This window comes from Lates calcarifer, linkage group LG17 (genome assembly GCF_001640805.2).
Source record: "Lates calcarifer isolate ASB-BC8 linkage group LG17, TLL_Latcal_v3, whole genome shotgun sequence".
NCBI lineage: Eukaryota > Metazoa > Chordata > Actinopteri > Centropomidae > Lates > Lates calcarifer.
Genome location: NC_066849.1, coordinates 16,214,389 through 16,358,567, shown reverse-complemented (window position 1 = coordinate 16,358,567; position 144,179 = coordinate 16,214,389). Strand labels below are relative to the sequence as shown.

The window sequence follows — 144,179 nt, the reverse complement described above, 5'->3', positions numbered from 1 at the left end:
CAGTGTTAAAGTAGAGCAACACAAAGTTACGCGTATGTTACTTTTTCTGTGACAGCTCAGTAGTTAGAAGAATAGAACTGTACAGAAAGTGAAATCACAGAAACTATGCCAGTCTTAACATCTAACAACACTCAAAAATGCAAATAACAAAATAAATAATCATTACAACAAAACCACTTAGTGGATTTCAGCTTGAAGAAGAGCATGCGGGGCAGAACAGCTGATAAATTCTGACTGCGTCTAATCTTATAGTACTAAATATATAAAACCCTCAGCATATACTGCCTCTGTAACATATCTAGGTTGAAAATAGCATAGAAGTGAATAGGGCAGTGATCACAAGACACAGTTAAAGGGCAGATACAAAGGTTGATCCAGCAGGATGCGATCAAACCGACATTTGGAGATAGCAACAATGAGGGAGCAAGGGAGAACATCAAACACTGAGGCATTGTCAAGATCCTTTTGCCCTGAGGCACATGCACAAGTAGGGGACCATTTTCGCGCACAGACATCTGCATGTCTAAACAGGATTGATTCTATCTTTTATTATGCCGTGTGCTACTGCTGTATGTCATGACAATCTGTAAGACACCGACAGGATAAGGAGAGATGAAGTTTTCAAATTGTAAAGCTACGCATGTCCTCACTTCATCAGTAATTCAAGAGACTTTGTGAGCATAAAGGCATTGTTCTATGGCACTCATTCATGTGATTAAAAGATTTATAATACATATCTTTATGTTCGGTGCTTTACAATCAACACATTACTATATACTGTATGTAAACTGCCCACATTATGCGGTGTGTTATGGCATAGGAGGGTGCAGAGGTGGACTCCGGCCCAGATTATCCTCACCTTGAACCTCGGAGTGCCTGACGTTAATGGATACATGCCATGAGAGCACAGCAGAGCAAAGCCAGTGGTGGGAAGTTAGGCCTCAGCAGTATCAGATAAAACAAGAACACAGCACTTTGTGTACGTGCCAGGGGGTTGGAACAGCAAAGACAACAACAGGGAGAGAGGAGGTAAACACAGCAGCAAAGGACACCTCGCCACACAAAAAAAAAAAGGAAAAAAAACCTCACAGTGACTCAACTCGTGGCCAAGATAAAGAAACTACAGTGGCGCTTTATCAGCTCGTGTGTGAGCACAGGATCTGGCAGTGAAGAGTTGGCTCAAATTGTTTACGAAACAAAATGGAATATGATTTTCCACTGACATTGGTGTTGAGTAATAGAAACTCAAAAATAAAAACTAAAGAGCGAAAAAAGTTTTAGTAACTTATCTTGACAACTACACTCCTCCTGTGGCAGCACCATGCTTTTCCCTCATCCGGTGAAATATCTTTTATACCTATCAAATGGATTACCATGGAATTTGATATAGACATTCATATCTCCTCAGGAAGAATGTAATCACCTTGGTGATCCCTTAATTTTTCCTCTTGCTGATATTTGCAAGTGTGAAAACACAGACCAGTCACAATTCTTCCTTGTTTTAAAGCCACGTATCCTATCCACAATCTAGTCTTAGTCAGCCTTGTTTTGCATTTTGAAACAGTTTGTCTTATCACAGCAGAAATGCTACAGTGCATGCCTGCATATTTCCCGGTATCAGATCCCTATCACCCAACATTTTTTTCAAGTCTCACCCCCCTTTCTCATTCTCTCATTCCCAGATGCATTTCTTCCTTGACCCGCATCAGTCGGTAAATCTCTCATCACCGTGCAGTACAGTAGCCATGTGGAAGAAAAACACGGGAGGGTGAGGGCGGGAGGAGGCGGAAGGGTGGAACAAAACGAAAGCTCAAGAGGTCTACCAGAGTGATGATGGCTATCCGCACCTGTCTGGGACAACAGTCGTCTTGTTTACAGGAAACCAGTTTGACGTGCTATTCAAACACTTCTGGTGAACGGTCTAAAAAGGCCTGATTCCTCATAGTGGCTTCCATTTTTCAGGTTGTATCATCCTGGTATTTCTGTCCATCTGAAAGAAATGTCAAACAAAATCAGCCCCACCCCTCATGCCCTTGCCTATCCACAGTCGTACCAACAAAGGACAATTAAAGCTGTTTGTTAGACCAGAAGAGAATCGATTCATTTAGAAATATGTATAAATATAAATGTGTTAAATATCTATTTGATTTTATTTCAGTAAATCATGGGACCACATCATATGAAAGGCACCATGGTAACTATTATGTTCAGACCATCTAACTAGAAGGGCTTAACTCGCTGTAGAACAAGAGGACATTTACACTAATTGGCTAAACTGCTTCAGTTTTCTGTAGTCCCCTGTGTGTTCAGTGCAGTTAACAGAAACAATTAGAGAGCTTGAAAGAATAAGACAGATAAACAGAAAACCAAGGCAAAAGCGACTTGGAAACCAGCGACAATAAGAAATCATCAACAACAGTGGAGAGCTTCTTTTGTCATCAATAGATAATGTTTTTATGTGCTAGTTGCACTGAAAACAATATATACTGATGAGAGTACAACTGACTTCCTTATCTTTATCACATACACAGAAACTATATGCAGTTGTAGACCAGTTTTATATATATATATATATATTTTACAATATGAGATAAACAATAAGTAAAATTTACGCAGATGAACTAAACCTGTGTCACCTCCTGGACTGGCATCAATTCTAGTTTATTTGTAAAATCAAAAAACCTAATGATGAAATCTGTTGGCTTGAATTTTGACAGAGAAATTCTAATCACAGGCACATTTCTTTCACTTAAAGTACTCACCTCTCAAGAACAGCTACTGCTTGTTGGTGAAGACATCAGTATGAGTATGATTGAATTTTCTCTGATAATTAACTTTATATTAGTTTAAATGTTAGTATTAATAAACTGAAAAGTTAATTGGTTGTTTTTTTGCAACCTTCGTAACTTGTGCCAATGTTGATTTAAACTTCAGTTTGAACTCTCAGTCATATTAAGTTTTAATTTCTGGCTCACAAACCAAAATCCTAATTTCATTATCCTAATGTCTGGATGAGGAAAAATGTCTTCTCTCACTTTTCCTTAACTCATCTGTCCTCTGTTTCTACCTAGAACACTGTATATTTCACAGTTACATTCAGCATGTCATTTATAACAATATATGTACCAATATTTTATTACACTGCTGGGCTGTGTGGATAAGCACATTAGCTAAATGTCTCAAATGCAAGATAAAATTGTACGATAAGTGTCATGTTGTTGTCTACTGCAGCTGAGAGCACTGCACTGACTGTTGGAAGGTTAATTTGTCTTTATCAGCGGCTTCAGCAGCAGCTTCTGTTTTGAGTTGAGTGAGGATTTAAAGATGCTCTTGATTTGCTATTTCATTCAAAGGCTTGAGTGGGGCTCAGTGAACAGTGATTGAAGGGTTGCATTCCAATATGAGTTTGTCATGATGATGATTATTATTAACTCAGCATTGCTCACAAGTAGAGGGGAACTGCCTGCACTGTGTAAAATAATTTATCAGATGTTCTGTGCTGGTGCTGCTTCTGCAGTGGTGTGTTGATGTGTGTGAATAGGTATGTTTGCAAAGGGTCCCATGGGAGGTCGAAAGTCCTCTGCAACACCTGTCAACAGACAACATGTTTGAAGAATCTATAGATCCTGGCTTGCACTGTTATGGTGAAGTTAAATATTGTGCAATGGATAATGCAGATTTATCATAACTTAGTTTTATTTTTGTGGTTTTGGCCATTACTCGTATTTGTGGTTTAAAAAAAAAAAAAAAAAAAAAAACATCAGTATGGTGAGAGAGTCCAATGTACTGCACCATGAAAAAAATGCTAATAGACAGAACACAAGCGAAGAAATAGAAAACATCCTCATCAATTTGACAATTGATACTCACAACACATGTTCGTATGTTTGCGTGTTTCAAGGGCAAGTTGCAGTGCGTTGAGCTCTCTCTGCACTGTATATCAGACATTACTTAAATCTGGGAATTCTGCAACCTCGCCTAAAAGAATGTATATGACTGTCAGACACTGAAACAGCTTTAGCAGTTCCCACATTTCCTAAACTTATTTGGAAGAGAATCCAACGGCAAATGTAAAATTATTACCCACACTTTCCCCTGGAAACGTCCATCACAGTTGATAGACTAATTGGTTCAACTTTGACCCACTGTACTCGCTGTGTTTTTCCTGAGAAATGATGCATTATTACATTTTGGGCTCAATCACCTAATGTTTTACATCCAAATGGTGTTGAACTGCTGGCTTGTTTACTTGTTTGGCTGCTTGATTCTTTCCCCATCAGACTTTATCGTAGCAATGTCACACACAATTGAAAACACTGTTAATATTGCTAAAATGATGGACAAAACTATAAAAATAAAACCTAAGTCACATTAAATCTGACTTATCCTTTAAGATTCATCTGTCTGTCTGGTATCAACTGTTCCCATCCAGTAAAAAAAAGTGACAGTCACAAGGAAGGAAAAATAGAGGAAGGGAGAGTAAGAAAGAGATAGACGGTATAATACATAGTCTCTTGTAGCGCCTAAAGCAATACATCTCCCTGGAGAGGTTACCACTGACAACAAGACATAAAGATGGAGAGAGGGAGGCAGAACAGGAGACAAGGAAAGAGGGAAGAGTGAGAAAGGTAATCACCTGCTAGAGACATGAGAGGTATGGAGATGAGAGCATGTGATACTTAGATGTTTCACATCACTCAAACAGTCATCTTCACATAAGTGCAAAATTACTAACATCAGCTGCATACAGAATGACTGGGAGTAACACCCTGTACCAGGCGGTCACTCGTAGTTGTTCATAAAGAGCCCTCAATGGGAAAATTAATACAAACATTCTGAATTTCACAGTGGAGAAGACGTTGCCCTCACATCTGTTGGAAGCAGCTGCTCATAGATTTTAGGTTCCAGAGAAATACGTTAATGGGCACGGCTGCACCTATATGTGGGTTTAGGCATTATTTATTTGCCTAATTATTTTATTTATTTATTTATTTTTTTTTACTTTTGTTGAATAGGTAGTTTCTCTCTGTTCACTATTTTAATATAAGAAGATATATCACATACTCTCAGTGAATCCTCTGTTTCTTCCTACCCATATAAGTATGCCTTAGTGTCATAGAATTTACTATATATTTGGTGTGGATTTCAATCCTACTTGACTTAATTTCACATCATAGTTCAGTTTGCATAAGGCTGACACTTTCTCAAGTGTTTCAGTTAGGTTATTTACATGTTGTTCCATCTAAATTATGAGTGCCATAATGTTCATCTGTTCCAAAACAATGGTGCCCAGATGATCCGTGAGGTTGTACCCACGCCAACCAAATTACCTAAACCACTTTATTTGATAGTAAAACCATAAGTAAGCACATCCAAAATGTTGGAAATTCCCCATTGCACAAGAAAACTATAGTAAGTATGGTAGCACAAAGTTGAAGCAGGAAATCGGTGTGTAAAATGTGATAGATGTTACAATGAACACTTTGGGAAATAATTTTAATGTTTGTCTCACAGTTTTCTCTAACAAATAAGTTTGGCTAACCTAGGGCTTTGTTTAAATCCTGCCTGATTGTCTGACTAATCTTGCTCAGACTTCTTTTTAGGAAAGCCACAGTCTTAACAGATCATCCACAGTCTGGTACTAATGTAAATGAAACACAAAAAATAAGATCCAAGTTGTAGTAAACTACATTCATTCTTTAAGACTTGTCTTTCACTAAATGCCATCTGCTTAAGTAAATGCCTATTGCCCAAAATGCCTCTGCCGTCAAACCAGCTTTCTCCTTGTTATCTACAGCAAGGCTTTGCTCTTAAATATGTTGTTATGAGCTCTGAGAGAGCAACAGCATCTGAAGAATGCAAGCAGCTGACTTGGTTTTCTCTGCACGTTGTGAGTGACACTTCCAGATTGACACTGACTGACTGACTGCGCCTCCGGGAGACTACCAAAGGGTGTGAACCAGCAAGCGTCAGCGTGTGTGACTGTATCTGTCTGAGCATGCGTCTCTGCAGTGACAAAAGGCACAGATGTGTGTCAGATTGACAGAGCATTCTTGTCCATCAGGGCGGTTGGTTATCTCCGTCAGAAAAAGCCTGTCACTGCAGTTGATTCCGCCGTATTTTGGTTTACGTATTCGGTTTACATAATGCTGGAATTCAAAAACTCTTAGGTTCATTCACTTTTTTAGAAATGATCCCACATTAACAGAAATCACAGATTTCCTATAACCGTCCACTGCTGTTTTTCAGTAAAAACAATAACTACCTAAGATATAAAAATAAATAGTAACATGTTGAGTGCTTTTCATGTGCATTTTTAGTTGTACATCATTTTTATCTTTTAAAAAGTGTCACATAAATGTCTCTAAAGTGTGAAGTTGAAGCTTTTTTTAACCACATGACTAACCTTATTAAAGCTACTGTACTCAATATGCAACATTAAATCACTGTATACAGAGCTCTCTCTACCACTTTCTTCAAACCAACCCTGTGTCATCACAGAGGCAGCAGAGTTACGATTTGTGTTTTGCATTTATAGCAGAGCGCTGCTCCGAGTTGTATTTCTAATGTAAATCTTATTTCCATTTCGTTGAGCTGTGCAATAGTCTGTGTCATCCAGGATTTAGTTCTGTTGCTTTAAGTGGCTCGACAGACAAGTGAAACTGCTTCAGATTTCTGAGAGACACCCGTGTCTTTAATGTGGTTAGAGATCGTGATTTAAAAAAAATCTCGCACCTTGACATGTTTGTCCCCACACAAGACCGCAGCAATGAGGTTTAGCTTTGTTTCCCCAGCCAAATCACTCAGGTAAGCCATGCACTCGCACACAGACATAAACAGACCTTGAACGATGCAGAAACAGATACAAACACAGGTATGAGACAATGCGGCGACGCAGACACAGATGAGAGGAAGAGCCGCTCGAGTAAGCTCATCAATTCGGAGAACAAGAGAAGAAGCTTGTTCATTTGCAAACTTAACAAGATGGAACTGTGGTTAGAATATGTAAAAACATTTTTCAGTCAGAAAAACCTACTATATGTGGAGGAACTGACCTTTTATAGCAAATGATTATAAAGAAAGGCTCACAAAGGAATCCAGTACACAGTCCTGTCAATGGTTTCACAGTATTCACAGTGAAGAAAAAGACTGTTAGCAAGGCTAATCTCAAACATAAAAAATACCCTATGGAATGTCCTATTGATTGAGTGTTTTAATGTTTCTTGAAGTAGCTTATAACCTCACAAGGTTCTCTGTGAATATGGGCATACAGGCACTCACTCAAAATAACACGCGCGCACACACACGCACACACACACACACACAGTCATGCGTGGACACACACACCTTGCCCAGAGCCAGTGTGTTTCAATTATAGGAAGAGCCCAAAGTCCTGCCACATCAAAATGAGGAGGAGAGGATTAAGACCTGGGAAGGAGGAGGGCAGCAGGGAACTGGCAGGCAAGTGGCTGACAGGCCCTTCAAGCATCAGCCTGCACTGTCTGCCTGGGCATGTACTGGCACAACCTGTCTCTGTGTGTGTGGTTGTGGGTGTCTCATCATGGACTCCACTTGTCATAATCTGCTTCCTGTACTCTCCACTGCCAGACCTACATTTATTTGGACTTTCTGGGTCACTAGGTTCAGAAAAGTGGCAGCTAGATGGAACCTGTCACTGTGTCAGCCATAGTGAACCAGAAGGGCTGTCAAACACTGAGCCTTGTAGGTAAATGATACAAGAATGGACTGAAATGGATTTAGCTTTGCTTTTTTTAATGACTATTAATGTGATACTATTTATACAATACATATTTATTTGAGGTTTTATTTTGACAGCATTTAGTTATGTGAATTGATTTATAGTGTCTGAAGTTCTAGACACAAGTATCTTGATTGAAAATGGGTCCACGCCCTGCCGTCTGAGTTCAACCAAACCAATTTCTTGGAGAGCAAACCACATTACGTTTGCTGCATTTTAAACATGCTCACATGCATGCATGAGGTGCAAAGGCTATCACTTTCCCCCCCGACTCACACACTCACCAACACAAATAAATACACACACACACACACACATACACATACAGTTTATTTATTTATTTTCTCACAAGCCGTGCCTGGAACAGATGGCTAGTTTCACGGGCATGTTTGTGAACTCCTGGGTTGGGTCAATCAAACCGTTTTATGGGGCAAGGGAAAGGAGGAAGAGAGGGAGGGACAAAGTGAGAGGGAGAGGGAAGAAGCACATAAAGGTAGAGGACAAAACACAAGCAAATCAGATTGTGTTGCTCTGCTGTGCACTCAGTTTCTAGTCTCTAAATGAACTCTACCTGTGTCTAATCTACAGTGGATGCTTCAAAGTTTTTTGAACCCTCCAGACATGGTCATTGTTTTTTAAATTAAAATAACTTTCTTAAACGTACATCCAAATCCCAATTTGTAGAGCAGACTTTCCAAATAAGGGACACACACAAAATGAGATATATATTAATTAGATATATTTTCATTATTTATTCAACATAAGTGGTTTATCTCAAAAACTGAAAATTTGCAATGTGCAAAAGTACGTGAAACCTTTTAGTTAGTAGCCTGTGGCACCTTCTTTTGCAGCCATTACTTGAACCAAACGTCTTCTGAAACCACTAACCAGTCTCTCACATCTGCTTTTAGGGGATTGTTGCCCACTTTTGGAGGGACATCTGGCATGTACCGCCCGCTTCAGGTGTAGCCACAACATTTCTATCAGATCGAAGCCTGGATTTTGACTGGGCCAATCCAGAGTATGAATCCTCTTTCTCTTAAGCCATTCCTTGGTAGTTTTGCTGGAATGCTTTAGGTTGTTGTCTTGTTGTATAACCCATTTTCGGCCCAGCTTCAACTCCCTGACTGACTGCAGGAGAATCTGGTCAAGAATTTGTTGATATGCCTGGGAATTCATGGTCCCCTGGATAATGTGGAGTCATCCAGGTCTGGAGGAAGAAAAGCAGCCCCAGACCTTCACATTTCCACCACCATGCTTCACTATTGAGAGGAGGTTCTTTTCTTGGTACATGGTATTGGCTTTTCTCCAAATACAGTGGCTTTTATTGTGGCCAAATAATTCTATTTTGGACTCATTTGTCCAGAGAATGGACTTTCAGTAAGGCTCCTGGTTTGAATCTTTTACCTACTTACTTTTGCAAATGAAATAATTCCATGTTTCACACAGTTCTTTGGCTACTCACACAATACCATCAAAACAAGTACATGCAATTGATAAACATAAACCTGACATTTCATAAAAGCAAAAAAAAATTCAAATTATGGCAAAACAACAGAAAAATCTAAAGTGCTCTAGGAGTTCACATACTTTCAAGCAGCACTGTAAATCCAAGCAAGTCTATTGCAAAAAGAGCTAGCTTTGAGGAACACAATGTTTTACATTCATTCATACATTTCATTCAGTCAGACAACTCATGTAGAAGCATTGTGAGAATGTAGAAGTTTCAAAGTTTGTAGTCAGTGCTCTGATGTTGTCACTCCCCAAATGAAAGCCCCTAATTGTAAGAGTGGGGAGTGACAATAGTAACTTACACCCTGGAGAAACGTAGCTCAGAGGTAGCTGGAGATTTTACTTTTAAAATGCTACATGAACAGCAGTTGACTACCTTAACTGGCAGGCTATGCTAAATTTCCACACGTGTAACTGAAAGCTGTACAGTAACAATGCCTCTGCTATTAGACAAACAAAAAAAGCACTAATAATCCTGTGGAGAAAATAGACAACAGGTGTCATGAAACATCATTATCTTCCACAGTTTCTCTCTTTTCTCTAAATAAGTGCACTTTGATTGTCACTTTTAGTTTTCCCTCTTATTTCTGGGGGAATATTAGATTTCAATTCACTACCAAATGTTGATAAAACAGCGTTTTGCTGAATTGAAGTGAAAAAAGCTAAGAGGTGCGCAATCAGGAGGAAAAGAGTTTGTCTGTGTTGGGAAAGAGGGTTTGTACAGATTGTTCTAGCAGTCAAAGAGACAGTTTAGATTAGAGTCAAACCTCAGGCGAGGATCCACAGGCATACTCCAACACGAGGGTAGACTCGCTGTACAGCAGCTAATGACAGCTTGCCGTAGTTCTCCCTCTCTCTAATGAGAGTTCACCTTAAATTTGGCCTCTCTGATCTGAGAGACAATAGCTTGTTAAAGCTAACCTTGCACACTTCACCCTGCATGAGTTTCTCTATACTTTTAAACTTTTAAAACTATGTTGAAACAGGATGTGAAATTACTGTATTTTGTTCTGAGTTGGGCCAGGGGCATAGTTCTTTTTGTAAAGTTCAGGTTAGATGGGCGGGGGGGTGGTGGTGGGGGGGCAGAGTCGCTCTCCATTACTGTCCCCATACCAGTCCCTGTGAGACTGTACCTAAACCTTAATGTCTATACAAAATCAGCATTCAATTCTCTCTTGTCTACTTAATGTCTACATGTTGATAACGTACATGTATTACAAAACAGTAAAAAATAAATAAACGAGGTCTCAGTGCGTCTCAGCCAGATTTTACACTGTTTACACTCTAAGTGTCTCATTGTCTCAGGACAGTTATACAAGGAGAGAGAACATGTTAATTACCTCCAAGTCAGTCAGGGGATAATTGCCTCTTGCAGCATACATTCGTTGACCAATTACTGAGACAATGATTTTGGTGCCGAAAATGTTTTTCCACAGAGGAAAATATGAAAATTTAATTGCTGTGTGGAATTTTTCAGAATTATAAAGTTTCAGTATTCTACCACTGCTGTATTATGTTGAAAACAGTAATTTTGCTTGATATTGTGTGTGTGCATGCAGCAGCTAATGGGAATCACTCAACGCTAGCTGTGTAACCTGTTAACCATTGACTAGTTACAATGGTGGCTGCTGAGGAACTGCTGGTAACAGAAATAATTTTCTTTGAAACAAACAAACGGGACACATACACACACACACAGACACAGACACACACACACACACACAGGTTTTTGTGTCATTGATGAGCAGTGTCCATCCATCTTATCTTTCTCCAGGCACAATATTAGAATTCTGTCCAGGATATGATACACTAATGAAGATACCACCACAGTAACATTTGAGTGATTCTTCATGAATTCCATGTTCTTCTAGGTAAAAAGCAATGTTAAGAACTGTGCAAACATCTATTCTAAGCCCTCAGATTGTCAGTAGACCTGCTGTAAGTAGAGCTGAACCAACAAATTAAGTACCACAAGTTTGCCTCTGACAATTTCAGCTCTAGCCTGCTGCCACACGGATTGGATCACATCCTTTTCTCAACTGTGCTGCATTATCGAGGGTAGTGTGTAGTGTTTTGCTGTGGGCTGCCACTGTCAGAAGCAGCCTGAGTATGTTTGTGTGTGCTGAAGGCTTTCCAGCAGATTGTACCTCCCAAGGTTGTGCCCATGGGGAAAACACAAGGAGAACAAAATCCCACTGAGACTGCCATTCACACAAACACTTGGCAGCATTACAATTGTCCTCATCTCAGGAATGGACTCTGGTAGTGCATGTGCAAGAGAAGAAAAATGCCACAGGATCTACAATCACAGTAGTTGGTATAAATAACTTTGTAAGACTGTGAACAAGCACAGGGAGAAAGAACTGACCTATCATAACAAGGACAGGTCGCGGAGATGAACACAGATCGAAATCTAAGGAAAAACAAAGGCCGGTAAGGTAGTGAATGGCCCTGAAGTTTTATGATCCCGGAGGGCCAAATTTGCTAAATGGAAGTTCTTGCAGCAGTGCACGGTGTCTGTGAAATTGCTTCCCTTGAGACGTGATGCCTGCAAATGTCACTGTCCTCGCGGGGCTCACGTCTCCACGCAGCGGGAAGGACCTACTGTTGGTTTGGGGTCGGACCTCAGAGGAGACAACCCGTCTGCGTCTGCCCCTGTTCGTCCATGCCTTCCCTCTCAGGCTGTCTCTCTTTTTGTCCTCTTTCTCTATCTCATATTCCTCTCCATCCATAATACTCCTCTGCCACCTTTCCCCTCTTGCTTCTCTCTCGCATGCTCTTCTCTTTTATACTTACTTCTCACTCTACCCTTCTTTGTCCTTGTTACCATGGCTACTGCCTTTTCCGAATGAGGTGGGGATTCACAAGGACTGATGGAAGATACAGGGACCTGTGATACTCTTGCCATTCATCATTGTCCTTCTCTCTCTCCTTTTAAATCTTTATCTCTGTCAAGTCTTCAATTAACCATTGCCAATGGAAAGTCATGCTGAACGAGTACCAGATCCGAGCCTTATTGCTGTCCTGTTTGTCCAGTAATTGTTTACCACAGATCAAACACTTAGAAAAACTCACTGTTGTTTGATAATGGTATTAATTCAAAATAGGCTTGTCTGCTGTCAGCAAGCATTTAAGGATTATTTCAAATTCCAATTTGGTTTCAAGAGTCTGTTTTGAGAATATAACAAGCAGTGCAATAGTAGGTGATGTTGGTTGGTTGGGCATATGAGCCTGTGTTACTATAAGGAAAAATAAGGAACTATGGACAAAACCCAGAGGAACAAAGGAATAGGCTCATAAGATGCATGGGAGAGGAAGACAGATGAACAGCAAAGGAGGAACAAGAAAGGGGAAAGGGATGTGCAAGTCTGTGATGGAGATCAAAGTCTAGGTGATACCCAGGGAAGGGTGGAGAAACACACACACACACACAGACTGTGTTTGTGTGTGTGTGTGTGTGGAGCCACAGAAGGAGTGAGAAAGGGCAGTGATCAAAGTGGAGATGAGGCGATGGAGGAGGCAAGGGGGAGACACAGGGAAGAGTGGGAGGTACAGTCAGAGCCACAAGGCCTGCGTGCACATAGCAACTTTATTGTTTTTGCGCACTATCTTTATGGGAATGTTTTTCTTTCATGAGCCCTTCCTTCTTTTTGGTCTGGTAGATGCGTGCGCACACAAACATACACACACACACGCACACAAACAAACTGTCACCACCTTTCAAACCAGCTTTGCATCTGCCGGGCAGGGGAAAGCTCCACAGCCATAAAAGATGTGGTCACACTGCGCCTCACAGCTTCGCCTTGTTATCTAGACCAGAGAATAGCTGCATTCGAAAAACTGTCATCTGATGTTGCAGATGCCATGCTCCCTTGCTGCATTACCTCATTTGCTGGGCTTGCCAAACTAATGAACGGGCACCGACGGAGGCCGAAACAAGGCACCAGCAGGAAAGTTTAAATACACGTGACTCCGGAGCACCAGCAGAGGAAGTTATTTACATAATGCCTCCCTGATTACCCGTCTCCATGCCTGCTTGCACTTTTATGTGCTGGTCTTGTGGATGAGGTGAGAAAGAAAGAAAAAAGTAACCCAGGCAAGATTGTGATTTCCTGTGTAGTGGTGCGATGCCTAATGAGATATTAATTTGCAACCTTGACTTTAATGGCCTTGGGATGCACAGATCAAAGGGAGATGATTTGTCTTCTTGATGTGGAATGCATCTTATTTCCTTCCTTTTTGGGTTACACTGATTTTTCTACACAGTGTTTTATATTGTGCAAATTTGTATGCAGATCAGTGGTGTGGGGATGGGTGAGTCAGTGCAGCAGTAAAGAATACAGCCCACATATTTTTGTTGACAATAGCTACATTAAACTCTACATGCACAAAGCAGTATTGTTATGGGCCATAAACTACTTATGGCCATATTTGAGTTAAAGGGACTTTTTGTATTTTCTTGCCGGGAGCAGGTGGTGGTGGTGATGGTCACTTGCCAAGAGCTTCAGCCATAGTTGTGTTTACAAAAGAAGAAGTTATAATACGCCCTGTGAGGGAGAGCGCTACCCCTTCAGGGAAGTGTGGACGCTACAGTGAGTTTCAGAAAGTGATGAGATGGGCCAGCCAGCCCGGCTAGCTGATTAGCATGCTAATTGCAGTATAAAAAGAGAAGTGATAGCACTAGAAGCAAAACATTGCTGTTGCTTTCCACTGCTAGAGACAGCTTTTATGGTGTCCTGTCAACAGACTCAAACAGTATAAAATATGTTGAGATATTTCCTACCCTGTTTGAGTAAAATGTCAGCTACTTCTAATGCAAGGGGAAGAACTGCTTATCCAAACAGAAACACACTTCTTACTGTCTTTGTACTTTTCCCCCAGCATCAAAATGTACAGCCACGCCACGAGGAAGACATGGCTGTCAAAGCTTTACTTTAAATAAAAATTATGTTTTCCACACATTCAGGTTAGAAGTAAACAGTAGCTCTCCATTTTATAAAATATTTCCTGATTTTGCTGTGCTAGCATATCTGCTGTGCTGGTGAGTGTGTGTCCAAAACCCAAATCTATCCATTATGCTGTTTGACCTGATGGCATAAAGAGAGACATTATATGGGTTCACAGCGAGAATTAAACAAATAACTTTGTACCATTTGGTTTGTGCCACTCGAAACTGCAATGCACCATTGGATGATAGTTTAATGATAAACACTGTGTTTGCAACCACTTCCCTGTTGACAACAGCACCTGTCTTGTTCATGACTACCAGCTAATTGCCTATGGATTAAGGTGGTCAGCTGCCTTGTGTAGTGTTATTGTATTTAGTTTGAAGTGACCCTTAAACCATGTTTGATTGAACTTAACCAGGTTGTAACCAAGTAATAACATTTACAGTGCACACAACGCTCTGGGTTACTTCAATAACTGAGTTAGGAAGGGAATTCTCAATGGGTATAAATAGAACAAGTGTTAGAATAGGCACAGTAATTTACATTATATACGTCATATGAAACAATCTACTGGCTCAAGCTCCGATAGAACCTGAGTCACTCCATACTTATCTGTCGACGGTCAAATGCAGTTCACCTAGATGATACTTCTACCCAGCAACTGAACACCTTGTCACGTTTGCAGACAGGTAGGAGAGAACATAAGTCACAGAGGGCACAGAGGGGCCAGCCTTGGCCTAGAGGTTAGAAGGCCTGAGAGTTGCTGAGCTTCTCTTTGCACTCCTTATGAATGATGCATGGCTGGCTGGAGGGTACAGTGCGGTGTGGGGAGAGAGAGAGAGTGAACGACAGCAGCCATAGAAGCAAATGAGCATTGATCAAGGGCGCTACAATTACACTGACCTCAGCTACTTCCTTCCAGTGGGTGCCCCCAGGAGCGGAGGAAATGGCCTTAGCCGAGCGAAAAGGTCTTGACGTGCGCGTGTTAAGTGAGGGGAATCTTGTGGCTGCAACTTTGGATTTTTTCTTTTCCCTGCTTGAATTAAAACAAATGGAAAGAAAAGAGCCATTATTTTCTTTGCTCCTGAAAAACATAACTTAGCACACACTCATGTTTTTTGTCCAGCGGCGTCAACGTGGTATGGTAATGCCTAAAATGGAACTGTGAGTAGGTGACAGGGATGAAGTAGGATAAGGAGGGGGGGTGGGCTTGGTGAGAGAGAGAGAGTCGAGGTGTGAGATAAAAGGGAAGGATGGGAGGAATGCAAGAGGGAAGAGGAAAGGTGATACGGTGGGCTGGGGAGTCGACAGATTGATGGATGGCTTCGCTGCAGATGGATACTGAGCAGAAACAGAGCTGCAAAAACACACTTAAGCATGCACACACACACACACACACACACACACACACACACGTATGCAGACACACTTAAATGCACTCATACACACACAATAAAGAAGGATACCATTAAGAAAAGACTCACAAATTAGTGTGTACATGCACATGTGAAAACAATCACACTGGCGCATAAATAGTCAGACACTCCAGTCCAGAAGTGGCAGTCAGGTGCAGACATTTAACCCGTAACACTTCATCTCTCTCCTTCTGTAACATGGACACACACACATTATTAATGTGTGTCATGCCGCACGGGGTAGTGCACTGACTAATAGCTGTAAACAAGTATCACCATGGGGCCTATCACACGGCCCCAGTAATGGTTATTACCGTCATCATTCTTCCTATGATTATCTAGGCCCGTCATTAGCTAGAACATCATTTCCAGCCAAATGTACCACTGGCATTGCAGAAATACACTAGACACCCTCTCCATTTCTCTCATTTACATCCCAAGCACATCTGCTGGCAAGGTGTCACCACTGGGCGGGCTGCATTGAAGTTTTCAAGCTGATCCTCTGTACAAGACAAAAAAATAAAAACATAAATAATGCTCGGTTTGATGTATCTGTAACAAGCAGCGACTTACTCGACAAGACTGGAACACTCCCATCTGTTGATGTGTTGTAGCACACGGCGGTGGCAAACTGTGCAAGCTGAGTGTACAATAATCACATGGGGAGCAAGGGGTTGTGGGTAGTAAATGCCAGAGAAGTGTGTATACCAATAGAACAAAAAGCAACTGTGAGACTCTGCATGTAGCCTGATAATATCTTATTTTGGGTGTGCATTTGGAATTAAAGCTCATTTAAAGAGATAAATGTCATTCTCTGCCTACATAAAAACAGCATTTTTTAGGTCCTCAAAGAAGGTGTCAGTGGCTTTTCACTTTATACTATAAGCTATAGGTCAAAGGGAAGAAGAGAATGTGATTTTTTTTTCTCACACTTTTTTCACTAGATATGTCATCCTGGCGATCAGAGGTATTCTATCGGTGCTTCTTTTCAGTTTATTTTCAGGGAGTGGTGCCTTCAGACTTGAAGGGTGCACTTTATTCCTTTCTTACTCAGTGTAGTGATGCCCCTGCACAACCTGGCCCGATCAATACTTATGCCGTTTGATGATGTGCTGAGCGGAAGGTGTTTGAACGCACAAGTAAAATGGTGAGTGATCAGGTTACTTACCACATGCATTATGCTGTCAAACATGTTTATAATTTCTAAATACAACACTAAGGCAAATCCATACTAAGAGAGTTATGATGTTCAGGGCACTTTCTGCAATTATATGAGGCATTTGTTTGTTTCTCAATGCAGTTAATTTGATTGATGACTATTGTTACATTGTTGGGGTACTGACCAAAAATGGTTAGATAAGTTATCTTGTATTGCAGTCATTTTCACATTTTTATTGGTATACCACTGTGATTTTTTTTTTAACCAATGGTGTTTTTGGCACACTTGAAAGAGGGGTCAAATGTTCTTTCCCAAGGGGATCCTTATTTAGTTGTAAGAATTAAAAAACCTTTAAACGCTCATTGAAGGTTTTTCTTACTAATAACATCTTCTGTTGTGCATGCTTATGGTATATGTGTGAAATATGGGTACTGGACCCAGTCCAGAGTTCATCTCTCCAAATTTTGGATATGTTACCTCGCTGTTTGTGTATGTGTACTGGTAAGGCAGAGGTACTCAGTACTCAGTTCTCCCTGGATAGATGCATGCTTAAAAATAGTTACGTTTTCAATAAAGTCCTAACAGTAAACGTGATTTTTTTTTTAAGGGATCAAACAGAGCATGTACAGTGGAAAGCCTCTTGCATGGGAGCACCTTGATTTTGGATGTTAAAGGAAAAACAGAAACAGGATAGCCTGCACTCAGCACATGTAGGTCAAATTTAGCGGAGGCATGAGCAGACACTTTTTTCCACCATGAACAGCCAATATGAAGCCTGAAGCCACCTTCATGGTTTGCCCTTTGACAGGCGGAACCATGACTGGCTCCTTTTCAAGCTTTGCTGAAACACCTTGTTTTTTGCTGCAGCTTGGGACCATGTTTTCCTGCTTTAATCGAGAAATTAATGGCCCTTTGGTCCTGGAGGCTCAGATAATAAACTCATCTACTGTAAATTAATTAACAAACATAACAGTAGGCAGTTAGAGGGAATTATGGAAATTGCGGCATGCATACATAATGGTGCTTATAGAGTATGCTAATGCTGTATATATTAATGTGATATTTAATGTTATGCGATGGGACAAACAAACCTTCAAAGCGAAGCAGGGCCTATTTTTCCTCTGCGGAGATGTCAGGGTCAGCTACAGAAATGTTTTTTTGTGGGATTCTTGCTCTCGGACACTCTGGCAGAGCCAGTGCCTGGCAAACCTTGGGCTTTAATGTGGTTCCTCTGGTTCTGCTTCTTCCAAATAAGTTGGTGGAAAGCAACAGAAAAAATAAAATAAAACAGGAGAGCTCATGGAAAAACAACAACGGCCATAAGCTGGACGTGATCCCACAACAATACAAACCCACGCTATTAACTCCTACTCACTGAAGCACTCTGCCTGCTCTGCAACAGAATTCTTACCATTAAAATACAAGTCGTCTATATTTTCCTGGACACCTCTGATGTCTTGTTCCCTTTGAGGAACGGTGGACAGAGAACTGCATGCAGTTGATTATGCTTCAGAAATTTCCTCCCACAGAGTGAACATGATGAAGGCAAGGACATATTTAATATTCAATAATCATTGCTTTCAGTGCTGTGGCAAAAGACTCAGTATTTGTAGATGCTGTTTTTACACTCAGATGTGTCTACCTTTTCACATGTAAAACATGTTGGCAAAATCAGTGACTGTGACTGTTATGAATGTGACCAAAATGTCAAAGTGTTTTGGCCTACATTTGTTAAATTGAATAAATGATAGTTATTTTCTGTACCTAAAGGTTTTGCTCTGCATCGTGGTTAAAGCTGAATCACATCTTGCCTTAATAGTGTGCAGATTTCTTTCCACTGCAACTTCCACTGTTGAGAACTACAAATCTGACAATGACTCTGACTTAAAATAATGTGATAGTGTGTAGTTTTGCTCTACTCACTGCAAGAGAAAAAATATCAACAAGTGAAAAGCTGCCTGAAAGTTGCAGGTGCGGTGCTGTCACCATTTCCTCCTTTAGAAGAGACACTGTGTTTAGTGTTATCTAAGCCTGAAACACCTGATGAAATTTCCATCTGCACTTTTTTCCCTTTGTGCTACATTGTACACAAAACACAACAGCTTTCCCCTCTCTTCGCATTCATCTACAGTCATAGCAGGCTCACTTTGTAATGGATTAAAACGCCAAGTGAACCTGAAGCTACACTTACTCAAGATGATGAATAACAATACTTTCTGCTTGACATAAATACGCAAGATAAAATTAATTGCTTATATGAACAAGACCCCAAGAGACAGAGAGACACCAAAAACCTATTACCGGACCACAGTGGCAACATGAAACACATGGTTGGTTTGGTTCTGTTTAGTGCTCTGCGAGATGTGTGAAGTGCACATACATGTGTGTCTGTTGCAGATTCACACGTTTACATGTACACACATGCATGCGGCATACATGCACACATAATTACTGAGAATGCACACTGCCCTGAAGGATACTTACAGTGTGAGTTTAATGTTGGGCAGTTGATTTTTGCTGTATTTACCTTTAAACAGTGACGAGGGCTGTGTAATAAAAAATGAGTGAATGTTAGGGCAGCTGGTGGTAGGATCAGCGGTATGATTCACTGATGATGACGCACGAATGCACACTCAACTTCAGTGTTCTGCCTATACTTATACAATGCTCCATTTGTTTTCTATATTCATAAAAAACAGTAATAAACACCGAAAGTCATGATAAGAACCATCTGTGAGATTAACCAACGCTCTCTCTGGATGTTAAGTAAGAACTCCTGTTCCATTATGGAGGTCGAATAAGAGAACACGCTTCCTCTGCTCTTGCCAGTTAAGGTCGTAAAACCCAGACAGATAAACTCAGACTCTGCTCTCACCAAAGTCTCTGTACTCTCAGAAAACTCCCAGTTTTGTGATGTAGACTGCAGAAACATGCATGTTTGAGCAACAGGGATAAGAGCAAATACACCAGATATGTCCTAAATAAATGAGACCTCTCACTGTCCTGGTTTCTGCATCTTCCATCGCAAATCCTCAACTATTTTGACCCATTTGCTGTTTGAAAAACAGAAGTGTGACAAGATTGGAAAGAGAACCTCTTTGGCCCTTTTTGGCAACGTCTACCAACCACCTCTCACGGCACACCAGTGTCTATTCATCATATTCTGTGAACAGAGCTTTGGAAACTCTTTTCCTCCTCTTTGGGCAGTGAAACCTATAAGTAGGCGTTGTTCTGTCAGCCACTGATCACACATAGCCTTTGCATTTAATTAACCATTTGGCAGTAAATATGTAGAATAGAGGGTAAATAGTGAAATAAACTTGCATTTTCTATGACAGAAGTTGTTCTGACTACTGGCCTGAAATAAATTTCCATCCTCTATTAGTACAATACTTATCTTTGATCAGGCATATATGATTAGTGCCTCCGTGTTAGTAATGTAAGCTTATCAAACCAATTTGACAGGCAATACCGTTACTGGCCAAAATGTGGTATCTGTAGACTTTTACATTGCAGCTGTTGGACTTGGTTGCCTTTCACACCACCTGCAACCATTCAGAAAAGAGAAACACATGAAGCCTTTAGTCATGGTGCATACAAGAACTAAAGGAGTTCTGACCACTTTTGTGAAAGTGTGTATGTATTTGTGTTTGTACAACACATTCCACTGTGTGATATTACAGTGTGAACACATCTGTGTGTGAACATTTCTTTATCAGTTTGTTTGATTGATTATCCAGCAGCCTCTCAGCACCTTTATACTTTGCTATCTATCACTCTCTTTTATCTTTACACACACACAAACACACATCCTTGTACACCTATCCTTGTGGAGACTTATCATCGACATAATGCATCACCTTGCCCCTTACCCTAATTTTAACCCTCACAAATGAATGTCTAACCCTGAAACCTAACTTTTACTTAATTTTAACCTTAACCAAGTTCTAACCTTCAAACAGCCCTATAAACTTGTGTGGTCCAGTACTTTGGTACCCACAAAGCTGTCAGACCCCACAAGTGTAGTGGGCTCCCGGTTTTTGGACCCCACAAATCTGGTAAAACAAGGCTCGACACACACATGTGCACACAAGCCATATAGAGGGTGAAGGAGGCCCCGCTAACAGCATATTAGCCACCTGTGGGTAAGCCAAGTGCTGTGTAAATACCCAGGGGAGAGAGGGGATGAGCCGTGGCGCCCTGTCAGCCCTAATCTAGGAAGACACCTAATCTCCACAATCCCCCACGGAGCCTTCTCCATCACTCCCAGATGGATAGGAATAGTACCTGAAGGAACGCCACAACAGTATCAGCGTAGAGAATTCCAGAAAATAGTCCTGGGCCACAACAGGCCACAAAGGCAAGATCTGTGGATTCATTAAGAACTACAACTGTCAGTAAATATGCTTAGGATTACATTGTGATGAGTCATTTTTCATTTTATGAAGAGCGACATTAATCAGTGATGAAGGTCCACACATTTGTCTGTAAAGGAAGATCCTTTCATATTTCATGAAAAGATTGACTAATCTTTCGCCGTTTAACCAAATTGGCCTTCACCACATTCTTATCCTTATTACCTCATACATTTTAGAAAATCTCAGTTTTCACTGGCTGTACTGAGGTGAAAAGAAAATTCTCTGTTGTTATAATGGATATGGGAAGTGATGAAATAGGTTTAATTGTATGAAAAGTTAGGGAGACATGTCATTCTCATTCATCTAATAGAAATTATTTGCTGTTGTCAGTTAACTCTATCAAGTGTCTGTAACAATCTCACCTATGTTGAAAAAATGTATTAGTTGTGCTTATGTTTGAAATGATAAATAGAGTCAAGGCACTTATCTATGAGAACTTGTGCATCAGAATGCAAATATTTTTGGGATCTTTATCTAAATGGCGATATCAAGTTATCTATTATCAATTTTGGTAAAGAAGAATGAAAATACACCAAGGACAGTGTTTGGTAAAAGTAGTCTTAAGGAGTCTTGATAGTGTTTTGTGGTTTTTTTCTGATGTTTTTACCTGACCTGCGTATTTGTGTGAGAGCTGATACATTTTATTCACCAAAAAAAAAAAAAAAAAAAAAAAATTCTCCTGTGACCCTGGCAAACAGATTTCTATTTCAATTAAATGAATATACTTTTTAATTTTCTTTCTTTCTTTTGCTGTTTAAATCACGTGTATGCTTTTTTACCAATACAGTTTTCCAATTACAATGTCATACTAAGGATTATGTATATTATATGCTGTATGTAATGAAAATTAATAGTATAACATTAAGAGCACACTCATTGGCGAAGACTTTAATTGTAGAGGTTTGAGCAGTTTCCAGTCATTGTCTCCCCCAGAAATGAAAATTACATCCTTGACTTACATTCAGGAAGGGTCTGGGTTTGAGAAGGAGTAGGAGGTAGACTTAGAGACAATAAATAATAAATCCTCTGGGTCTGATCCTTGTACAGTCATGCCTCCAACACTTAGAATCAGATATGGTTTGCAAGGACGGACATTTAATAATTCCATTGGCTGCTACTGAAGGACATCATAACACACTCATCTGATTTAAGCATCTGTTGAAATGACTGGCCAGAAACAAGGTGTGGAGAGCTTTGCTTTTTTTTCCACTGGAACAAGCACTTTTCTGCAGAAGTGGGTCTGAGCTGAACCTCCACCCTAATCTAGATACTCATACCCAAATGTTACTAATAGCGTGGCTGCACTTCAAATAGCACTTGTAAGGTGATTGGGGGAGGGGAGAAAAAACAACAACCAATTTGCATTTTTCAAGTACCGCTCTGGCAGGTGGAGTGCTAATGAACAATTCTATGATCCATTAATCGGGATGTCGTTTGCACATGGCCGTCATCACAAAGTGGCACTTGAATTTGCGTGGCTCCATCAGAAGGGCTAATGGAGACAATGGTACTAATCAGTCCAAAGCAAACAGCTCTCCTCCTGTTTAAATTCACCTAGCTTAAATGTATCATTGTGCATCGATTAGATTAAAATGGTCTCATTCACTATAAATAATAATTAATAAAGTTGCATGGTGCCATTGTGATTATAGGTGTGATCTTATCCATACTAGCTGAGGGAGAATTTTACTTTTTGGTCAAACTTTTGACCAATTTTTTAGCAAAGTTGGGCGAAGTGACATTATCACAATGCACTTTTTTTGTGAAACCCGAGTGCGTATCATGCCCCTACCTCATCCATCATATGTAACCCAATGCAACACATTACATTCCTCCTGTCTTACATAATCTGCCAGTTCCCCAGTGCCAGTCCTCCTCTTCTCTTCTGTGCTCCTGGGACGGCACGTTGACAATTAGACCGAACAATGTCTATTCTCTGCCTGCTATGTAGGCCACCTTTTAACCAGTATCGAGGATTGAGATGTCAGGGAGGATTACAAGGTGAGCTGACAATGGCACATACAAAGCAGGAGACACACACCTTGGTGTCTCGTTGCTGAACATAAAGGCAGACATTCTGGCCCAGCCATGACCTTATTAGGTAACCTCTAGTCGAGAGCCAGATGGCAAGAGGTGAAAAAGAAGGCGACTGGTGAAAAAGATGGTGACTGGTCTTGTGTAACAAAAGAAAGTGTTGGGCGCTCTTCTCTTTATGGCAAATCAAATGGATGGAAATTACATCTTGATTATGGCAGTAATATCGTCTTCTGCAGCTAATATGACTCCCGTATAATCTGAATAAAACTATCAAGGCAGGAGTTCCATCTGTGCAGTGTGTACATATACATTATTAATATTTTAATGATTAACCCAGGCCTTGTAGGTACAGTAGGTTCAGTGAAAGGATGCTTTTACCATGGTAACACATCAACTACCTCATTTCCATGACAACATTATCACATTTCATGTGGCAACCATTTAAGTGATCCCACTCACCACAATAACAATTGAAGATTATCAAAGCGGTGGAAATACCTATTTCATCAAGCTCAGTAGTTGACCTTTTCAATGTCATAAACTCCAGCCAGGTTCATATGTTAGTGGAATAAACAGTGGAGTGATTAGAAATGGCTGTCAAAGCTAGAATTAACAGTGTCAGTCAAAGAAAAGCAATGGAAACAGAGAGATGCCGATTACAGCAAAATGACAGAAACAGCTATTAAGCTTTATAAATTAGGCTGACAATGTCAGGTTATCATTGTAATTGCACCACAGTCATTGTGCACCACATGCATTTCCACCTCATACAGTGAACCATACATTTATGTCAGGGCCATAATATAAACACTAGACAGGGGGTAAGCACTAATGAGTCAACAAGGAGAGCTGTTAACTGTGCAGTCATGAATGATTTATAGTCACTATGAAGATTATGGGCAGTTGAATTAAAATATTACTTGGGACATGTAACAGTTTATCCCAATTCATCAATTTGTTTGTTTGTCATACTGTATTTTTTTGTCTCATCTGTTCAACATATATGTTTTTCCTCTGCATTTTCCAGTTTTCATCTCTTGTACGTGCAGTACATCAATACGGTATACATCCTTCACAGTAAACAAGTGAATAGATTCAAGATAATGAAAAAACTAAGGAAACAAAATTATGACAAATTAGTGTCAACCAATATAGAATGATCATGACACTAAAGAGGAAATACACAGTATGGATAAAAATGGACATGGAATCCAATCTTAGGGCAATGGGTGCTCATCAAATCCCCCATTTGGGAATTAAAACAGCATCAATGCCCAATGTGAACAGACTAGATTTTACGCCTCAGTATCACCCCTCTCCGCCCTGTGGTAAATACTTGAATGAGGTCCCAGTATTAGTCATGTGTCCCTTCCAACCGATGCACAGTGATATGCAAAATGGCACAGATCTACTCAGGAGACAAAAAGGGAGACAAAGCAAATGTCAAACTGTGTTCCCCTGAACTGGGACTTTGGGGGGGCACTTTGGTGTCATGGGGAGGTTATGCTAAATTTCTGTGTGTGTCTGTATGCTGGCAAGGGCTTAAGTGTGCAAGCAGATGTGCTCGAACACGCATTTGTGTACTTATGCGTGTGCGCATGTGTGTTTGTATATGCAATTATAAGCTTCATCAGACATTACCTTGTCACAGCTATCGCCCCCTGTCATCCAACCGTCCCCACAAACACACATACACACACATACAAGTCTCACAAGGCTTGATACTTAATGCATGGGGGAAGGAGGGTGTCTGGTGTTACTGTGGGGCCCTAAGCCGGTTAATGACGCCGGGCACCAGAAGCCCCACAGATGGCTAATCTAACCATTGTCTTCCCCACCCAGCCCCTTTGAGCAAACTCTCATCCCACTGGCCCCCCCCATGCAGCACGCTACTGTTTACCCCTATTCTAACCAATTCTAATCCTGTTTAGCAACATTCTCAGAACTCTGAATGGCCTCTTCCCCCCGTCCCTCTCCTCTCTCCTTTCTCTCTCCCCTCTTCTTTTGTTTTTTCAAATGATAAAACGGGACTGCTGGGTGGAGAAGGGCCACGGTTATCCTCGCTTGTGTCAAAGGAGAGATAGGGCCACTGGAGAGGGGTGGGTTGGAGGTGGAGGGGTGGGGGAGAGAATGAAAGCACAAGGGAGGGGTGGGAAGACCTTGGAATGTTCAGGGCTTCTTTCAAGGCGAGTTCATGCCCCAGCTAATTAACAATTATACCTCATAGTTCTTGCATTCACTAATATGCAGGGATGATGGATATGGTGTTGACATCCTCAGCCCCCTGATGCTGCTCCCTGAGCCTCCCTCTCGCTTTCCTTGCATCGTCTGTCACTCTGAGTCCACTGTGTCAATCTGAGCTCCAGTCTGGCTGACTGATACTCCCAGAATTCCTTTCCTTCAATCTGGAGGGAGGTGTCTGTGTGTGTGTGTGTGTGTGTGTGGAGGGCATTGTATGTGATATATAAAAAGGTCTCACTTCTAAATCCATTGCTCCTAGCTCCACATATGCATAACTAGACAACTACGTGCACACACACCACACACACACACGCTGGATGTCTGTAACCTCCACCAAAGTGAGAATGTCACAAAGCAGCCTAGAGAGGATCAGTGGATTGGGCCTGTGTGTTCACGTTGCCCTCTCCGCTAGTCTTTTCACTTTTGTTTCCATACATATCAAAGCATTTTTTGGTTCTTTTGCTCAGCCTGCTAATATGACACATTGCCGTTTATACTGATTTGAATAAGTGGATAAGGGGCACAAAGGCCCACACAGAACAGGGAATGACTTGAAACGCTTTCATCGCCCGCTGAAAAGGACATTGTTACTGTCCGACCTCACCGCCGAGTTCCAGAGGCGTTTCAGCAGTGCGGGGAGATTACAGGCGACGAAAGAATCCACTTAACACGTTTTGTTTTGTATTTCTATCTTTTCTTTCCCTCCTATTTGCTCAGCGGCGGACGTATGAAAAGGAGGAATTATACGCAAATGGGATTGCTGTCTATCTGTTGCACTCAGGTATTGACACGCCATGACTTCAAAGGCCACTGGAGTGCTTTGAAGTGAAGCTTGAAGAGAGACACCTGTTTTCTTCTTCTTGTAATAATTGTTCGGTGCACTGATACTTAACACCTCGCCGAATGACAGGCTCGGATTCTGCGAGCATGACAGTTGGTCTGGGTCACAAAATCCTTGTGTCCAATGATGTGATACCTTACAGAAGCAATTTTAAAAAGCAAACTCCCCTAGCACTGTTTAATGTACAGCTACAAACCATGATCTAATATTTAAAGAGATTTGATTCACTTGTACTCAGTAGCTTCAGTTGTTTAATGCGCTAATGCAGTGTCATCAGCTTCTATCATTGTCCCTTTAAAAGCCTTGCGAGAAGCAGTTCAGGTAATTAAGAAAATCTACTATAAGCCCACATGGCTGCTGCTGTCTGTGCATGTACTTTTTCTTCACTGTTAAATATTCAAGACGTTCCGAGGCAACCTTGTCGTTAAAGGGTTTTCTTTGTGAAGAAGATGGGGAAGGTCTTGACTATGGGGAGGGCCCAGTAGAGCGGGTCTGCCACAGTTAATCTGTAGCTATACCTGTGACTTCTCAACCTCGCCTGTGAAGATGAAAATAAAAAGGTATTATGTTTCTGACCTCAAGCCAAGCATATGAACTCCCCACCCCACCACTCACGCCCAATCTCTTCTCAATTGAAAACTCTCCCAGCGTTTCTCACATTCCTTCTTCTATCACCTTGCCTCATCTTCTTTTCATACAGTGTATGCTTTTATCCAAAGGGCCATACAGTACTAAGAGTGCATGCATTTTCAGCATTCGTGGCACGTGTACAAATTGAAACCCCTGCAGGAATAAAACCTCTTCTTCTCATCTTTCCTCCTCTCTCTCTCTCTCTCTCTTTCACTAAACCATACAGCCCTAAATCTGAGAGAACTTTCCCAACACAATCTTATAAAATGCCTCGGTCCAGTAAATCAACTTTGAATACTGTAACCATATATTAGCACATTTAGTAAAAATGTTTACATATTTGTCATGGCAGATTTGCTAGCAAACAGTATTCTGCTTTCACATGCAGTAGACCCAAAGCAACATTAGTATTCAATTGGTGTCATGGTCACCTGATGCATCACATCTTTTTAGCTTATGGGAGAGAATAAGAACTGCTGAGGAACATCAATGATTCACCTATCACATTTCACATAGTCTATTGATTCAGTTCTGATATGACATATATTGATTAATGCAGGTTTATTGCTGATCTAATTATTAAATTCTGGCAACTCTTGACTGTGAAGTAACTTAAACCAGCTTAAAGCAACATTTTTTAAAGTTTCAGTTTCCATTGTTGTTCTCAGATAACATTCTACCTCTGCAAAACAAGAAATAACTTGTGTTGCCTCTATGAGATTCTGTTTTGATACAGTGCTGACTCTGCATAGCATTTTCATACCACACGTATTTATACATATCTGATATAGAATTATTAAAATGCTTTTTATGAAAAATGTCAGAACACAGCTTAATAAGGGAGAAAATGAATATTGTTCTGTGTTTGCAAGAATGCATAATGAGGAGGCAGAATGGCTGCTGGTGGATCATAAACAAAATCTCTCTATTTTGTTATTCGCAGGTCATCCCAGGTCATCCCCATCTAGTTTATCACTGACGTAGGGTCACATTTCAGTGCTCACAAAGTTGAGGATAAACATACATAATCATCCTCCTCTATCCTCACCTCTACTACACTTCGCTATCAAAATATTCTTAGTTCACCTCTCCTCTCCTTGTTTTTTATGTAAATGTAAGATGTATTTTTCTCATTCTTGAGCCCAGGGCACATTCACATTTTAAGACATTCTGCTCACTCTGAAATTTCATGAGACCAATCTGCCATTACACAGGTACCCCATCCTGCGACGTGTAAAGGAGAATGGCAGCAGCATCAGCAGCGCAAATCTACAATGTGGTTTCCAAGCTGAGCAATAGGAAGGCTACGGCACAAAGAGAAGCTCTGTTCCCCCACTGATGAGCCAGCACAAACTGCCAGCCCCCTCACTGAATCATTCCTCTAGTAAATGTCCCTCACCATCGGCTTTTATGCAGCACAGCTCCCTCGCCCAGACTTCAGGCACTGTAAACGGCAAGCAGGGTCAGAGTAATTGAAATCATTAATCGTGTTTTATTCCACTTTGGGGCAAAGTAAGCTTGAATTGGAAAGAGGTAGGTAATGGCTTTGGATAATGTACCAGTCTTTGAGGGAAGCGAATGAAACAATATTGAGTTGCATAGACTATTGAGTTTCAAAGGTGGAATAGTTGTAGATCATGTATTATTATGCTGTCATAATAAAATCATTGATTTATCTTTTGGAATGAATCTCATACTGTATTGATTTATCGTATTAAATTAAAGTCACAAAGACATAAAAAGAGAAAAGACTGTCTCACACATTCACATACACCTTGGAAACTCTTGTTATCAATATTAAAACGTAAAGCAAAAGCAAACCCCTCTTCCCACCAAATAAATAAATAAATAAATAAATAAAAACTGAAGTCCTATATTACAGATATTTTTACATCTTTGGTGTTGTATCAGTGTCATATTGAAGTTTTAAGGATACACCATGATCACAGTGTTTACAGCATCAACAAATCATTACCATAATCTACTCACTTTTAACCTTCCCAGAGGCCACAGCAGTAACTACTGTCATATGTGTATGGACCAGACACACGGCGTAGGTTCAAAGGTGACTGTCTAGTTGATTGCGTGTCCGTGTCCAGAGCACCCTGGGGTGCAAGGGTGCAATATGTCCTGTACCCTAATGATAGCTGAACAGCATGCTGACCTCTGGCGCCATGTTCCCAGTTTGGCTATGACCTCATGATGTTCCCCCACTGGTTCAGACAGATCAACAATGTCAGCTTGTGTCCGACCTGTCTCCACCTCTCCCCGCTCGAGTTTCAACATCGATAGACCCGCTGGATTAGGACTCCTAAATACGGCAGCCCATTTATTCATTCAAGCTGCTGAATAAATGGGCCATGCACAAAAATGTTTACCCTGTCCCTGACCATAGCACATTCTCATTATTGTATTTCTCTGCCTTTGCCTGGCCCACCTCTGGCCCATATGAATGAGAAAAAAATACTTTGGTAGAGCATTTTAAATATTCAGCATAATGGTTGAGACTGTAATAGTTCATAAAGTGGATTTTAAACGTGTGTAAATCCTTGTAATTTTACAGCTATATCTTTAATAATAACATATTACAAAAGGCTTTTAAAGTTTCAAATGAAAGGATGTACCACAGTGTTTCTGAGCTTGGTTTTGAACACCATCATGTCAATGTGAAATGATGTAAAGATGCTGAATTTATTAGGAACAATAAAAACAATCTTCATTCTAGTTAACTGAAATATTAACAATATAAACTGTTTAGGACACTTTAAAAAGAATATCCCTTGAAACAATGAAACCCCCCTCTGTACCAACATGGCACAGTCTGGTCCCCCCTCCCATGATAAAGCCAGTGGAATGCTCTTACTTCCTGTTTGGTAGTTGGACACATGACCAGCAGGTAATATGGATGAGAGCTCATGCAAACATTTTGGTGATTGAAATTGTTTGTGTTTATGACAAATATAATTGTAATTATTTCATTAACAATGAATGAACAGTGAATGATAACAGTGCATACTGACACAGACAGAGATGACTGTTGTAGCAAGTTAGCATGCTAAAATCAATGTGGTCATTATGCTAACTTAGCCTCAGGCCTCAGGCCTCAGGCCTCAAGATGCATTATGCAAAAAAGAGTGATCCTATAGCGGTTAGCTTATCTACACAACTACACCTTCAACAACTGTATATTACTGATTGGCTGGAATAAATTATAGAATTGTAGAATTACTGGTGTGTATCTGGACACTGTGCAACTCATTCACCATGACAGCTCCCACTTTTGACTCTGCTGTTTCAGTTCTAGGTTTGCCTCCCCCTCTGGTACTCATCTGATGACAACCAACCTGGAAGATTTCATCAGCCTCCCTTGCTGCAGCCCAGCTTTCTCCTTGGGCAGTCTGCATGTCGGTCTGACTGTTGTCCCCCAACCTCTAGGCTACTGGGTAAGTGTTGTGAGTTTCTGGCATCAGTGTTTCTGGGATTTGCCAAAGTGGCAGGCAATCTGAGTTACTGTTCTTCCTCTGTGGTGGTGTTGACTCTGCTCATTGTGTCCTAATAGGAACTCACCAAGCTCACCTCCTTTATAAATGTCTTTACAGCTATAGCTACAGTACTTCCACATACTACACAGTATTTGAACCTGGATTGGTCGCAATGCCGTGTTAGGCAGGTAGATGCACTTTCAGCTGTGGTTCATTGTGCTGCATTCTGCATGACTCCCTCATTTTCCTACTGTATAACGTTGTGGGTTTGTAGATTGTGGCAGGTATGTCTAGTTATTTCTGTTGCTTCTCTGACACTGAAATCAGCAAAGAACTGTTTAACCTTGTGTGTTTGTTTACTTCCACTTGTAACTGGCTTTACGCCCTTAACCTTATAGATCCTGGTTCAATGCAAAGCCTGGGTGAAATGTTGTAAAGGTTACGCATTGTTACAGTTTCTCTATGTGACCATATTGCTAAACAAGTCGATTGAATAATGACACATATTGTTTTGTTTCCTTATTTTTAAAAACTATTAGACTAAAGTTTAATTCCATTTTTTTATATATCCATGCTCGCAGTGCCTCCAATCTTTAATTTCAACAGAATTATTGCACGCTGCTTGTAAAACTTGAATTTAATAGCTTTGTGGTGAGGTTGGGTATGTTTTGATTCCTGGCTGGAGGCACAGAGAGGATGTGGCTTCATCCTCCTGTGCCAAAGCAGGTTGATTGCCTCAGGACAAGGCAAAGCATGCCTGCATATTGACACTGTGTGGCATGGTTGGGCAAGCCTTGAGCGCTATCAAGAGATGGAGTGGGATTTCTTCTCTCGCATCATGCCAGCTGGCACACCTGTCCTTATCAGGTTAACTGGCTTGGGACTAGGTTGAGATGTGCTCACTCACTGACACACTGGGGGAGACTAACAGCAAAGGTGAGAGAATGACAGTTTCTAGAGTGCAGGTTCTCTTTTTAGTTTTCTAGACAGTCTGTTTTTGCTTTGTTTCATTTGCTTTGATTCTGTTTGCCTTATCAAATCAGTGTAATACACATAAGTGACAATAGCAACCATTTCTAGGGAAACAATAAAAATTCTTGTCTATCCAGTTTATGTCACTCCCACTTTCAGGCTTGGATCCAAATGCAACTATGACTACACAGTTAAGAGATGAAAATACATGTAGTAGAGGAGCTGGGTAGGAACTGAGACTGTGATACAATGTGTTACCTTCACTATGTAGTTTTTTAGTCTTGTAAATCTCAGGTAATTATTTTTCAGTCTTGTTGTATTGCACGTTGCAGACATGCAGATCATGAGGTTTGTCAGACATTTCATGCTAAGCAAGCAAAACCAGCTCAAAAAGATTATGTGTATCATATTGACATGTATATTTTGCCAAATTGCTCATAAATTACAAAGACATAGCTGGTTAAAAATGACATAAAAATGAATAATAAAGGATAACATTACTTTATACAATGGTGTAATAAAATAAATGATCCTGTAACTTTATTCAGTTAGATTAAAGTCTACAGATTGATGACACATGTTCTTATTGCTAAATCCTCAGTCAGTCAAAGTGCTCACTAACCTCGACAAGTTTCAGACCTCAAGCAAATTAAGTTCAACGTTCACCGATCTTAAAAATATGTTTTAAAAAGATCTCTCCAGCTTTCACAAGGTTAAATGTTTTTTTATGCTTACCACTGATGAACTCCATCAGATTTGTAATGAATTTCCTACAAAGTAATCCGAATAGCCTGCCTTCAGAACAGCAATTATCTGACTAAACCTCCTTCCAAGAGGTGTGTGAACCCATTTTGTGGCCTGATTGAAAGCTATTCATCACAGTTGGCAGTTTCCTCACTTGTGCGCTGGTGTGCATATGTGTGTGTGTGTGTGTTTGGCACATCTCGCTCCTCCGCAAAAAACTTCTTACGTTTTAGAACAGAGCGTAATGGTCTGTGCCTGTATTTACTGTGCTCAAGGCAAGGTAAAGGCCTTTTAGCTTTCATATGGTAAATGCTTGGTACTCAGGGAATAAATACAAACTACATTAGGTTATTGTGGATTTGTTTTTGATGACAGTCAAAATGTTCTAATGTACCTTGCTCTTGGGTCACGTACACTACACTTCATATTGCAGCCTTCACTTTGCATACATAATGTGGTGTGGTAGAAGCCCTATGTTGCACCTATATTGTACTATATTCAACTAGCTAGCTAACTAAGAGTAGTTACCCCAGTATTAGTTTTGCTGTAAGTAATGTAGCTGAATGAAAGAGGGGCGCATATGCATATATATATATATATATATATATAAAACACGGACAGTGCACTTCCTAAAGGCTGCATTGATTGCACGCACACTTAATTTCCTCAGTCAAGAGTTTGTGTCTGCAGGGAGGACGCAGCAAGAGAGGATCAGCATAGCACTGTATCAGATCTACACTACGTCATAATTTCCCATCTGATTTTAGCAAACATGGCCACTCTCAACCCTCAGAGCAAAGGGCAGATGGTGGTGAGGATTAAAATGAAGGCAACAGTCGAGGGGGGTGGGGGGGGTGGCGGCAGCGGCGGCGGCAAAGTGTGACGGATCAAGAGAGAAGGCAACACAGGAGGAGAGAAGTGAGAAACTAGCATCCCCTTTAGAGCCTTTTTAGTGTTTTTTTTTCTTTTCTCTATGCCATAACAAAGACATATTACCATAATCACCACTGCTCCACTATCATCAAATCGATTCAATTCCCCTTCGCTGTTCTCAAAGACCTTTGGGAGAAACATCAGTATCTTTGTGTTCAAGGTGAACTGTGTGTGCTCTTGTGTGTAAGAATGCATGTTTGTGCGTGCATATAAGCGCGTGCGTGTTTGTGTGAGGGTTGCACCCTCACCCTCCTCGAACATTGTTCGTGTGTATGTGAGAGAGAGAGGGAATGTTCCCTGGCAGAGGCAATAAAGTCTGGTAATAATCACCAGTCTGGTGAGAGGGTGTCCTGAGGAAAAATCGGCTCAGCCAGTAACCACAGCCACATTATCTCAACTACACACAGCGGCAGGTTAACAGCAAGAGAATTGAGCTTTTGACCAGAGGGTCGGCGGTTCAAACCAATTTGGAAAGTCTAAACAGGAAGGTGTACGAGATGTCTGTTTGCCTCTCAAACCCAACCTGTCATTACTGTTTTTCCTGCCCTTGAGCAAGGAGATGTGACCCCCTAAGTGCTATAAGGCAGAGCAATTTAGCAGCTGGGGGCACAAAAATAATGCACGCAGGTCAGCTCTTAGGAGGTATGTGGGTATAAGACTTAATACTAACCGGAACAATCTGTTCAATCACTCTTTGACACCATTAAAAACAAATGTTTGCTCTTCTGGCATTCCTCTGCCTTCTTGTTATTTGGTGGTGCTCTTGCAGATGACTGCAAATACTGAACTGCAGGTGGCATGTTGAGAAATTTCCTAATAATCCACAAATGTTTGTGACCTGTGGACGATGGTATATGTCCAATATGGCAGGTAGAGGATAAGTGGGCACATCAGTAAGGTAAAATTCAGTTAAATCAAACATGAATCAAATCAGTTGCTACATTAAAAACACTGTGAGAGTTCAAAGAGGGTTGTTTTCTTAAATTTCCATGCAGCATCTACAAAGACAATTCTGTAAATATGAAAATCAAATCAAAGTTGCACTTTCCCACGTGCTTTCTGTGGAAATTATGTAACATTAATAATGTGTCATATTTAGATTTACATTTGTGTTGTTGAACCCTTCCTGTGGGAAGTGTAGGTGCTACTTCTTTTCAACTCAGCAGCACACAGTGTGCTAGGAGTGTGATAGCTACTGCACTGGTCTCTGCCGGTACATGTCTTCCAACTGTCTGCCATGCCTCTCAGCCTATGTGATGGTTTTTATCACATCACACGGGACCACTGAAGCATGTGTGGTAGGAGGTGTGCTTGTATTGTTGTTGTCAAGCATGTCTTTTTTTTTTTTTTTCAAACCTGCTGCTAATCCTTTTTTTCTGCTCCCGTCAGGCAGGCATGGTGTTCATATGTCAACGTGGCAAAACCGCCTCCTCTGAAGACACGCACGCATTTGCTGCAGAGTATGAAGACATGAAAGCAAACATGAACAGCTAGAGGTACTACCACACACAGTCTCAGTTGCAGACAGACACACACAGTGGTCACCCATCTGGTACAAGGGCAACCACCTAAAAGATGCAAAATCACTACCTACATTGAACAAAGATCCTTGAGAGCAAATGATGTCAAAATTAGAAATTCAGTGAAATACATGTGAATTTAATTTTACTTTAGTTACTATAATGCAAGTTTTAGTTAGTGAACTCCTTTGCTACGGTGGCCCTTAATAACAAAACACATACAAGGGTGAAAGCACAAAATTGCACAAAACACGCTCCAAATCCAGGAATGCAACAAATACAAAAAACACATGTAAAAAGAAATCTAACTGACAGAGAGAGAAGTATTATTATGTATTCAGCTTTATCAACAGAAAAACTGACAGCATTATATTTCAACTCTGAGACCAACTTTTTATCTTCCAAAAAGAATTATGACATATTTCAAAATGCTACAGACCACAGAACCAGCAGTAAATTACCAAAGGGTTTGCTGAGATGAGATTCTTTTATCCGGGATGGGAGCCAGAGTGCTGAGCCTCTGAGATGATCAGTGGTCCGAGCAGCCAGGTGGGTCCTCACAACTCCGAAAACGTCAGTGAAAATTTCCAAACAGACTTTATTTGGATGAACTGACTGCATGTTTGAAAACTGAATGCTTACTTTTTCATCTGAAAAAATCTCAAAACTTAAGGGTTAAGCTAGTTCAGGTACATAAGTAAAAGCATTTGTATAAGGTTGGTGTTTATCCAAATCAAGCACATCACTCCCCTAGCATCCTGGAGCACTTCCAGTGTAGCAATTCTTGTTTTTGTTTTTTTTTTGCATGTGTTTCCTTTCTGCATTTGGAGTGCATTGTTATGTGCTTTGTCCTTAGGGGCCTCCATACCTCTTGGCTGTCATACCACTCTGATTGCTGTAAAAGCTACAATAGCTGAAAATCACTAGCTTTGCAATTAAGGCTTCCTCTGTAATTGCACACCAATATACTGTAACCATCAAGTGTGGGATTAAGGGGAAAAGGATTAAGGGTAGAATAGAGGAGCAGAACAAACAGGACATCACTGTTATTAAAATATGCTCACAACCATTTCCCCTTAAAGTCTGGAATATTCTTCCTCTTCTATCGAACACTTGCAACATAGTAGTAGATAATAGCTGCTTTACAAATTAGCACATTCTAATCTTATTATAGAGGCTGAGTTTATGGGCAGCCTTTGATGTGTGCAGCATAGCTTTTATTTCACATTTTCCATGTGTTTAATATGACGGCTCTAACGATGTAGAATGTAATGAGAGGTAATTGCCAGCGCTAACTATGCCTCTATCGAAAGCCTTTATTGTTCTTTATTGGACACCATTTACACCCTGATAGCACACTGCTAAATTAGGCTTGATGCAAATCTTTGCTAATGAGCGATATGTGAGCACTGTGTGTTTAGGCTTGTCTCAATACAGCTATTAAACACAAAGCTCACTGGTGTACCATGAGGGCAACAAATATCCTTAAAGCGTGAATGTCTGATTGGTTTATTTAAATCTGTGTCTAGTTTAGCAGAATGATCGCTTCTGTGTTTACCAGCTGTCCTACATTTTTTCGCTTTCACAACTGCCCTCCTCCTTCTTGGAAAAAGAGGGCACATTTTACCCAAGATGCATCACGATCTGGCCTTTCTATGACCCCACATCCGCCATGTTGCGATTGTCTGGCCGCGGGCGGGGTCACACATCGGTCACTTTTGTCCAATCAGAATCCGATGCCGCGACTGACTAGCTGTGACTGGTGCTGAGGCTGTGCCCCGGTGGCACAGTTGGAGTAGCGTCGCAGCGCGAATGCAACAAACAAAACGACATTTTAAAAAAAATAAAAAAATCCAGACATAATATAGCCGGTCTCGTAATCTGAGAAATCGGACAGTGTCCCACTTTTTATGATTCATCTTATTTTGCTGGAGAGAAGCGTTTTGGCTTTCCCGCTGTGTTTGCCTTACACTCAAGCGGCACTTCTTTTTTTTTCCACTCTTCGCCTTTGTTTCTTGACAACTCTGGGCGACTTGTCCTGTTTACAGGTCAATGGCGGTGCAAGGGGGTGAAGCTGAGTTCGTAATGAGTTGACACTTGGTTCCACATAAAAACACCTCACTGGCCTTCGAACCCACACAGCTGCGAAGCCCACAAGAATGTTAGCACATTATCCAACACCCCCCGTTGCCTCACCTTTGTCCGCCTGCCACCTGACATTAGGCTGCTTCACTTTGGCCTTGTTAGAGGTCCTTAGTGAGGTCCAGGGGTACAACTGGACACCTGACGGCAGACGTAAATTGTAAGAGTTTGTGTGTGAACAAGAAATTAATTTGCACCCTTGATCTGATTTATAGTCGTTTTGGTCCTACATGGGACCATGTTTGCCAAAATACTGTATGAAACATACATAGTATGCACCACAAAGTTTAAATTAAATCATAGCACGGGTATAAAACCAATTTCTTCCAGCCACTGGAAAGTGGTTCAATGTTTTGTCTTCCTTTTTCTGTCTATCTTCCACCTCTTGGTAACTGAGTTACTGTTTTCCCTTAATTTTGTCAATATTTTGTCTTGTCCTTTGTCTCGTTGGTTTTTGTGTGGGGTGATTATTTTCCCCTCCCACTGACTGCGTGCTGTTTTAGGCTGCGTATTTGGGTGTTCTCTGATCAAAACCGTTCAATATTTTGCTCTCAGAATGCAGTGGAAAGAACTGTCCTGTCATCGGCTTCACCATATCTCCCTGGGTGGCCCACAGGAAGACATGCCTGAATAATTAATATATTAAACAAAATAGAATGGGAAATATAGTAATTATTGGGGAAATTTTTATCCTCTTATTTTTAATTCACATATTAATTGAATTTATTCAATTTTTTTATTCTTTTATATTTTAGTACTATTATTATTATTCTTGTTTATACATTTGTGAGCATTTTCCCTGCCACACTTTTATCCTAACCCTGCATGGCAATTTGTAAAAAATATTTAATTAAATGTTGGTTGTTTCAGTGATATCTCGTTTCATTTAATAGTCTATCTGAGCCACAGAAAAATGTCAATATAAATAGCACAAGTACCCATTTTGGAAATCACTTCCATGGTGGACAAAATGTTGATTTCACAGTCAAAATAAATATATATTTTGATAGTTGTGGCAGTAAACCCATCTTCATTCCATTACGAATGCAATCAACAAATTCCTGTGGTCAGGTAATGTGTTGCACGTCTGAGATGTAAAATCTCGACAGCTTTCTAAATCCCCTTATTTGTTGTGGACACACAGTAATACAACGCTTTACTGAATTTTCAAGAGAGAAGAACAGTTTGTCGTTATTGCCAAGCGTGGCATGCTGATGCATTTTATCTCGGGCAGTATGTTTGCAATAAAGGAGCGATAAGGCAGGAGCTGGGAATGCGCTCCTTTCAATTCTATCTCCTTTTTACATGGTCCCCTCAAACTTCCTCAACCATGCCGGACTGCCCCCCCTCCGTAAATCAAGGACAGTGGGGAGGACGAGGTGTGATTGCCTTCACACCCAGGAAATAATCACACCGGACCTGCCACAGCTCTGATTAAGACTGATAAATATCGACGAGCAGTTAATGAGATGTCAGGCAGGAACAAGGCCCTTCCCTTCATGCCTACCGATGACACCAATGGAGAGAAAAAATGACCTCGACTTGGCAATGTCACAACCATCTTTCATAGGCGCGAAGCACAAGCTATTAATTATCCTCAGTTGGTGAGCAAAATTATCGATGGCGCAGCTGGATTATTCACATCAAAGAAATAGTGGCTAGCAGATGCTTGTTGGGATATTATTCTTCATAATTACATCAGCTCCACTGAGAATGATTATTGTTAATTTTCATTCAATACAATGCTTTTTTAGGGGCAACAGGTTCAGGCAGACCTGTAGTCAACAAATGGCTCCTGCAGGCAGGTCAATTAGCTGATTAAAAGATTATCTTTAATGTTTTGTTCCCATTGACAGTGCTGCACATGCAAGTAGCTGCCAATTATTGAGCTTAAAGTCTAAAACCTATCAATAAAATTCAATTAGACACAGATTAAAATTTCCATACAGACATCTCTTTATGTTTTTGGTTAGCGTAATGACACAGCACTGTTTTTCTGTAATGTAAACATGCCTCAATCCCTTTGCAAACACTGCAGTGCACAGAATTCCCACAAAGACACAAGCACAAGCCTTCTAGACGTCTGCTGAACTGTGATGAGGACACGAGCTCAGCAGGGGGCTAGAACAAAGTAAATTCATTATCTCACCCAGTATCATGTATGTATTGCCGTACGTGTGAGCTCTATTCCCCTGAGCAGCCGGCCCGCGTCAGTGCAGTTTCATACCAGGCAGTGTGATTTATGCATCATGGCACTGGTATTACGCTCTGTTTACAGTAAATTAAGGCTCTATCTTGATAACTGCAGCCACGAGGACATCTTATCCTCCCACGGCGGCGTTTTGATGTGCGTGCTCAATGGCCTTGGTGTACCTGAAGGCTTTCGTACCTCTTCGCATGTGACAGATTCCCACCAACTGTCCGACTTTGACCGTGAACTCCAGGTCACCCCATGGTCCCCAGGCGCAGTCCTGATGAATATTGTTTCCCTGGCAGACGTGCTCAACCCATCAGACAGAAAAGACCATGCAGCTGCACCCAAACACCCAACAATAGGAAGCTTGTTCTGGGGCAGAAAAGGCCGGGTCCCCTTTTTGGGGAAGGGGGTGATGTGAGCGGGTGGTCAAATATTTCAGGGGTTTTGCAATAGGATAATCCTTTGTGATGTTCCTGTGAATGGAAGCGATCGTCTGCAAATTTCAGGAGCATTCGACAAAGTGAAAAACCCATCCCTTCACTGTAGAAATATTTAGCTGTTGAAGACTGACCATCCCCCACTTTAGCAAAAAACATTTGACTATGACTATGACTATTCCCCAAAAAAATCCTTCTTTTATTTATTAGCTTGTAGTCATGGCTGACTGAAATCAATAGAACACTGGAATATGAGAACTTAAATCAATATGAATGCATGTACTGCAGAGATGGTGTGAGGGGTGGCATAAATAGTGGTATAAAAGAAGGAAAGAGAAACAAAAGCAAGGTGGATGGACAAAATCTGGACTGAGCTAAGCTAATCAAACAAGAATGTAATTAGCATTGTCATGACAGCAAAATAATATATCAACAGCACAAAATGGTGACGTGTGACACACCAAAACTGGCACTTTAGATGTGACCATTAGAAATGCAGTTTTGGGAAATTAATGTCACATTTTGAAACTCTTGAAGGCAAACCTCTCTGATGACTCATATCATGCATATCCTTTATTTTTTTGTAGTATTTATTACATTTTGTTATATTTATTTATTTCAGTTTCACTCAGCCCTTAACTAATGGAAGGAAATGAAGGTGCAGACAAACACACACAGACACATAGACGTACACAGAGGCACACACATGCTTCTTTGTTGGAAGTATTTGCCAATTAGCAAGTTGTGGAGCTGGAGTGGTAATTAGGCTTTCCAGTCGGCTGGTGTCTGTGCACAGCTTAGCTGAGACAGGTCCGAAGCTAAACGCCTTGCTATTTGTCCAGCAATTATGTCAGGTCCCCATGTCACAGTACAGACGTGACCAATTAGCTGTGCCAAGCTAAAGTGAAAGAGAGGGATTATGGCAGAGGAGATGGGGCAGGATGAAAAAGTATGCAGGGAATGGGGTGTGAGGGGAGTTAGGGGTGTTGTGGGGAGCTTGCAAGAGGGGGAGAGTGAGGGATAGTCTGTAGGGAATAAGAGAAAGAATAAAGGGAAACAGTCTGGCTTTGGAAATGAGGGGCAGGAGTGGGTGAGGAGGGTGTAAGGGAGCGGATTTCTTTTTTTTTTTCTATAGCTGTGTGATCATGTTTTGCATTGATCCTCGTCCTGACCGACATGTGGCTAAGACATGCTAATGCATAGCAATATTTATGCTAATGCCGGCTCACTGAACAAGTAGGGATAAGAAATTAATCTTTATTGACGTCTCAATAATTCTCCCCTGCATTATATGACATATTTTGATGAAACAAGCCTGCACACAATCAATATTCTCCAGCTTGGAGTAATGTGACACTATGTCAATAGCCGTAGGAAAGAGTAGAGCTCTAGTTCATCTTGGCATTGGTCCATATTTACTTCAAACTGACAGATTATACTACGTATTGAGCACTCTCTATCTGGGCTGGTCAAAACAGCTCAGAACCTATGACAGGGCCCCCAGTCTGTCTCAGAGTTCTTGTGGTTTATTTCTCTTTCTTCACAAGGGTTTTTTTCTTCTAAGTTTTCTCTGCCAAAGTGTGGACATAATGAGAAAATAGAAGCTGGTTATCATACCAAACGACTTGATAGAAATGCTGCTGGACCTTCAATACGTGTCAAGTGAGTCCATCGTTTGATGACAACAGTGGAGAACAAGAAGCTGTAAAATTGGGGGAGATCTGAGATGAAATTTATTCTGCTTGCTGCAACACAAAAAGAACCCACATAATCCTCTGTTGAAACTTCACTGAGCGCATCTAGGGGATGGAGGGTGGGTTGTTTGGGGGGGGGGGGACTCGTTTCGAAAATATCTGCTCTACCCAGACACCGAGACCGCGCGATCCAAGGCTCCGAATTTAATTGGACAGGGAAAGGGAGAAGAGGGGAGCCAGGGGACAAGGCAAGGGGCGGATGAGGTAGAATCTATGATCTGAGCATCTTCCCCCCCTTTTTTTTGCTAGAAAACAAGACTGTTGGCTGAGTGCCTGCAGAGATGAGGGGAGCTCATATTAATTAATGGGCTTGAAAGACAATACAGGGAGCTTTAGTGTTGCAAGTTATTGACATAACTCTACAGTGGATTGCAAACTTTTGATTTGATTGTGACAGCATGTTTTGCAAACTAGCGAGCCTGAGAGCAAATAGACCCTGTTGTGATGGTAACTTTTGAAAAATCATATCTGATTTGGAAATACGCCACTGCATTTTCTTGGAATTCCTCTAGACAGACTATTTATTTAACTCTGGCTTTTCACAGCTAAATTTGGCAAACTGTGGTCTTTAACTCACAGTAACAACTTCAATAATGGCGAGGAACTTAGCAACGAAAGGGAGCATTAGAAATAGATGAACTCTGAGTAACTTCTCCCAAGGATCAATATCCATTCATCAGGCGCCTGTAGCTATAAAGATGAAAGACAGCACTGCAAAAAATATATATTTTTAAACACAGTTTTACACTAAACATCCTCAGGCTTTTCCAAGTCAGGGAGAATAATGCAGCCTAAACCTGTCTGAAGCAAAAACATCAAGTCAGAGATTTGGATGAAAAATGAACAATTTTTGCTCACAGGTACAGTGAGCATGTTAATAGAAATGTGCAGAGTTGCATCTTAGAGGACGGTGTGTTTATCTAAAGCAGATAGTGATCTCAATTGAGGCTTTGGTGCCACTTTATCAACGAGAAATGTTGTTGTGATAACTGTTGAAAAACTGCACAAAGTTCTGGTAATGATTATAGGAGAGAGAGACGGCCACAAATGATAAGCAGTGAAATTGAATGTGTTTGTCTTGGGCAATTACTCGACTGAAGAACATGTGTGTGATTATGAGTTGGCATGGTACTTCACGGAGGAACAATTTACCCCCATTCCACATGGATGAGCGATCAATTCGAAACACAACACAAAGACTCAGCCAGGAGATCAGGTCACATTTCTTAAATAATTTAATTGCAAAAAGGGTCTTTTAAAAATATTTCTACAAGAATGCATCATCATTTTTAGTAATTTGTAGTGTATGTCTGCACCATTAAATACATCTCAGTGCTTCTCAAAGAGGAATTAACAATTGCATTTCTCGGCGCTTTATTCTGCCCCCCCCCCCCCCTTCCCCCTCCCACTTCACTATACTTGTACAGTACTCTCTGAAACATCTTACTTCCTTGTATGAAGAGGGGGTTTTCAAAAGTGACCAAGACAGATGTGCAGTGAGCTTGTTAGAAGACAAAAGAAAGGACAGAGCTGAGTATTTATTTGAAACAGACAACTGAAGAAAAGAAAGTTAGAAAGTTGCAAGTTAAGGGGTTTCAGGGAGGGTGTGTGTGTGTGTGTGTGTGTGTGTGTGTGTGTGTGTGTGTGTGTTTGAGTGTTTGATGATCTGTGGAGGATGTAAAATAGGGAAAAAGAAAGATGGAAGGAATGTTGGGATAGTTTGGATCCTATTGGCACACACAGAGATAACCACATCTGACAAAGCCTAGACTCTGCTGATCAAAATGTTTCTGTATAAAATGGCAATCCTTTTATTCCGCACACACACACACACACACAAACACACAAACATAACCAAGTCTGTCTTAATTCCAGCAACCTGCAGTCGGAAAGTATGAACAAAAAACACATGGGAGTGAGTTCTTTTCCCCCCTGTGTGAACGTACAATATTAAACACTCCCATGAATGTGTGAAAAATCCACTTAATGATTAATTGTTTGCAGTTGATGTGGTGGCAGTTTAATCTTTTTAAGATGTGCAACAGTGCCAGTTGAGCTCATCACTCACGGCTGGTTGACTTTGGTGAACACAGATCCAGATCCTTGGCGCACCATGTGCACCTCATCAATAGTTCATGCAAACTCCGAAGCGCAGCCATTTTTCATGAGTGGGCAATGTCTGCCATCTGATTGTGTTTAGCCCCAAATATGCCCCCCCCCAACCGCCCCGCCCGCAACACCCCAACCTTCTTCATTTTTTTTTTTTTTTTTTTTTTTTTTTTTTTTTTGCTCATTGACTGTGTCTTGTTTGGTGCCACATGCGACTTTGCAACAGTGGGGTGTAACTGATTGAGTGATTGAGCTGAGTGGAGGAAGAGGAGTAATAGTGTATATGCCTGGGAGACTGAGTAAAGTGATTCTGATTGCATTAATTCTGCTCTTCTGCCATCTCCAAATGTGTACTCTCTCACTCTTTTTCAATCAAAATACTGTTTTCTTTTGCTTTGAAGAAAAACAAAATAACTCCTCAGGATGATACTAAGACAAAATGTGTGCTCATCAACAGGCAGTTTCAAAACATTCTCATCATGTTAGCAAAACGTATTGACAGTACCGGCGCCTCTGATTCTGAGGAATCACATCAGAAATCAAAACTGACACTATGATGAAAACAATTCAAAAATTTGAGACTTATTTCCTGAATAGTGAGAGTACACAACTGTTAAAATTACTACTTGATTGTGTCCTACAACTGTTACAGGTTAGTAAGCCTTTTAAAGCGTGTACTAGCAATAGTGAAAACATCTGTATGTGGAATAAGATGAAACGATAGAAAATAAAGAACACATTGCTGTTTTGCATAATATTCTGCATGGCTTTTGAAGGGTCTTAAGAGTGGCTGACAAAAGTATTTTGGCATGACACACGGCGTGGCCACTAACATCACGCTATCATTACACACCTAACTAATAATACTTACATATTGCATTGATCAACTCCAACCCAAACAATATGGAGACTGGAAAGATCGCACCAGTGATTCCGCCCCTATCCCTTAATCCACTATCTTCAAACACCCCTCTGTCAGAAGCGCAAATAGTACAGTCTCTTTGATGCAGCTGCTATCATTTAGGATGGAGGGGGGCCTGCAGATTTTTGGCTAGTCTGCGTGCCAGGGCTGTTGATCCTGCACTGTACTAATCATGCAGCAGCCTGAGACAGGATGATTGCAGGCCAGACAGGAAATGAAGAGAGATAATGATAGGTCAGCTCGCCGTATGTCTGCGCTCGCTGCTGCGCACTCGTATCCCCGCGATGCCAGATTGGCTGCTGCATTAATCGACCTGACAGACAAAGACCAATAGGTTTCTCTTCTGACAGCTCTGGATTCTCTGATGAGGATCTTGTTGCAGAGGGGCAAAGTGCAGGTCTTGTGATGGAGCTCCGCCTCTGGGGCGATTGAAGTGATTGGCAGGTTAGGCTGCATCATCTCTGTACCTTCCCCTAATCACTCCGACATAAGATAGGGTTGGGAGGATCCCATTGTTGGCGCTGATGGTACATAAGTCAGATTTAAACATAGGTAAACCACAGAGATGCATTTGAGTGATCTGTAGGTTTTGAAAAGAAGAAAATGTGCCTGGAAGACAATTAGTGACAGCTTGTGGCTTCACAAATACTCTTTATGTTAAGAATGAGAATGGATTGGGGAAGCTTAATATCCAGGTGGCACACACAAACTTGAACACACCTACACAGACACTCACACTACGATGGACGGAGCAAAAAAGGGCGACATGTCTAACCATCACTTCCTCTCTACAGTCCTTACTTCCCCGCCACTTCCTTCTCTCTTCCTCCTTTGCTTTCTCCTAATTTCGCTCTGAATCATTTCACAACAACACTTCCATTTTTTTTGTCAAAACACCATTTTTTCTTTTGTTATTTATCGTATTTTTGTTACAAAACATGTACAGGCTGTTTAGAACAACAACAAAAATACAATATCCAATTTATATGCAATTTCTTTTGTTTAATAATCATCAATTCATTAGGTGAATCCTCTTGGAGTTTCTCTTTTCCCTCTGATTGTTCCAAGTCCACTGTTCCCAAATGGCCTACAGTCCATCTGAGTGTTGGTGCAGGGAGTGGGGGGTTGGTGGGCGAGGTACAAATAAATACATAGGGGGCAGGATGTCAAGAAATTAAAACAAAAATTTTGATTATTTCTAAATCCAGATAATAGTAAGTAGAAAGTAAGGTGTCCGTCAAGGTTGCTTTCAGTTTCTGCATGAAGCATATATATATAATTTTATATATATATATGTGTATGTCCAAAGTTCATTGTTTTGGATTCAATAAAAAAAGAATGTTTAACAGTTGTCCACAGAATATAGCGTAATTGTTTCAGATATATTTGCTCCTTGTCACGGTTCAGTTCATGCGTTAATTCTCCACGGTGGCAAATAGCGAAAGCCGTACTGTACAGTATACTTGTGTGCAACTTGACACATTCGCACATCCACACACACTTAATCACACACACACACATACATACAAATACGCACACAAAGGCCAAGTGGTCTTTCTATAGTGTTGCCACGGTCCATGTCTCCCCCCTTTAATCACACAAAGTGTCCAGTGGGGGGGGGGGTACCTAGGATTGGCCGGCCATTTTTTTTAACCACAAATCTCCCAAAAATGTGTAAGAAAGCCAAAAAAGGAGGGGGAAAAGAAAAAAAATCTAGTGTGGACAAACAAAAATGAAACATTTTTATGTGTAAAGACACACTTGATGAGCAGGTAATCCCAAGCTGTGGAACCCTCCTGAGTCACTTCAGGTCAAAGTGAAGAGGTTGTCTGGTGACCAGCTGAGGAATCAGCAGACAAAACAAACGTCCAAAAAAACGCGCTCCTTTGACCTTTTTGACCCTCTGTCATCCTCTTGACCTTTGACCTCAGCCCATCATACTTCCTCCTCCAGCACCTCACCCTTCTCCAGCAAGTGCCCTTTTAGATAACACACCTTCAATATGAAGATGGAGAACAACACACGTGCACAATAAAACAACTTCTATCAGGAAAAGAATTGGCCTCTATCTCCTGTGGGTCCAAAACACCTATTTTTGTTTTGTTTTTTACGCGTGTGAACATTTGTTCACTTATTTTATGTCAGGGTTCTTCACGCCCATCAGAGCTGGGTTCAGGTTTCAAAGGGAGGGGCTCTTGCGTGAGGATCAGAGTGTGATGTTTCAGTTATAGGGCTAAGGCCAACCTCACTAAAACACACATGCATGCAAACATCAACCCACACCAGAGCTGGTGAGGCACGCATGAGATATAACGAGGGGTTAACGCCTCCTTCAAAAACACACAAAATCTGATTGGATGAAAAAAGAAACAATGACAAATAACAAAAAAGCAGGAACAGGAAATGGAAGTGGTAATGAAATGAAGAAAAAAAAATATTCAGAGGCACCGCAAGCCAGTTTCGTAGCATCTAATTGGCAGAGATGGGTCAGGCAGCTAGGGTTTTCCAATGGCTCTCACTGGCACCGTTCCTCCCCCTTTTTTTTCCCTGTCTGGCTGTCCTTCGACTGCATCGGTCTGTTTGTGTGTGTGTCCCGTCGCTCACACCTGGACAGGCAGTGTTTGGTTCATCTGTAGTCTCATGTCCTGAATGCTACCAAGAATCTTCTTCTGATGGCCAGCCAACGTCACCCCTATCCGCAGCAAGTCCCTGTAGAGTGAGAAGAAAGGAGAAGAAAATAAGAACAGGTGGCTCAGTCATAAAAAATAGAAGTAGACAAACGTCTGAAGTTGAAGTGCAAATTTCACTTTTCACCGACAAGTAAACACGCACTCTACCAGGTGGGAACAGGGGAAAGGCGAGCGCCTTGGCAATCACCCATAAAATGGCTTCCTAAGGGGTATGTCAACAAAATGGGGACACTCATCCAGCTAAGACGACTGTTAGTCTTAACGCGGCATACTTGTGTTGCCTGGCAGGTGGGCAAGCGGATGGGAGTCAAAGAGCCATAATGTTATAGTTAATGATTAAAGAGCAAACTTAGCTACTGTTCGGCAGCTGGTGGACTTCACAGAGCCCACACCAGCCAGCCATTTAGCTATGGAAACAGAGAAGTGGAGGATTTGTTTTTTTGCAAGATATTAGACAGATTACTCAGTATGCTGTCATTCATACTTAGAGTAGGTCTGTGTGTCAGTAAATCAGCTTTAAGTTGGCCACTGTTGCGCAACATTCTTTAATGCTTAAAAATATCCAGGAAAAACTACAGCAAATAAGGCTAGAGAGTGTGACTTAGTCTTTTAGTCAAGGGCTCCACACAAGCTACCAGCAGTGTGATTTTTAAAGTAAGTACACTGCCTTAACCTAAGGTTGAGGGTGCAGAGGGAGAATATTCTATGTTGACATACAGTTGACATTACTACACCCTTAAAAAGGCTGGGGAGAGCGCACCTGCCTTGGCCATCATTAGTCAAACGGCATAATCTAATCATCATGGTCATGTTGGTTTAACACTGTACAATAATATCACGAGAACCTCTCCTTTCCGCTCGCCTGTTTGATTTGCCTGGTTGATAGCTGAGGAGAAAGCGGACGGCGTCTGGGGCAGCGATTAGCTGACTGTTGGGGCTGTGCCACAGTCTGCGTCCTCTCCGCTCAGTCACACACATGCAGACACACACATACACACACTAGATAATCTAATATTACACGCAGACACCATACACTCTGCTTGTCTCATTGACTTCGTGGCCCTATCCATTTGAGTACAAAAACCGTGCACCTAAACCCACACATGAACCAATGCATGCACGCACATATACTGTACGTGCATGTGCGCACATCCACACTGCACACACGTCCTCTCCAAAAGCCAAATAAGGGTGCATCACCGCAATTTCACACAAATAAATGGTGTTTTTTTTGTTTTTTCATATTTCACCATCTCCATCAGCGCAGCGACGGAGGATGAAATGATAATAAATGGGCACCATTAGAGGAATTACTGGCCATTAAGGGCAACAGAGAGCCACAGTACACCACACCTGTCAGCCTGGCCAAATTGAAACAAATTACCCCCACCTCCATTGCCTATTATGCAGCTAATGAGGATGATTTATTTATCATTATAATCTTAATTCATTTATTTGATCATCACTGGCCTTCAATTTCCATGACTTCCATTACATCATTTCCTGTTTGTAAACACACGGCAGAAGGTGGGTGAGTGGTCAAGGTCAACTGGAGATGGTAGTAAAGAAGCAGCCATGAGTGTTAGCTGAGAAACTGTACAACACTCTGCGTTTCTTGATTATGTATCAGATTTGTTTGCTTTTAAAGCAGGTGATTGTTACCAGTTTCCCCTCCCTAATTACTTAATCCCTATTCCTACAGGGATCCTATCCTGATTGGTCAGTTATACTCTCAATCACAAGAATAACATAGAATATGCGTATGCGTTTTCTCATCTTGTATTCCTACATAATCTCTCTGCCATCTCTCTTGGCAAGTTGTGTTGCCAGCAAATGTTGTTCATGCTCATGTTCATTTTTAAAACTAGTATTTTTTATACACTATAATAGCTGTACATAAATATTGGAACATGTAACAGTAAATGGCTTGATACTCTATGTCTTCAAGGCAAGATTTATCTAGCATAACAAATGTATTTCTGAAATGTCTGCTAAATGTAGCAGTATAGTAAAATGTACTGTATTTTTTAGTGCTTTACGTCTGTTATTCATTTGATGTCTGAGCCTGCTCAGAGCCCACTTTTCACATCTTATCATGTTTAATTTAGCCATCAGACTATTTTTATTCCCTCAAGGTCAATCTGTGTAACACTAATTTGACTCTCAAACTCAGCCCAGTCAATCACTTTAGGCCTGATTAGCCAGATCCTCTCTCTCTCCACTCACTCTGCTGTCATCTGGGCCACCAGGTCAAAGGAAGCAAATCCGGCGTTGACGAAGTTGTCACGGTAGCGGCTCATCTTGATGGCATCCAGCCAGTCTCCCACAGTGGTGAAAGTGGTATAGTCTGGCACACAGCGGTCAAGCAAGGGCTGGGATACCCTACATGGGGGGGAGAGAGGGAGGGAGGGAGGATTGAGAAAGAGAAACAGAGAGAGAGAGAGGGTTAAGGTCGTCACTCTACAGCCTCTACCGGGCCAACCTCACCCCCAGAACGCCCCCCTTGCTGAGCGCCACCTCTCCATTTCTCCACCTCTCCACCTCTCCATCTCTCCTCTCCCCTCTCCCCTCTCCTCTCCTCTCCCTCCACATGTAAGGAGTTGTGTGCAGGGGGGCTGTGGTGGGGGTGAGTGGGGGTGAGGGCACTTATGACTGTGGAGAGACTGGCTGGAGGCTCAGGTGGTGGATGCTGGCGCTGTAGCTGATGAGGCGAGATGTTGTGATGTTGTGTGTCCACAGAGCAGATACCAAATCGGCTACCACATATTCATTTGCTATCACTACAGCAACAGGTGTTATAGCAACAAGAATGCATTTATGTGGCAACGTCAGTGATATAAGAATGCAGAATGTGCCACATGAAACCCTGGGAATATCTGGATTGCTCTCTTCCTGTTTGTTGGTTCATGTTCTTCATGTTGCAATGAGATGTCACTGTGTTGCATGGGGACTGACAGCACAGAGAAAAACAACTGAAATCCAATCTGAGTGGTTGTACTGAGTTGCACTTTCAAACCACCAACAAATGTGGTTTAAATCTGATCTGGGAAGATTGGATGCCATGCGGTTTAGCTGGTCAGCTCAAAATCAGATTTGGGGCTGCCGGTATGACCATAGCTAAACTCTTAATCTATAAGCCATATGCTTTGTAGCGATCAAATAGTCTCTCTGGGTGTGTTTGAACCTATGCGCGTATGCTCTTTCTGTCATCCCGAGGTCGGCGAGACAAAAGGTGATGTGTGCAACACAATCCCACAGAGGTGGACAGACATTTCGGTAAAATACTTCATGACGGGGGTGAAATATCTGTGGAATGTAAACACAGATGTCGCTCACATGTGAGTGTGATTTGCATATTAGGACTGACTCATGATGTTGGCAAACACATGGAAGGAGTGATTCACGAACCTGCATCTGTATCTTTGTGAAGATGAAAGTGGCAGCTTCTTCAGTCTGCGTGTATCCCTGACAATGCATTTGAGTGCATTTTGCATGTCGGTGCAATTTTGTGTGTATCCTGCACACCTGTTGACAGGCTAAAAAGGCCTTTTTTTAAAAAAAAAGAAGAACCTAACCCACTGGTGCTGATCAATGCTGCAGATAGAGAGGCCACCTTGGGAGTTTTAATAAAACTGTGCTACAACTCAGAGCGAAGTGGAGCGGATGAACAAGGGGGGTGGGGGGTGAGAGGGAGGCGTGGGGAGGTGAAGGAGGAGAACCAGATGAGGGACCGGGCAAAGAGAATGAGCACCACTGTCTCCCCTCCTCTCTGCTCTGTTGATCCCTGTCATCCTTTTTGATGGCATTAGATTCATTAACAATTAAAAGGAGGAATGGAGAGAGAAAGAGGGAGAAAAGAGAAAAAGGCATGGAGGGAGAGTTAATAACAGTGATACAGAGGCTCCATTGAGTGGTGTAGATGGAGTGATTTTTAATAAGGCCTGCGCTTTGGAGCCCGAGGCCTGAGGCTGTCGTTAACGCCAGACTCTAGCTCTTCTCTTAATGGAGTATTGTTAGTCTTCCTTCTCTAAAGTTGGCTTCAAAAGGGTCCAGACTCTTTCCCGGGCCACATGTGAGCCACAAGCAGAAACGCAGCAGGAAAGCTGGGTAATACTGCACGCTAGCTAGTGAGACATTTACAGGCCAAGCCCAAATTCATGGCCAGTTGCAGGGACTGTCACAGCTTCTCCAAAGGGTTAGGTCATTATTTTGTATTTTAAGAAGCCCAGAGGGTGGATGTGGTTTTTTTCTGAAGTGTGAATTTCTTTTTTGGAGACTGAACAGTGGGAAGATAAACAAAGAAACACAAATGCACACAGCACACGCAGCCAAAGAACTTTTATGTCAGACAGCGTAAGCTAACCTCCAGCCACCCTTCAACGCCGACCAGGACGACGGTATCATCTCTCACTCCTCCCTTGTTAGGTCTGTCGGCAGGAGGCCACCTCTCCGCTGGCCCGTTTAAAATCTCGTTAGTGGCTAATTAAAAGGCGCTCCCATCTCTTTTTTGCATCGCCTTAATCGAGCTAATTAACCGCAGGCTTAATCTTCTAAGAACGTCACTCCGGTGGCCAACCGAGACCCTGGTTTCCCCCATGAGCCCAGCCAAGGATTGTCTGCGGCCCTCCCTCAAGACAGAAAGACCCTGATGCAGGGACGGATAGGTAGGTCACCCCCCTCCACCCCCCCCTCCTCTGCGCTCCAACTCTGCCACCTTCTCTCCTCCAAATTCTTTCCAAGAAACAGGTTGCAGAGGAAGCTAAATGTAGATGTGACATCATTGATTGAGCTCCCAGTCGGCAGAGCAGTCGCTTTAAGGGCTGTATTGAGCAATGGTAATTTGGATTTGCATAATGGCACGGGCTGCATTTGTGAGAACCAAAGTTGCATGGGAAGAAATCTGCTCTTTATGGGAATTTAAGAGATTGTTACAGCTGAGTCAGAGTGACTCATGTACACTGTATCAACTTGGATAAGGAATATTTGCACAGTGGAAATCATTATCGCGGTTGCTCCGGCTCAAATAAAATGGCTTGGCCAGGTACTCTCACGGCTGAAAAGTCAAGTGACTTCATTCAATAAACTAATGACCTTTTACTGTAATCTATCACAGGAGTCCAGCTGGTCTCCTCCAGTGTGTGACTTATGAAAATCAGAGATGATTTTTAGAAAGCAATCAGCAGTAATATCCATTATGCAATGACCATAATTAGACATTATTGCCCTTTATTAAAATCTCTAATCCACCTAATAAAACTCAACAAGGACCTCCAGCGAAACTAAGAGAAACAGAATCACAAGTTAAAAGTCTATTTCTGTAATTACCAGCTCCACAGAACCTACAAAAGATTTGCTGTGAAGCTTTGGTGGACAGTGGCTTTCATATGGATTCTGAACTTATAATATGACAAGCATACTCTGACTTACCCGGTGGACTGTGTGCTGTTGGTGACCACCTTGAGGCTGGCGGCGTTGCGGATGAGCTTATCCAGCGTGGCCACAATCTGGGTGAATTTGGGTCGCAGGTTTCTCTCTTTTACCCAGCAGTCCAACATGAGCTGGTGCAGTGCTGTGGGGCAATCCATGGGTGGGGGCAGTCGATAGTCCTGCTCCACGGCATTTATCACCTGAGGAGGGAACGAGGAAAGAAATCACAATCCCTGCCAATCGCAGAGTGCGTGTGCATCGTTGGGGGGGTAGGGGGGGTAGTGGACAATGCGTGGAAAGAAATGGGTCGATGAGAAGAACAAGTGAGGGAGGAGAGAAGAGGATGAATGAGGGAAATGATAGAGGTGTGATAGAGGAGAGATAAACAGAAGAAAATGCCTTGGGTAATACAAAGAAATAGAGGCAGGAGAAAAATTAGCTATGAGGGGAAGTTGTTGGCATACATGTATGAGAGAGAATGGCTTCGAATAGTGATAACAGAATGGCAGTGAGAAAGACAATACTAGAAATATCTACATTTCTATCTGTGTCATTAAGTACTTATGTCACATTATGGAAAAAAAAAAGCTTACATCTTGATTGCTCATGTCCCAGTACGGCCGCTCGCCGTACGACATCACCTCCCACATGACAATGCCGTAGCTCCACACATCGCTGGCTGAGGTGAACTTCCTGTAGGCAATCGCCTCGGGAGCCGTCCAGCGAATGGGGATCTTCCCTCCCTGTGGATATGCGAATGAGTAGGTGAGCATGAAATACTGGAGGGATGGAGCACAAACACAGAGTCACACACATACAAGAGGGGGAGAGAGAGGGTGAGAAAAACACAGTCTGAGGGAAAACGTTGATACACAACACATGGGCACATGCTGTACAACCCAAAACGCCACAAACACGCACAGTTAGTAACACAGGTTAGGGAAGAACGATGCGTACAAACACATGAAGCTACAAGGATATTTAATGTGCTACAAACTGTTTTTTTCAGCATCAATATATCACCATCATTTTATAGTCCTTTCCTTTAACTACCAGACAAACAGAGTTGTGGGGGAGATAATTGGTTTCATGTCAGCAGTGTCTCTCGCAGTACAGAACACACTTCCCAATTAACACCATGGCTTCCTGGGATTTGCCATCCCTCTCTTGTCCTGACATCACTCTGGGTGTTTTTGCTTTTTGTTCTGCTTTACTAAACAGTATCCATATGTTGGAAGTGGCATTTACATCAGCCTAAATCATTAGTTTGGTAACACATTCAGAGTTTCACAGTCATCAAATCCAGAGGCGCACAAATTACAGGCTGGAGGAGGCTGCCTCTCTTTATACCAGAACTAATGTTCATTTATACTGAATCTTTAATCTAAAGACCCTTTCCTATCTGCTTTGACATGTTTTGTCAGTTTTTTTCTGTTTAGTTATATGAGAATAGGAGCCAGAATCAGTATTACATATTTGACATTACAGTAACCACACAGTCCAAGTAGAAAATTGTCCATATTTCAGCCCTTCATAGATACTTTTGTGACTCCAAAATGTCACAAATTAATCCTCTGTTTTAACTAACTTCTTAATTTTCTCTTCTGCACTTGACATCCACAGTGAAGAGAAAAAAAACTCCCTTTCTATTCAGAATGGTCATGTGGGAACAGATTTGACACAGATCTATTTTTTGAATACACACCATACTTGCCAATGTTGTGCATTCGTTTGTGAAAGGGGCCACAATCAAAGTAACAGAAATGTATTGATGCTAAAACATTACATGTAGCACCTTTAAACATTGATTTCAAACATGAACACATACATATAAACACAAAACACATGTATACACTGACTCACCAGTGAACTGGTATAGGTAGGGTCTGTGGGGTCGTCCTCAAGGAAACGAGACAGGCCGAAGTCAGACACCTTACACACCAGATTACTGTTGACCAAGATGTTACGGGCAGCCAAGTCTCTGTGCACGTAGTTCATGTCTGACAGGTACTTCATGCCTGCCGCGATACCGCGCAGCATGCCAACCAGCTGGATCACAGTGAACTGCCCGTCATTGAGCTGGCAAAGGAAGAGAGGGAATGACAAGGATAAATTGGACTGTAGATCAAGGTTGTGCGCTCAAAGGGATGTATGTTTTTTCTCTTTTACCTTTATTTGTCCTACATGTCTCTTACTTTCTTTGCATATGTTCTCTTACCTGCCTCCTTCATCTCCGTCACCTCATCTTTCTCTTTTCAACCTACCCATCCTCCATTTCTCCCCTCTGTCTGTATCCCCTTCTATCACTCCCTTCTCTCTAGCAGACAATGTATGGTATGACTTTGAGGCAGAGATTTGTTTGAGACTGAGCTCTTTGTAAATGTCACCAGTTGGCCAAATGCTGCATTTGTCAGATATCCATTGTGGGCTCTGCAGCAGAGCTTAAGAGGACCTTTGCTGGCTCCAAAGAAAGTGGGATTAACTAAAAGCGAGATCAAGCAGATTTGGATGGGCTTATTTGCTGTATAGTGTTGCATTATTGATAAAATCACAGATCCATGTTTTGTAAGGAGTAGCTAACGTTAGACCTCGTCTTGTGTGCAGTGTGTTCATGCATTCCCCGTTTTCCTCACCCTTAAGAAAGAGTCCAGCGCCCCATTCTCCATGAACTCGGTCACAATCATCACCGGCCGACTCTTGGTGACCACGCCTTCCAGGCGGATAATGTTGGGGTGGTCAAACTGGCCCATGATGGAAGCCTCGGACAGGAAGTCTCTCCTCTGGCGGTCAGTGTAGCCCACCTTAAGAGTCTTTATGGCTACAATGATCTCCCGTCGCCCGGGCAGCTTGAGGCGACCGCGGCACACCTCCCCGAACTCTCCTGCGAGAACCCACGTGAGACAGCCAGAGGCAGACAGCAAAAGAGGAAGAGGAGAGATGGAAGGAGACAGAGAGAGACAGAGGAAGGGGAGAGAGGCATGACGGAAGAGTGGAGGAGAGTGGGGGGAAAGAGGGGAGAGGGGACAGTTAACTGGTTAGAACCAAGGAGCCAGGGAAGGGTAGCGGGAGGGGCTGGGACAGGGGGAACTGCAAGAGAAGCCAGGACTCTAGGCCAGTGTCAAAGGATGGTGGTGATAGGGGGGTGCATACAGTGACTTAATGCTGTTAAGTTACGGATTAAAAGAAACAGCATGGTGAGTGTGAGAATGATGGAATGTGAGAAGATGTAGAGTTGAGCTAAATGCATGTTGAAATTTAAAAAAAAAGGGTAAAGTAGGGTGACAGGGACAGAGGGTGAGGGGCAGAGGAGGAAGGGGGCAAGGATCGAGGGGGGTGGTGCTAAGCTTCAGAGGAATAACGGACACAGGAGGAGGAGACAGGTGGAGACAGAAGCTTAGGGGTTCTCGGGGTTGTGGACGCTTTACGTTTAGAGTCTACACCAAGCGTGTGCAAGAATGCAAGAAAAAATTAGGCGATGAGAGCGATGTGTGTCGACATGGGTGCAAAGGTAACAGAGCGGAGGGGGTGGGGTGGGATGTAGGGAGTCGGGGGAGAAAGGGGCAGGGCATGGAGGAATGGAGGAATTGATTGTGGAAGGGGTAGAGGAAAGGAGGGGGACAGGGAAGACAGGGGTTGAGGGTTCGTCACTTTAAAGGCGAATGCTGGGAAGCGACGGGTTTCAAGTAGTAGCCTCAGCAGTAGAAGAGCTGTCGTAGTAGTAGAAGTAGCAGTAGTAATGGTAGTAGCAGAAGCAGTAGTAGGGGACTCCCATCTCTGCCATCACAACGTCCTCCATTTTGGCTCAGATACAATGCTAAGAAAACTCAACCTCACTTGGCACAGTCCTGCAGCTTTTGAGCAGAGATATTACTATCAAATATATCAAATACATAAAATATTTTACTATCTACGACATCAAATGTTAGGGAGGGGTTCTAAAGGAGGGGGCACAACCACATAGTGGAAGAGGTGTAACTGCCAGGAACAGGGGTCAAATATAGTGATCTAGTGGAAGACCTCATTAATAAAGAGGTTCTCAAGACAACTAAAAAAGTGGGCAGGGTCAGAGCTGACCAATCCTGGATGAGCAAAACATTTTTAATATCTTAGGCCCCATCTGGACAGGATTAATACTTCAGAGGGATGCGGGAGATAAATATTAGCCATGCTCCTTGGTTACCTGCTTTGTGCAACCGAAGACATTTCCCAGGCTATTACACATAACAGAGTTTAATGTAAGCCATTTATCAAATTTATCAATTTTTTAGGGTCTGATTCTCCACATGGGTTTTCAGTAACAACTGTCTGTCAGTAAACAAGTAATGGGTTTGTATAAAATTCTTTCATTACATCCCAAAGAACTCAAATATGGGAAACTGCTGAAGTTCAAAAATTGGCAACTACACGACGCAAATACTCCGATCTGAAATCACAGAGTGCCTTTCTGTAAAGGAAGTAAAAAAAATGGATGGCCAACAAGTGTACCAAAAAACAGTAGGCTATAATTAATACAAGATAAGAGAAGAATTACACACATTTTGCTCAGACAGGATTAAAATCTCCCCTAGAGAAATAAATCCTGTCTGTATGAGGCTGTAGTCCTGCATTGTCCAGAATCTGCTTCCAGTAACTTCACATTTTCAAATCATTTAGAATTTTCTGCTGTGTCATAATCGATTTGAATCAAATCGGTTTGCTTACACAGCATCTTGCTTGCTCCAGGATTGGGCTCTGTTTTTAGGGCACGGGTGAAATGATAATCCACCAAACACAATGGCATTACAGCTACTCTAAATGTACAAAGCATGGTAAACAACATAAGGGTGCTAGGACTGTGAGTTCCACTAACTTAAAGAGGACATACTGTAGCTAGTAATGTTTGTTTTTTTCAACACAGGAGAGTGCTAGGGACATCTGTGAGACTGGAAAGGGGTTCCTAAGAGGTGACGAGTGCGGTAGGGGGGAGGAGGGAGGCAAGGAGAGGGCTAGCGATGAATTGAGTGAAAGTACCGCTTGGTGTGAAGTCCTCTAACGGTATGGCCTGGAGGTGACTAGCAGTCTTCCCCCTGTAGCTCAGGAGCTTTGGTGGGTTACCTGCGCCGATGACCTCCTCGATCTTCACGCAGGAGACATCGATCTCCTTGGCAAACTCGCGCACCGCTTCATTGGGGTCCTCGTAGGTGAAGGGGTCAATGTAGACCTTCATTCCCGGCGTTACTATAGGGGATTCAGTGGCAAGAACAGGAAAGTGAATCTATGCTGCCAAAATAAAAAAATCTTGATAATCGTTAGCACTGTGTAATATCTTTTATCAACCAGGTCTAGATCAAGGCAAGATCCGTCTTTACAGTTTTATTACTGCATTATACTGATCGAGCCAATTCATGTTATGTGAGCCACTCTTTAGCGGGAGGGGATGCTCAGTCACTGCAAAGTTGAAGTATAGGAATACTGCTGTTGTAATGTGACAAGGAGGAGCATCTCAGCAAAGAGACTTACTGTACTGCTGCAGTTTCTCTGTGTACTCCGACTCTGAACCATTTCTCTGCTTTCTGTTGAGAAAGATGAAAACACAAACTCAGTCACGTGAACTCCTCACAGCGGGCGCAAATACTGGAGAGGAACAAAGGCACGAGGAGAAAACAGATCCCTAATAATGTCTGCAAAGACATAGCCACACTGCAATGTGGCTTGGTTAAGATGTTTAGTCTTTCTGCATTGGAATCAAGGGATATGCTGTAGATAAAGACTGTATCAATGCCTGGTGGTAAAATGATTCATACTTTGGGACTGAAACTCGAGTCTAAACAAAGGATATCATACCATTGTCTTATGCACCCAGCAAACACTCCCCCCCACAAGAAAAAAACAGCAGCCGAGACAAAAGCAGACTTAAAGAGCAAGCTCAGCTGTCTTGCTTTTCTCGCCCTACAGACATCACAGTGTTCGTTTCAATTCAATCCGCCTCTTATTTTCTCCTCATGGACTCTCACTGTCTTGCTGTCATTCCCCCTTTCCTTTTTTTATCCATTTGTCTTCTGTCTTTTTCTCTTTTACTCATGTCTCTCAGTTTCTCTATGCGCATCTTCTCGCCTGTGTCCCTCCTGCACTAAAGTTGGGGGGGGGGCAAAGACGATGACAGAGTGAGGGGGCTGGGTTGTTGAAATTACATGTTAATGTGCTTCCTTTGTTGTCTAACCAGTAACCAGGGCAATAATACCCAATGGTGATTTGCATCTTATTTCAAATTCTAATTTGGTTCCGGAATATGCCGAAGCTCTGTGTTTTGTATTATTACTATTTTCTCCTTCTTCTGTGGCATTCAGAGCAGGAGCTAAGCCAAGACCCTGAGAGAGACACAATGTAGCGGTGTGAAAATAGAGGACAGCGAAGAGGCAGGAGGGAGAAGGAGAGAAGGGGGAAGCCAGGGAGATTATTATTCAGTCTAGCATGACCGATGCCCACGCTTGTCAGACGCTGCCTGAACTGGCTTTCGGAGGGAACCCAGTGGGCGCTAGTCAGTGGTGGGTGCCAACCTTTCACACATATATACACTCACAACTCACACACACTGGAATTTGCTGCTTGACAAATGAGTGGTATAAAGATAAACGAGTGTGGTTAGGCCCAGCTGATGTGGTGTCAGACTTTTTGAAAGGTGTGAGCAGCCGCTCGCTTCTTCCCAGTCAATTGGGCCCAGCAGACAGGGGCTGCATCTGGGTTCTTTGTGGTCGGGCAACCGCACAGTTGACTCTGAGTGCTGGGCCACGAGGGCAGGTCTATCAGGCCCAACAGCTGCTCCACCATGCTGTGTCCAGTGAGCAAAGTAGCATTTTGGCCAAAGCTGTTTACTATTCACAGATTCAGAAGGCTAATCTGGCATTCAATGGCCTCACAGGTGGCGCAGAAATCCGCTGAGACTGTTCTGGGGTGGTTTGGAGGACATGCAAACAAAGTTGACATTTGAAGCTATCTCCATTTTTTTTTTCATCTTAAGAGAAAAATGCTTCCACAAATGTTTCTCTAAGTCTTTGTTGTTTGAACGTATTCTGTAGGCTTGATAAAAGTAAATGAGTCACTGTAGAAGTGCTCTGCTGTGCTTTTATCTATCCCTGCTCACGCTCATCTTTCACACGCTCTGATTTTTTGAGAGGCTGGTGAAGGAGTTATATCCTGACCTGAGGCAGACGATAGCGATGACCACAACTGCGATGATGAAGACCAAGGTGGCAGTGGCTGAACCCACGATGAGTGGCAGCTGCTCCTGCCATGACTTTGGAGGGTCAGCTTTAAGGGTCAAAGAGAGAGGAAAGTGGTTACTCAGGAGAGCTTGTCACAAACATATAACACCCACACTAGCTGCAATCTGTTTGTATAGCTGGAGACCGTGCCACTCTGTGCGCTGTGCCGCAGGTCTAACTGTAGGCTTGTATGCCTCTCACGCCTACTTAAGATCTGTATGCTTACATAAGTAAAACCATGCCCCTGAGTGGAGCAGAGTGGAGAGCAATGTGAAACTGACAAATGTATTTATGGGGACTGCAGGGGAGACTGTTCACTTCTTCTACTTTGTCTGCTTAATGATGAGTACGACGTGGCACTGGAGTGAGGTTGTTACCTTGACTGATTGCTAGGAAATGGTAGATTTTTTTTTACCAAATCGTAAGTCAATTTCTCCACAAAGATTTCAGTAATTTTTTGCATGAAAAATAGGCATAGTAGCTTCTAGCTCTCTGAGCCTTTGAGCCTCCATTATGTTCATAAGCTTATGCACAGCACTATTATGGAGGTATTGCTGCTAAGCCACAAATATCCCAATATATCCCTGAGTAATAAAGTGGGTATGGGTATAGCATACTTTGCAGGTTGGTGCTGAAGTCCGCTGGGCTGCTGTAACGGCCATAACCAGCCACTGTTCGGGCGCGGACTTGTACCACGTAAGGTGTGCCGGCCTTGAGACCTTCGATGCGCGCGTTGCTCCGCTGGGCAGTCATGGTATGGGCGATGGCCTCACCCTGATCCTGCAGAGACAAAAGACAGTCAGAGATGAAAACAATACCAAATAGCCCTTTGTGCTGTTTCACTCATCATCATCCCCTTGCTGATGCTCTACCCTCCCTGACACTGCTGACCAATCTCACCATGCAGGCGGGTGAAAGAAATATGGAGACAAGAGCGAGAGGGAGAGAGAGAAATGGAGATAAGACAGATCGTAGTCAGCGTGTTTATCCGACGGGAGAAGGATGACAACGAAACAGAGCAGATATACACTGAGTGCCTTTGTTCTCTCCCCGAGGCAAACCCAGTCACAACTCTTTGGGCCTCTGGAAAATACAGAAACTTTCTAATGCACGGATTGAGAGAGAACGGGGGGTAAGAGGGATGGAAAGAGGGAGAGAGAGAATTAGGGATACAGAAAAGGGCAGAGCATAATAGAAATGGAGAGGATTGGGAAAAGAGAGAAAAAGGAAGGAGGGATAGAGGGATGGAAAGAGGGGAATAAGCAGGCGAGGATGATCACCCAAGCTAAGATTGGAAATGGTGACTTGCCTCGCTGCAGCCATGTGTTTATCAGCAGAGGCATTGTTTTCCACATTTACAGAAACACACACGAAACAGAGACCATGCGAGTCAATGAAATTGGATTGAATTAGAGGCGTTGACTTACATTGCCGCTTACCTTCTCATGGTACTTAATCTCATAATCCAGAATGATTCCGTTGGGTTTCTCCGGAGGCAGCCAGGACAGGCTCATGGTGCTCGCTGTGGCCGCCATCAGGTGAACCGTGGGCACTGCAGACGGAGCTACGAGGGGGCAAAAAAACAAAATGAAGGAAAATCCGTGTTATGTCTTTTCAAGTTCTATGCCCTTTGTGTGTTCACATAAGCCCAAACACAAAGTCTTAGGCTGTGGGCTTTGTGAAAAGCTTTGGCCAATAGTTAGTATGCAGAACCATTCCCTGCTAATGCTCAAATTCTCCCTCCCCAAGGACTCTGGGGAGGGAGAGGGGATGTCTAATTCTCCTGTGACAAGAGAATCAAACTGCAAAACTGATGGATAAGTCTCTGGTACATGCAGTTCTCCCTGCCATGCACCAACTGTGGGCAAGCAGAGGAACAAGGACGCACATAGAGATGTAGACATTTCACACATTTAACTTGAATTCTTGCTGAACTACTGCTGCACTTTTGCTCCACCGCATAGAGAAAGTATTTGAGATCCTTTTTTGCAGTCAAGTTTAAAAATGTGGACACACCATAGGCTCTACTTAATTTACATAACATGCACACAAATGCACAAAGAGACATTTGTGGACACACGCATGCACTCACAGAGGACCATAAAACACACTGGCACTCCACCCACCTGAGTTTTTCATGCTTTGTTCACATGTGCCTATTAATGGCCAAATGCTGTCTGCCTCCCTGTCTCTCTTCCCTCTTTTCTAAGTTCAGGCTTGTTCTGTAGCTCTGACTCACTGCCTCCTCTCAGTCTACTCCATCGCTTTTGTTTCATAACTTGAACAGTCTATCTCCAGTGGTACCTCCTCTTCAAAATTAAAGTTCCTGTACTCACACAATCAACTCCTTAAATTTCCCCCGCTTCAACTGTCCTCTTCAGCTCTTCACTTTTCATTTCCTTTTCACTGCCACACACACACACACACACACTCACCATTTTTGTTAAAAGCTTTTTAATCCCCAGTTTTAAGTTCTTTGATCCTCCCCCTCACATTTCCTTTCTCTCTCTGCTGCCTGTATTTGTGGCCAGACATCCTTCTGTTACTCTCTCTCTCGTTGCCCCTCAATCCTTCCCTTCCCTGCCTCTTTCCCTCCCCTGCCAGCCACCCATCCACCCAGTCCCTCCACATCTCTCTTTCTCCCCAAGATGACAATACTTCCTGGGCAGATTCCTTGGTTTCTCTAGCCAGGGGATTAGGGGCCCTCCTCCGGGAGAAGACGTTGCAGTAACCATGGAGGTGGCCCCAGGGGCTTATCACCGCCCTAGTATTTATTTTGGTTCTTAAAAGGTGAATGCACATGCAGGGATGGTCTTGGGACTACACCAGGGGATAATCTGCTCAGAGTTGATGCTCTCTTGCCCCCCCCCCCCCTTTCCCCTCACCTCTCTCTCTGCACCCAACTGACCCCCAGCAGCCAAAGATAGACAGTTCCTGTCAGCCCAGTGCTGGACCCCTCAAATAACAATGACACCCTCACATGGGGTACTGTGGGACCTTTGGGTCCTAGACCCACAAACAGAAGGCATTTTTTTCAAGAACAGGAATACAAGGTTAGAGGCCATGGAGAGAAGAGAGAGATGATGGGGGATGGAGCAAAGGATAATCCTTGGTGTTGTCTAAGACTGCCGAAAGAGCAAATTTAACATAGTGGCTAAATACATCCAAGGCACAACTTAAGAGCCCTAGGAGAAGCTTACCAAAGAGACCAACTCGCATGAACGAAAGTGCAGAGTAAGGTTGTTTAAGTAAGTAATTGAGGTTGTTTAAGATAAACTGAACCAACTAAAATGACAAAATTTTCCTAAGTAATTTCAAAAATAATCAACCTACCTTTTTACCAAATTTCTTATTTGCCTATCTTAATTTACAACCCACTTCACATGTAAATCTCTAAATTATAAGGACGCTTATCACTACTACCTGAAATTAACCTGTGTATACAGTAGCCAGGGTTCAATCTCAGTTTCATCAGCACTGATTGCTACATTGGCCTAGTTACTGTTGATGCTGTGGGCTGGAAGGAGCAGTGGGTTGGAAGCAGTGGGCAGCTAGAATACTGAAGGTTCAACACTTTGAATACACTGCCTCGCTATTGCTATTTGCAGCAGTTTTAGTACAGAGCATGCTGTGGGCGTGTGAAAAAGGTCCCTTTCTAAGCTCATTCAGAAGAATGTCTTCCTTCTCAATCCCTGTTCAAAAGGAAAATATGTAACATACTCCTACATGCGTAGAAGAAATTGATCTCTACTTCTTAAGCTCAGAATGTATTCTCTGACATTCTTTTGTATCTTTTTCTAGCCAGTTGAAGTTGGCAGTGCCTACAAGTTCAATATTGATCTTTGACAGGTGGCCACGAGGCTGCAGTGTTACCTACCGGCCTGATTTGTGGTGATATTCACGGCAGAGAACTGAGGTGTGTAAGGGCTCTTGTTGGAAACGCCGTTGACTGCCTGGATCTCGAAGCTGTACTGCGTGTGGGCCTGCAGGTTACGAACGGCCACGCGGCGCTGGGTCAGGCCCAGGTGGCGAGGCGAGATGTCAACGTTGTCATCACACCGTGAGCACATTCCCCGCTCGGGCAGGCACTTCTTACAGATGACGTTGTAGAAGGTATCGTCGCGGCCGCCCAGGTCACGCGGCTCGCTCCACTCCAGCACAAGCGAGGTTTCGTTCACGCTGGAGATGACATTGCGTGGCTGGGAGGGAACAGCTGCAAAAACAGGGAGGTAAAAGCATGGATGAGATGAGGAAAATAGGTTTGGAGTGAGAAAGAATTTAATCTCCATGCACAATAGGTGTAAAGAAATTTGTCTTGGTGACAGTACGGAGACATACTGACAATGGACAAAAGATTCATATTGAAAAACACAGTTTACATATCATTATACACACATACATTCATTATTCCATAGCTGCTATCAACACAATTCATGACCCAAGAATTTTCCCTGTGCTGTGGTATTAGTACATTTTTCATGCATTAAGTAGAACATTTTTTTTCTTCCACATAACAAGAGACTGTTCCAGCAGAAAAAAGAGGACAGGAGTTCAAATTTGAATTGCATGCTCATTTCCAGTGTGTGTGTGTGTGAGAGAGAGAGAGCGAAAAGTGCTGGGGGGGACGAGCGAGACAAACTATTGGCAGAGCCTTGGCAATTCTTATCCAATTAACAGAGCCTTATCTCTCTCTGCACTGTGAAAGAATCAGCCTCCCACCCCAGCAACAGAAAAAAAAGGATCTTCTGCTTTCTTCAGCAGTGAATGAATTCTCCTACGTGTGTATTTGCTCTTAACGAAGGCACTGCTACTAGAAAAATTCCTCTGCTTTCTGTCTGTAAAGGGGGGGTGGCAGCATTGAGAACAGACAGACTGTGCAGAGAGTGGGGCAGGGGAGGGGCTTGGATGATAAAGTCGTGGATAGCGTTGGGAAAGCAAGCAGACTTGTTTGCCGTCCTTGTGGCGTGGTGAGAATGTACTCCTAAGAGCTTTTATCAGAATTGAGGGTGCAGTTCAAAGCAGGAAGTTTGGGAAAACATTTACCACACAGTCAAGAATTTTGTTTTATACCTACCTATACACTACTGTCTGACATTGATGCGTAAAACCATCTTTACTTGAAACAAAGTAGTCTTCACTTACTAGTACAGGGGGAGTCAGGAGAGTCTGTGTCTGAGCGGTAGTAACCGTTTCGACAGGAGCAAACGCTGGCTGCTCCTGAGCTGGCACGGCTGTTGGCAGGACAGGGTACGCAGAAGCTGTCACCCTGTTTGGACTTGAAGGTGCCAGGGCTGCAAGCTGGTGGCAAAAGGGAGAAACATGGAGAGAGAGAAGTGTGAATGACAACTTAAGATGATGACAGTAACATCAATGAGCAAGCTGAATTTATACTACATTTCAGTGAGTCATATTTTGGTCAGTAGGCAAATCTCATGGTGGTATGAAATTATTAAATCACACTCTCTAATTAATCCTTAGCTTTAGCATGCAATCATTAGCAGCAGAATGTAATGTATTAACTGTACTGGATAGTTTTATGGTTGTTCAGCCTGCATGTGAAACACTGTTTCAGCTGTTCTCACTGGCAAAATGAAGGATACATCTTGTTTGATGTGTTTAGCATGGGTTTGTTTATGTACATATGTGCACATGCACATGATTTGTTTTTGTCCCCTCAGCCCACATGTCCCCTTCTTCCCCTTGCTTGCAGAGGAGTGTGCATCTTCGGCAAACTGCGGTGGGCAAAGTAGAGGGAGTTTTTGGAGCAGCATGTAGCTGTTTGCATAAACCCATGCTCACACGAAGGGATTGTCAACCCAAATTACATACACGACCTTCGGAGCCAAAATGCTGGCATGGTGCTTTCATCTGAATTCAGACTTTTATGAAATACATATACACAGAGAATCTGAGAGACACACATACCGCATGACAATGTGTACACAAACATGGGTCTGCACACTACTGTGCAAAGACACTTGTCTGTATACACACACACACACACACACACACACACACATTCTAGCCTCAAGCACTCAATCTTAAGAGACTTTTCTCAAAAACTACATACAGTATGCTTTCTTCTGCCTTTGAAATCACCTCCCTCACAGACCCACACCCCACCGTAAACATGGTTTTACCTAAAATGGTTGTTGATTAGGTTAAGACTAGTTAATCAGATGGAAACACTGCTGGCCTTTGCAAATGCCCTAGCTCCATTTATAGCAGCTGTTTGGAAGTTTATAACTCAGGTGATAAGTTGCAGATGCGCTAGGAGACACTGACAGCGGCACTGTGATCCAGAACACTTTGGCAGGCTCCATATTTTTGATAAACTGTCTCGTTAAAAGATGAATGAGTTTGTTGCAGTGCTTAATAAAAGAGACGAGAGCAGGTAAGACAGGCAAAGTTTACAGGGGCCAGTTGATTAGCTGACCCGCTAGTGCGTTAGCTTGTCAATGTCAAGGACACACGGCTGTGTTTGTCCCTCTGAATGATAATTATCAACACAGCTTCTGAGTTTGTTTTTCGCTCCCTTTTGAAAACCACAGGGGTCGGGGATCAGACCTACGGCAGACCACTTCCTGGCCCTGCCGCTTTCCCGTTTTTGAAAGTTCAATATTAGCACAAAACCACCAGTTGACTGCCCCGTGTACATTAGCACTGAGTGTATTTGTTCTTCCACCATTAATCAGAGTCATCGTACCACTGGCTAACAGGAAGCACTGCATGATAAAGAGATAAGAAATGACCTCGAGTTTTGCCAGATGGGAGAACAGCCTCTTCGATTAGGTATTGTGAGTCATGCAAGTTCATTTAAATTCATCCAACACAAAGTAAACTACAAGAAATTTCTCAACTCGCAGGGGGATGAGAGTATTGGTTTTGAACATACTAGCCTAATGAAAGCTGGTGAGGGAGTGTTCCCATTAAAAGAGGCAATTTTTTTGGGGGGGGGTTGTTTTTTTTTTTTTCAGGGAAGGGATGAACGTGCTGATCAATCACTTCCAGTGAGTAAAGAGGTCACCCTCTTCCTTTCATCCATTTTCTCCTTAGGGGAACCACTAAAGAATGAGGAAGAGAGAGTCAAGGGGGTAAGAGAAAGGGAGGGAGAGGTGGAAGAGGTGGAGGCATAGAAAATGCTAATCCTGCAAGCGCGCCCCCCTCCTTCCCCACTCCCCTGTGTCTTATCCTCTCATGCAGAACATAGAGCTTAAGGAACTGATTAGAATGAATGCTGAAATTGGAAAGTGTGGAGCATGAAGAAAAAAAGTAAAGAATATTGGGGTGAAAAATGTGCAGCAAAGGAGTGGAAAGGCAAAAAAAGAAGGCACATTGATTAATATTAATGCAGACATCCTTACTGTAACTTTGCCAGCGTATTAATGAGAGCAACGGCCTTCAGATTAGGAAGGAGTGGGAGAGGTAAAGACTGGTAGAAAGAGGGGGAGAGCAACAGTGGCAGAGCTGGGGGGAGATGCTGCGTGTTGGAACGAGGACAGCAAAGCAGAGAAAGGAAGAGTCATGGCCGAAAGGATGATGAGAAATGAGCGTGGAGTAAAATAGCGAGAGAGGAGAGAAAAGGAGAGTGGACCTGAGGAGAGGTGATGTGAGAAGAGGAAGAGAAGGAGATTTATCCCTTGTGGTTTTCTAGTGAAGCCTGATTAGAGAGCGTTTTATCAGGGCCCAGTCGCCAGGGCTTTAACCTTGAGCTGCCAGGGACAAACAAATGAGTTTTTAACCGCATACACCATACTTTAGATTTACTATGCTCTCTTTCTCACACTCAGACACACACGCATTTTCCCTCTAAAAGGGAGCATGCATTCAGTATCCAGGATCTGGGAGAAGCTGCTAGAGTAAAGTATCCACCCACTCCTCAGCCTGATCATAAGTACGGGTACTGAACAAAAGGTCGTCTCATGCCTCTCTGCTGTAAGATGAAGAATGAGCCCTCTGAACCTAGGCAGGAAAGGATGACGCGCAAGCCGTACGAAAACTGCATATGCACAGACACCTCGCAATCAACCCCTGCTGATCAATAATCCCTGCCAGCTCCCTTCTCTCTTTCTCATTCTGCTGTCTCCATTTGACCTATGCACCCTAGTCTTAATTCTATTCTCCCAGATCCCCCAACACACATACATTTTCCATTTACCCCCCCTTCTCAGCACCGTCACCTGCGCTCCATTTCAGACGAGACCTGGTGCTGAAGTTCACCTTGCTCTCGACCTCTGTGAACCCGTTATGTTTTCCATCAGACCTGAAAGCATCACAGGGCCTCCTGAGCTCTCATAAACAGACAGCCTCCCCTGCATTTCCATTTATTTAGCGACCAGCTGCCAGGCAAAACTGAGGTCAGAGGAGCAAGCAGCCGCCTGCTGACAGTGTCATCCAGCCCGTATTATTCTACCTTGTAGTCACTGGATTAATGTGTCAAAAAATACAAGGCGAATAAATGGCTCATAATAATGTGGCAGCTGGGCAATCTAGTGATAGAGACTGTAACCTGTGGTCCAAACAATACAGATTCAATCTCTCAAACAGTCAGTGTGTGTCCGTAACAGTCGTGCCCAGATGAAGCGTCCTTCGGCAAGACTTTGACCTCTCACTACTCACTCATTGTAATTCGCTCTGCATGGAGGCATCAGCTACTGTGTGCCTCAAATGCAAATGCAACTTTTTCTCAGCTGTAATAATGTACAATACATTATTGATTGCCATAGGGAGCCCCCCACCACCACCACCATCTTCCAGGAAAGTCAGACCGTGGAATATACAAAATAGCAGCTTATGTAAGGCTTGAACCATGTGTACCATGCCGAAGAATGTCTCTCTAACCCCTAGATTAATCTACCATTGCAAACACTGAATAATGGAATGCCGGACTGACCTAAAATATCTGTTGTGAAAACACTCACCTTGACATTGGGTTTCCTTCATTGCCGGTTCAAAACCAGCTGAGCAGGTGCAGGCTCCTACGGGAACCATCCACTCCCCATCTCCGTTGCAATAAAGCTTCAGTGGCACGGACACCTCCAGGGCATTGGGGACGCAAGTTCCTGGTGCGATGACCAAGGACGTTGCCTCAGCCCCAGTTGCTGTCTCTGGGAAAACTGCAAAATTGGCGATTGTGGTGGAGCACTTCTTATAAAACACTCTCACTGAGATGAGTGACATGCAAGCACCAAGGTCCTGGAAGGCCAAGTAGAACCCGGCCTTGGACAGTGGCCCGAAACTTCGGACTTTAGTGTTTACCCGCCCAGACTCAAGCATGGAGAAGCTCTCATCTGGGGCGATAGTGTCCACCTTCACGTAAGGGTTCTCCATCCAGAAAGGGCTGGTGGCTGTGGCTGAGTCTGAGTCAGACTCGTAGTAGAAGAGGTTGAAGGTCTCTTTGCAGGAACCTGGGATGTTGGGAATGCTGTTGCAGTCGCGCACTGTGAACTTCATCTCCACGTATACGCGCAGCACATCCTTTCGTGGGATGAAGTCACTCCGTAGCCAGTTATTCTGGTTGAGCTCACGTACATTACAGACTTGGTACGTCCGGATGGGGTTCATGGCATCATCATAGCCACTCACTTCTTCCCACTGCAAAGAAAGTAGAAGAGGAACATGAACCGGTTAGAGGCAGTGTTGTTTACAACTCTGACAGATACTCAGACACTTTGACAGATACAAAGACACTTTGTCTGCCTTATATCTGGATGTGCTTTCACCCATCTCTGTGCACTATGCATTAAAGATTGAGGAGCTGCATTCAGTGACATTGCACGATACAGAAAGAATGAAAGCAGGGGCAAAGGTTAGGACCAAGAAAGGAAGAAGCAAAGGGATTTTTTTTTCTTTTCACTTTTTGGGTATTTTCAATTACATGCCCTCGCCTTTGCAATGCCACGCATTTCATCTCTGGGTAGTGTAGCGAAAAGCCAGGGACAAGGACTGCAAATTCATCACAATTACAGCAACCTGTCACCCCCTCGCCACAGAGCCACCACAGCATGTTTACCTCATATCTGTTTGGGAGTAGCAGCCACATTGCTTCACAACCAATTACGCTTCAATTACAGAGCAATGATCGCAACGTCCTCTAATAAAGGGAGGGGAAAAAGGCGCCGGTTACCCTTCATGCTTTTCTGTTTTTACACTCCTCTACGTCTTTCAATGCTACTACAGTACCCAGGGGGTGAATTACTCAGGATAAAATGGGATTAAATTTTCTAAACTTTGATTACCAGCTTCATTAAACGAGCGAAAGCAAACTAGACTGTAAAAGCTTTGCTGTGAGACACTGTAATCTAATGCATGTTTCAATCTGAAATGAGGACACCACGATTAAATCATTTCACTTCAAATAGCGATTCCTGTGTGTATAATATATCCGTGCGTGTGTGCGTGCGTGCTAAGGGATCTGCTCCTCTCTCTTATCAGACAAACAGAGTGCATTTATTTTTTTTATAGCTAAGCCAAGGCTTGGCAAGTTTATTTGCAAATACAAAGGCAATTCAAAGTGTTTTGCATATGGCATGGTAATGCATTAAAACATTTAAAAGACAATGGGAATAATAGAACAAAATAAAACCAGACAGGGCAGTTAAAGTTTGGGTTCAGTTTTAGCTAAAACTTCATGTACATTGCTCACCTTTTACATCACATGGCTGTCATTAAACTTGCCACTTAAATCCATGAGATTGAACCTGTGACCTTCTGATTATAGGATGGCCTTCAACATCACTCAGCACCCCTGCCACCCTAAAAGACTAAAATACTTAAGTCTTAAATACCAAGACATATCCATAATAAAATTAAATGTCTACAGTTGCACCCTCGGGACCAAAGTTTGCCTCGGAACATTTGACTGTCTCGAAACTCTGGCATATAGGCACCAATTTGCTCTCCAGAGCCAGTTGTTTCCATCTGAGCTCGGAGCATCTTAATTAAGGCCGTGATATGGATGTGGTGGAGACAAGGCTATTCATCCAAGACCCTGGAGGCCATGAGGGAGAGAGGGAGAATGGGCGTAGCTCGGCCGTGGCATTAAAAAACGATGGCCTGACGAGAGCGAGGGAAGGAGGAGGAAGCGACCGGAGGGAATCGATAATCACCAGCCAGGTCAATGGGATGGCTAAAAGCATGAAGTGTCAATGGGTATTTAGTTCAGTGTAATAAATCACCCACAGCAAAAGAGCGATACAGCCAAGTGTTTGTGGGTGTATGTATGAGGTTGTGCGTGTTTGTTTAAATGTGCTTGTGTGAGTCTGTCTGCATGAGGGCGCACTTGCTGTGTGTGTTTGTTTGAAAGAATACGTGTATAGGTGTGTGTCTGTTTGTGTATGTGTTCGTTCGGGGAGAGGTCATCCCCGCAAGACACACACCAGTGGCCAAACACTCTTGAGCGTCTGCTTACCATGCCTGAATGAATTAAGTAGGTCATGCGAAAAAGGGTCAAGTTCCTTGGCACTGACTTCCAACAAGATGAATCGTTATGCAAGAGTCGTGATCCACTCCATTTTCTCTTTGTCCTTTCCAATCAAAGCTTTAAATTTTACATTCAGATGACAGTGAACAACGCCTCTGTGATGTACTGGCCCTCGAAAGTCCAAAGCTGGATGGAAGAATTTATTTCACAACATTTTGGCAAAACTATGTGGCTGTTGGGAACAAATGGGGATATGAATATGATATGAGGACAGAGAGTCTGTTTGTGCTGCAGGAGTTCTTTAAGACACATTCGGGACTTTGAGATATATTTTTTCATTCTCCAACCTTAGAAGAACTCAAGTTGAACCAGTAACTGTTAGCAACCTTGATGACAACGAAGCTAGTATTATTAGCTTTAAGCAATAGCTGAAGCAAGTAGTGGCTAGCAATTAGTGTGCTTTTATTTTTCTGTTTGTTTTTAGTGTGAATAAGCTCTCTGGGGTTAAGTTTAAGGACATTTTAGCTCATTTCTAACACGTTTTAGCACGCTGGGAGTCTGTGAAGCAGACAGCGATACGCCAGCAATAGTCATTACCTCTACACGCTGACTAATTTGGTATTGTTATCAGTGTATGTTTATGGAAAACCCTGTGGGTGTCATTCCAGGCCTAAGGAGAGCCTTGCTATAAAGTGGAATTTCCCCTTAATATCCCATCTGTTTCATAAGACAAATGATACAGCATATGAACAAACACATACTTATACAATACAGGGAGATGTAGCAAAAAAAAACAAAAAAACCTGGAAATCCAAGCAACAACACAAGCATAGCTCAAGATAGGTGTAGACGTGCACACATACACACACACAGACACACTTAAACACAGACAAGCATGACACACCAGTGCTATGGGCTACACAGACAGATGCAGACAGTAAGACTCAGAAATCCACATACCCATGCAGACACAGAGGTGAACGAATATGAAAGAATACATGTACACACATGTAAACAGCCTCGCAATGGGGAATGTGAAGTGCCCACTGCCTTGCAGTTATCGATACTTATGTGTGCATTTACTCACACAGAAATGGCTTTTGCACCTAGCTCTTACGCCAAGTTCTGTGGCATTAATAGTAGCACCTAGTGTATACGCCATATGCTGTGTCTGGATTCACTGTGACAAACAGACACAGGCTTATGTTCCCTCTGTGTAGCTTTATGTCTGTTGCTTTATCTGTATGTGTTGTGCAACGCTGAAACAAGACAGAGATGCTGTGACTCAGACTTGGCTGGACAGCATCCCTGGGAGAGTGTGTGTAGTCTGTGAGTGGGTCTATTTTCTAAGATTTTTTCTCTTAGAAATTGATTTTTTTTCCCTCGTACATGCTGTCTCCCTCTCCCTGTATGGACATTTCTCTGGATTTTACTTAATCTCAGTCTCTCTGCTCTCACCCTCCTCCCTTCTATCTCACTCAGTATGTTACTTTGTTTGTCCTCTCAGCCACTGTATTGGTTCTTCTTGAACGCTTGTCACCCATAAAGCAAAAACATGGCTGCGATGTTGCCGTTGCAAGTCCGCAAAAAGGACACAAATAAACACACGTACAATACAATGTGCGCAAAGACAGAAAGGGGGGAAGATAAAACTTAGGGACTTGCACCGTCTGTGCCACATTCTGCTGCAAAACAAAAGAGGGGGCTTGAGAGAAATTCATCTCCTGTCTTTCGGTTGGTAATGTGGGAAATCTGGAGTGCAAAAGGCTCTTCACTGTATGTACATCCCTTGAAAAGGAGCATCTGTTGCGGGTTTGGTTGGAAAAGAAACAGAGAGGCCTATGCCATTCTGCATGGCACCAGTGGGAGCATTGCTGCTGTTTTGTAGTTTAATGAGGGCGGGGAGGGGGGGGCAAAGGAAGATGGACAGATAGGGGGAGGGAAGGAGGAAGGGAAGGAGGGCATGACAGGCTGTGAGGGGGTTTGTTCTACTGATTGTTGCAGCTGATGTGGCTAGTGTGTCTGGCTTCATTAGTGCTTAGTTACTTGGAAGTAAAGGACAGGGAGAATAAGGAGGGTGGGTGACTTCCAACAGCTGGGGTGGAATCTCCCTGCAAGTGCACTGGGGAAAAAAAAAATAAAAAAAAAATGGGGGCCCACCTTTCAAAACACAAGGGCCAAGTCAGAGGGCCGCACAAAGGCGAAGGGAGGAGTGCTGGCGGTCTTTGAAGTGAAGCTGAGGAGGGGTCAGGACTCTTTTTGCTCCTCTTTAGCCCATTGTGGAGACCACATGGGAAAGCAAGATGAGGCTGTCACTGGCACTTTGTGTGTGGTAGATTTGGATGCCTGGATGTGCAACGGGTCAATGCCAAGAAATATTTCTAGGGTTTAAAAGGTTGCTTCATGAGGAAACTGACGCTTTTCACATGTTTTAAGTGCGCTGAGGCAAGAGGAAAAGGAACATCTGTGACTGTGCGGGTCTGTGAAATTGGATTGCCGTGTATCTTTTTCTGCTCACTAAAGACCGCATCCTGATGAATGTTAAAACACATCCTGTTGAGTGATTTGCTGATGATGGTGTACAGGACTGTTCAGCTTCAAAGAGGCAAGCAGGTATACTGTATTTAGAGGCACATTGAATGTACCCAGTCGAAACAAGCTGCAGATGCTGCTCATACATGAACATGCATGTGTATAACGTAAAATTTAAATGACAAACAAACACTGGCTATCGAACTCACCCCGGTCTCAGGGTGTGCAGTCCAGGCTAATTCTGTCGTAGCCCACTTCGTGTCCATCAGCGTCTCTGTAAACGAAAGCAGAGAAAAAACAACCAGGTCAGACAAAGAGGAACAGGATGACAGAGAAGATTGATAGAACTTTCTATAGTTTTACAACGTCATAAAAACATGGTCCAAGAGACAGATAACAGGCTTTGACCAAAGTTGTTCTCAGATAACTGGGATTCAGTTAGATTCAAGTAGACAAAGAGGCACTGTATGTGTGAGAGTGTGTTTGTGTGTGTGACGGGAAGATAGGAGACAGTAGGAGAGGGAGACAGAGGTCTAGGTGGGTGATCTGTGAGGTATTGTGTGACATTTTATTGTGGCTCCTCGTCTGGCTAATTAGTCTCCATTAGACGTTTGCTTTTATACGGTGGAAAGGAAACAACGGCGACCCTCACTGAGCAACGGTTCCACTTCCCACAGGGCAATGTGACACACACACACACACACTTGATAACACACACACACATACCCTGCGTACCAGATTGTAAAACTCCAAAAGATATATAACCCAACGGAAGACTTTAATGGAGAGGGGGGTAATAAAGTTAGGTGTCAAAAAGAGGCTCTCTTGAGCAGAACAGAGGTCAATACGCTTCAATTGGATTCACTTTCTGTCAATACTTGAATACATAGGCTACACCCTTTAAGTTTATTTGTACACCACACACGGGGGAACACATACACACTTGACATACTCACAACACACAAACACACAAAATGGTGGACATGGATCTCTCCTACAAATCCCTTTTCTCCTATCCACTTTCTGCTCTCTTGTTTCTACTGGCAGACACCGACTTTGTGAGAGCGGGGAAGGAAGACTGTAAATGTCGAGTCTTTTACTACCTGGCGCTCAAGGCGCAGTATGCAGCCACCGTTATTATCTCAACCGCTGTGCTGTTCTACAAGATAGTAAAAGATGATGAAACGGCCCTGGCAGAGAGTGAGCTCGCACTGTCCCTGGTCGTGGAGGTAGGCGCGAGATGTTCCATTTTCCCTGCCTCAGTGTTGTCAGGGGATGAACCTGAAGAAAGTCTTTTCAGCCCACTTTGCTATTCTACCGCCATCTCTCAGTTTTTCCTCTGCCTCGCTTTCATCCCTGTAGTTCTATCTTTTTTTTTTTTTTTTTTTAACGCTGGGTGAGCTGACAGGAAATGGCACTTGGGAGCAAAATAAAAGAGTATAACCCCAGGATTTCACCATCCCCTCTCCAAAAGCCTGCTGCCACCACTGCTACATTCGGGAGCAACCAGCGGTGACAGACGCAAACACCCTCGAACTCAAAGACCCCCCCTTATGAATTATGTCTAGCTCTGTGGAGACGGCATGTTCTTACAACTGGGAATTCCCACTGAATTCCACCCCCGCACGCTTTGAGTGACAGTGTCTCTGACATGCGTATGTGCCTATTACTCTGGTGAAAAAATATGACTTTTCAGCCAAAGGGAGATATCTTCCAGTACAAAAAAAAGAAAAACACATACAATCAGATTTCAAATGTAGCTTTGGCTTGTTCCCCTCAGGCGAAATGGTCTGGAAGCTTCACTATGAGCCAGTTCATGCAGTGAGAGCTGTCTCTCTGGGAGTGGCTCTGGGAACTGAAGTGAATATCATGCACTTGCAGCACAAGGTCAGACCTGGCTCACAACCCCTTTTCACAAATGATCTTCTCTGTCTCCATTCAGTCAGTCTGCAGTGTTCTCTCTGCACTGATAGTGGAAATGCTTTAAAACAACTCGTGAATGCAGCCTGCTTCTGCCGAGAGGCTTCTTTGTTACCAGACGCAATGAGCCACATTTGTCACTTGAGCAAATAGGTGTCTACCAGTGTTTTCATCTTAGAAACTGTGTCAGTGCTTATTAGCTGCAGGATTTCCCCTGACTCACACAGTGTGTGATTTGGGACCTGTTACCATCAGCTACGCAGGCAGGTAAGCGGGGGTGGTGGAAATGATACACCTCCGCTGCCTGGTGTTTATTATTATGACTGGGCCTTGTGTGAGTGAGGAGCATCGGCTTGTCATTAGAGCTGACCTTGCTGAAAACACAATGACAGACGGGGAGAGTCAAAGAGAGAAGGGGGTGGTGGGTGAGACAGAGATGAGAGAGAAAGAACGAGAGTTGGAGAGCAGAAAGAGAGATATATGCTAAACGCACACCTGTGCGATCTGACTCACTGGTTTGGACAGTGGATCATTCGGGAGTGCGTGCACAGCAGTAAGCCCTCCCCATCTCGATGCATCTGCATTGTTTGACCTTACTGGGTCTGAGTATGTTTGAATGTGTGTATGTGTGGGAGTGTGTGTGTGTGTGTGTGTGTGTGTGTGTGTGTATTTGCTGCAAAGCCCTGTATTGTGCCCAAAGTGGAGCACCAATCCTGAGTCAATGGGCCAGAGCAAAAGCACTGAATGACCCTGACCTAACCCAGCCACTCCCTCTGTCAGTGTGTGTGTGTGCGTGTGCATGCGGGTGGCTGTTTTCATTTGTCTCTGCACACTATGTATGTGTATATGTGTGTGTGTGTGTGTGTGTGTGTGTGTGTGTGTGTATGCATGTGTGAATAACACAAGTGTATTGCAATATTCATGACTCTACAGCAAATTCAGACACCTGCACAGTCACAGAAAACACACAAAAGAGGAAACAAAAACAAACCAGAAAATAAAGTGCTGTATGCCCACGCACAAAGCAACCGTTTTTTTGTGTGTCAAACCAACAGACTTGTGCTATATGACGGATGAGACAGAAGCAAAGTAAGAGAGATTAAAGACAGAGAGCAAACAAACCTCTGAAAGCGTCTAAACTGGCGGCTTGCCTAATGGGCCTGGTTGAGATACAGAAAAGAGAAAACTAGACGGAAAGAAAACCAGAAGGACGAGTTGAGGGAGACACAACCGGCCTGTGACTGCAAGCCCCCCCCCCGAGCACAGGAAGCACTCTCGTTTTGCCTTTTAGGCTCTGCGAGTTTCACTTAACTTTTCCACATCCTGGAAGTATAAAGTGAGAAAAGAGAGAGGAGAGGAGAGGAGGCAGGAAAAAAGCGCAAAGAGAGCAAATCAGGCAAATGAACATGTAAATTTACTGCCATATGACACACACACTGAGAGAGAGTGAAGCATTCAGATGCAGGAGGTAGCGCTGGATGAGCATACACAGATGCACAAGGCCGTTTAATCCATCTTCTTTGCGTGCACTCTCACTTTTTTCTCATTCATTTCCAATCTCTTTCTCATCATTCCTGTGAAATGACAGATCTAATTCCCCGTTGTTTCTCTTTTTCCCACTCTCTCTCTTCATCTATCCTCTATTTATCCCACTCTTTCTCCAACTACTTTCTCTCTCTTCACTCCGCTGGGGAAGCAATAGGCCTGACCTCTTTTCATTTGTCTTTTTCCTCTTTCTCTTCCCTCACCTCTTTCCTTGCCGATCTCTGTATCTGTGTTTGTGTCTTCACGCTGTGTCGTGATGGATGTGACGTGCGGTGTACAGGGGAATGTTTTTCAACCTCCTACTGCTTACGAAGACTATTCAATTAGCGAGTCACTGTTTGAGTAACCTTAAGACTGCTTTAGTAAAGTGTTATTTATGATAGAGGTCAAATGCACCTGGGATTAGCATAACAAACATGGGGAAAAAAAATGGCAGTGACATTTGTTTTCTCTGCGTGCTCTGATTGTGTGAGAAAAATTGCTGAAATACAAACAGGCTTGGAGAGATCATATGCGGGCAAATACGCGCGCACACGCACATACGCACACACACACGCACAGAAAGCCAACCCCTACACTCTAATCCCGTAATGACAGGGCAGGCCTAATAACAGGGGAGGGCACTGAAGCATTCGTCCCTATGGCCGCATCCAACACACACAAACACTCACACACTTGCATGCACACACACACACACACACACACACACACACACAGCACCCAGTTACAAGCCTCTTAAAATATTTCTTTGTTCAAACAAGCAGACTTCTTAAAAGAAAGAAAAAAAGAGGACCCAAGGAGGAAAAGGGGGAAGAAAGGCTATTATTGAGAGAGAGAGAGAGAGAGAGAGAGAGAGAGAGAGAGGAATGTGTAGTTGTTTCACAGGGGCCAAGTCCCCAGGTCGTGAGGAGCAGACAGGTGAGGGATTTCGCTTGGATCTCACCGCGACTACTTTGAGCTTTTTAGCATGCTCGTCTTTGTTAGTGTGACCCCGTCAGATGACAACTGAAAGATAACCGAAGCGAACCCTGAGGGGGTGGAGGGAGGGTGGCTAAAAGATACGTCTCGACCACCTGGGGGGATGAGTGTTATGGGCTCAGACGCAGAACAATGTGTGAAATGTTAGCTTTTTGTTGACGTAACAGCTTCCTGTTAGCGTGATTTCCTAACCATAAGTGTAAAACAAAATGGCTGCTGTATTAATGAAACATGATGACAGCAGGATTTTGTATTCAGCCAGAAAAAGTAATGAAAAAAAACTTCAACACCCCCCCCCCCCCCCCATGACTCCTTCCCTGAAAATCCTTCCCTTTAGGCTTCTCCGCTAGTTAATTATCTTCTCCCCAACTCTTCTCCAAGTTGCTTTTGTTGTGTTCTTCCACAGTCAAACAGACCAAGCACATGGCAACCTGGCATGGGGTAGCCACTCCATTAAAATACTATGCCGTCTGGTTGCCAAACACTTGAGCCTCTGTTTAGCCACAGAAACAGTGAAATGTGTCAACATTGAGAGCGAGGACCCTGCGCTCAAGTTATTAGCGCTATTAGCCTGATTGCTTTGTGTGCTATCTTTGTTGGCTCTGCTTTTGTCATCCAATGTGAGGCCGCGGCCGAGGCACAGAAAGAGAGAGACATAGGAAGAAAAAAAAGAGAGCAGGAGGAGAGATGCTATTCAAATTCAAATTGTCTGAGCAGCCTTTTTGCCTTTGTGCGGGGCCAGTGTGCGATGATTAGGAGAAGTCCCCTCCATTTTATGGCGAGACCTCCCCCTCGGCACCCACACACAAACACTCGCAGTCACGGTAATTGGTTGCTGCGACATGGACAGGCCAAGGAGGTGAGTCCTCTGTGGAATTCCTGAACTGGCTCTCCTCCTATGACAAACCCCCTCCGCCCCCTACCCCATCAACACACACACATACACACACATACTTCACCCTGCTAACACTCACTGTCAGTCATCCCACAATGGCTGTCACACAAGAGGTTTGTCCTGTGTGTGCACTAACAGGGTTACGCCGTCAATACCTAGCAAATAAATCTACCTTTCTCTTTTTTCTCTCCTTGTCTCTAGTTCTTCTTTCCCTCTCAATCAGTCTGACTCTTGTATCATCTCTCCCTGTGGGGAAGTCTAATGAACGCAAGTCTTTGCCCTCTGCATTTGTCACTGGGCCCCTGCCCTCAATTATTTTCCCCTCGTCAAAAGATACCTTGGGGCCGAGTACTATTTGGGTTCTAACAGCATGCCATTTTTGTGTGTGTGTGTGTGTGTGGCAGAGGCAATTTCTGACAAGCAGCTCTTACCCGATGATGCTGGGTCTTTGTGATAAATAAACAAAAACAAACACAAAGATGTTCTTTTCTGTCAGAGGCTTTGAGGGAGCAGAGCAGAGCCGAGCAAAGCAGTTGAAATGGAAAAAGAAAAAGCTTTGATCGCAGCAAGGAGGACATTGTGAGCTCGTGCAGCTGCTTTTTTGAAATTACATGTGTGTGTGTGCATGCATGTGTGTGTGTGTGTGTGTGTGAGTGTCTGCTGCCACCAAGCCAAGGAGGGTATTGCCTTTTTCAAGGGCTCATGAAGTCTAGTCTAGTTCCTGTTCTGCTGATGGAATGGGCCTCTTTGTCTTTACACCCTCCCTCTTTTCTTTTTCTTTCTCTCTCACTCATTCTCGGTCTTTCTCTCATCTCTCTCTCTCTCTCTCTCTCTCTTCGCTCTACCCCTCCCCTTCCCCTTCTCTCACTAACTCTCCTAATTACAAAGCACAGGGGATCTGACGAACAGGTAGCCCTAAGGGCAGCTGTCTACAAAACCAGGTGTGCCTCCCTGTGTGTGTGTGTGTGTGTGTGTGTGTGTGTGTGTGTGTGTGTGTGTGTGAATGAATACATGTGAGTCAGCACGTGTGCTTGAATGACTGGGTGTTTGCATGTTTGCATGTTCAATCCTCAGAAGCTGATGCTATAATAAGTATGAGTGATGGTTCGTGTGTCTGTTTGAGTCACTGATGTATGAGTAAATGTAAGTGTTTGAAACTGAGCCTGTTGCTTGGTTTATTGCATTGTTACTGTGGCTTTTTACATTGTTCCTCTTGGGATTAGTTACTTTAATGTTGGCCTATTAAAAATCGAAGTTTATTTTATTGTTTCACTCCACACAAGTGGCTGTAGATGAGCACATAATATAACTGACTTTATAAAACATGAACACTTACAAGCTAGTTTTCCCTTTTCCCTGACTCCCTGTTTTGTGTGTGTGTATGTGAGAGAGAGATTGTGCACATTCTCCTCCCTCTTTGCCTCAACTTCCTAGTTAACCACGTAACCCCTCACCCTGCCCAGGACCAGGCATTCACAGCTGTGTGCATTGTCCCATGGGTTCACTGAATGGCTCTGTGTTCGGTCGCTATTGAATAAGTCGCAGCCCCTTCATCAACAGTACTGACAACATAACACATACACACGCACACAAACACACACACACTCACACTCATGGTTGGGGGGTGAGCCATTAGCACTTGTTTTATCGGCTACTTGCTCTCTGACACGAGCACTTTAAACTGCCTTAAAAATCCAATTCTGGATAAGTTCAATGGAAATCCTCGACAGGGTGTCTGCATTTCATCAAGACTGCCAGATCTTTGCTCCTGTTACCGTACCTTGATCTAATCAGCACATTTTTTGTCATTGTTTGCTTGAAAATGGAAATACCAGTGTAACAGCAGCACAGCTGATTGCCCAAGACATGCAGTTTAACTTACAGCTGACTGATGTGGTGTTTCCAGCTGAATACTTGAGCTTGCTTTGAACCTGCAACCTTTAAGTTACCACTTCATTTCCCAAACTGCACTTAACATTTTGCTCTTAGGAGGGAGCGTGAAAGCTTTTGTTCACTGTCCATAACATTCCACATTTATCTTTATGTCTTTCCCTGAAACCTTCCCTCTACATATATGTAGTTACCTTCACGTGCCTGCACTGCTCCCACAGGACTGCTGATGCTGACTACTGTGACTTAATAACAGAGTTCTGGGCCTTTGTCTGAGAAGACGTAACCACCTTTTTTTATAGTCATGCCTCCTTGTGTGACGTGGAGTTTACTGGGTTTCAATCGCCACTGAAATACCTCTCTCGAGGAGTCATCTCAGCCCATGCTGATTTACGACACTGAGATGTTTGGCCTTGTCGTATGAAATCTAATTAGGGCTGCCGGTGCCTTAACCTACCTCTCGCTGGAAAATAAACGTGGGGGCCACATATTTGATTCTGACATCATCTGAAATGGAAATTTCAGTTCATCTTGTCAGTAAACTGAACTGAAAGCCTCCACTTCCCATTTTGGGTTTATTTTAATGCTTTGAAAAAAATAAATATTGTTTCACTGTAGCAGTGATTTTATAAGGTTTGGTGTCACGTCCACCACTTTCATCTCATTTCAGATAGGCACGTTCCTCATTTGCAAATGATTATGTTAAGGGGGCATCAGGTCTGTCTGTGTTTAACCACCACCAGGAAACGGGCATGGGACCAGATTTCTGTAGGGACACGGAATGTTTACATCACCTAACATGGAAACTATTACCTCGAACTTTACCATAAATGAAACAATTTTTCACTTTCAACCTTTCCTGGAAATTCTCCACACCTCTGTGTTTCTCTCTCTCAGTGTTTTTACAACATTTCTTAATTTCAGTCTGGTTTTTTTTTTCCTCCACTAAAATTCAACACCAGACATTGACAGTAAACACTGCTTAAGCAGAACGCTCTAGTCATGAATGAGATGGCTGAATCTAAGCATGGAGGGTGACTTGTGTGGCGCATTCCTCTGCGTGAGACTCCTAGGTGCCATCATCTGATTTCCTGGCGAATGACTCAGCCAACTGCGACTGAAAAATGCAAACAAGTGAGCAAGGAGCAGGTTTCGCCTTCGCCCTGAGGATCTGCATATGGAAATGCGGATCTCCTTGTCAAGTTTTGTGGGTATTTGTGCGTGTGTGCATGTTTGTATTAAGTCAGACTGAGGAAGGAAGCGAGACCGAGTAATTTGGCTGTCTATTTGTGTGTGTGTTTGTGCGTGATAGGGCGTGCACGTGTGTCACTACAGCTGTTGATTTCATTCCGTTTCACCTCACGCTCCCTGGGACCAGGAGGGGAGGGAGGGGGCAGCAATACCTGGAATACGATTCATATTTAAAACACAATATAGTGTAGCTGCAACGTCAGCAAGTTCTGATTGATTTACGAGCCCGCCACGCAGATGAGAAGCAAACAAATACACCTGATACACACATGAACACACGTAGGCGCACATTTCATATTTCTATAAAAAGATTTGTTTGACACATACCAAAATAACAAGCAGGCAAATGTGCATCCTAACATCAGCTACATCATTACCTAGCTTTCAACCACGCCTATTTATAACATATACTGTAAAAACTGCTCAGGGACTGTTTTCACCAAAGCATTTCCTTTGTATGCAGGGGTTCAAAGCCTTGCACAAGGGCAGGAGTAGAAAGAAGTGTAAAACTGTAACTTTAGTGTTGTGTAGACAGAGAAGTTCACTGTATAAACCAAAATATGTATAGAAGAATTTTTTACAGTTGGCTTTTTAACAGCTAATTTTAATGCAGCCCGAGTTCAGAGGCAATTCTGTCAACATGATGCAATAAATTCTTTCACATCTTTCTAAAATAGATACATAAACAGATACATGCCTCTCAATCTATCCATCACACTTTGGCATTTACTTAAAGCTTGTTACTGATGTTCAGCAATTGCCTCATTATATGTTCATCTACAAAGAGAGAGACATAAAAGGAGGGGGGCCGGCCGAGTAATTTACTCGAGGAGATAAAGCAGTGCCGATATCCTTTGATTTGCTGCTTTGTCTGGCCAAACCTGCGGACTCCTCTGATGACTCCTCGGTGGATTTGGCTAATGAACAAGCAGGTGCTCTGTAGCTCGCAACCCCCTCCACCGATAAGAATCACGTGAGGTAGCACCGTTGCTAATAAATATGAAGTGCCTCAAAGGTCAAACGAGAAGAGGGAAAGATAGATTATGATTTAATTAATCTTGAAATAATCCTTGTTCTTACTCAACAGTCTCATTTAAATGTTAGGATCCTCAAATTAAAAAAAACTAATTAATTTGAATCAAAGGGATGCGTGCAGGTATGAGAGGTGGAAATCAACGCATAGGCGCCAATTGTGAATGTGTGAATCAGTGTCACCTTATTTAGGCATACTGGAATAATTATTAATTTATTCAACTAACGACCTATCTATCTTTATTCAAGGAAGACAGCATCCCAGTATTATGTTAGTCTATGCCGGTGTGTCTGTCTGTCTGTCTGTGAGCAGAAATTCACCTGGCGCCTCTGTCTCTCTAAGGGATTTTGGGTATTAGCGCTGCAGGCTAACACTGTGACAGGTGAGTGTCAGGACCAGCTAACTCCATCCAAGTCACATTTAGCATATCAAGTCTGCCAGTGCAGAGGGTTTTTGCCCGCCAACAATCTGCCCTTATACTTTACCTTCATCGACCTCTCCCTGTCACATTGTTATAGACTCTGTGTGCCCTTTTGTGAGCAAAGACCTCTTGGGAGAGCGGCCTTGTGGTTTACAGAGACCGCACTGGAACTGAAACATCACAGGTTTGATCTCCAAGGTCAGCGTGTGTGTCCATTAACAGATTGTTAAAATGTCCTTTAGGAAGAAAATGAACCTCTGTTTGTTGGGTAATTGTAAGTTAGTCTGGATCAGAGCGCCGAGTGAAACTGGCTGCAGTAAAATTAAAATGTTGGAACATGCACGCAAGATGCAAAAAAGGCAATGAATGAGGAATGAACCATGTTCAAACAATAACAGAATATGTGCCAACAGTCTCCTGCATTTTCAATGCATTACTTCTCAGCCTGATACAGCCGCGGCACAAAGGAACTAACCATTGAATATGGGTTTATTTGTCGAGATAAGCGAGGGAGAGGCGAGCTGAAGGAGAGAGAGGGAGAGAGATTCCCAGCCTTGGGTGTGGCAGTCATTCAGTGCACTCTCATTTATACCAATGTTGCTTGTAAGTCTCCACAGATTTCAGCAAAAGTGGAAAGGAAATGAGAGAAAAAGGGGGAAGAGAAAGAGTTGAGGAAAAAGGGGTGGGGAGTGTGGGGGGTGGGGGTGGGGGGAAGCGAAAGATGGGAGTGCGAAAGACAAGAAGAGATATTCAAAGTAGAGACAAAGAGAGAGGGGAGCAAACAAAGCAGAGAAAGAGATGGGAATGAAAGGCAAAGGGGGCCAGTAAGGTAACAAAGGGGGGAGCGAGAGGGAAGAGAGAACACAGAGGAGAGAAAAGGAAGGAGAGGAGAGGATGGAGAGCTGGTACACGCTCTCTTGTATTCCCCACAGCCCCTGCGCTTCTTTCATTGCCACAGTGTTTTTGGCATGCTGACACGCAGCGGCCTTCAGAGACTGAGTGTGCGTCTGTGCGTGGACAGCCACAATGTCCCGTGTATGTTTGCGTGTTCGCCTGAAGTGTCTTGTGTTTAACATGCAGCCCCGATGGGAACTGTTCTTGCTCATTGCCTTACTGCAGGCCAGGGAGCCATCGTCTACTTCACTGCTGTCCTTTTCTCTGTTCCTCTTCTCTCTTGTCCCTCTCTTCCCCCAGTCCTCTTCTCTGCTGCCCCTGCGCCAACCAGGGCTTCCATTCATAACAGCTTGATAGCTCTGGCAACAGACCGTGCAGAAGATGGCAGCACAGTTTTCCGGACCAAAACTATGAAAATGTGATAGCACCAACTGTCCTTTGGGAGCTATGTGAATTTGAATTGAAACATTTCAGTGGTGCTGAGAGTGGTGTTTGTGTGTGTGTGTGTGTGTGTGTGTGTGTGGACACACTCACCTGTGTGAATGAATGACTATTTGCTTGTGAGGGTGGAAGCTTGTGATTATCTGAGCGGCTCAGAGGCACTAGGAGCATAAACATGCACAAGTACACACACACGTACACACACCTCTGTTCAATAGGAGGTGGGCTATTGTGCTGCCTGTGCAGCCAGATTGTGTGTGAGCAGTTACTTCACAGCTTTAATAGCAGGTTTCAGACAATTTTGTGTGTCAGCAACAGCTGACTCAACAAACAGAGCTCAATCACATGGGAACACAAACCCATACTGTACACTTACATAATGCTAATGCATACACATTATGCATAATACATCACAATAATAACACCAACACACGTACAAATAGAAAATGAGACATATTATTAAGACTCGTGCACATGCACTTACACGCACATGCGCACACACACACACAAATCCTGTTTGTTCACGGGGGGTGTAGCCTCGAAAGAGCTGGAACTGGGCATTGAATAAAAGCCATGGCTTTTTGAATGGCTGCGCACCACAAGAAAAGTGCTTAGCACCCAGCTTTGCCATTCTGTTTCAATAGCCACTGAGTCTCTTTCACAAACACATACTCTCTCTCTCTCTCCCTCTCTCTGCCTCTGCCTCTCCCATTGTTTCTCTTAATACAGTCTCTCCTAATACAGTCATCTGCCAACATATCAGATCACCTTACAATGCACTTCCAACACAGCATGTAATGATCGTGTTGAATCTAATTAAAGATGTCTACTTCCTGTTACACCCGGAACAGCTGCCTGTGTGTCTGCAGTGAGGGGCAATGCCCCGATGCGGTCCGCATTTTCCGCATGCCAGTGGCTTCCAATTACTTTAAGACAGTTTAAAAAATACCGCAGTGGTAGAGACCAAAAGTCTTTGAGGTTGGCTTGTTTCTTTTCTGCCTCTCCTCGGAAACTTGCACAGACAGAGTAAACAAAAAACAGAGCCAGAATAGGAGCTGGGGACTATCCTATTAGCGTCAACGGCAGCTAGAAATATTAAAAGCCGTCTTTTGGCTCATCGAGCAACCGCTGATGATTTATGAAGATGTTGCAGGGTAATTATCAAGTCAATTATCACCGCCAGTCATGTTAATTTCCCAGGTATGCCCTCGTTTACCTGTGAGGAAGGAAAAAAAAGGGTGGGAAAAAAGAAAAAAATGGCAGATGGGGAATTTTAGGAGATGAGTAATTACACTGTAGCGCCATCACCACCACACATACACATCATCACACCCCCACTCCCTGGTCCTCTCTTTTCCAAAGGAAGAATAAGGAGGACCAGGTGACGTGCAAACCCCCCTGCGGGCAGGCCGGTGCTTCTCACATCAGCTTGTTAAGTAGGCAGAGGGCTCGTTACAGTTTACCTGCTTGCCCAGTCATTAGCCATTCAGGTCAAAGACACTGAGAACAAAAGGGAGTTAGAGCAGTTAAAGTCAGGAATGCAGCCCGCCAGGTCAGGGCTCAGCAGGCCTGTGTGACTGAGATGATCTCACACACGCACACACGCCCTCTCTCTAACAGCCACGCAAATCCATGTACACAAAGATCACATAAAAGCACAGATATCTCTTTCTCTCTAAGTCTGGGAGTGGTGCTTTCATGCAAAACAATTAAAATCTTAATGCAACCTGAGACATCAAAAATACAAACAGGAACAGGTACAATGGCTTACGCACCAGATGCTGTTTATATAAAACAAAGTAAACTGGGCAGGTCATCTAGTTTTGTCCTTTCTTTTTCCCCCACAAAATCCTTCCGTCCTTCCTTTCTTTTCTGTTTCTCTCTGTCACACTCCCATTCTTCTCTTATCTTTTCCTCCAAAGGTGTGTGTTTGCTGGCTATACCGGCTTTGAAGTTTTGGAGCGAAGTACTTCAAACTTCCACCCTGCAAAAAACCTTGGCAGCAGCATTGCCCTCTTGCATGAGATAGCCGGATACAACCTCATTTCTGTCTGCCTCTTTTCATTCTTTGCACTGTGAACAACGGTTAATGGTCTATGATGACAAACAGCTGCGGATTGATTACTGAAAAGGGCTTTATATATTTATTTTAGGGACCAGGCTTTTATTTCATTTCTGAAGCGGGTGGTGGCAGATAAATGTGTTTATTTGTTATTTGGAATCATTAATTTAGAGTAAGAGGTGCAGGGGAGAGATCATTATTATTTATGGCTATTTTGTTTTTCGATGTCACACACTCACAAATGGCTGTGTGAGATTAATCACACTGATCTGTTTTGGAGTGGAAGCTCTCTCCCGCTCACACACACTATCTGTGTGCGTGTCTCTCTCCCCTTCCCTCGCCTCGCTTCCACTGAGATTCTTGTCTGAGCCGCATTCTTAATCGCCACTGAGTTAATTAATCTCACACTTGGCTGCTGTAATAACTTGACTTGTTAGACCTCCTCTGCGCAAATGGACTTCACCTCTTTAGCAGCTAAAAGCACCGGTAATGAACCAGCCTGGAAACAGGCACAGAGAGAGAGAGCATCAGGAGCGTCCATAAAAAAGCTTAAAACACGGCCTCGTCGATGCTAATATCTGCTGGACCTCACACAAACGTTACATTTACGTACTAGCCATATATCTTACATTCCTGCTTACCTCTCTAAGTGTAGCAGTGCTGTAGAATAAGCTTCAGCCCCTTGGTTGCCAACATTGCTACATGATATGAGAAAATGCAAACATCAGCTACAACATTCTCACAACAGATGCAACAAAACCTTTGTGTGACTCTAGAGATATAATGCAATTTGAGAGAAGTAAATAGGCTAAGAGCTGCAAAGACAGAGAAGTCGTCTCTGGCTGTTAAAGGTACTAGTTGTTGCACTGCGTCAGTAAAGTATTACCATGTTTTTTTTAGGGGCATTAGTATATTTACCATAATAAACAAAATCACTGCTGTGAAGATTTGCATTGTGCACCAGGCTGATTCCAGGAACCTGGCCTAAATGACTTTACAGTACATGGGGAGATTAACTTTGTGACACAAAACAATTACTACATTCATACTGCAAACAATACAAAACTCTGTTCTGGTTCCTTGATTTCAACAACATGACATCAATACACGTTCTTATGTCTAATCTTAAATTAATTAAAATGAGTGGAAAGGGGAGGTAGCTACGCCTACGTTTTATGAAATTTGATAGCTTTGAGAAACATATTTATTCTTTTTATGTGACCTGTAAATAAAATAGAAAGTGGAAGAGGAAAACTGGGGGGAAAGTGTGCAAATCAAATGGGTATGCGAATGACAGAACGGGGAAAGTTACAGCCAGACTAGAGGTTTTAGCATCCATACCTTTTTTCAGCCCAGCTCAGCATTATCTGGTCAATCTCATGGTCAGGGATTGGTTAGGTCCCAAACCTTATTACGTATTAATGTATTTAACCTATGGAGAAACCACTCGATAGATAGTCACAGCACAGAATCCTGGCTCTGGGCAATTAAAGTAAATTGACGGATGGACGGACAGACATCCAAGGCTGCTGGGGTCCATATGGCAGGGGGCTTTCAGAGGCCCACTTCAATTACATAAAGACCTCTGTGCATTGGCATGACACACAGAAGGCCCCAGACAGCAACACCAGAGAAAGAAGGAATAAATCATACAGCGGTTAGTAACACACATACACACAGACATGGACACACATATATGCACATACACATGCACAGAGACAAAGAGACTAGTGAGGACAGAAGTCTCAAAATCCAGAGGATCCACACACACACACACACACACACACACACCATACAGGCCAGCAAAGACTGAGCTTTTCTGTCTTTTTCTAACACATATACACAAACAGAAATGCATCCTGTCATTGCCCTTGTAAGATGGATGTCTAAATAATCATATCATGATTACAAAGCCACTTGCATCAGCGATCCAGTGCTCAAGGACCCTCACACACTCCAGCAAGTCCGCTAAAACTGCAAAACCAGCTGACTGGCCTAGAGTTTATGCCTCGACTCCTCTTTCATCTGAAGGTGTCCGGTTGTCCTTAAAGCTTCTAAACAGCAGCATTAATCTAAAAGACAGAAGCTGGTTGTACATCAGGACAAGGAGGGACACTGTATAAAAAGGAAGTGAGGTAGGCTGAAGTTTGATGGTTTGGCTGAGTGATGTGGATGGCGAACGAGACTAGGGAGCACTGTGTTAAACATCTTTTCTCCTTTAGCTTGTTTTTTCTCTATCCAAGATAAAGTGTGGATATTTTTCATTTTGTCACATGACTACTTCTCCTTAGTGTTTCTCACGGGATGTGTAGGAGGAATATAGGTGATCCTGGCTAATTTATTATTCGCCCTTCATTGATGTGTAACTAAAGCTGGCAGTTTGGGGGGGAGCGCTGTGTCACCAATTACCCCCCATACCATCACTACCTACACATACACAAATACACAGTAGCTATAGCCACAAGGCCGCCAGGCACCCATTGATTTATGTGCTGACACAGTGCATGTTTGTGCACATACATGCACACACACACACACATTTTCCTGTATTTAAAACATCGATTTCCACTGTGAATGGCTGCGCATCTATGTTTGTGTATGTGTATGCAGGGACACAGAGAGTCATCTGGGAATTCCAGCAGGACCACACAAGTGCTATTATAAATGTGCCACATTATCATGGGAAGATTCATAGGAAGGATTTTGTCTATACATTTACAGAGGTCACTGGTTAAAAAGGTCAGGTTCTAAGGACAATCAACAGTTAGTTTATACATTAGGATTAGCTATTTTGCAAGCTCATTAAAATTTGAAATTATATTGTCTGGATAATCTGATGCCTTGAGAGGGTGATGGAATAAATTGTGTCACAGTGAAAAAGTGAAGAGACAATAGCGTCCAATAGCAGAGGGGAAAGTATTCTGAAGGGAGCCACAATCAAGCAGCAGCTTTTCCTTTACTTTTCTCTTTGCCTTTTAAAATATACATGTACAAATGCACATGGAAATGTGTTGGAAACACATATCAGATTAATCTTGTTTTGCACCAGGTCTGTCCAAGAGACACAATAGTTAACTTTTTCATAACTCACCCAGAAGTTCCCCCTGCATACCAACCTGCCTTATTGTGATCCTTAGAACACAGCCTACAGCAAACTTAAGTAGTTAAAAAATAACAGTCCATGTGTTTATGCCTAAGCTCACCCATTAGCACATGTGTTCAGCTGGGCTCATTTCTGTTGTGGCCTGTGGCGATACAATGTGAAGGGAATAAACACCAACGAAGGGCAAGTTTGTTTTTCTCCCCGACTGCAGACATGGGAAATGAGATGCACCAAAAATATCTCTATGTTTCCATCCAGCTCGCATGTGTTCCATCTACCTTCAGCACACGCACAAACGCACAAGCCAGACCTCTTGGTGGTCCAAGTAAGCTAGGTGGAGTTGGTTATGCTCCAACCACAGGGTGTGGATCAGCACTGACCTGATTAGTCATTGGCCCTGACCCTGAAACAGCCAAAGTGGGTAGAATACAAATGAATCCCCAGGGCCGCTGGCCAGTAAATCTGACTCAGGACCGGTGTTTATGGGATTCAAACCGCACCACACAAGGCCACAACGGATGGGCTTACTGACCCTGAACAGTGACTTCATTGAAAGGAAGGGAAAAAGGCTTTTGGGCAGGGTGTTTGCAGGACTGATTGGTAGTTACAGTAATTACAAGATTAGAGTTATAGGAATGATGTCATACCACTGGCATACTTGATTCAGAAAGGTGTTACAAAGTCAACAGTATACATTTGTTGTGTTTCCCTGCTTGCAACGAGCCCTTGTTTAAAGTAAGGTACATATATCAATAAATCATGAGTTAAATCTGCAAAGCCTGCGTTGCTCCGGGTAAGTGTTAATATTTCACCAACATGAAACCTCCCGTTCTGTTCCTTCAGGTTCTCTTACATATCTAATGACTGTCGAGGCTCAACACATCCGGGCTGCTCTATTCTTGGGTTAATGAACAGGTGAGGAATTACTTAGACAGACGGAGATGGAAATTGATTTTTTTAAGTGTTGCCTCATTATCCCATGTGGGGCACTTTATCCAGTACCACAGAAACACAACACCAGGCAACGTGGGCTGTGTAATGTCAAGGTCATATGGATGTTATGGGTCAGAGTGTGCATAGACGGAATGGGCGGGTGGGGGTCGTCAGTCTGGATTGATATTGTATGGATCGTCTGGAAGCAGGGCCATTAGTGAGGGACTAATTAGGGGACTAATAAGTGGTCCTCAGCACCGGTCGAAGCCAAGATTCATAAATAAGTAAGTGCAGGGGCAGCTTGGTCGCTTAATTAACAAAGCGTGAAAAAAGGGCGTGAATCCCATGAGGCACCAACCCAATCTGGTTTGCAAGGATGGGATATGGGCAGCAGTCCTGTCTGTCTTGGTGGCATTGATTAATGGCAAGCCAAATTGAATCTCTAATCATCACCACCCTTTTAGTTCCTGCACCCCTGGGGATTTACAGAGGCCAAAAGTGGCACAGGGGGTAATGCCTTTGTATCCTTTTCCTGACACTAGTGGCATAAACATTGCAACCCCCCACCACACACACACACACAGCCTCTCTCCCCTGCTCACTTGACCATCCCCATCTGGCCATAGGTTACCTGACCCCTCTGTGTGTTCTCGCTCACACTTTCGTGTCTCCGCCGATTGTTTTCACACTCTAAGCTGTTTGGCTGAGGTATTTAAAACCGAGACACCTCACGAGACTCACACTTAGACACCCTCGGCCACCTGAAGCAACATATTGCGTTACAGCCTGCTGTGGCTGCTCGCTTTCATGTAGCTGTTCCGTCTGCTCAAATCTGCTCTATTGTGCGGGCTGACAGGCAAGGAACATGTTGTGTGAAAAAAGCAGAGGGTGACAACGACATGTTGAAAGAAAAGCTACATGTCAGACCTGTCACTGAAGTGTCAGTCTTTGAACCAGATTTTTTTTTTCCTCTCTGTTCTGAACACCATTTGGACTTCTCGAGATTTGGAAAATAATTTGGGTCAGTGGAACAAGCAGAGATGGCGTGCGTTTGCCATGCCTTTTTAACTTAAGACTTTCCTCTCTCCATGCACAATAGGGGATGTCATCTTGACAGTCAAGACCTTATCAAGTTCTTGGCAGAAACAAAGGGTCTCCGAGTAGTAAATAGCATCTGTCTCCCAGCTGTTTACTGTCGCTGTTGGGATTTTGATATCACAAGGGGCGTGAGATAACAGGAGGAAGGGAAAATAATACTGCAATTAGGATCTACTGTAACTGTGATAAGCTGCGTCCACAGAAGAGGGAAGTGAACGGGGGCAGGGGGCAGAACGATGGACAAAAAGGATGAGATGAAAGAACAAAAGGACTAGAATGACAGTTAAAGGGAGGGGTGGAGAGATCATAGGCTAAGAGCAAGGCTGGGAAAGGGACAAGGCCAGGGAGAGTGGCGGGGAGGTGAAAAAGGGAGAAGGTAAACACTGTATAAAAGAAAGCTTTGTCTGCAGTGGATTTTGTTCAGTGCCCACCCTTTTTTTTGTTGAAAAGCCTTGAACCTTTCGGTTCTTCCTCTTTGGCAGGCCAGAGCGCCAAGCTGTCTGGCTGGCACAATACATGCGGGGGCCTTGAAGTTTGGTTTTACCTGATTAACGTGTGCTAAACCACCACTGCAGCGATACAACCTCAGACTTCATCTGATCAAATCGCGAAAAAAATATATTGGTTCATAAATCAGTGACAAGAAACCAGTTGTTGAAAAATGATACCGAGCTTTTGTTCCCATTGATAACCTAGTTAAATAAGGCTTTGAATTTCAGAGACATTTAACCATGAGCAGGTGATAAAAGCATAATGCTCCGCTATTGGTAAGCTTGCAATCACAATTCATATAAGATTTGTGTTTACTCACTCACTCCCTCCACCTTTTGTTCAGCTATAATTATTTCATTCCATCTACCATTGACTCACCTATTCTGACACTATCGGAAATTGCATCTTGAAATCGTCGCACAGTGTTTCCATTGATCGGCACTGACTCTCTTGTCAGATTCATTAAAAAACCGCCTGCAGATTCTTTCCAGACTGCATCAAAGCCTAGACCTTTCATCTGAGACCGATGTGAGTGTATGTGTGAGCAAGATACTGAGACTGTGGGTAAAAGATAGTGAAAGTTGCTGGTGGAAAGGTGAAGCTCTGTTCCCAGGCACAATCCTGTATCAGGAAAGAGGCTGCATGGTGTGGAGGTGGAGACTTGGACCACAGATTGGTGGCAAATGTCCAAGTCAGGAGATTACAGTTTCTCCGCTCAGGTGGATCTCACAATCTCAGGACCTACTGCTGCTCTGTTAGTCAGCTCCTCGCGCTCCTTCCTCCCCTTCTTCCGCCTCCTACCTGTCCTCCTCCACTGTTTCTCCCCTCAACCTCAATTCAGTTGACCTTGGCTCCTTGCAACCTCTGGCCTGCAAAGTTGCTTCTCTCAACACCTTTTGAAATGAAGTGGCCGGCCAATATAAACAGTGGCTTTTGAAAATGAGCACCCTCTCTTCTTGCCTCTCCCCACCCCTCTCTCTCACTCACTCTCACTCAGCATGGCCTCACACACACACACACACACACACACACAGACACAGCTCCAACTTTGAGGTGCTTTAATAACCGATAACCTTTCTGACTTTGACTCGGTGGGTGGGGGAGCTGAGCATGGCGAGAGTTGGACCCATCATACGCATTGCTCACCTAGCCAAGCTAGAGGCTCTAACACCAGAGTAGGGGCGGGGCAGTTTAGGCATCACAGCAAAGAGAAGGGGCATCCCTGGAAGTGAATGAGCTTGCACCTGGCTGAAATCCACCACCTGCTATCTCTAGCCTTCCTGTGATGTTGGAATCCACGGTGCTAGCACTTGCAAAGTCTAGTCTTGCAAAGGTAAAAGGAAGGTCACATACCACGCATAAACTCTAGGAGAAGACGCCTTGCCTTCTTGATCTTTTTTTAATCCCTTCTCTCTCTTTCATTTCACACACACATACATTCACACCGCTACACACCATCAAAATGCCATATTTCTGAGGAACCGAAGCGGATAAGAAATTAGTCTTTGAACTGTCTAGATGTTTCAGGCCCCCTCTCCTCCTCCTGATCTCTCCGCTCCCCTGCTGCTCCGTTGGGACAGGGAGAAAGGGACTGATCGATGGGGTCTGACAGCAACGAAATGAATGGAACCAGCTGATTGATTCATTAGCAGAGGAGTGAGGGGATGTAGACGTGGGCTCTGACCCTAAGAAGCGGGTGGGTGAGGGCGTGGGGGAGCACCTTCATGTGCATGTGTATTGGGCGAAGGTAATGTGTGCATGTGTGTGTATGGCTGTGTGATTAAGCAACTGTCACCATTCATGTGTGTTAAGTGTGTGTGTGTGTGTGTGTGTGTGTGTGTGAGAGTTGAGAGGTCAGAAGGGCTTTCCATAGGGTGTGAGAGGGGAAAGAGAAGCTGTTTATGGCCTGACTTGGCTCAGAGGGAGGGGGTCAGTCTATATTGTCCAGGGCTTTTATCTGGTTCATTGCAATTAGTCTTTCACAGCACTCATTGCCAAATCCCTGTTAAAATCGCAGCTAACAACCACCATGTCACACAGGCCCACACATATAGACATATACATATATGTGAAATTGCATCATACATAAGAATGTGTTTTTACCCTCACTTCACTCTTCAGTGAAATGAGCTTGCAGTATGTGAATTGAGACATCAGAAGGGATTTCCATAGGGTGCAAGAATAGATATGATGGGGATGTGAGAAAAAAAAATTACTATACTCAACCAGTTGCAGCTGATTGCATCTTACTATCAAAAGGAACAAAGTCTGATCTCCAGTAGACTTTCTCACAGTGGCTCGGTGAACTGACTGAAGCTGATGGCAAACCCACAGGGTGGCCTCACCTCCCTTCCTCCGTCTGCTGCTGAAAACACACATCTGAGTGTATCTGTGTCACACACACACACACACACTACTTTATAGCTGCTACAGCTCCACCAAATGGAGAGGTGTTAAGGACCATCTGAGTGACAAAAGACCAAAACCAACACCTCAACATCTGCTACATTGCCCCCTGTGAAACACCTTAATAAAAAAAAAACCTTAATAATAGCCGCTGAGGGTCTCTGACCTTCCTTTCATTGTCCTCTAAATATTGCGCTCACTTAAACATAAAAGTCACTGTGTCACTGAGACTCCATTTTAACTTGAGCTGAGGTTAAATAAATGCTCCTCACAGCTGGCAGTGCCTCCAGGAGCCCGCATCGTGGAACCATGGGGGATTATGTAAATATCTTGACAAAAAGGTCACGTGTGATCGGTGCTGCCGCCGCTGAAATGCGTTGGGGTTCAACCTGTGTGAGCAGCGCGGAGGAGAATGTGTTTAAGATTGAATTTGGTGCACTGTTGATAAGAGAGCAGGGGTCTGGTTAAGCCTGCTGCTGTTCTCGAGAAGACAAAAAGGGAAAGGGAGAAATGTTTAATAGAAGTGGGGAGCCCTCCTCTCGCCTGCGGGGCCTTTTGAAGTGTAGATGAAGTGCAGGTGGCGAGTGTTTTTGATACCAAGGATGAGAAGTGGGGCAGAATAAGGTATAATAGCGGCCCGCTGCAACGCCGCGCTCCGTGTGAACGGGAATACTCGCACACAGACCCCTTACCAAGTAAAATATACACCTTTCAAACACTCTTGTCCTCGCACGTGCATTATGGTTAATTACAGTGGACATTTGAGTCCATCACATCAGTCACGACTCCAGCGTTTCCCTTGAAGCCGTTCCTATCATCACACATAGGCTTACTCAGGATGGCTGTTTGAAAATTAGCAAAAGCTGTTTTCCTGCTCTTGAGGAGAACAAGGCCTGGAGCTAGGTCGTCTGCCTCCCAAAAAGTCCCACCGTCAACCGCCCAGCTACGGTTAAACTCTACAAAGAAATTCCCCTTTCCATTTCCCCCATCTCTTTTTTCTTCTTACATTTAACAAGACCCAGCAAAGGCTGAAACCCAGGTGATGTGGCCTTCTTTCCCCCCTCTAGGCACACTGTTTTACAGCGGCGTTCACTCTCCAGACAGATGTAACTGGCCATTTTTTAAAGTCAAATATCAAAGATCTCTTTCTGCTCCATCGGCAAAATTTGTTACAAGAGTCTGTGGCTCGTAAAGAAATTGCGGGAGGAGGCCCTGAGGTGGATCAGATCACCGCTAGGAGAAGTGAAACCCCCCCACCCGCCACCCTCCCCTCAAACTCCACCCTTCAAACCTCCACTGCCCGCCATTTACAGTATGTGCTCGCCAAGAGACGAGCAGCATAATGGCCATCGCGTGTCCACAAAGACTCTTAGTCATCCCTCATTGTGCTCCAGGTCATACATGCAAATGGTACAACTGCCCTGATCTGCAGACTGGCCATGATGACAAAAAGAAGTCAAGCGCACATCACTGACCCAGTGTCCGACTGTGCTTTTGACCTGGTGTGTTTGTACGATGTTTACGTGTGTCAACGAGCCGTGGAAAGTTGCACAGTTGGTCTCTCTAAATATATACACATCCTCTCTCAGAGTATTTTTATTCGCCACTGGAAAAGAGAAACCCCTGGAGCTTGATTGTGTTAGGACAGCTATTGTTGAGAAGCAACAAGACTAACCCTTTAAAATCAAACAGATCCCCTCTGCGACCTCTGGCTAGGGTTCACAGGACGTGGGCTGATCGTGGGTGGAAAGCACAGCGGGTCCTAACTCACTTACAATTGGGTCATTTTGACACATGGTAATTTCAGCTGCACTTTATGGACATCCGGTTCAGGCGCGGCCTATAAAACGCCAACTCTGATGGCCGTTTTGATTTTGAAAGCCATTAATATAATTTGGCAGGGACTAAAGAGGGAGAAGATCCCCGTCTGAGTGAGTTTAGCAATGTGAGACACCCATCGTCCATATATACATAATGAAGTGAAGTGAATATGTTTTGAAAATGGCAGAGAAGTAGCGTAAGAGAAAAAAAATCAGTCCAAAAAATATATGAGCACAATATGGGTTTAAGCTGAACCTTAGTGCTCATTAATGACAGGCACTAATACAAAGGATAGTATCTCTAATTCTCTATGCTGCTTTTAGAAATCAGTCCCCCTTAATTAGAGGAGGGCATATACTTTACCATACACACTGCAACCCCTTAAACCTCCCAAACACACACACATACATGCACTCTGACCCCCGTGATGTGCCACCCGTCTTGCTCTCTCTTCTGTTATCTTAAAATCTCCCCCTCACTCTCTTTCTCTCACTCTCTCTCACTCCCCTATGTCTGTCTCTTGTGTGTGTGTATCTATCTATCTCTCTCTCTCTCTCTCTCTCTCTCTCTCTCTCTCTCTCTCTCTCCCCCCCTGTTCTGCTCGGCTGACTACAGACAGCAGCAGTGTGTCTGTGCGGTGGGCAGGCCCAGACACATTCGCCCTCTCCTGCTTGCTCTCGACAGTGGGTGTCAAAGACCTGCCATCCCACAAGGCCCCTCTGTCGGATGCCAGGATGGACTGCACACACACACGCGCACGCACACACACACACACACACACACACATACACACATACACAAGTGCCATATATACAAAACAGCCATAGCTGCATGCTCACATACAGCTTTGGAAATTGTCCAAAAAAATGTCCTTAGAAGATCGCACTGTGAAATACTCCTCACTAAGGCTTGTTTTATAACCACAAATATATAACTACAATAATACTATGAGGAAGGGAGGACCAATTTGAATGCTACACACAACTATATTAATGTGATTATGTTAAAGAAAGCCAGTTTTCACTGTGGTTAAATACAGAAAGTGTTGTACTAAGAATTAATAGTATCACTTTACAGTGTCATGTAAGTGGCTGAATTAAAATGCTTTGAGTGTTAGCACTAGCTGCTAAGAGTTGTTGCTAATGTGCACATATGGACATAACCCTTAACATTTATATCTACAGTACAGCAGCTGAAAAACACAGGAGTTTGGTAGGATTTAACTACATGCGGAGGCGGTCACTGTAAACTAACACCCGCAACCTACAGAGCACACTGTATTACTGTAATAATGATAAGCTTACTCTCATTTTTCTGATAGCATTGCTGCTGGTTTTGTATTCCACCCCTGTTGATCCTGTTTTGTAAGCTCCAACAGCCAAGCTAGAAAGTTCCTTTATGTTTTAAAGCCCTAAACAAATACAGTGAAATGGACTTGACAACAACCCGGGTGTCATATTTTCTCATCTTCAATAGAGACTCCACAGTACAGTTCTACAGAGTCAAAGCTGAATGGACAACATCCATATTTTCATCCCTGCAGCCTTATTTCCATTGGTCATCCTGCCTCCTGGTGTGTGAAGGCCGCAGCAGGCCTGACACGGCTGTTGCTCGCCTAACATGTGAAATTCCAGCTCGGTGAATCTTTCCGCGCCGCCATTTGAGCTATGACCCATCAGTGGGTGCACATGAGCACTCCCGCAGGCCCATTGCATCTGTAAAGTCTGTCAGCTCTGCTGCTCTCTGGTTCTCTGATCCAAATCTGCCCCACATCCCGACCACCACCACACCGCTCTGCCCCCGCTACACCGTCCCACCCCAACTCCCCCAACATGTCGTCATCCACTCCCCCTTCTTCCTGAGCGCCTTACGCCAATCTGGACCTAAGTCACTGTACATCTGTTCAACATGGCTGCTGCCTAGCGTATGACCTACCAAGTGGCTAGGATCCCTGTTGAGGTCAATATACCATGATAGTGTTGAGGGTGATGGACTGGAACTGCTGTTCTCTCTCATGTCTTTATGAATTTTGTTTCCTCGTTTATTCTTTTGTGCAGATCTGTGAATGCTGAGATCTTGCTGAGCCAGTTTGTCTCTCTCAAGACATTATTAGAAATTTAAAGGCACTACAGTTTGAAAACATAATGAATGAAAGAAAAAATAATTCATTGGATTTAAACTGTAGATACACTGTATAATGAGATGCAAAATTTGTAGACTAATAGTAATAATGATAATTTAATAAAATATTAACAGTAATAATAAAGATACAGTGAAGCATTTTACATTTAAATTCGTTTTCAAATATATAAAAACTATTTTTTTGAAAAAATATTATTAATATATAATATTAATAACATATTTTTGTGTCTAGTAGTTAAGTGAATTATTTATTATTATTTGCTTTCCTGGTCATAAAATAAATTCATTAGATTTTATTATCTGAAAGTCCATTATGATTGATAATTTATTATTATTATTATTATTATTATTATTATTATTATCGTTGATGTTGTTGGAAAGACCATTTGTGCCCAATGTGCATTCGCGGCTATTGCACAAGAGGCAAGGTCATCCTTCACCCAGCAAATTGATTCAGGACGCATTGATAAATATCCTTATGAATTGGTAATTGCCTCTAAGAAGAAGACAGCTAGGCAGTCTCCCGCATCAGACCTGATTCTGTGGTTTTAAAAGGCTGAGAAGCGCTGATTCGCTCGATCAATTAAGACCGCATCAATTGACACTTTGTACACTCTGTGTTGTGTGGGTGTTTATGCGACTATCTCTCATTACATCTCTACCTGCATTATCATACTTCTTATTATTAAAAAAAATCCTGAATTTCTTTTTCAGAAGCCCGCTTTTATAAAATGATTTAGTAATTAATCTAGTATGCCTAAGATAGATAGATAGATAGATAGATAGATAGATAGATAGATAAAATCGCTGTTCCAAGTCATTTACTGCTTTGCTGACCTCCACATTGCCCTCGAGAATGATTCATTAGCAGAACTGCCGAAATGACTTTGCTTTTATTTTGCAAATTCACTTGCACGCCTCTTTAGGACGTCTCCACTCGGGCCCTTGAATGCGCTGTGTAATCGCCACCATAGAGCCACTAATAGTTCCCTTTGTCACTTCAATTGTGACCCTAAATACATTTGTTCAGTCATTTGCTTTTGAATGTTATGTAGAAGAGCTCCTGGAGTAAAGTTTAACATAGTGGCTTGAGTGTGAGTCCTGCTCGGGCCACACATGTTGCTGCTGCTGCGCTCTGAAATGAAGCCTGGGCCTTCGTTACAGCAAGTGTGCCGGACAAAATGGCCCCATTACTGCCTTTATAATGGATGTTAATTGTACTTTGGCAAAATGCGGCCTTCCAGAGCGTGTATGTAGGTCCAGTTTTGGTGGTGCACTTTATATTAACATCAAATGGAGCACCCTGCCTATCAATCAAGTCAAATATGAGTGGAAAAATACTTCATTTGAGCTTTTACCGGGATTCCCTTAAAACTTCATCTAAATTTTAACTTATGTATGTTTTATATTGGTTGGAATCGAGTTAATACATATTTTTCACCTCCCTATTCACCGTGTGTTCTAGTCGGCTGTATCCAGTGTTTTCGCATTTGTCCTCCTAACATTAATTCATTTAGTAAGTGCAATGTCTGCCCGATGATCACCCACTGGAAATAATAATTTACAACCCTCCCTCCTTTCCCTCTACCTTTTTATGATCTGCCGCTGCCTCACTGCCTAGCAATGTCTCATAATATTGATAATAAAATAACGATGATGACGACGGTGAGGGGACCTCCTCTGCTAAAAAAAAAAAAAAGAAGAAGAAAAAAAGGAGCAGGGAAGAATAAATCACGCGAGACCGACGAGAAATAGTGCCAACTGCAAAACAGGCAGCAGGAAAGCTCCCGTGGAGGTGTGATCTCACCCACATAAGAACATAAACATGTGCGCTTCAAAGGCCCTGATTGTGCGTAATCATTCCCCGAAATACACCGCCATAAACAGAAAAAGAAAAACAGCATGTGGAGAGAGAGAGAGAGAGAGAGAGACAGAGTTTGTGTTAGTGTAAGGGGGGAGAGAATCCTGAGCTGCGACTATAAAAGCCCATTTGTGTTAGTTTAGACAGAAAATTATTCCAGGTGAGAGTTAGTCGAGTGGTTTTGAGTTTAAAGTGCAAGCAGAACGCCTGGTTGACTTTATATATATATATATATATATATATATATATTTTTTTTTTTTTTTGGTCATGATAAATACACACTGAACTTTTTCACTGAACATAAATGGCACCTAAGCTGGGCTCCGGAGTGAGTTTTTTCACCCGAAAACTGCTTCTAATGCTCACAGGCTGCTGGACTGTAGATAATGCATCTTCTTTAAGCATAACTCGAATCCTCTAATGCACGACAGGGATGCATTAAGACAATAAACTCAGACGGGGGTCTACTGCTCGTTGGCCTGGTCTGAATATCATTATAGTGCTCCTATTTTTTATATATATATAAATATATATATATATATTATTTTTTGGCCTGTGCTTCCTCCCTCTATCACGAGCAATTTACACCGAAGAGTAACCAAACCGCCTGTGCGTTACTGAAGATTGTCATCGACGCAATTTGTCTCCACCAGCACACTGGAAGTTCAACAGCCAAGGCCTTTCTTAACACCCAGCTGCAACACTGCGACCACCAACCTCTCACTCTGACAACAAAAAACCATTATGAATTTTATTATCGAATGAGAAGAGACAGCACCTGAAGTAGAACTAATTAAGGTGAAGAGTATGGATAGATTGAAGTGATTGTTAAGCATGTATGTTTGCAGCCACTCAGAAGCGGGCGAGACCCTGACTGTAATAGTAATAATAATTAATTAATTAAAAGCAAACTACATTTACAAGATTGAAGACTTTATCTATTACATCTTCATTAGGGAAGCGGATGTGAAGAAAGATAAAGTGAAAACGAGAGGGAGGGGGAAAAAAGGCAAGGAAAACATGGAGTAATTAAGAGCTTTTTCCCCGGGGCTGTGTGACCCTGGGACCCGGAGAGACGCGCGGTGGAGCCGGGGAAAACTTCCAGCCCGGCCTGGCCGCCGCTTGTTTCTCGCTAAATCGCCATAAACCCGGAGATCCCAGAAAGAAGCCCCAGCAGCGGCCATAAATCACCGGGGCTGTATTAAAAGCTTAGGTAAACCCCCTGCCAGGTCAGCCGGGTACAATTTATGGCATCACTTATGTAGGGAATAGATTGTTCTAACGAAATACATCAACTTCAAGCCGGTGCGCAGCCAGCGAGTCACTACCATTGTCAAGAAAACACCAAGTTCTCTCTCTCTCTCTTTCTCTCTCTCTCTTCTCTCTCTCTCTCCTTCTCTCTCTATTTCCCCCCTCTCTCTCTCTTCCTCTCCGCCTCAACCTCCAGAGCCCCCGACTTCTTTTGCACAACAAGAATCCACTCATCCATTCAAGCCATGTGTTTTAAGTCAGTGGTTCCCAACTGGGGTCCGGTGACCTGCAGGGGTCACGGAGAGAGGTCCAGGGGGTGGTCCCCCTGCAAAATATTTGGCAACTACAATTCCAAAATAATTTTGTTCAGACAGAGCTTGGGTTATAAATTGTAATTCAACACTCATCCATCCATCTATAGGCGTTAATTAATCGTGCAGTTAATTCAGTGTCAGAAATAGATTGATCGGTGGTTCTAATGTAAAAGAAGTGACTTCTTTATTGAGGCTTCTACCGCAGTCTGCTTATCAAGCAGCACCGATAAAACAACCGTTATCAGATAAGCTTTTCACTATTTTCACTATATCGTTGCTCGTGTTTTCTTTAACCCCTGGTCCTGGCAGAGGAGACAGCAGCATGGAAAGCATTTGGTCAGAATGGTGATTTCATGAAGAGATCAAGGAGGCAGTGTGATCTCTTTTTTTTCCTACTCAGCCTCGACTGTAACAGGCCCACGGATATTTTCTCATATGAGGGTCTCGACACTGGAAAAGTGAGACCCTCATGCACGGTGGTACCGTAACAAACTGCAAAGAAAAAAAACGATCTTCTTTTTAAATGATTTAGTCGAGTAATGGACGTTTAATAATTAAAACAAGAGCGTGAAATAAATGAACCTGGCCTTGCGTTTTCTGCTTTTGTCGATTTAGCCTGTTTACACGGACTGCATCTAAACCGCTTTATTTCAAATCATACACGTCAGTCAGGAGGGGGAAAAATGTCAAAGTAAAAACTGCGTTGAAAAATAACAGATCGTGTTCAGCTCCATGCCAAGCGCATAGAACTTCTTTTAAGAAAATCAAACTCTTTCCACTCTTAACGGACAGGTTGAGAGACAAGCAGAGAGAGAAAGGCGTTTACTGAGCCAGTGGCCCACTGTCCTACTTTCCTACTGGCATCGCAAGCCAACCGGGAGCCTCGCCTGGGCTCCAGCATTCATAGTTCCAACCTTAAGGCCCCTTTCAACCTTATTTCCACTATTCCTTATTCTTCTTCCCTCCCTCCCTCCCACCACCAGCACCACCACAACAGAACAGAGGGGAGGCATTCAGAAATATCGGGAAGAAATAACACAAGACTGGGACACTGTCACTATCTCTCTGAGGGAAAAAAAAAAGGCAGTTTGAATTTCCCATCGATTTTACGCACGGCAAACATCAACACTCAGCTAAAACAGATGGCTTTGTTATTGAAAGCGACTGCTCCCGAATATGACTGTAAATAAACAATTGATGGCACTTTAAAGGGGGGAAAAAATCATTGACACGGCTAGAAACGAAATTAACGCAGAGATAAATGAGCGGTACTTTATTTGAGTTCAATACCTAAATGATATTTCGCGCTCCAAAGCAATTTGACGCATTTTGTAAATATCATTTTACAGCTTTTTATAAACAAACCGATTCTTATCTCATCTTTTCTTTTTTTTTTCCTGGTGTACTTTAACTGATAGTCCACATGTCAAAAGGCCACACACTCAAACAGCCCTAAAATACACGCAGCCGACCTGGAGGGGGGGGAAGTGTCTGGGGAGAGTGGTTGTGGGGGTGAGGGGAGGGGGGCGACTCCCCGATGAGATACAGTGTGGAGCTAATTTCCTTAAAGTGACGAAGAAAGCACCAACAACCCGCAAAATGTTCAAAAAAAAAGAGCGAGTACACAACTACCATTGAAATGGATGAGCTTTGGTTGACGCGCACAACAATAGTGTATTGAAACCTGTCCCGGCCACAGCGCTTCGGCTGCGTTAAAGCCAGTAATGCCATTAGCGTTCCTTTAAAAAATAAAGACAGATGGCCACTTTGAAAATGAAAGGTTAGTTTTTTAAATACAGGGGTGGCAAGGAAAACGAAGAATCCGTGTATATGTATGTATGTGTGTGTGAGTGTGTGTGTGGAGGGGGGAGAGCCTCACCCGCCGCGGTGCCCAGCGTCTGAGTGGCATGGGTACTGGCTTGGCTTTGGTTATGGAGGAATAATACGCTTAAGGCATCCTGCAACGCAACACACAACACCGTGCGAAGACGGGGGAGAAAAAAAAATCTTACCTTCAACGGCGGACACCACGGGCAGCAAGAGGCTGCATAAAAGCAGAAAGTAATCCATTGTCATAAAGCGGTCAGGTCGGACATGTAAATAGACCCACGAGAGACAGAGAGTCAGTCAGTGAGTGAGTGAGTGAGTGAGGAGGGAATACAATCCTGGGTGATCCGACGCTCCACGCACCCAGTCCCCAGGTCCCTGTCCCAGCTGCGTCAAGCCTCCAGGACCAGAGTTACCCCCATTCACCAAACCAAAAAAAAAAAGCACGTAAAGGTGAGAGTTCGGAGGAAAACAACACCCTTTGTATAAAATGAACGCAGCAGCCCTTCTCTTTCCACTTTCAGTGATCTCCAACGTGCTTTATCAAACCAGAGAAAAGGCAATGGGCGCAAGTCTTCCAGTCCCTTCTTCCTCTCTCACTGACAGAATCGGCTGAAAACAGGTAGTCCAGTCTCGTGGTCACCATCCAGAGAGCGATATTTCCAGCAATATCTCGTTGATAGTCAGTGAGGAAAAACAACAAAAAAAATAACAGCCCTCTCGCTGAGTTTTTCTTCCCTCTCCCCCCTCTCTCCCTCTCACTGTGGTCAGAGGAGCAGAGGCAGAGACAGCCGCACTTGTGTCAGAACCATGGTTATGTTATTCGTCCCGGCTGTAGGCAATGTGCGCGCTCACATGCGTCCGGCGATCAAGTGTTGTAGATTCCCCGTGAAGAAACAGCCGCACGGTTTACACAATTATTTATTCCCTGAGCGAATGTATATCGGCTTTGGCTGCTGTGTGTGTGTGTGTATGAGAGAGAACCCGTCTGCTTCGCTCGGCTTGTGCACTGGAATGAAGCACACGGCTGTGGAGGAATAAGGAGAGGGAGAGCGAGGGAGAGAGAGAGGGAGAGAGAGAGCAGGGGGGCAGCAGGAGGAGGAGGAGGAGGGGTTACGGTTGAAGCAGCTGCACTGGAAAAAAAAATGTCTACCTTGACAATCATTTAGTCTCACATTTATTATCAAAATCAAATCATCGCATGGGTTAAAAAAAGAGGCCGCATTTACTGCATTTTTACTTCTTCCCAGAGCAGCCTTTGTTTCTCCTGTTCGCTCTGATACAGCAGCACACCACACCATCTTCTCTCGCAGACACTTGATTTAAAACATGTCTGTGACCAAAATAGAATGGATTTATATTTTTTGCAACAATCTGCACAACATTTTGAAATCTATCCCCGCTTGTATATTTTTCCCCAAGGATTTTCCAGTCTTAAAGTAATGGTTTAATTATTAAATGTATCTTTTTCCCCCCTTATCTCTTTTTTTTTTTTTTGCAGCGTGTCATTCTGCCTTGCCTTTTTCCTGGGACTCCCAACCCATGTACAGGCATGGACACACAGCGCCCCCCTGCGGGTCGCTCTGCTCTCATATAAAGGAGATATGACGTTTTTGCTGAGGTTTTTTTTTCTCACTCTGATTAAAACAGTTTTCTCTTCAGCTGCGTGCCTCCAAAACTCTGAAACATTCCGGTAAAAGCTCGGGTGGACATTTCCCCCCTCGAAATTAAAAAGAAGTCACTTCCTCGTCCGTTTGGAGATTTTCTGTGAGTATGAAAAGTGACATCATCATCATCACTCAGCCACAATCAAACTTTATATTCTAGACGAATGATGTGGATGAATAAACTGCTATTTTAACGCTAGACTTTGAATGAAAGCATGAAAGTTTTGCGCCAATTTCGATCTAAGAGTCCGTGTCATCGAAGTTTTCTGTTTAATTAAAGTAATAAAGTTGAGAAACTTTCGGAGAAGCGACGCATTAACTTGATCGGAACATTTACCGAGCCCGCACATTTGTTTTAAACGTTTTCTTGTGTTTCTAATAACAATAATATAAACAGATTTAACTGAATCGGTCGCGCAGCACGCGGTTTGTTTTTCCCCCTGCTGTACTATAGACCTGCAATTTACTTTTCCTCTTCCTCGGATAAGTTGAAGAAGGGGGGCATCTGTCACAACCAGGCTTTTACAGCCTTTCTCCTGAATCTCTCCGCCTTTACGGTCGTTTTATTGTATCAGTAAGTGCTCCGCTCCATACTCCAAACAGCAGTAAACAAAGTTAAAGAATGTGCCAAGAACAGTGCATTTCAGTCCAAACGTCGACTCTTAATACATGTTTTTTATTTACTGAAAAAAAAAGAAAACTAAACTTTTGCTAAGAGTACATTTTTCAGTTTTAGGAGTCGTTACCGTGCTTTAAATGAACAGAAATAGCCATTTGGTCTCTCAAATAAAAATCCAGTGATCTGTGGGGGATTTAAAAGACCGCTCTACACGCACAGGTTACAGGCACATGCCGAAGCAGAGGGAATATTTTAATAATACTGACACACACTAACTTTAATGCTGAGTAATATTTTGTCACTTTTTAAAAATTTGGCAGTAGTCAACTGAGGCATTTAATTAAGTCAGATATATATAACAGAGCCAGAGAAGACAGATGCAGTTCTACAGTATGAGAGGCTGAACTTGGAACAGTCAGCATTAATACTGGGCTTCCAAATAGCACAAGTCCACTACATTATTAATCATGTTGAATATTGATGTGTTCTCTGCTGTATTTGGAGATAAGAAAAAAGTGGAGAGCTGAGCAGCACTCTTCAAATAAAGTTAATGTAAGGGATTTGCAGAGTTGCCAAGCCATTTCTGTTGGTTAACTCCATTCTGTATGCAAAGAATAACTCTTATGTTAGTACAATGGAATTTGTCGCCCGTTCTCTGGGTATATAGAGGGATGTTTAATGTGCATTATGAGGAAACCAGACCTGTGAAATGTCGAGGCCAAGCCAAACGACTGGTGTGTTAGTGTAAAGTTGAAAGGTGATTGGATGCCATTTCCTGAGAGGTGCAAGCAGACAGATGTAACCATGTGCTCTGTTATATGTCTCCCTAAGAGTCAGTGTTGCCACTGTCACAGAGTTAGGCTAGTGATAAAAACTTTAAGAGTTAATATTCTGCCATTTGACTAATTTGTGTAATTTCACTCTGAGTATTATTAAGAAGTTGTTGCCTTTGTCATCACAAATTATTTAAAAACCTCCACTTCCATCTGCCCTGAACTATATTTGTCAGATTTTTTAAAACATTTTATCTTTGAGTTAGTTTTGCTAGTTATGCTGACTCTCATCAAGCTGAATATATTTGCATTTGATTTTATAGAGTAAAAAGAGATGATAATAATAACGTTTCCCAGTTAATTTAGGTTTTAAAGTGAGAATGCAATATTTGATTAATTCAGTAAAATAGAAATTTTATTTCTGGAAATGTTGTAACATGGTGTAATTCTGTTTTCAGAGTGTTAGGATTCCATCGCATGAAATATCCCAACACTTTGTGAAACTGCTCTAAATCTCGTATTTAGCTTCTTGTTAAGGAATTTGGAGCTACAACCTGACTGATATCAGGGAGGAAAAATATGAAGAAAAGATGGAACATCCTGGATGTGAAGGAGAAACTCTTTTCCAGCTTTGTGCTAGAGGCCAACTTGTCAAAGCCATATTTTCATTTTGTGTTCCCTCTTCTCTGAAAACCACTTTTATGGTTGCATTTTTTTTAGACTGTCTTAAAAGTTGATAAAAGAGAGATCAGCTAAGAGAGCAAGTAAACCAAACTACTAAGTGAAAAGAAATGTAATGAAACAATAATCTCTGCTGGTAGTATAAACAGTGCATTTGAAACATTTCCTTTCAAACGACTGTTGGTCTACTTTGCTCCTGAGGTTTTTATTGCTGTTGTTTGGTGACATAGCAGCTCAGCATGTGGGATCACAGCCTTAAGAAATCCTAAAAATATCATGTCCACAAGAAGTTAAACAACTTTTTACTTTCAGTAGTAAATGGAGAAAATAAAGTCAGTTTTATACAAACATTCACTCAACAGTTTGCTTTCAACAAAGAAAAACTTCAGATGATGGTTCACAACAAAATCAATATATTTTATTGTCTTTTTCATAAAGAAATTATATGCTAACAATACTTTTTTTGTTTTCATCACATTTTCTGTGATGTGTAATAGTTTTGGTCCTGATGTGTCAAAAATCCTAGACACTAGAGAAAGAGACCAAAAAAAAAGTCTGTTAAAGGGTGATTCAGACTTACTCAAGATATTCTGTGGGATATGTCTCACTGACACAAAATTTCTCATATATGAATTCCCCTATACCTCACAACGACATAGTCCGTTTGATAGGAAAAAATATTTAGTAAGAGAAGCGACGTGGGTAAGAGGATCTGTGGCGGCTTCGGAGCAGACTGTCTCATTTGTTGCCAAAACCTCCGAAGCCCCAGGCTCTCCTGCCTGGCCGCCATTAAAGGGCACCCACTGAGTTCACGACTACCACCTCTGCTACTTCTATATGCTTCTTACTGCTCTTAAAAGGAAATGAGGTAGAGAGACCTAAGAAAAACTTTGCTAAGAAGAAAAGGCATAATGATAACTTTAAAGTTTTAGTATTTATTTGGAGTTTTACAGATTTTTGTTGGGAGTATCTCACACCTTTGAAGTTTTTTTTTCCAGAAGATGAAAGAGCAAAAATTGTGGTCTATGATAAACAAAAGACTACCAGGGGTGAGTCTCAGAGAGGTCCTGAACCCCCAGCTGTATGCCAGTATAAAAAATAAGTGTGTCAAACCATAACTATGGACTTGGTATAAACCAACACACCCAGGGGGTGGGGTCGCACTTTTTCCAATGACTTAGAGCATCCAAATTAATAAATCTACGGCTCTGTACTTACCAGCCATGGTAAGTAAACTTATGGAGCAGATGTATTTTTCTACATTTATAGCGTGTGTCATTTGGGTCCAGTTTGATGGTTGAGCGTTTTTCCTGTCTATGAATGGCAGCAGTAAAATTGTACATACAGCTCTGTTATATAATGGCTATAACGGGTCAAGATTAGACCTGAAAACACACACAGATAGATTATTCCTGGAGACGCAGGATTGATTTTTTTTTTTTCCGGGAGGCTTACCGTAACCATTACCCATGACCAAAAACTGCATGACCCTAACCATTACTCTTACCTTCACCCTATAATATAATCTCAATGAGGACATGAAGACATTTTGACTCTTGCTGAATCCAGCTTCTCTGAAACCAAATTCAGGATGCCAATTTTGTCCCGAGGCAGTGTCTGATCTGGTTTTGAAGTCCATGATTTGTTCCAAATGCAAGCTAAAACAAATACATATAAACACATACTGTACACAGACGCAGAGATATGGTCCACTAACTGCCCCTGAGAAGCACCTGGCCCACATTAGAAACTCAATAAGTAAAGTGGCAGACATTTTACTGCCATATGGAAATTTCCCAAGCTTACACCTACTGCACCCTCGCCAGACCCTCGCTAACCTCATCCATCCTTCTTCCCACTCATCTTGTGCCAGGATATCAGTGTCTCTACATTCTCTCTTAAAATGCAACACACACACATGCACACACACACACACACACACACACACACACACACACACACACATACACAAACATAGACCCAATACCTTTCCTGATGCACACCAAACTTCTCTTTCCCTGCCTCCCTCACAAATCACATGCCCGGACGCAAATACAAACACACATTTCACTCCCTCTAGCATGTATAAAACTCTCACAGACTTCACACACACACACACACATACACACACACACCCTGTAGCTCTTATGTCTGGGTCTGGTCTAATAGCAGCACTAATGTGATGTGAGTGTGAGGGGATCGCTTTACTCCGGCAATATTAAGGGAATGGTGAGCCGATGGTTGTGTTAGAGTGTCTTTTGACATGTGTGTGTATGCACACTAGTATGTGTGTGTGACTGAGCAGGGAAAGAGTACTGGTAGTACTGGTGGAGGAGGAGCTGGTGGTGGGTGGCTCTGGAGAATCTCACAAGGGCTCAAAGCTGGAATCCAGGCAGAAAGGAGGTGTGTGTGTGTGTGTGAGTGTGTCAGTGGGTATGTGTGCGCGAGAGAGTGGGGGTGGGGGGGTGGGTCTGTTCACAAGAGTTTCAGGGGTGGGGGAGGCGTGGGGGTCTAATCCTCCAGGCCTTCACCACTGACCGAGCACTTAACACAGGATCACAAATGCAGCCCTGACTGAACCCCCTCAAGACCACCATCATCCACACTCCTCTACACCCACCAGCACACACACACACACACCTAACACCACATCCACTGTCTTGCCTCCAGCTCCAGTCCTGCCGCTGTAAATCAGCACCTCCTTGCCAGCCCCCTCGCCTCTCCAGTTCCCTCACCACCACCACCCCAACACTGCCACAACCAGCTACTGTCTGTCTCTGGTGAGTATCTATCACCTTTCAGCACCTTCTCTACCTAACTGAGAAAAGATATACTTCACTGTCTCAGCTGACTGCAGATTTATGACTCAACCTCCCATCACCCCGACCCCGCTGCCTTTGTGCCGACAGACAGATAGACGGGCAGGCATTTAGTCAGACAGGCAGTCATAGGTAGACGCGGTCATACATGTACGAGGATCACGCAGGTCACGCAGGCACACACATGCACAGCTGACAAACAGCCTGAGCATGCAAATTACATGCTGCATGGACAAAAAGCAAGAGAAATAGGTTTTCACCACTGTGACAGGACTACGTGGAGAACATGGATAGACACAGGCAGTAGTCTGACAGGGCACGCTATGTGGTGGGGTTGAGGTTGATGGTGGAAATCTGGCAACTGAGGTTCAGTTTCTGACTTTACATGAGGCTTTCAACTGGAAATGAAGCTTTTCAGCCACATCAAAAACCTTATCATAAACTCAACCGAGGGTTCAGTTGCCTAACCTTAACTGTAATTGCTTCACTTGCTTAAACTCAACCGTTGGCTACTATTTCCATGTGACTTGTCCAATTTGTTACATATTGCTGCTGAAAGAAAAACAAAGGCCAGCAGCCTGTAGCTCCCTCAGATGAAGTTTTAATGAGACATCCACCAGCGACATTCTGAGCTACTCGCTCTTCTTCAGAGAGATCATTTTCCCTTTCGTCTCTCTCTGCATTGTTTTAGTGGTCCAGCACCCGTTTGTGTTTTATGGGATGTGCGCATCTACCATGCATATTGCTCTTACAGTGGAGCAATCGCGTCTCCAGATTTGCGCCCACACTCGGAGCATGCATGAGTCTGTGATTATATCGAAAACTTTTAAACAGCCGTTCTGTTACAAAACAACAGGCATCACTACTTTGTCAGAAACATAATCTTCTCCTCCAAAACCTTTTTCTGTTGCTGTTAAACATCACCTCTTTTGTGTCTGGGATTTTTCCAAGCCAGTATAAAAGCTGAACTGTATGTAGGCTGAATCAAAGTTGTTGCTTATAAAACAAAAAAATACAGAAACTGTTGTAAAATATAACAAAAACACTTTTGCTCAACAGTTGCTAAAAGTCATATACAAATGTAGAACTACCTCAGTCCTCACACCTATCACTCACCCCATATTCTTCTGTCTGTTCTTTCCTGTGTTAAGTCTGGCCTGAGTGGCAGAGGTGCTGGAGAGAGGTCATTGCGGATACACTGGCCAGCAGAAACACTATTGTACGCTTCAGAGCTTTTCCCATTAACACAATGGAAAAATCCCATGCACTGTGTGTTGTTACTATCATTGCCATTGTAAATGCATGGCCTTCCCAATGTGCGACCATGCTCCCTCTCTGCTCCTGAGGTACGCCTGCCTGTATATTACAGATTTATATGCTGTCTCCTTACATCCATGGCTGAGCTTGAAATATCTGGAGCTTAACTCGTGCCAACACAATTGCTTTAGATTCATAAATATTCTGGACGTTTCCATCGTGGCGGCGGTGGTGGATTACATTCACGTTGGACTGAGAAAAAGAACACTCAATTTACTTTAATAACTAAATGTTTTGAAGAAAATACAGCCGTGACAAATTCCCAAGGACGAAGACCAGACAGTGAGGGAGTATAGGAGGCTCATGCAGGATCCATTTGACGTCAGCCGATATCAAAGGTCCAGGATGAATAATCACCGGAGCTCAGCCAATAACAGAATGATTGATTGGCCCAGAGCCGCACACTGTCTGAGATAACATTGTTCAAAGTGTCCAAACACAATGTCAACACAGTGTCTCCCTCGTGGGCCCCGTTCTTCCTCCATACCCAGAAAGTCTCTGTTGACCCTTGACCTTTCAGCATACCCAGCTGCAAAATGCAATCTTCCATGCATTCTGTGACCCTGAGGGTTGGCAACAGTGGCAAATGGTGGCAGATGCTTTCCACTGTAGGTTATTGGAGGTCACTATCAACAAACCCTCAAAAACAAGGCAGGAAATTAACTTATTAAACAGGCCTAGAGGTTGTGCTATTTGAAAGCACATCAAAATCTGTAATAACGTTGTTACTGCTGTGCTCATATCTCACACAGAAGAGGCCATTGACATTCCTTGAGGCCACTGACTGAAGCGGAGGTCAATAGCTTTGGTTCCTACTTTTTTGAGCATCAAATCACAACAAATCGGCTCTGTCTAGTTACTGTCAGTCAGGTGAAAAGGGATTTTCTTCCCCCTCAGTGTCCAGCTGCATTGCGGCTCTCCCAGAGGTAGTTAGTCATGACAAAGTCTTCTAACCACAAAAGCACATGGTTTCAGTTTAGCCCTTGCTACCATTCAACAAGGGCTCTCATCCGGTCGCTCTCTCTGCATGATCACACCACTCGTATACGACATACCATGACCCAAAAGCTGCGTAATGGGAAGCAGAGAGCCTTAACCACCACCACCCCAAATCTGGGCACCCAGAAGGAAATGTCAGCCACATCCCTGGGTAAATGCTTGTAATATTTCTAATGACTCTGCCTGTACGAGCAAAAGGGCTCTGCTGAAAGATCTGAAAGCTGATTCAAAGCTTCTAAATCTGGGCAAATTGTTTCACAGAGGTGGTAGCGGTACAGGGAGTCAGCTGGTCAACTGGTTAGCTGGTCGTTTGCCTGGCCTGCTGGCTGTTGTGGTGAAAGGGAACAGACACCTGGCAAGATGGTGCAAGAGTGTAGTCATTCAGAGCGTGTGTGTGTGAGTGTGTGTGTGTGTGAGTGTGTATGTGTGTGTGTGTGAGTGTGTTTATGTGTAAGCCAAGCCCTTATTACCTCAGTGTGGGTGGGTGTGAGGTGGTCTGTGTATGTGTCTGTGCGTGCTAAGTCCTTATTACCTTAGTGTATGCGTAATGTAACCAAAGTACTTATTACCCTGGCATGGCAGTGTGTGTGAGTATATGTGTGTGTGTGTGCGTGCGCATGTGTTTGTCCCTATCAGCTTCTTCCTCCATACCAAATGATACTCCCTGAGCACTAGTTAGCATGTTAAGGAACAAAACACGGCGGGACCCTGCCAGGACTGCCACAAACATTAAGAACAAGCATTATTTACCATGATACAACTGTCATGATACTCACACAGACATGATATACTTGATTTTTAATCCATCAGTATGTAATTTGATAAAACTAAGAAACTGCATTGCATTTATCATATTTAACAGCAGATTGTCTCTCCTCTAATTTCCTGTGTATAATACACAGACTTCACTGCCAACAGCTTTTCACCGGAACTGCTTTCTTCCAGGAAACAGTCCCTATGAAAACTGTTGAAAGTATATTTTGTGGATTATCCAGACTAATCTGGATATTGTTTCTGGAAAAAAAATGTAGTTGTGCAGCATTTGAAATGTTTTATATTGTGAGACCCACAAGCATATACTTCCATTAAACCCAATAGCACTGAGGCAAAGGCAAAAATCTCAAACACTGGATTTCTCTAAATACAGCTAATAAGAACAGAAACTTACCCATGGCTGGATACCACTGGGAGTATGTAAGGTAATATGTTTTGGGTGAAGCAGCCCTTTAATATCAATCTCATAATGTCTTTGGTAAAAAAAAAAAAGCATAAGAACTTTTACTCTCCTGTAGTAATGTTCAAAGAGGCAGCATTACACTGCACTAAAACCTATAGAAACAATGATAAATAAATGATAAAATGTACAGAAAAAGTGAGAGTTGACTGCACTTTTTTCTAGAACTAAAGACTTTCTGGAAACAGTTGCTGCAGTTAAAATTCCATCTTTCATGTCTGTGCAAGTGCAGTACAGTTACATGTTCATGTACACATGACTGCCTTTACTGCATTTTTTTTGCAATAAACATATTGCTTAGATGAGTACCCGAACACATAAAAGTCTAGCCAGGAATGAAACACTCACCCTACAGTTTCACAGTTGTCTCGGCCTCCACTAGACTTGAGGCAGACAAAGCAGGGCAACATTAGTTTTTTTTTGCCTCAGGGCTCTGACTTGTCCATGCACTTACGCACGATTACATCATCAATATTTGGGGCAACAAGTGAAACTAGCGCTGCCAGGCTGCTACTCATAATATGTCGACTACATATGAGTCACAACACACTACGCTGCCATAGATACAGGTGGATTCTTTGACACATAATCACTGTAGTATTTTGTCTGGTATTGGCGGAAGTAGGAACTCTAACCAATAATCACAGACTGACTGCAGATGACTTTCAGCAAACTTGTGTTGTTTCTAATGTTGAGTCAAGTTTTATTTTACTTGAATGTATTGAATTGAATAACTTGAGGGTTTCAAAACCTGTGGATATTAGTTTATCTGCTGTTACTTTTTTAGAGTTTTGAGCAAGAGTTGTATTTTTCTGTGTTGTTATATCTTTCTACTGTATCTATCCAGCCTAGATGCAACACAAAATCAAAGGATGAGGACTGAATGAGGACTGCAGCTGGTCATGTGGGTTTAAATATGAGGTTTGGAATAATAGTTTAGCACGCTACTCTCACTTTCTACTCATGTGTGCTGTCACATCCGACTGGCAGACCAAGAGAAAGGCAAGATCCCTGGCAGAGAAGGTAATTTGGTAAAGCGGATATGTAATTCAAGAACGCTTACCCATGCACAGACAAGCCTGCACAGTATGCACATGGCAGCAGGGATGAATGCATGCAGTTGTGCAGCCGCACGTACACACACACACACACACACATACACACACAAACACATGACTGTACCCAGTGAGCATTTGACAGACAGCAACACGCAGGAGGTGGCCAAGTTCAACCACTTTCCAATCCTCACTGACATTTACATGACACACAGGTTGACGTTAACCCAAACAAGCACACATTTTTTCACAATATGATAGCATGACTCCCTAAGAAAACATTAAAGCCGATTTGGAAAATGTTTGGAGCTGATATCATATTGGTATTTAGTCACTGATTTTACAAAGCAATGCAGGCAGCAAGAATTAAAAACATATCTTAATCATTTGGTGCTATATTTAAATGGGTGCAGCCCTCATAAAAATATATTCAATGTTCACTAAACGTGCATGCTTGCATATGTGCACAGATGCAGAGAAAGTTATGAATGTGTAGACTCTTTTTTTCCACTCTTAAGCTGCCCCACCCTTCTTTATGGGACAGATATACACACACAGGGAAACAGTCGCGCTGCCAGCACCTACCCACACACCAGCCCATAACCACCAGTCAGCCGCTTCATGCATGCCGCTGATACAAACAGACAACACAAAACGCTCTGCCAAGAAGCAATCAGTCAGAAAGAGTGCCTCAGTGATTTGTTATGAGCAGGTGCTATGAAGAAAATTGACAGGCAATGTTTTATCAAGACAGACTGAATTTACTGTGGGTAAATTGATAGCAGACATAATGAAACAATAAAAATGTCTGCAGCACCAGCCGGGACAAGGTACTCTGTAGTTGTATGTATGTGTGGGTACACGCGTGTGCATGTGTGCACATGGGGTGTGTGTGTGTGTGTGTGTTAGAAGAGATCCATTGCTCTCCATTCACCAAACCCCAACATTGCATACTCTCATTCATGCCCTATTGTTTTCTTAACTGATAAGGAAGTACTTGAGCTGTTTGCAAACCGTGCGTCAACAATGGGAAAGGACAATAGAGCTATTCAAAAGCCAAGGAAAAGGAGAACAGGGTAATAAGAGAAATAGAGAGACAGGGAGAAGAACAAGAGCGTGTGTCTGAGGTGTGTGTGTGTGTGCGTGTGTGCATGTGGTTTGTGGGGACAGAGAATGGCTGCTGTTCAAACAAACAAACTTAGCTAATTTTCAGCATTGTTGCATTATTTCATGTCTCCCTGCTGCAACTCATCATAGGGTGTTTAGTGACTTTGCCCAGTGCTCTATATATTCCTCTACCCCTCCCACCGCGCACACACACACACGGGTCTGTCACCCATGGCGATGTGAGTGATCTCTGTATGGACGCTGCTGAGCAGCTCAAGGGGGCATCTGGACTTTTTCCCCTCTCAGTCGCTGAAATGTAAACACCCCAGTTGCCTGGATTTGCCAAATGAGCACCTGGTATTTCAAAGTGGCCTCCTGGCTGTGACTTTTTTTTTTTCCCTCAAGTTGGGGTGGGAGGCAAGGCTGTTCTGCATTATGTAGATGTACACACGGGCTTGCTTGCATGCACATTCGGTGTTGTTCACTAGAAATGTATAGAGGGAGTGGAGACACGGGGTGAGACAGGCCAGCAGGCCCACACACGCACATGTACACACACTGACACAAGTACTTTAACTAAAGGAAAAAAGCATGCTTAGGTGCATGAACAGTGTGAACTCACCCACACACATACACCCCACACTCTGTCATTCTCTCACCTGGCCTTGTGTTTAGTCTATACGCTGTGTAATGGTATACGGTAGGATTACTGTGACCCTCTGAGGTGCTGCAGTACAGCGGTGTGGTGTTCGTCAAGACTGTCTGTCCTCGTCCCCGTGGGCTGCTGCGACTTGTCATGGGAACAGTTAGCTACACAGAGCTAAGCCAGGTCCCAAAACCTTTACTCTGTTAATCCGAGAAAAAAAAATTGGGGTCATCACACAGAATATCCATTGTGAGCAATAAAAATAGAAATCTCTAAAGTTCCACTCATCTTCACAGTTTAAAAAAAAAGGTTTTCTGTTACCTGGATAAGGAAAAAGAGACTTTATTCATCCAATTTATGTTTTTTTTTCCTAACACAAAAGAACAAACTTCAAAGCAGATAACCGCTCACTGGAGGATGAGGTATCCAAACATTCACAAAAGTAAAATGGGTAAGATCACACTGAATCCAAGACTGTCAATTGGAGAAAAAAAAACCCCTCTATTTTCTCAGCTAATTTACAGTATAAAATCAAACAAAAATTGCTTAGAAGAAGAAGTATCAAACAGACTTTGGCTCATAGGGCTTCATCAGGGTGTAACAATGGATATCAAAAGTACAGCTGGACTGAGTTAGAAATTGCAACTATCAGCAATGATCAATGGATTCATATGGTAATTATTCCACACATGATAAAATCCACAGCAACACAGTAAACCTAATGAAAGAAAAGGAGAAAAAGATAGCAATGTGTTCAGTTAACAATTAATGTATTTGTTAACAGTACTTTGAAAGTTGTCAGTTCTTGTTAAATGTTATTATTTTTCAGAATTAATTTGTGTGAATTAATGTTTTTTCATAGTTGCTTGTGACAGTTCATATCTTTTGGTAAAACTGCATATTTCCTGTAGTGTGACGAACACTCCTGCTGTTCTAATATTGTTAACAAGGCTAGACAGAAGATAAAATGTGTGCAGTTGCTTCATAATTTTTTGGGGGACTTCTGCATCCACCTGCACCATGAAGGAGTATGCACTCCTCTGTGGTATAATTGCTCACTGAGTTGTTTACAGTGAAACTTGCCAAGCCAACTCTTGGCCAGATCTTATTTTGAAATAAATAGCATGTCTGGAAATTTATTATTCTTGTTCTTTTTTTTTTTCTTTTTTTTTTGCCAAAACCGACTGAAAAAGGCTGCAAATGAGAATGGCTATAAACAGCCACAGTGCAGTCTAAGAAAACAAGAGAAAGGATATCATTTCACACACCCACAGTGCCTCACAAAATGTAATCATTCTTATGACAAAAATGCGGCCTGCCAGAAAAAAATAGATATACAGACAACATCTCCATTTGGCCCGGGGAGCCTCTTACTCATCCTCCCCCCTTAACCTCTTCCTAAAATGGAAACTGTTGTCTTGTTGCTTTCGCTGATGTGATTTGTGGCCTGTTGCTTTTGGGGCTGATTCACATTCATGTGATAACAGACTATGTCATGCCACTGCATGCCTCAACACTGACAGTGTAAGGCCAACACTGGCTGTCTGTCATCAGCGCACATTGACACAACAAAGCCTACACCCACCTACACTGACTGAGGTATCGTGGGTAAAGAGTGTCTCCTTTGAGCTCCCAAACACATTCCATTTCACTTAATCACCAGAATCACCTGTTTGGTAGATAAGTGAGAATCTGAGTTGTGTGTATTATTTATGTGTGTATGCATAGATGGTGACAACGGTTTGTGTTTACTCGACTGGATAAATGAGTACAGTACTTGAGCGAGCATGTGTGTGTAAGAATCTGTTTTGTGGGAAGTGTTTGGTGTGTGAAAGTGTACATCAAAGTGTGTTTTTAAGTCTGCACATGCATGTGCGCATTGTTGTATGCGGGTCTGGACGTATGTGAGTGTTCCCGCACGTCTTAGCGAACAAATCAGGCACACTTCTCCTCTCATGCTTTCAGGAAAGTTTTCACAAGGGACTGTGATACCCTCCTTTACCCACTCCAGCACAAAAGTGGTGTTCTGCCTTTGTAGCAAATCCCTGTTTTCTCAACTGGCTGCATCCACTGGGGAAACAGAACACATTCTACAGACAAGCATGAGAAACACTCTGACAAAACAGACTACAAACAGTGAGCATGGGCACAGAAGTGCTGATAACGTCAGTCTCTCTCTTTTTTTCATCTCTTTTTCCCCTGTCTCTATCCAGCACTATCTGTCATTGTTTGTCATTTTGTCTTGGGCGTTTTCTGCTGCTGTGTGTGAATGTTCAGAAGTTTCCCATGGGTGCTGATGGGGAAAAAAAAACAGATCCTGGCAACATTTTATATAGACTTCCCTAGGTTGCAGGACCTTGAGCCTTTCTCCCTCCCTAACAGGAGCCCACCTTTGCCTTTCATTACCTCTCTTTGTCTTCCTCTCCTTCTCCTTTTGCCCTTCTTTTTCTTCTTTTTCATCAAAACTTTAGCAAAACGGGAGCTCTGCGGTCTCCTCCTATGCGCTGGGGGCAAAGGTGCTCTAGATTAAAAAGAACCTCGCAAATTGAATTCACACTTGATGAAACAAACAGATTTGCATGTGTCTATCCGCCTGAGACGGGGTGGCCAGCTCCAGGCAAAGAACTGTCCCACCTCCGAAACAGTGTAATGCGCTCAACTAATTAATGGGCTGTTATTGGAGAAATGTGTCACAGAGTTTGAGGTGAGGCGATGTAGAGCGATGCGACCCCAGTCCAATAAAGGTCGAGGTCCTCACTAATAGGATAGAACCGGGTCATTTCTAAACCCTAATGAAAGTTTCCAACCTAAATCTGGCAGAGCAGAACTTCCAAGAGCACTCTGTGTTACCTTTTGTTTCAGTCTACCTCTTTCACATCTCACAAAGCAAAGACTGACATGGGTCCTGTTGGGCTTCTCATCAGGCTTCCATTGTCATTTCTTTGTCTTATGGTGGCAATATATAAAGTATTCAGGCTGCTTTGAAGCCATATTGTGGTGACAGCTGTGCATTTGAGTTGACAGCTGAGTCTATTATCCCCTTCCTTTTTCCATCAAAGGACGTGTTTCCTCACATTACATCAACTTAGAAATTACAGTGATAGTGTGTTAAAATTCTTTGCGTGTCCGTTTATGTGATGCATTATCCTCATTTGTTGCCCTTTGGTCCCAGCTGGTTGTGCTGTTTCGTGATAGCTATTTCTGTAACAGTTCAGGCCCACACACCACTACAGCGGGACCTTTTCACCTAGTGTTTTGTTGGCCTTTACGACCCGCCTCCCTGCTGCCAACAGAGGTCACTGGGGAGATGGGTCGGGCATCGGCGACCACAGATAAACCCTCCCCTCTCTTCCTGGGCATGATGGGGTGGCTCATGGGACCAGTGCGGGCAGACAGACTGACGCGTTTCCCCTCCCTCTCTGTCCCTTCAGCTATTTACCAGACGGAGGTCCCATCCAAGCAGGAATTTCACACCCTATTGAAAATGTGGCTTCTGTCAGCTGCCGCTCCGGCACCCATTAACAGGGACTCATCCTTCCTTCCGTCTCTTTCCTCTGTGTCTCTCCAAGCTTCATGTTAATCCTTCAAGGGGGTCTTGCCTTGTATGTTGTTAAAAGGCAGGATCCGGACTTGAAAATCAAGGATCAATGGTTGGTCAGGGATGTGTGGCTAAGGTGTGGCTTTGTTTTTAAGATGCTCTGTTGATTTAGTGGGGGGCAGGAATTTGTTGAGAGTGTTAAAAATAAACGAAATGAGAAGTTGTGTGAGCTTTCTTAAAGGAAATAAACTTTTGCAGCCCTTGGTTGTAGGGAATGGGATGGTGGGCGTGTGGCTAATGTCCGGGAAAACATTTGGACAGCTTGTTTATCAACCACTTGTGAAACAGGTTTCATTTTTAACACTGACTTTACAATCCAGGTTGAGGCTGTAATTTATCTAGTAAGGCTATTCACAGCTAACCAATATATCATGAAGGTGTTAGCCACTCAATTTTTGTACTTCTAAAATTGCCTGAAATGTACCAGCAAGGGTATCTTTTCCCAGAAGGAGAGATTAATGATGAAACATTCATTTAGTCCATTAATCCAGGTTTCCCAGATAGTTTTTGTACCCGAGATTCAAATTGGTCAACCATTCAGTCAGATACACTCAGGTTTAACCACAATGAATAAGGAAGATGGTAGAAATCTTCAGATTTACTCTCACATGGTACAGCTACGTGTGCAATAGGAATTGCATATGAGGAATCACAAATGCAGAGATGAAAATGTCACAGTGAAAAGGTAATCGGTTTATGATAAGTGCTGCTGTCAATATGATAAGGCCAATAAGTCCAGAAACCCCGACCCCCCACCACACCCTAAGAGGGTGGGGGTCATGAATCCAGAGAACAACAACATCAACTATGACAAAAGGGGAATGATTATTTGGAGCTAGGATTTTTTATTTTTCACAACAGATTGACAACTAAACACCTCAAATGTGAATGCAAGTTTCTCTTCTATATCTCCTTTAAACACATATAACCTGTATTCTATAGAGGCCATTCACCGGAAACTGTCTGTATCTGTTTGTCAATGCAATACAAAACATGCCATACCTAAATAATCCCACCTCCATGATTGTTATTCTAAAGGAGGGCAACCTGGATTCCTTTTGACTAAGACTGTCATAAAATGTCTCTCATCACACATAAGTGTTCCTTCCTGAAAGGGAAAGGTCACATCCTCTCCTGCAATGAGACGTGTGCTGCAGGGAAGAGAAGTGTTGCTTTCTCCTCCCTTGTGTGTTTATGTGTTGGTGTAAACACCAAGACTGAGAAGATTAAAGGTAGGCTGTGCATATTTATTTTAAATTTCACCTAGCAATCCATGGTATGCAGTGTGATCGATAGACAAGTCAAGGTAAGCTTTTTTCCAGGTGCGTTTCTTTTAGTTTGTGATGGAAAATTTTTCAAAGTTTCCAATAGCAAATCAGAAGTGCAGAAATAATCTGGCTTGTATAAAATACACAGAGAACATTCCACCGCTGCACCACTTTTTATACTGTCAACACTGTCGGTTTATGAGTTGAAATGTATGTTAAAATGAGGTATCCCTGTATACTGTTTATTTTCATTGCAAGGTTATTCTAGAGGAGGCAGGTAACATTTACATATAAATATCAATTGACCCTCACAGACAAAACTAAAAGGCCTCTTTTGTCAAGGGAAGAGATACAAGACAAGATGAAGAGACTTTAAAAAAAAAAAAAGAGAAAGAGAAGCTAATGGAAATGAGAGAGTAAGGCCAGGCACTGCCCATTGTGTCCAGTATACAAACAAAACCTGACCTGCTTATGAGGTGTACATGATTTTATTAAATTATTTTTAATACACCTTGGCAAAAGTCAAGTGAGGAATCACAGAGAAAGGGACAGTTTCTTTCTTTCGATGTTAAAGGAGGAGGTGGTGGAGGTTCCCTTAGATAAGCAGGGGATCAGTCATCTGAGAATAGACATAGATAACAGATTTTTGTTTGTCTTTGTTGATTTGTGGCAGTAATCTTTCCAAACCCTAACCCTATTAATCCACAGATAAGAAATTTGTTTGTGGAATCTTAATACTTGATTGAGCTTCGTTATATGTTGTGCTTGAAAACCAACGTTTAACTCTTTGCTCCACCACAAGTTTGAGCCTCAAACATTTTAGTTATTATGTTGTTGGTTCTTAAGAACATGCTGCTTTTTCCTATCATATGTGACAGTAAACAGCCTATTTTCTGAAACACTCCTCTAATGTTTGGAGAATGTTCTGGTTCAGCTATAATGATAAATATCTATTAGGAGAGTGATGATACATTCAACTCAAGATTTTAACACCATCTTTAAAAAACGTGATGTAACTGGTAAGATTCTTTTATTTGACTGAAAGTCACATAATGCAACGCAATGCAGGTTATAATTTATATTAATTATCATTTTGGTTACTTTTCCCCAAATATTTGTTGTTGGTTCTCCAGGACGTGGTGATAGTCAACTCATTTTATGAAACAACCCTCTGTTTGTTAAATGTTCTGGTTCAGCTCTAATTTTAATATTTATCTGTGTTTTCATGGTTAAAGTATTGATGAGGAATAGGTAGTAGTGTATTGATCATTTTTCTTTGTATGTTTCTCTTTGATTTCCTCCAGGTGTCACCACTTTGTCCACGACATAGTCCACGATTGCAGAGACGTTGTCCACGGGTAGAGAGACATTGTTGAGAACGAGGGAGACATTGTCCATGATCAGAGATATGGTCCATGTCAAGAGTGGTTCCCCAAATCGACAGCATCGTCAGTGATCAGAGAGACTTTGTGCATAATCTCAGAGACATTTTCCGCGATAACAGAGAGGTCGTCCACGATCAGAGGGATGTCGTCATCGTTATCGTCTCGTCATCGTCATTGTCTTTGTACAATACAAAAGTTCTTTGAGACCAGGACAGAGGCCTCCAGGTAATTCACAAACAGCTTTACATCAACTGTCCAACACAAAGCACTTAGATTAAATTGTCTATGTTCAGTATTCAGTATATCAGAAAAGCGTAATAACAGAAGTAATCTGCAATACAAAAATAATGTATGAGTAATCTATATTTTATAGAAGTAATGTAAAAGTAAGTAGCATAATCAGAAATAAGATGTAGTATTCAATCAATCTGTTACTAGATGCAACAGTAAAGATTTTCTGTAGATTTAGAAGTAATATGTAATAAGAAAAATAATATGTAATGGTAAAATCTAAATTAGAAGGTAACAGTCAAATTAATCCGTAATATAAAAGCTAGGCAGAAGTAATAGTAATCCAAAATAGAAGTAAAGAAGTAACAGAAAAAAAAGAATAGAAGTAAAGATGTCATGTTATAGTAAAGCATCAAAAATGTCAAAAAATGTCATTATATAGTAAGGCATAGAAATGTTTTGTTAAATTTTCTGGTTCAGCTATAATGTTGAATATTTACCTGTGTTTTCATGGTTTAACTGTTGATGAAGAATAGGTAGTAGTGTATTGATTATTTTCCTTTTTATGTTTCCCTTTGATTTCCTCCAGGTGTCATCCATGACATTGTCCACGATCGCAGAGACATTGCTGAGGATGAAGGAGACATCATCCACGATGAGAGACACAGTCCATGATTGCAGAGACCTACTCAACAATAGGTGGAGACTGGGGTCACCGATTTGACAGCATCACCCGTGATCAGAGAAACATTTTTGATGATCTCAGAGACGTCATCCATAATCTCAGAGATATCGTCCATAATCTCAGAGATATAAATAAACTTCAAGTGGTCAAACATCTGTCATTATCTTTGCTGTGGTTTGTTAAATGTTATCTATAAGAGAATCAATAAAGTTTTGTAGCTTAACTTTTGAGCTGAGTTTCACTGCTTTCTAATATTACAAAAATTATTTTGTAATGCAGAAATGCCAAATATTCTCTACTTGCAGCTTGCAGTTAAAATGTATAATTGAGGCTAAAACCTATAATCTCTGGCTAAAAGTCATAACCCTAACCCTAACCTCTGGCTAAAAGTTGTAACCCTAACCCTAATCCGTTGCTAAAAGCCATAACTCTAACCCTAACCTGTGGCTAAAAGAGGCTAAAAGCTGTAACCCTAACCCTAACCTCTGGCTAAAAGCCATAACCCTAACCCTAACCTGTGGCTAAAAGAGGCTAAAAGCTGTAACCCTAACCCTCACTTCTGGCTAAAAGCCATAACCCTAACCTCTGGCTAAAAGTTGTAACCCTAACCCTAATCCGTGGCTAAAAGCCGTAAACCCTAACCCTAACCTCTGGCTAAAAATTGTAACCCTAACCCTAATCCATGGCTAAAAGCCATAACCCTAACCCTAACCTGTGGCTGAAAGAGGCTAAAAGCTGTAACCCTAACCCTAACCTCTGGCTAAAAGCCATAACCCTAACCCTAACCTCTGGCTAAAAGTTGTAACCCTAACCCTAACCTCTGGCTGCAAGTAGCTAAAAGACGTAACCCTAACCCTAACCTCTGGCTAAAAGCCATAACCCTAACCCTAACCTCTGGCTAAAAGAGGCTAAAAGCTGTAACCCTAACCCTAACCTCTGGCTAAAAGCCATAACCCTAACCCTAACCTCTGGCTAAAAGTTGTAACCCTAACCCTAATCTCTGGCTGCAAGTAGCTAAAAGACGTAACCCTAACCCTAACCTCTGGCTAAAAGAGGCTAAAAGCTGTAACCCTAACCCTAACCTCTGGCTAAAAGCCATAACCCTAACCCTAACCTGTGGCTAAAAGAGGCTAAAAGCTGTAACCCTAACCCTAACCTCTGGCTAAAAGGGGCTAAAAGCTGTAACCCGAACCCTAACCTCTGGCTAAAAGTCATAACCCTAACCCTAACCTCTGGCTAAAAGGGGCTAAAAGCCGTAACCATAACCCTAACCTCTGGCTAAAAACCATAACCCTAACCCTAACCTCTGGCTAAAAGGGAATAAAAGCCGTAACCCTAACCCTAACCTCTGGCTACAAATTATTATTCGTATAGTATTTATTAGTAAATAAATATTATAATAGTATATTCACTTTCATACAGTATTAAACAGGCCAACACAATATTCAGTGTTCAGAAGTATTTATTTAAGATACAGCAGGGAAATTCAGTGTTGCAGCAGCAAAAACAGAAAAAGGTATGATAAAAATAGGACAATATATAATAACATATAAAAATTATAAACAATATGAACAGTATAAACAGAACTATGTACACATATAACATTATTTGAAATAGCAAAATATGAAAATGAAATAGCAAACACAAAATCTAGTCTAACCCACAAGCACTGTGTAGAGGTGTGAGTGTGTGAATATGTATGTCTGTGGAAAACAATGGTAAGATGGCTGCTTTAAGATGTCATAGTATAATATGGCGTGAAAAACCATCAAAAAATGTCACAGTATAATAAGGCATCAAAAAATGTCATAGTATAGTAAGGTGTCAAAAGCCATCAAAAAATGTTACAGTATAGCAAGGTGTCAAAAAACATCAAAAAATGTCATAGTATAGTAAGGTGTCAAAAGCCATCAAAAAATGTTACAGTATAGCAAGGTGTCAAAAAACATCAAAAAATGTCATAGTATAGTAAGGTGTCAAATGCCATCAAAAAATGTTACATTATAGTAAGGTATCTAAAACCATCAAAAATTGTCACAGTATAGTAAGGCGTCAAAATGATCAGAAAATGTTATAGTATAGTAAAGTGTCAAAAAATGTCATAGTAAGGGGTCAAGAAATGCCATAGTATGGTAAGATGTCAAAAACCATTTAAAAATGTTACAGTATAGTAAGGTGTCAAAAGCCATCAAAAAATGTTACAGTATAGCAAGGTATCAAAAAACATCAAAAAATGTCATAGTATAGTAAGGTGTCAAAAGCCATCAAAAAATGTTACAGTATAGCAAGGTGTCAAAAAACATCAAAAAATGTCATAGTATAGTAAGGTGTCAAATGCCATCAAAAAATGTTACATTATAGTAAGGTATCTAAAACCATCAAAAATTGTCACAGTATAGTAAGGCGTCAAAATGATCAGAAAATGTTATAGTATAGTAAAGTGTCAAAAAATGTCATAGTAAGGGGTCAAGAAATGCCATAGTATGGTAAGATGTCAAAAACCATTTAAAAATGTTACAGTATAGTAAGGTGTCAAAAGCCATCAAAAAATGTTACAGTATAGCAAGGTATCAAAAAACATCAAAAAATGTCATAGTATAGTAAGGTGTCAAAAGCCATCAAAAAATGTTACAGTATAGCAAGGTGTCAAAAAACATCAAAAAATGTCATAGTATAGTAAGGTGTCAAATGCCATCAAAAAATGTTACATTATAGTAAGGTATCTAAAACCATCAAAAATTGTCACAGTATAGTAAGGCGTCAAAATGATCAGAAAATGTTATAGTATAGTAAAGTGTCAAAAAATGTCATAGTAAGGGGTCAAGAAATGCCATAGTATGGTAAGATGTCAAAAACCATTTAAAAATGTTACAGTATAGTAAGGTGTCAAAAGCCATCAAAAAATGTTACAGTATAGCAAGGTGTCAAAAAACATCAAAAAATGTCATAGTATAGTAAGGTGTCAAAAGCCATCAAAAAATGTTACAGTATAGCAAGGTGTCAAAAAACATCAAAAAATGTCATAGTATAGTAAGGTGTCAAAAGCCATCAAAAAATGTTACAGTATAGCAAGGTGTCAAAAAACATCAAAAAATGTCATAGTATAGTAAGGTGTCAAATGCCATCAAAAAATGTTACATTATAGTAAGGTATCTAAAACCATCAAAAATTGTCACAGTATAGTAAGGCGTCAAAATGATCAGAAAATGTTATAGTATAGTAAAGTGTCAAAAAATGTCATAGTAAGGGGTCAAGAAATGCCATAGTATGGTAAGATGTCAAAAACCATTTAAAAATGTTACAGTATAGTAAGGTGTCAAAAGCCATCAAAAAATGTTACAGTATAGCAAGGTATCAAAAAACATCAAAAAATGTCATAGTATAGTAAGGTGTCAAAAGCCATCAAAAATGTTACAGTATAGCAAGGTGTCAAAAAACATCAAAAAATGTCATAGTATAGTAAGGTGTCAAATGCCATCAAAAAATGTTACATTATAGTAAGGTATCTAAAACCATCAAAAATTGTCACAGTATAGTAAGGCGTCAAAATGATCAGAAAATGTTATAGTATAGTAAAGTGTCAAAAAATGTCATAGTAAGGGGTCAAGAAATGCCATAGTATGGTAAGATGTCAAAAACCAGGTGTTCAAAAATGTTACAGTATGTTACAGTATAGTAAGGTGTCAAAAGCCATCAAAAAATGTTACAGTATAGCAAGGTGTCAAAAAACATCAAAAAATGTCATAGTATAGTAAGGTGTCAAAAGCCATCAAAAAATGTTACAGTATAGCAAGGTGTCAAAAAACATCAAAAAATGTCATAGTATAGTAAGGTGTCAAATGCCATCAAAAAATGTTACATTATAGTAAGGTATCTAAAACCATCAAAAATTGTCACAGTATAGTAAGGCGTCAAAATGATCAGAAAATGTTATAGTATAGTAAAGTGTCAAAAAATGTCATAGTAAGGGGTCAAGAAATGCCATAGTATGGTAAGATGTCAAAAACCATTTAAAAATGTTACAGTATAGTAAGGTGTCAAAAGCCATCAAAAAATGTTACAGTATAGCAAGGTATCAAAAAACATCAAAAAATGTCATAGTATAGTAAGGTGTCAAATGCCATCAAAAAATGTTACATTATAGTAAGGTATCTAAAACCATCAAAAATTGTCACAGTATAGTAAGGCGTCAAAATGATCAGAAAATGTTATAGTATAGTAAAGTGTCAAAAAATGTCATAGTAAGGGGTCAAGAAATGCCATAGTATGGTAAGATGTCAAAAACCATTTAAAAATGTTACAGTATAGTAAGGTGTCAAAAGCCATCAAAAAATGTTACAGTATAGCAAGGTGTCAAAAAACATCAAAAAATGTCATAGTATAGTAAGGTGTCAAAAGCCATCAAAAAATGTTACAGTATAGCAAGGTGTCAAAAAACATCAAAAAATGTCATAGTATAGTAAGGTGTCAAATGCCATCAAAAAATGTTACATTATAGTAAGGTATCTAAAACCATCAAAAATTGTCACAGTATAGTAAGGCGTCAAAATGATCAGAAAATGTTATAGTATAGTAAAGTGTCAAAAAATGTCATAGTAAGGGGTCAAGAAATGCCATAGTATGGTAAGATGTCAAAAACCATTTAAAAATGTTACAGTATAGTAAGGTGTCAAAAGCCATCAAAAAATGTTACAGTATAGCAAGGTGTCAAAAAACATCAAAAAATGTCATAGTATAGTAAGGTGTCAAAAGCCATCAAAAAATGTTACAGTATAGCAAGGTGTCAAAAAACATCAAAAAATGTCATAGTATAGTAAGGTGTCAAATGCCATCAAAAAATGTTACATTATAGTAAGGTATCTAAAACCATCAAAAATTGTCACAGTATAGTAAGGCGTCAAAATGATCAGAAAATGTTATAGTATAGTAAAGTGTCAAAAAATGTCATAGTAAGGGGTCAAGAAATGCCATAGTATGGTAAGATGTCAAAAACCATTTAAAAATGTTACAGTATACTAAGGCGTCAAAAACCATCAAAAAATGCCATAGGAAGGTGTTAAAAAATGTAAAAAAATTTTAAAAAATCCACAGTATAGTAAGGCATCAAAAAAATTTACATTATAGCAAGGTGTCAAAAAACATTTTAAAAAATGTCATAGTGTAATAAGGTGTCAAAAGTCATCAAAAAAATGTTACAGTGTAGTAAGGCATCTAAAACCATCAAAAAATGTCACAGTAAAGTAAAGCATCAAAAAATGTCATAGTAAGGGGTCAAAAAATGCTATAGTATGGTAAGGTGTCAAAAACCATTATAAAATGTTATAGTATAGTAAGGCGCCAGAAAATGTTTTAAAAAATCCACAGTATAGTAAGGTGTCAAAAAAAAATTACATTATAGCAAGGCATAAAAAAACATCAAAAAATTTTGCAGTATAGTAAGGTGTCAAAAGCCATCAAAAAATGTCACAGTATAGTAAGGTGTCAAAAATGGTCAGAAAATGTTTAAGTAAGGCATTATTAGTAAGGCATTAAAAATGTGAAGTACTGTGCTGTAAAACAGATTTATTACATAGTTCATGTTTATCTATCTCTGTGAAATTTGAGAGATAACCATCTAATAATTAAAGCAGGATCTTATTTTATATATCGTTTCAGAACTATTTCTAGTCATTACTGTGACTGTAATAATTAGAAAAACACACTAAAATATGTGATACTGAGTTGTAAAAATGTAATCATTTTAAATAATTGTAATTAGGTATTGTAAATAATTAAGGACGGTTAAGGAAAAGAAAAATAGATTTATTGACCAGTTTCTGTGATTAACGTGTTCTTGTCTCTGTAGGAGGAGAAGATAACAGCAGCTGAAAACCTGAAGTGGATGAAAGAAAAAAGTGTTAAAGTTTTTTATTAGATAAAGGACCTCCACCATCTAACTGCTGTAAACAGTTTTGGTTTCCTGTTGTTCAAGAGAAAATACTTTTTTCTCTATCATCTGTAATGTAGTCATGGGCACATTTTCCAAAGACTTTATTTAACACCTCTGGAAACATTTAACGGCTTACGATACAACTATTTAATAATTGTTTCACAAGTGCTTAAATGATCACAAAAATACTTCATAGACATGTTCATCTTTGAAAAATGTGCTCATAACTACATTAACCTTAACTCTAACCAGCTCTAACAAGTGTTGCCTTGTGGCCAAATGTCTGTTATTACGACTGATAAGTTACAGCAGGTTTAATTTGTTGCTATTTGTTCCAGACAAGAGGTTAAATAAGTGTCAAACTGCAGCTGAGGTAATGACAGAGTCAGACTGAAAAAAATAACTACCACTGACCATGTTTGTTTACTCTAAAACTGTGAGATTTGGAGTTCTAAGAGTCCAGACTCTGGTTGTTGGTGGTGAATCTGTTTGTGTGTGGTGTGTTGTGTTAGTCTTCTCTCTGCACATGACACACTATAAGAACAAATCTCTGAAATCTGACATTATTTGTTGTCGTGTGTGGTCTCTCAAGTTTTCTATATCAGGTAAGATTTTAAAAATCTGTTAGTGTGAGCCAGACTTAAGAGAGCGAGGGAGAGAGACAGAGACAGAGAGAGAGAGGGAGAGAGTGAGAAGGAGCAAGTGCAAAAGAGAGGGAGACAGAAAGTTGATGTTAAAATTCTTCATTTTCTTTGAACTGTACATTCATGAACAGTGTAAATAAATGTCATTACTGTAAGTCTATTTTTTGACAAAAAATTAACTATTAAGACTGAAGATCAAATACTGAAAATAATGTCAGTGCTCTGTGTTGGACAGTTGATGTAAAGCTGTTGTGAATTACCTGGAGGCCTCTGTCCTGGTCTCAAAGAGCTTTTTTACTGTACAAAGACTTTGCAATCGTGGATGAAGTGGTGACACCAGGAGAAAATAAAAAGAGAAATATACAAAGGAAAATGATCAATACACTATTACCTATTCCTCATCATCAGTTTAACAATGAAAATACAGATAAATATTCAACATTACAGCTGAACCAGAACATTTTCCAAATGTGTCTCAGTGTCTCAGAAAATGGACTGTTTATTGTCACATATGACAAGAGAAAGCATCACATCTTTAAAAATCAATAACAAAAAATATTTGGGAAAAATTAACTAGAATGATTATCTTAACTTTCCATATTAATTGTCAACTAATCTCGTCGAATCATGTATGTTACTGTGAACTGCATAATAAAATCTTTCACTTAAGTACATTTTCGAAAGCAGGGTTTTAACTTGTGCTTATAATTATACTTAAGTCCACAGGAAGAAAAATTAATTATTTAAAAGAATATTATAATTAGTAATATTTTCTGACAAATTATAGACATGATTAATCTGTTATTATTATATTCAATATTAAACTCATTAAATAAATAAACAATAGCATTGTTACTAACATTAATAATTCAGCTCATCAACACATTTTTTTTCAGACTGGGTAAGTCTTTAGGACACATACCTGTTTGGTTTGTCAGGTGAGAGGTGGTGTCTCTGTTCAGGCTGCAGCAGCTGAACAAGCAAACCTAGAAAACACAAGTACAACACTTGAAAAACAAATAACCTCATTAATAAAGAATAGTTCACCTCCAAAACCTGAACAGTGTAGAAGAATACTACACTGAAAACTAAACACGAGAACCATGACAATCACGCTTTACGGTTTTAGGTGAATAAATTAGGGCTGAAACGATTAGTCGGTATAATCGACAATGTTGATTCTAAAAATTTGCCAATGCAGAATTTTAGTGACTCTGTAAGAGGAACCATGTTCACTTGTTACTGTAATGCACTACAGGAGGTGCTGGGGGCAGGATCACTTCCATTGAATGTAATGACTGTATTACTGATGCAACGTGAAAATCAAAAGATCGTTTACGTTCACGTTTCTCTCCCTGCCTCCTGTTTCTTGATGTGTGTGTCCGCAAACAGGAGTAGAAGAGCTGCAGAGGAGACACGTTAACAGCAAGAAAAGCTCTTACAAGTGTTGTATGTCTCTGAAAAATGTCAATCCCAGACGTCGGAAACAAGTCAGATCAAAATATCAGCGTTTCTTTCAGTTTCTTCTAACTCTAGTCCTCTCCTCCAACATCCATATGTAGCAGTATGGACATCTGAAACCCTGAAAGGTTGTGACAGAAATAATCGCTGACTAACTGAATAATAATCCATAGATTATTCGACTACTAGTTACTCGAATATGACTATTATTTATATCACAGAGAAAAGCAACTTTTAAAATAGTTTTTATGATGATTTTGAACAGTAATCTCAGCTCATTCATTGTGATCTACTCTTGAGGCTTAAAACTTGTGGAGGAGAACAGAGTTAAAATCTGGATTTCAAGCTTGTATTTAACACAAAACTGAGCTCAATAAAATGTAAAGTCACCACAAACAAATGTCTAATCTAATAATATACACCACAGGGGATCAGTGGACAGCTGTAGACAGATTACTGCCACAAAGCTACAAAGACACACAAAATGACAGTCGAAAAATGATCACAATGAGATGCTTAACTGCCACACTGAAACACAAAATGGCCACAAATAAATGTTAAGTGACCTGGAATAGACACAAAACTCAATACGATGTGAAACAACCACGAAGAAGCTGACCAGAAGTAGATGTAAAACAGCCAGCTAAAGATGCAAAACAATGCAATACCACCACAAAGAGACACAAAATGATCACATCGACATCATAATCCGCCAAAAACTGACTTAAAATGACCAAATAAATAAATCACACTGTGTGGATCAATCATCAACAAAACTACTGAACTTTTGTTTAAATACAAATGACACTTTCTTAAATAAAACAAAACCTCCACACATTTGTTTTGTGTCATGCAAAGACATTTTCCAGAGACATAAAATCTTACTTTAAGTATACTTCTAATATGAAGCAATGTGTTTTCATAGTCATTCTGCTACAGCTGGTGATGTAATTACTAAGGAGACAGAATCACTCATATTTTTAATTGTCGGTTTTAAAGTAGAGAGTTAAATTTAGATAAGTTTGAATAAAAATTAGGTGTTTGCACAGAAACAAAAGTGACAGATGTGTCTAACTTGAGTCTAATTGGACTTATTTTGAGTGGATTTTTAGGTCAGTAATGATCACAAACTATATTTTGAACATATTTTTAAACTGGCTCCATTAAAAGACGCTGAACCTGCTATTGCAGTGTACCCATGAATTACTGTGAAAAAAAGTGAATGACTAAATCATGATTCTGAGAGGGACTAAAAATTACACAGTATCTTTGTGTATCTGGTCCCCTTCTGGACCAGGCAAAGATACACAGGACACACAGGAACATAGTTTAGATTTCACTCCCCACCTCCTTTTGTTAATCCTGTACGAGAGGTGGTAGAGACACTTGTTCATCTTCAGTTCAATTCAGGAAAATCTGCACTCATCTGAAAAGAAAAGAAGAGAACACAGACAGTGTTTTGTTAGAAGCACAGAGCAGAACCATTACATTTAGTGATAAACTTGACAGGTATCCTGCTGTAGAAGATCTGATAATATATGTGGAGTGTGTTTAAATTCACAAACCTAAACTACACTGTGTACTAATGCTGCCAGTTGTTGACTATTTTTTGATAGCAAAATCTTTAACATTGTAGCATTTGTTGCTTCATTCTACTGGACAGTGTCTCATTTTGGGACATGAATATAATTTCAAATGGAAATTTTACCACACAGAGCATTTATCAAAAAAATAAAATAAAACAAATCTGAAAACTTCTGTCAGAAAGCTGTGGGTTAAAGGTTAGAAATACAAAAAAAAGAAAGAAAAGAAAGAAAGAAAAAGGAAAAAATGATCAGAGTGGGTTCAGTAGTATCTTCTGCTGGCTCCTTTGCTTGAGAAAAAGTTAAACCTGAAACACTCATATGGTATGCTACTTGAAGCTTGACTAAGACCATATTGCCATGGAAACAGAATATTTTTTGGTCTCATAGAGGATTTTTTTCTGTTGCCTTTTCAGGAGAGACTGTTTGAACGAACACACTCATAATGGCAAGCTCATCTCTGTCGCTCACTGCTCACATGATGCCAGAGAGCAAAGGGCTCTGGTAGAGGTGCATTAAGTTCACCTTAAACGTGATTAAAGATGGGGTCTGGGATGGCAGAAGCAACTAAATGAGATGGAATGAAATTGGTGGAGGGGGGGAAAGAGTTAATTAGCTTAATATGATTGGAGAGACGGGGAGTGGTTGGACCAAAGGAGGTGAGGAGTGGGGGTAGCACTGATGTTTTTGGAGGGGGCTGCTGTGCCGCTGCGTGTCTCTGGAACATGCCAGAGGTACAATAGGGGTGCTAATCTGGCAAATTGAAAGGTGCTCGCGGGGAGGGGTGTGGGTACGGGAGTGGCACTTGGGCTCCCATCCCTGGAATGAGAAAAACAAATTAAATTTTCGTAGCCTCAGAATAGTCCCCCCCTTCCACCCAACACTCGTTTCCTTGATTGAATTTGTGCCTGGCGCACAAGCCTGGGTGTAATTTTATGAGGGAGAGAGGCCTGTGAAGGTAAAATTATGTCCGACATTTTGTAAGGTGCGTTATACCCACCTTGGTGTTATGTTATTTAAACAGCACTGTGGTCTCTTGTTATCCCTGCTGATCAAATATGAAATTGGGCTGTGACATGCAAAAATAAGTGTATCAATGGGAGGACCTGCTGCAAACACAATACGTTTAACTCCTTTGAAGTCATCCTTACAACTCATACGTACCAGATTGCCAGTAGATTTGCTTTGTGTATGTTCATGAAATGTGAAATATCTGTTCACACATAAAGTTTGACATCTGCTATTAAACATAGAGATACTCATGTTAACATTCACACGTGAGGGGATTCAGCAAGAAAGACATCCAGACACAGCAACCTCAGAATTTATGTTTCTATACAACCACACTGCAACAGGCAATACATTTTGTAGGAAGCATAATTGCAACTGAATTCTGTTTTCTATAAAATGAATGAGGATATGTTGTTAATTCATGTGTTTGGCAAATCACAAATGAGTTGATGCTGAATATATCAGTGAAATATTCACAGACAGCTGTGTTTGTTTTCTGCCAAAACATCTGATCTTGCAGCACAATATCCACTTGTAGCAACTGCAGCATTATTAAAAGTTTTTATGGTTATGTTTAGACACACAAATGGTAAAGGTTAGGGAAAGACTGTGGTCTGGTTTAATCCAGAAAAAGTTTGTTGTTGTTTATTTGCATTTAACAAAAAACACAGTATAACCTAACCAGAGATGGGACTCCAGGATGCAGACACCGGTCTCTGGTGTTGCGTGCTTTGTACGCCCACCATCCACCCCAACCACCTCCTACTAACTCTGCTGATGTTGTAGCACTTCATTCAAAAAATACATTGCCTCTGAACATAATCCAGCCAGTGATTACATTTCTTACAAAACGTATCTGCTGTTGCCGTTTAGCTGTATGGAAACCTAATGTCTTGGAGACAGGGTTGGATATGCGGGAGCACATGAAAACTGCACACAGAAAGGATGTGATTTTCAAATGCACCTTCCTTAGGGTAGGTACAAGTGGTAGTCAGTCTTTTTCCCCTCAGGCTGTATACAGCTAATATGCACAAATGTAGAAATTACTTAAATTCAGTTCATAAATGCATCTCAGATCAGAATTATTTAATTACTAAAACAACAAATAACAGAGGTGTTACAACACTTTTTAATGGTGGAAAATTAAAAAAAAAACAAAAGGAATATCAACCATGATCCATGGCAATTAAGTTAAAACATTTTCAGCAGCCTGTTTATTGTCCCTGTGGCTTTGATGCAGTAAATGGCAGTTCACAGTTCAAGAAGTGCTCAAACAGCCATAAAAGTGCAATCTGCAACTTTGAGCATCCTCACTCAGCCTTTTAGCATTAATCAATACTCATCAAGCTGCCCAAACTCGCATCTATTAAGACGGCATGTCATTTCTTGTTTAAAGGCCAGATCAGCTCTTTTATGAAGCACCTGTTTGATAAAATCTCTATTCCCCCAGAGAGGTGTCTGCGCTGCCAAATCTGACAGCTTAAAAAAAAACACACACAAAGGCAGCCTCATCTTTGCCTGTGGCCAGTGTCAAATTAGTTACAATTATCCGCTTATTGTCAGAATTAGACATATTTTGTCCTCCACCTCATTGGTGAAAAAATGAAGGGGGTAAATGACAAACTGAATCCACAGGCTTAATTGTGGGGTCCTTGATGGATGAGGGTCCATTCAAATAGGCAGATAATGAATGAGAAAGGGTATTGGGGAGCTGTGCAAAGCAGAGTTTGTGATTCACAGCAGCTTACCTCTGTGCCCCGAAGAAAGCTTTGATTGGTGGTTTGATATGTTTGTCAGTTTGACTGCTAGGAGGAGATGAGGAGATGTTTCTGGGTATGTGGTTTTTTTTGTTTGTTTTTTTTTTTTTCAGTGACCTAATGTCTGAACATAACTGATCTCAAACTCCTAGAGAAAGGTCCCAACAGCAGGAGCAAGCCTCAGAGAACATAAAGATGTCACAGAGGTTTTACAATGTGGTTTGCTGCCGATGAGTTCAGAGTTAGGATTTTCTTGCTCTTCGCCAGCTGTGATATATCTCATATACAGCATTGTTTCAGTAAGATTCATGGCTGAATGGAATATGTCTGTCATACCATATTTTTCTCCAGAACCTGCAAATACTGTATTGCAGGAGACTGGACAGGCTTGTGTAGACAGACTTTGGAACGTCTAGGGAATATGTATAAGAGGAATAAATTGTTCCTGTCTTATGCATAAAAATTTCCTTATTAGGTTATTGAAGAGACATTGACAAAGGATAAGAATTCATCAAGTAACGTGTGAGAATTTATAGTTAGTAGTATAGTATATAGTATAGTAGTCAAAGTTTTAATACTGATAGCCCAGAATCTGAAAGTTTTTGCTCCATCCAGCACTCCTGCATGGCCACATAAGCAGTATGGAAGTTATAATAAGTTACAGCAAAAAACAATCTACTAAACATTTTAAGTCTTTCACACAGTTAAATGAAAGTTACATTGTGTGAACGATTTTTCAGGTCAGAGAAAGGTCTGATGAAATTGTGGTTTATGTCTAGCTGGATTACGATGTCATCTATCTTCGACAAAACCACTATGTGGAGTTGCCAGCGACTACCACACAAACAAGGGGAATGGATCCCACGCCAAAACCTAATGGCAGACATCAGCAATTCCTTCATGATCCCATCTACTTCTCTCGTGAGGTCGTTCATATTAGCCTCGCTGCCATCTTTTCTGTCTCTCATTCTCTCTCCTCGTCTCCTTCCAGTGACTCTACAATCTGTTGCCCTAGAAAAATGCAAATAAATAATGCACTGTGTGATTAAATTACAATTTCCATTGTAAATGCACTGATGTAAATGCGCAAAGTAACTTGCTGGCGAAGAATTTAAAAAAGAGGGTTCATTTCATTATGTAAAGAAGTGCTTTAAGGACTCAAGCACAAGAAGCTGGCAATGACCTGTTATTGAAAGCGTGGACCTGGCTCATTACACTGTGTGTATTAGAGAGCCAAAACTCACAACATGTTGATGGAACCATTTTGGAAAACACAGCATGGATTCTTGTCTATATTTCCTTTAAACATCAGCTGAAGTTAGACATTACAACAGACATGTTATCGCTGGGTTTGATCTCTCTCTAATAGGTTTTTATTGTAACCATCTTTTGGCCTCTGTCCCCATTTCACTCACTCCCTCTCATCAGCAGCAACTTCTTTGTCCTGTAATGTGGGCTGGTCTGCATCCCAGCGACACATATGATCCTGGGTTTCTACTGGCGCTGGAATCTTTTTTTTTACTGCCATACTATGCCATGTTGAAAGTAAACAGCATTCGCTCCCATTATGTGGTTGTCAGTAAAATACACATTCATCCCATTAAATAGACCACAGACAATAAGGCCAGGTGTCAATCAGATGGAGAGTAAGATGCTAACAGGGTGGGGGAGATGAATGAAACCTGAAATGAAAATTCTCCAATTGAAATTCCAACTTTGGATTTAAATGTCTGAGTGGAGGCTCAGTGTGGATTTGTCATTGAAATGCAAACCGTTTTGCTTGCAGTGCTGTATACTAAGGGATGAAAATTAACATAAATTTTGATTTTCAACACATAAAACTGGCACATTTTCAGCCAACATGCCAGGATTGGAAATGCATTTATTCAGCATGCAGTCATTCATTATTCATGTTTATATGTGTGCACCTCATAATTGCTTTATTCAGAGTCAGGTCTTGTTTCGGCATGGGGCCTTTTGATGGCTTACAGATTAACTCCTTGAAATTTGGCCGCTTTAGATGTAATGAGTGTCTAATGGACACCTGCACTCAGTCTGCTGGGGAGACCAGCCATCCAAAAACAGCTTGGCCACTGTCCCTTTGAAAATGAGTCACACAGGACGTCCTGGTGGCCAAGTGGCTCGCACTTCCTGCCTCATCTGTCACCTCAGGTTTTAGGGCCCACTCTCTATTTTGCCAGTCTGGTTCACAGCATAAAGCTGTCTGGTATTGTAAAACCACTAACCCCTGACCATTTGTGCCTATTTGTCACCACAAGACCAGACATACCAGACACATTTTTTTTGGTCAAAGTCTCTGCAATTGACAAGAGGTGAAGCATTTCCTCACATGGCTGCTGTCATCTTTCCTTCAACCACACTGTCAAAAGTGACCTGGTTCACATGTAATTAAAGAGAAAAATTGGCCAAAGCTTGAGTGGGGTAGAGGATTATTCCACTCGATCCCCCTGTGTTCTTTTATTCATTCTTTTTTTTCCTGGATGACTACATTCCTTTAATATGATGAATGGGAATGCAACAGCCCAGTAATTTCATTCTCCTGCCATGGCCATTTTATTATTTCTCAGGGCTTAAAGAAATGCTGCTGAAATTTTTTGGAACAAAACCACTTCAAAGTCACACCAGACCTCAGGGCTATCGAGACTAAGAACAAACAGTCTCCAGAATTGAGTTGATACATAGCAAGCAATGAATATAATCCTTGACAAAATTCAGACCAACGTTCACATGGAGAAGAGGAAAAAAACCATCATGGTTATTACCTCCCATTTATGTTCACTTTGCATTTCAAAGGCATGGCCTCCCCAGCTTGTCACACCCTAGTTAACAGTTTAATCCTGATACAGATGAAGCACACAGGCCCTCCTTTGTGAGTTGACTCTGAAATGTCCAATGGCTGGATGGCAGGGGAAGTGATGAAATCAGCAGGAAGCAATAGGGAAGGAGGGCAGGGAGGGGGAGATGATCTGAGGGCTACTTTATCTGCCAGAAGTCACACCAAGTGATAGCCATCAATGAGGCAAGGAGATTAGCAAGTGGATGTGTGGATGGGTGGGCAGGGGGAGAAAAGTAAAGCAAATCCGTGACTGCTGGAAGCTAGGAGGTGAGAGAAGAGTAGGTGTGAGCATGTGTGTGTGGGAATGTCTTCAGTGAATTGTGGCAGTTATAACCAATGTATCTGATCCCAATATACTTAACCTCAATGCATTTTTCATAAACTAACCTCATTATTATCAATCCATCACCTCCAACCCCTGGGATTCCAAAAGTGAGAGCTTCCCTTTTATCTAAAGCCAGATAAACGTTAACCACTGATAAAGAGCGAGATGTACCAATAATAAGACACATTTGTAAGATAGTGCCTGCACTGTACCTGGGGCGAAACAAGTGGATATCATCATTTTATCTGACTGCAATGATGGTACTCTGTACCTCCATGGAAAGATAAGTCTTAATGTGCCTTAAAGGCATGGAAATAACTAGTTTGTTGAATTCCTTACAACTTCTTGATGGTGGTTAAAGGCCAATTCATGGTGACTACATCTGTGAGGTCACAGGGGTCCACGTGATGTAAGTTACGCAAATAAAGTATGCGCCCAATCCAAAATTTGTGACTACTGTAAATTTGAACAACCAACCAATGGAATCTTTTGTTGGAGCTCCTGACAACTTGGTCTCAAAGCAACAACATGCAAGTTCTGGAGATAAAGCTAGCATTAGAATGAGATTCAAAAGCAAACCACTGCACTCCATCTCTCCCTCTCATTGTTATGTTACACTTCGCCCAGCCCCAGCACTGTCTGAGCCAATGCAGGAATTGATAGCTTGCTAACTTGTGAGTCAGAGACGTCTTCCAGCAGTTAACGCTAGCTTGAAGCCTCAGTGCAAATAAACCAGAGTTGTGTTCACATATTGATTAACAGCCTTGAGCTCCCATCCCTGACTTCAGCCTTCTCTCATTAGTTAGAAGGGCGAGGCTTGGTCAGAAGCTTTAGAGGGGAATATCTCTGCACTGCTGCCAGGCTGCTCTATGCATGTGGCTCACATAAGCCTTTGAATGCACCTCTCCACATCAAGATATGGTTAGGAGCATATTTCAGCTGAAAAATATTAGAAATAGTTACATACTGGAGTGCTAAGTCTTGACTAAAACAACAAAGTTAAAGTCTGGGGGAAAAAGCATTTTTTTTTTTTTTACAGCTTTTCTGTTAATCTCCTTCATCAGGACTGCGTGGGTTTGGTTTTATTACATTTAACTGACAGTGGTTTGGCAACATATATAAAAAGTTAATTTTAGTTAATGTTAACCCCATGTTTATCTCAGGTCAAATTCTCAATAATGCTCAGTTTGAATGGGCTTTTTCCTCTGAATTAGTATTTTGCCTTCACTCCTGGACCTCACCACTAATGCCCTGTTACACCTGGGATGCAAGGTGAGTGCAGTTAATAGCTCTTCAAATATGATGACTGATAAAATCTTGTATAAAATTAAGAGCCTTGTCTTGCATAACATTTCCATAAGAGATGGACAGGTGTCCTCTCTGACTGCTGACACATCGAACACTTGGCTTTATCTGTCAGCTGCAGTCTAAACATCTTGGATGGTGTCCAGTCAAACCCCAAATCCCAGCAATGATGACAGAGCATATAAGGTTACTATGGTAAAAGAGACAGAAGAGGGTATTTCAGTTTGGGGATATAGTTGATTCTTATTTTAGTAAAGTGAAATACAGTCTTTTTCTTTGACAGATATTGACTTTTTGTCAAGATCACAGGGGTCTGCAGAAGGGCACAGGAATTGGTTACGGGGGCAAAGACATAATGATCAGTAGTTAGACTTTGCTAAGCGGACACAGCCGTGCCCCGCTCATTAAACAGTAACATCCTGGGCGGCCGCACAACCAATTTATTTGATCTCTGTTTGAATCTGTTGTTAAGTCAAATGACTGCCTTGTGGGGGAAAAAAGCAAACTGACAGGATAAATAAATTAAGCAAGTAAAATATAGGAAAAACCATTTCGCCACAGTGAGTATGTGGAGTTCTCATACAGCATACAGAACAGTGCAGGTGCAGTCAAACTATGATGTTATCATGATTTCCAAATTCATCAGCTCATCTCATATGCTTTTGAATGTGTAAAGAGTATCTCTGAAGGCTAGAGAATCAGCAGGAAACATATTATTATTTTAATAGGAGACATTAGGAAATCAAACTATGTGGCACGTTGTGTAAGTGAGGAAAAGAGAGTGACTGTGTATGTGCATAAATGCATATCTGCATGTGTCTGTGAATGTGTGCATGCATATATGCAGGTGTATGTCTTTGTGCGTGTGACTATATGAAACGGGTAGGGAAAAGCTGATGTACAAAAACAGGAGATTGAGAGGTTGATCAAAGAAGAAAAGGGAAAGGAATTCATGTATGCAGGTTGACACAATTGTGAGTCCTTGTGTGATTTATGCGCGTGTGCAAGTGATTGTCTTTGAAGTCAGAAGAAAAGAGACTTGTATTTCCGTGCCTATGCTTTATTCAGCAGGACACACACATCCACAGGCCTAACCATATCCATAATGAACTGTGACTACACTCTTGGGCAGAGAGAGAGAGAGAGGGAGAGGTTTTATTTAGTAATTTTTTTGAGGAAGTACACACAGCAAAGCACAAGCTGACATCCATTGTTTGTGGAGAAAAACAACAGCTTGACCATTAGTGTCCCATCCTTGTGACTGAATTCATGCCGGCGCCCCTAAACTCTGGCCTCTCTGGAAGTGGACTTGATCTTTTAACCTCTCCCCTGTGACCTCTCCCAGTCACATGGTTAGCTAAGCTGTGACCCCTTGCAACCCCACTGGTTAAAGGGGAGGCAGCTGTGCCCGGGAGGTCAGGCAGAGCTACCGCCAATAACACTTTACACACCTTTAACACTCTGAGCTGCTGGGTGAAGCAAAGCATACTTAATCACTCCGGATACGGACAGACCTAGCAGAAATGAGTTTAAGACCATGTCAGAATCTTTGTGGATGTCCATGAAGAAACATGCATGTCTAAAGAGAAAGTCTCTGCAACTGATCTTTTGTACAAATTTAACTTTATCCATATTTGCCTCTGAAGCGAAATCTGATGACCTATTTTACTGAAAACAGAATTCATGCATTTCCCTTTGCCTCATTTTACCTGAGTATTACTTGATTCTACAACATCCAAGTCCTTACACATGAAGATCATTGTCAGCAATTAAATGTTCAACATGGAATAAAATGAACTTATGTTTAAATATTTTCTTCCAAACTACCAATGGGATTTTTTGTACAAACTATTACGACAGATACAATCACATAATATCTCATTTCCTTTCTAGTACATGTGTGGTCTTGATGTTGACATTGCCTACATTCCCTTTGGTGTTTTTTGTCCTGACTTTACTGCACCAGGTGGTGGTCTTGACTGGGTTTCCTAATATTTTAGAGTTCTCATTTGTTTTATAGCACACTATCTGCATTTGAGCTTGCTGTTCCTTTGCATTGCAAGTGAATAAATAAACAGGAAAAGATTTGTCTAAGAGATTTGGAAACTCTTGAGCACAAACTTTGCTTTGACAACCAATTGTGCTGGTTTTTATGCACCAATTAAACAGGAAACAGAGATGAGAATGGTGATACTTAAATATATGAGACTCAGAGCCTCGTCGCCCACCCTGCTGTGAGACGGTTGGAACGCCTTTGTTTAATTTTTGTCTTGAACTTGTGACCTTGTCCTGGATATCCCAGTCATACCATTATGTACTGTGCATGTTCCTTTGTGTTTTTTGTTAGCACTCTGGCTAATGTCAAGAAAGACATTACAGTGGGTGTCTGACCTATTGTGGTTTTGGCTGCGATGATGGACCACACAGCTCACAGTGTGAACAAGCAGCCCATGTGAACACATATACATGTTTACGCACACACATAACGCATACAGTCATTTTTTTCCCCCTGTGAATCGCTTTCATCTACACACATACAGATACTCAGTAAACACACATAAACATGTTACAGCACTTGAGGTCTGCCAATTTTTGTGGAGTGAACCCAAACAAACCCAGAGCATCGAGTGTTTCGAGAAGCGAACCTGACATTTATTGAATCAAATTGAAATAAAAATAGTGAAATATGAGCCAAACCTCTGTAACCTTCTCTTAGCTTTCTCACAAATATTTGAGCTGTTAGAGGGGTGTTCAGTTTTCCACAGACATCTCTCCACCGCCACACACACACACACATTTGCTCATGCACACACACACTTAAGCTGATATGTCCTACCACAATGTGCTTCCTGTACAAATTGTTACATATCGCTGCAGTTACTAGGTACAGCAGAAAAGGATTTCACAGAGCACTTAAAGAAAATCCTTACTTATTCCCCATAATCCATGATAGACCTGATGTTAAAGGGTCTTCATAGTATTTTCCCTCAGGGCAAGTTCACTTTACACCAAGATTAGGTTCAGACCAGGACTTAAGACTACTTTATATGGAGGTTTTTCTCTTAAGAGCTGAACTGGTCTGGTTTCACCTGTGTCCAATCGTAATGACAGTCTATTCTTTAGTAGAGTAAAGACCTGTTTGTTTCAACTTATTGGTTTG

The 144,179-nt window shown here is 42.1% G+C and overlaps 1 protein-coding gene and 2 long non-coding RNA genes across 28 annotated transcripts; 2 read left to right on the top strand and 1 right to left on the bottom strand.

Annotated features, from left to right (window-relative positions):
* Window positions 1-30,089: 30,089 nt before the first annotated feature.
* On the top strand, window positions 30,090-124,354 carry LOC108881230 (uncharacterized). Of its 2 annotated transcripts, XR_001960598.2 has the most exons (5): window positions 30,090-30,404; window positions 34,482-34,588; window positions 110,474-110,583; window positions 123,151-123,456; window positions 124,052-124,354. It is a non-coding gene; the product is annotated as an uncharacterized LOC108881230 (long non-coding RNA). The 2 variants fall into 2 exon arrangements; XR_007814874.1 differs by lacking the exon at window positions 110,474-110,583 and having other exon boundaries at window positions 30,118-30,404.
* On the bottom strand, window positions 42,360-105,101 carry LOC108881229 (ephrin type-B receptor 3). Of its 9 annotated transcripts, none has more exons than XM_018673082.2 (16): window positions 104,249-105,101; window positions 73,695-73,759; window positions 68,453-69,125; window positions 64,674-64,829; window positions 63,409-63,744; window positions 60,959-61,095; window positions 60,149-60,311; window positions 59,469-59,577; window positions 57,790-57,842; window positions 57,301-57,519; window positions 54,924-55,171; window positions 54,154-54,369; window positions 52,884-53,033; window positions 52,291-52,490; window positions 49,090-49,245; window positions 42,360-46,882 (listed from the first exon to the last, which is right to left on the bottom strand). In XM_018673082.2, the coding sequence occupies exons 1-16, from the start codon at window positions 104,310-104,312 to the stop codon at window positions 46,774-46,776; spliced, it is 3,054 nt and encodes a 1,017-aa protein (XP_018528598.1). In that variant the 5' UTR covers window positions 104,313-105,101; the 3' UTR covers window positions 42,360-46,773. The 9 variants fall into 9 exon arrangements, with proteins under 9 accessions (XP_018528598.1, XP_018528602.1, XP_050933026.1 ...); XM_018673086.2 differs by having other exon boundaries at window positions 57,385-57,519; XM_051077069.1 differs by having other exon boundaries at window positions 57,301-57,507.
* A 1,282-nt stretch (window positions 124,355-125,636) lies between the features above and the next one.
* LOC127143490 (uncharacterized) lies at window positions 125,637-131,240 on the top strand. Of its 17 annotated transcripts, none has more exons than XR_007814960.1 (6): window positions 125,638-126,120; window positions 126,399-126,474; window positions 126,753-126,828; window positions 127,031-127,498; window positions 127,866-128,219; window positions 128,574-131,240. It is a non-coding gene; the product is annotated as an uncharacterized LOC127143490 (long non-coding RNA). The 17 variants fall into 17 exon arrangements; XR_007814963.1 differs by having other exon boundaries at window positions 125,639-126,120; window positions 126,753-127,498; window positions 127,866-127,979; window positions 128,182-128,219; XR_007814962.1 differs by having other exon boundaries at window positions 125,639-126,120; window positions 126,399-126,714; window positions 126,791-126,828.
* The last annotated feature ends 12,939 nt before the right edge of the window (window positions 131,241-144,179 follow it).

Coding starts and splice junctions, on each gene's coding strand:
- LOC108881229 (XM_018673082.2), bottom strand. CDS start 104,312: ATGACAATGGATTACTTTCTGCTTTTATGCAGCCTCTTGCTGCCCGTG. Junction 73,760..104,248: donor CGTGGTGTCCGCCGTTGAAG/GTAAGATTTTTT, acceptor TTTCGTTTACAG/AGACGCTGATGGACACGAAG. Junction 57,843..59,468: donor ATCGCTATCGTCTGCCTCAG/GTCAGGATATAA, acceptor CTTTCTCAACAG/AAAGCAGAGAAATGGTTCAG.